This window comes from Aythya fuligula, chromosome 1, assembly GCF_009819795.1.
Source record: "Aythya fuligula isolate bAytFul2 chromosome 1, bAytFul2.pri, whole genome shotgun sequence".
Classification (NCBI taxonomy): domain Eukaryota; kingdom Metazoa; phylum Chordata; class Aves; order Anseriformes; family Anatidae; genus Aythya; species Aythya fuligula.
The window spans coordinates 103,793,253-103,935,730 of NC_045559.1; the positions used below are offsets into that span (position 1 = coordinate 103,793,253).

Sequence of the window (142,478 nt, forward strand, 5' to 3'; positions counted from 1 at the left end):
GAGACCTTTGGCCTTCCCTGGCTTTTATTCTGCTCTGGCAGGGGTCTCTCCAGAGCTTTCACCCATCTGTGGTTGATGCAGGAGGCTCCCCTGGGCTGCAGACGATGGGTGTGCTGTGAGGCCCACCTGTGGCACCCAGATTCACTTGGCCTGACCTCGGCTCACCTCCAGATAAGCTCAGCCAAATTTTGCTGTGCCCCAAAATGTGGAACGTGACCACTGCAGTCTGAAGGGTTCCCTTATCTGCTCAGTGCTGCTGTAGTGGCAGAAGTTGGCCCGGGTTAGAGCAGTAATTTCTCCAAGTGCAGCATTCCTGATGCACTTAACCTTATGATATCTGATCACTGTTTTTGTGCAAGTCATGCGACTGCTTAAATCAAGCTACCGTAGTGCTCTGCAGTGGATTTGTGTCCTCCATTCCTTCATCTGCTGCCAGAGCAACACATACCTGCTGCTATTTACACCATGCAGCCCTTCCACATGGAATTATGCAGATACAGGGGAGGGAAATACCTTTGGTCACACAGACTTTTGCAGAGCAGCATCTGTCCTGAGTCACTGGCATCTCCTAGAGCTTCGTGCCCTTGGAGCACCTGGAGCAGGCAGCACTGCAGTCAGGCTTCCAAACGCTGTATTTAATCACAAGCCAGGCTTCAATGGTCAAGTAACAGGCAAAGACTGAAAAAAAACTCGTAACAAAGAAAAGGAACAGGCAGGACTTCAAAAGGAGAAAAAAAAAAAAAAGTTCAGGTGTGGAAAATTAATCAACAGTTCTGAAATGATCATGGTTGTCAGAGGACAGGGTTTGAGACAGTGTAAGAGGGCAGGTCTCTGCCCTTGGGCTTGCTTCAGTAGTTAATCTGTAGCTGAACTCCTAGTGTTAGAGGATATTATGGATCCCTGAGCACTTAAACATACATTTGTGCAAGTATAAAGCAGAGGGCAAGTAGCGGTGGGGTTGGTGGCTGTGGGCTCAGGTCAGCTCTTAGGTGCGGGTCTTCCAAAGGTTAGTGTCTAACACCACATGTATGTACTGAGGTATCATCCCTCAGGGTCGCCACTGATTTGGGATTGCTCCGTGGGCTTGCAGGAGCAAGGACATTGAGAACCACGGTTCATACACTTCTCCTGCTTTGTCTGTAAGAAGCTGTGGCCTTCTTCCAAACACTTTTTGGAACAAGATTTGGAGACACTCAGTTTTCTGTTAAATCTACTGGTATCAAGAGAAAGTGAAAAACTTCAGACCATGGTTCAGAGAAGACACTTCCAGTTGCTTCATGCTTTCCTCCTCCTTTTTTTTCCTGCATCTCTTCTCCCTATCTGCTAACCACAAAAAAAGAGCCAAGGCTTAAACAGCGTTTCCTGGTCATGCTTCTCAGTTTCTTGTTTTCTTAACAGGGGAGTCTGAACAATTTCCTGTAATTCTGAAGCATTTCAAAGCAAAATGCTCCCGTGGCCTTTCCAAATGCTATCCTCTCTCAGCACGCCTCTGCTGTGCGTTGCTCTTGGCCTCCGTGCTACGTCCAGAAGCCCTCCAGGTTTGTTCTGCCGTGTGTCTGCCGCTGTCATCGGCATGGTTTGGCTGGATCAGATCCTTCCACGGCTGCGATGTATAAATATAGCAAATGCTTTCTGATAAAATTGTGACTGTCTGTCAATTAAATGGCTTGATACGGGCCTGGGAAAGGGGAAAAAGACCCCAAAAGTAGCTAGAACGAGTTAGCTGGCAAAGCAGAGGAAGTGAAGGCACTCAGGCATAAAGCAGGCAGAGCTCCTCAAACCTTGGAGGTGTCCAGGGGGTGGCAAACTCTGTAATTCCCGCGTGGTGCTCTGCTACGGTGAGGTTCAGACCATGCTGGGGCTTCTCCACATTGCAAGGACATTGAGGAGAGGTTCTTTACCATCTGCTAGAAGGATTTGAAGGGAAAAAAAAAGAAAAAGAAGAAATAAATCGGAGTGTGTTTTCTAAAAATGAGAGCACGCACAGTCAAGCAGCATCTTTTATTTTTATGCGGCTTATCTAAAATAGCTGCGCTGCTGCCTGCTTTCTTAACGTGCATCCGGCAGAGAGCAAAGGCAGCTGTGCACGTTTCTGTGCCGTTTGTGCCACTTTTGGGATAGAGGGAGCGGGCCATGAGAAGCCGGGGGCCTTTAGGGCTGGCTGCGTCTGGAAAGGGGATCTAGGAAAGGGGAAGTCTCGCAGAGCCGCTTCCTCCGGGCCCACTGCGGGTGGCACGATTCCACCCCACCCCTCCGTCCCTGCCCCTCCTCGGGGGCTCCTGTGCGGGGTGAGTCGGTGCTGGAGGGAGTTTGTCCCTGCTGTTGGGGCAGGGAGGATGGGGAAGGATGCAGCAGCTCTCCCCGAGGGCAGCGCCACCGGTTATAACCCTGCCTCCGCGCCAGCATCGTGGCCGTGAGCAAACCCCTTGCTCTCTGCCTGGCCGTGCGGAGGACGGGGATAATGCCTCACAGGGCTGTTGTGAAAGGGAATTTGCTAATTATTTATAAAGCGCATCGGAGTGCTGCTTGAGCTCTACACAGCGTTGTGATAACATCTCATTAGCAATTCCTTGCGATGCTTCGTTTTCTTTCTGCTGTAAATATTGGCCTAATACAGGGACAACTCTGCCCGCGCTAGTCATGCTGGTGACTCAGATGGAACCAGCAAGCTGGGATGAATAAACAGGATCTGGTGGGTAAACTGTTTCCCCCTTTTTTGTTTTGTTCCCCTTGTATGCCATCGTACCCATAGCGATGACATTGCTGGGGTCAGGCCGTTTCGGTGCGATGTCCCGGTGCCTGCAGGGCAGCTGGAGGTGGCCCCGCACCTTCCACCTCACCAGGGCACGGGAACGTGCAGCCAGCAGTGCCTTGTGGTGCCTGGATTTCTCTCCGTGTGCTTCAGATGCAGGCGTACGGCTCGTGCCGTGTGGCAAAGCCAGTGTGCTGAAGCACCCGGGCTCTTGGGAACTTGCAGCGGGCAAAAGAAAGCCTGAATAATTACAAGCCTGCCTGTTTGGTGACTTGCTGCAAGATCTGCTCCCATCAGCAGGTTGCTCTCTGGGGACAGGTCATCCCTTGTACAGAAATGTCAGCCTTCGGCAACCTGCTTGCAGCTCCTGGGCTTTCCTGTCCTGCCCTGGCCCTGTGGCTCTGTCCCCTTCCTTGAAAACTGCTGCAGCAGGGAAATCTCTGCCAGCGCTTTCAGTGGGGCCTGGACCACGATGTGGGATTTGAAGGTGCAATTTTTTTCTCTTTTCCTCTAAGCTTGTCTTTATGCCTTCCCTTAATAGTGCTTGCATCCCGTACTGCGCTGTCTTATTCCACACTGTAGTAGCATCTTGTCTTCACTTCGGTCTGGGCTGTTAAGAAATCTGTGGCAGTGAGCTGCTTTGTTTCTTCTGAAAGTCAGTAAAGATCAGAGACCTTTGCTGTATGTCAGGTGTTTCCTGTCTCTGCGTGGATTAGGGCCCTTTTGAAGGGATGAGCATCCCCTATGTGTAATACTTCAGTGTTGTGAATCCAGAAGCTCGTGATGCCTATTTTTAGTGTTGAAGGATTTTGACAACTCATGTAAACCTACGATACCCATCGCCTGACAGCATCCCCACCAGAGTACAGCTTGTCACTCACTGTGAACTGATTTTTTTCCAGCAAATTAAAACCATTGGCAGCGACGTGGCAGGAGCGTGTCAGAATGCAGCAAGAAGATGACAGCAGCCACTGCGCAGTTTCTTTCAGAGAAATGAGAGGAGGTGGTTGGATTACACTTCGTGAATAAAATGTTCCTCTGTGATCCCTCTCATCAAAAAAAGGAAGCGGTCCCCGTTTCGGTTATCTCTTGTGGGCTGCTGTGCCACGTGGCAGTGCCCAGCCCTGAGCAAGTGCCGCTGCATGGCTCGTGCAGCCTGTGAGCCCCACTGGGGCAGGGGCCTGCAGGACCCCATAGCAGCCTCAGGGTATGTGTGCACACTCTCATGTGTATAGCCAGAACAACTTCACAACTGGGGGTGTTTTCTCAAGGCGGGATGACCAGGAGCAGGTCTCTTTTATAGATATTAATGCTGTGTATATAGAGGTATGTGTATTGTCTGCGTGCAGCTGGATGGCTCTGGTAATTATTGGAGCTACATCTCATCGCAGAATGGATTGCATTGTAAGAGACCTTAAAGACCATCCAATTCCATCCCCCTGCCATGGGCAGGGACACCTCCCACCAGACCAGGTTGTCCAAAGCCCCATCCAGCCTGGCCTTGAGCACCTCCAGGGAGGGGACATCCACAGCTTCTCTGGGCAGCCTGTGCCAGGGCCTCACCACCCTCTGAGTAGAGGACTTCTTCCTTAAATCTAATTTAAGTCTACCCTTTTTTAGTTTAAAACTATTACTCTATTTCCTGTCACTACGCTCGATGACGAGTCCCTCCCCAGCTTTCCTGCAGGCTCCCTTTAGGTACTGGAAGGCTGCTGTAAGGTCTCCCTGGGGCCTTCTCTTCTCCAGGCTGAACAACCCCAACTCCCTCAGCCTGGCTTCACAGAGAGGTGCTCCAGCCCTCTGATCATCCCCGTGGCCCTCCTCTGGACTCATTCTAACAGGCCCATGTCCTTCTTGTGCTGGGGGCCGCAGAGCTGAAGGCAGGCTCCAGGTGGGGTCTCACAAGAGCAGAGCAGAGGGGACAATCCCCTTCCCTCTCCCTGCTGGCCACGCTGCTTTTGATGCAGCCCAGGGCATGGTTGGCTTTCTGGGCTGCCAGCACACATTGCTGGCTCATGCTGACCTTCTCATCAACCAACACCCCCAGGGCCTTTTCCGCAGAGCTGCTCTCAATCCATTCTGTGCTCAGCCTGTGTTTGTGCTTGGGGGCCAAGTTGCAGGACCTCACAGTCTCAAGCTTTGGGGTTGATGAGGTTTGCATGGGCCCACTTCTCAAGCCTGCCCAGGCCCCTCTGGCTGGCATCCCTTCCCTTCAGTGTGCCAGCTGCAAGGTCCTTCCTTCAACAATGAAGCTAAATGCCACCGGTCCCAGTACCGACCCCTGAGGAACACCACTCGTCACTGATCTCCACTTGGACATTGAGCACTGACTGCAGTGAAACACAAATGTGAAATTTTCATTTCTAGTTGCTCCAGCAGTGGCAGTGCGTGCCTGTTGCTGTTGGTTGTGGTTTTGCAGGCAAGTGGGCTGGCTAATTGCCAGCACCCACTCCCTGTAGCTCATTAGAAACCTTTCAGCTACCCTTGCTGTGTAACAACTGGGATCAGCTTTCCCGGGAGCGGGTATATATGCTGACCTCTCGAAAAGAAAAGGAAAAAGAAACCAAACAACGAACTCTAGTTCATTAGCTTACTTTCAGAGAGGCTGAAGGGGAGCTGTTTGTGGCTGAACAATACCAGCCTTTCACGACTCCCTTCCTAATCCCAAATAGAAACATGAGGCTGAGAAACTTGTTCTGATAAAGGGGAGTATGGATGCATTCGATCCAGTTTACTTTTTCATGGTGTTAAACTTCTTTAATTGGCAGCGTTAAATATCACTTTGAAGGGGTGGAAGTGATTCTGGTGGTAGTATCATGGTTTTCCATCAGTGCCTTCTTGTGAGCTTCTGCATCGCAGACATCCAGTTCCAAAGCTGAGGCTTAAAAAAAAAAAAAAGAGGTCTCTGTTGACTTTCCTTCTAACTTTATTACTGAATAAAAGATGGCTCAAGCCAAACTGTGACCTCCCCTGGGCAATGGCAACCTTTTGCTTTAGCTGTAGTCTTGGTCGCAGCTCCTTCTGGACACGCAAGGCTGCACAGGTACTGGTGTGGGTGTTGCTTCCAGGACAGGGGTTTTACCAGGGTGAAAGTCCCAGTGCATAGTTTGGCCAAAATCATGTGTTATCCACAGGGATATGCAAGAGTCAGCTTGTACTCTGAAGCCAGGGCTGTGTTTATACGGCTGTAGTTTATAGTGTTTTGTGAAAAAGGACTATAATATCACAGTAAAGCGCATCAGAGTGCCTCGCTTGCCACCAGATTGGTCTCTGGCTATGGGATGTTTGGAGTACCACCGAAACTGGAGCTGACCGTCAGTGTCTTGGTGTTCATGTTGGGCCTGTTGTTCCTGGCAGGTGATAATTGCCTGCTGGGCCCTGGGTTGTGTCCTGAAACATGCTTGACCAGGAGATTGTCAAAGGCAGGTGATAATCATGGCAGCCGGGACCAGAACGCTGTCCTCTGTGGTTTCTCCCATTAGAAACTCCAGCGTTGCCATTAAGGACTCGAAAAAAAAGACCTGCACGGCTCCAGTTGTCTGCAGGATGGAGACAGGGCTCTCCTGCAGACAGCGTGATTCTCCAAGGCCATCTGTTTGCGCAGGTGGAAAGGACGGCAGATACGATCATGAATTTTTGAAGCACCTTGGCTTTGTAAAGTAACCCGTAGTTAAAGAGATAAGGTCTGCGTAGCCCTGATGCTCTCGTATCTCAGCTTCCTGCTGCGCTCAGTGAGTCACTGCGCTGAAGTTACTCCCAACCGCCTCTCTGCCCCCAGTGATCATCCATTGTTAAAATGATATTAACTCATGTGTGCTAATTAACAGGTGTGCCAGGGTGTGAGAAGCCAGGGATGTTAATTAGGGCTGATGAAGACACCTTTACGCATGATTCGGCCTTGGCTGGTGTCTGGTGGGAGCCCATCTGCCCTCCTTCCACACCTGAGGAGGTGCTGTCCTTCGGTGACTTCTTCCAGCTGGCGTGGACCTCGCCATGGTGAGGAGATCTTTCTCCTCCAGGCTCAGCAGAGGGGTGTCCCCCTCCCAGCTAGGTATCCAGGAGAGCCTGAGGACTCCCCATAAGGATTTTTTTTTTATGATGGTTGAATAAAAAGTGTTTTTTTCCATTTGTGTCATTTTCATTTGGCTAAGGAAGGGAGGATGAGTGTAGCCAACTCTTCCACACAGCTGGTGGCCACTTCTTCCCCCTCATTCAGCTGGAGGTGACAGCCCCTCTGGTTGCCTTGCATGGCCGTCTCCAGCCTCAAATCTGCTTGGCTGCCTTGAAACAGGTTTTGGTAGCTCTTCGCTAATCGCCGGAGAGCACCAGGGTTTATACAAGCTGGCGTGCGTGTCTGGGAGGAAGCCCACATCAAAGGGCGCGGATCAACACACCTCAGCGTAGCGGGGCCGGGCCTGGGACCGACAGACAGGCCACCACGAGGTGTTGGTTAGCAGGTGGCCGCTCCACGTCCTCCTTTCCACCCCGGTCGCCTCACAGGCTGGCCTCTTGTTCCTCAGCCTGCATTTGGCTGGGGGTCGTCCATCTTGTGGGTGCTGCTTTTCAGTCCTGCACCGATTCAAAACTGACTGATGGCTTGTGGTGTGCCCTCGCTTTCTGAACCTCCCTGCTACAGGGGGAGGCAGATACTGGGTAGGAGCCCCCGGCCTCTCTCGGGGTGACCAGGAACCGGCAGGAGAAGGTGTCCCGCAGTGCTGTGGCAAACTGCAGAGCCACGCCAGGCCTGCGGCAACAGGGCGTGCCTCGCCCAGGCCTCCTCAGCTGAGAAACGCTTCAGACAATCTCGCTTTCAATCTGTCGTCGTAAGCATATCTGCTTCTTCTCTAGGACCCACGAGGAATCGCTTCGTAGCTCAGGCAGCCCGTGTGTGTGTGTGTGTGCACGCGGGTGGGAGCGCACACTGCTCCCACCTGATGGCGCAGCCATTTTGGTGCTGAGGGGACTCAGTGCAGGTGGCAGGGCAGCGCCGAGCGTGCCTTTCTGCTGCTCAAACTGGACAAAAACTCGGCTTGCGTGCCTATTTCTGATCATGGGGTGTGTAAAAATGATCATGCTGAATCCACTCGTCCAAGCACCTTGTCCCTGGTGTCCCAGAAAAGTCTCCTCCTTCCCATCCTGTCCTTCAGCACCCACAGCACCTGAGCACAAGGAGCCCCACAGCTTTGCTCCGGCTGTGTATTCATTGCACTTCCACAGGTATGCATGCAGACCCGTGGAAAATCTGGGGTCCTGCATGCATCTTTTGTCGTTTTCCTTCTTTTCGTAGTCATTTTGTCCTCTTCCCAAGCTGTGGTTATGGCTGGGTTGCAGAGGGCAGAACCGCAGAAAGACGACCGTCACCTAACGCTCTGTGTTTTGGAAGTGTCGGGCAGAACTCAAAACGTTAATTTGCTGTTTAATTTGGTGATTTCTGTTTGTAAAAAAAAAAAACAATTAGTGTGTTGTCTACCTCATTCCAAGAATAGCTTGATACCTGTTTTTCTTCTCCCTTATAATTGGGTGCAGAGTCAAAATAGGGGAAGTTGGTGGGTAAACACAGCTGTTTAAGGGCTTGCATTTGTGTTTCTTATTTATAGCAAGCATCACAAAATCCTGGTTTTGAGGGCTGAGCTGCTCAAGTCGGAGTTCAGAGACAGGCAGAAGCAGTGAATGAGGATAGACCTGATCCATGAGCAGTTTTTACATCTCTTTAGTTCCCGATTTGGCAAGCACTTTTGCACCAGCGGAGAGCTTAATGCGAGACAAGTTGGTTTGCCTGCACTCGTGGGAGGGGCACAGTCCGGGATAAATACCTGGGGGGAGATCTTTAAGGATGTGAGAGCATCGGGGACAATGACAAAAGGTGCGGAGGAGGTCAGAAGTTTTTATTTTGTGTCTCACTGGAGAGTTGTTCCCCGAAAACGCGATTAGAGCCTGAGAGCACTGCAGGGTAGCGAGGTGATGAAGGGGACCGTGCGGCTGTTCCCCACGTAGCTGACGTGCGAGGCTGGGCATTATAATTATGGGCTGCTTTTGCCCAGCATCGGAGTTAAAGTCACCCCGGAGGGGTGTCCTGGGGAGGGCAGATTTTGGGACCGGCGGGCTGAGTGGCAGCAGGTCCCAGCAGCCAGAGCCAGCGCTCGCCGGGAAGGATTAACTGGGAGAGGGAGGGAAAGAGGGAGGGAAGGAGGCAGGGAAGGGAAGAGGAGGGGAGGGGTGGCAAAACCCCAAACCTTCGAACACACCCAATCGACCCATCTCATCTCCGCGTGAAACTTGGCGCGTTACACCCACTGCGAAGCAGCAGGGGAATGACACGCTGACGCTTCCTCCTTTCTGTTACCGGCAGCGAGGGCTTGTGAAATCCGGCCGGCAAAAATGTTCGTGCTCCTGATGATGAACGGTAAGGCGCTTGGCAAACGGCCTCCGCTTCTGCTCGCGCTTTGCGGGACGGGCTGGGGGAAGGAGAGCAGTGAAGCTTGGGCTGTGAGACCTGCCTGTGGGATGCCCTGTTGTCACAGTATCCGAAATGCAGCGTATCTGGGAACCTCCGTGAGGCTTTCCTCTCCCAACTTGTGTCCTTTCTTCACGTGGCTGGAGGTGTTTCTGTTTGTAAGTCGTGTTTAATAGGTTCGTCAAGGGCTGTTGCCTTTTGCGGGGTTTGTGGAGCTCACAGGTACAAAAGCACTCTGCTTTTGTTGCAGACACGGAGAGCAAAAACTGCCTGAATGGGAGCCGGGCGTGTAGTCGCTAAGTTCCCTCAGCATGAAAATGTAGGATCGTGTTACTTATTAAAGATGCTTACCTTCTCCAGCTGTCTGGCTTTATTTTCCGTAATTACAGGTTACCGTGCTCTTTAATTGTTTGAAATGAGCCCTGCGAAAGGTTTCAACTTGACTTGAGCTCTCCCCGTGGTTTCCAGCGGGGGCTGCTCCTCACCCGCTGCCTCCAGCGCTGCCCTCAAGACCCTTGGTGCTGTTCCTGCATCCTGCCGGGCATGGGCTTGCTTTCAGCTGAGCGGGGCTCAGACCCGATTCAGTTTACCAGTGATGAGTAATTTCCCCATGTGCCTGTGCATTGTGAGAAGTGTGTGGCAAATTGCAGTGCTAATCACAGCAAATGGTGCTAAGGGACCGAATGCACAAGCGTGGCGTGCCTGCTAAACCGTCCTAGGGGAGCTTGCTCTCTTGAAGGGGTGCCCGTCTGTTTCCAGGAGGGCTCCGACGCGTTTCGAGGCAGGAACACTTCATTTCTCCCCGATGAGTGCTGGGAATGAATCTGCCAAACCACAGATTTGCATCGTTCAGGCATTTGCCTTAGCTTTGTGCTTTTGCCCTGAGAAATCAGCGGTGGGATTCCTGCTGGCTCCAGTGGCGTGGGGCAGGCTTCGCTTCTGCACCCCTGCAGCCCGCGGGAGTGCAGGGGTGGGAAGGAGCCTTGCAGGCACCGGTCTTCTGAGCAGACAGGCTTATCTATCGGTGAAGCTACCCATTATGGCTCGAGTCACACGTAATGGCTGTCTGAAGGTGAGCCCCGAGGAAAATTTGTGCAGTTTCCTGCAGACTCAGTGACCTGGACTGGCCCGGCGCAGGGTCTGGTGAATGCCTGGGCTGGCACAAGCCAGAAACTGGGGCAGGAGCGTGGGTAGGGGGAAAATGGGAGTTTTACGGACCGGTAATCCAGTGCTGGATGAGAGGGAAACATTATTTATAGATCAGGGTGTTTTAACATCCTAGCATGGGGTTGTTTAAGGAGGTCAGGATGCAGCACACTGGCAATGGGATTAGCCCAGCTGTGCTGCGAGCGGTGCAGAAGGAGAGGGGAAAGGGAAGCTTCCACGTAAATATTTAGGCTTTTATCGTGCCTCACGTGGCACAGGGCTCTGGTGAGACTCAGGGCACGGTGTCGTCAGCTAACTCAACAAATCCTCGCAGGGATCCCAGCGCTGAGCACTGCTCTACCATGGTAGCCCCGCTGGGGCTGAAGGGGCTCGGGCTCGCTGCTGCCTTGTCCCCTCTTCCCTGTCCCTTTGGTTATCTTGCCGGTGGTTAGCTCGCGGAGACCTGTGGTGTCCTACCTGCTGCATTATCCGATATTGTCTCAGCTGGGAGGGGCGGAGGGCGACCCCCTGCAGATAAGGCCCTTTGAAGCAGGCGGGGGTGAATAATAACCGCGGGGGGTGACTCAGGGGAGCTGCCAGACCCAGCCTGCAGCGGGCTGTGGGAAGCCGGGAGGCGGTGCTGGGAAGCCCATAAAGGAGCTGAGGCAGGGAGGGGGACGGAGAGCTCACAGGGTTGGAGTTAACATGAGCCCCCGCCGTATTTGGAGGGTGCAGGGGGCTGCTGGCACCGATCCCCTTCTGTGCGTGCTGCCCTGCGGCTGCTGAAGGTGACCAAGGGCTGTTGGTGACCAAGGGCTTCACTGCTCCTGTCAGAAACTTGTAGCAAGCTGAGACTGACTCTGGGACATCCACACGCATGCTGTGTGCTCCCAGAGCTGAGGGTCTCCAGTCCTCGAGTCGGAGGAGAAACACATAAGCCTTCTGCTGCCTGCTTCCCAGCTGCAAATTGCTTCGTTGATTTGCACTCACCTGGGCGGGGAAGGTGTATTAAGAGTGTGCTCCAGGCCCCGGGCCCTTCAGCTGGAGAGACAAAGGCTGCCTGTTGTGCAACCCGGGCTGTGCCTGGCCACCACGGCAGGACAGGGTGTGCAGAGAAGGGGGATTTCAAACGCAAGCTGTGCTGTTTGATAGGCACGTGTCTTGCATGGTAACTGATGCGCCCAGCTGGAAAAAGCTAAAATAATTTCCGTGTTTTGCACGGGGTTATGCTAAATGGTGCCCAAACCCTTGAAGCCCGTGTGTTGGATGGCATTAACCGTGTGGTAGAAGCTTCCCAGCTTGAGAGCTGTGAACACGACCAATAAATATAGGTTAAAAAAACTCATCTGTATACAGAACAGTGCTTGGCGCATATTGCCCTGGCAGGCAGGGAGCAGGAGACCTTTTGCTTTTAGACCTGGAAGACCCCAAGCAATGGTTGCTGAAATCATTCGCCAGGCATCCGGAGACTGTCACGGCGAGGGGTTTGTAACACACGCTTGCTTTAAAAATGACTAATGTGCTTTTTTTTTTTTTTTTTTAAAACAGTAACAAAGGATCCTCTTTTCTCCCCTCTGCACAACTGCAGCAATGAAAATGATCCTTTTCACCTTTTCTTTTTGCTGAAGTGGGAGGCAGATTGGGTTTTTCTTGACTTTTATTGTGTCCCAGAGTGGAGCAAGCAAGCTGCTGCTCTCAGAGATGTGAGCAGAGGCAGCAGGCACCAGAAACACACGCAGCCTTGGATTCAAGGCAAAATGCAGAAGTGGCCGCAGTTAGAAGTTGCAGGACCAAACTTCTGATAAACAAGCCAGTGGGAATCATTTTCCTTTCAGCTTGTATCTTTTCAAAGCAAATGAATCGTAATGCTTTAGCAACATCTGGGTGATTGCTTGGCAGTCTCTTTCTGGGCAGCAGGACTTTTTGTTTTGTGTTTTGTTATGGAATGAGAAATCGCTGTCGTTTACCAGCCTGTTTTGGTGTTGTGTTTAATTTGGGGAGTGACAGTATTTGAGATGTTCCTTCAAGCTGTCACTCCCAGAGGCACAGGGCTGAATGCGCCACATTTCAGCTTTTGTTCACTGCTTCAAGCAGGTCTTTACGCTCGACGTGGTTACCTGTGCATATCTTAAAGTTTGGAAGATTTGTTTTTAAGGGAAATTAAAGGGAAGAAGAGTTTCTGAGCAGGAGGTAGATGCAGTCAGGTGTAGGACAACCTACCTGGGCTTGGTGAGCGTGTGTAGGTATCCAGAGCCACACAAAGTTCTCAGTTTCCCTGGGAGCTTCAGTCCTTCCTTGTGGTGCCTCTGGACAAGTGAAAAGTAAGAAGTGCAGGCTTTTTGGAGCAGGGCTGGTGGGTGGCAGCCCAACCCGACAGGGAGGCAGCAGGAGCTGGATGAAGTGTGTCAGTGGAGCACGCTGTTTCTGCAGAATTCAGCACCGTCAGGCACCGGAGAAATGTATCTTGTGGCAGTAAGCAGTGAGGTGCTCTAACAAACGCCTGCGTGGTGCCGAGGACAAATGTGCAGGGACAAGAAAGGTGGGAGACTGAAGGCTAACGGGGGGTGAATCCCAGCTCCCAGGCAGTCCGTGGTCAGGCAGACAAAACTGCAAATGAATCTATTAGGAGGAAAGTAAAACCATCATACTAAAAATAGGAGATTTGGCATGATAATAAATACCTGAGTATGTTGTGGTGGATGTGGAGTAGCAAAGCTGCTCTCCCAGGGTGGCATCTTGTCCCTCGGAGACTGCCTTCCCTGCCGGGGGTGCCAGTGGAGGCTGTGCTTAGCCCAGGGGTTGGGGGCTGGTTCCCATCTGTGGTGCCGCTCGGGGAGGCGGCGTTGTGCCCGTGGGACAGGCACGTAACGCTAATTTACACTTGCTAAGGGAGGTCATGTACATGAACGTGAAGGTTTCTGCACTGCAGTCAAGGCTTTGCTGGCTTCCTTTCCCTCCTCTTCCCCACAAACAAACAAACAAACAAACAAACAAACAAAAAAACACCCTTTAAATGCTTTCAGTGTTGTTTTTCGAAGAGGTAAATCAGTGTTTCTTCTAGTGAGGAGCACGGTCTGGTGGCTGGAGTAGGAGACTGCTTCCTGCCGTTGATGACTTGCCCAAAGTTTTTCACCTGACTTGCCCCAGTTCCTCTTTGTAAAGTGAGATTGCTCCTCACACCCAGTGTTTGAGGCTTAGGGAAGGCTTACAACATTTTTCTGATATTTATCAAATATGCTTTGCACGTTTCGAGTGCGTTTTACCCTAAATTGTTTTAGCCTGGAGCCATCTTCTGGAATAGCAAGAAGAAGCCCAAGGACTTGCCTTTGGAGTCAGTTTTGGGCTCGGCTGGCCTCATTTCCAAGCAGCAGCCCTGCCTTCCAGCCTCTCTAAAGACACGCATCCTTGCGCTGAGCTGGGGCCCTAGGCTGAGCCCCAGGGCTTGCTGGGCTTGGGGAGCTGCGTGCTGCTTGCCCCCACAGCCTGCTCCAGCTTTACTCATTCCTACCATGCCTAGCCTGATCCCACGGGCTGCTCATCCTGTTTTTAATACAGTTCCCCAGCCAGGGTTGCCTGAGATGGCTGGATACCCCCTGTCCAGCCGGGGATTTCCTCTGCACAGCGTGCTCAGGAGAAGCACAGCTGGGCACCCTCAGCTGGCCTGTAATTTGGAGAAGATTAGAGGCAAGCTGCAGATAGCCAGCTTTGTAACAGAGTCCTGAACCTGCTCATCACAGGGAACATCTAACTTTAAATGCACCGAGAGCTGCCAGCTGCAGAGAGCTATTTCTGTGCAGGAATCCCTTTAATGTTTAATGCACTTTTTGCTAATTGAGCCCTTAAATGAGTCACTGAAGGGAGCAGCATCAGATTTTTGAAACCTCTGCCCACCTGTTGCTTCAACTGACTTCTCTGTAGCGTGCTTCGGTCCCAAATTATTCAGAGAGAAGTGAAAGGAAGCCAAGAGAAGATGGACTTTGGTACTGGGTTATGCCGATGAGAAGGAATTAAGGATTTCCAACAGGTATTTAAGCTATTTGAAAATGTGAAGGTAAAAGATTTTAGAACATTTTATCCCTCTCAGAGCTACTGATTCGTTCTGTGAGCGACCATGTTTCTCGCCTGCAGAGAGGCATTCATCAGGGCTTGGTGTTGCTCAGAATCTGGTACCGAAGGCAGAGACGGCAACTTTCTGCCTCCTTGATGCTGGCTTTGCTTTACCCTCTTCACGTCAGAAGGTACCAAAACTTGTTGCCATGATTATATTAAGAAAACTCTCAGGAGGCCTCAGAAATGAGTGAATTAGTGCAGAGGCTGTTGCGACCCTTCCATAGCATTTGCTTGCCCACGTCCTCAGCTCCCCACCAGCACCCGGCTCCTGGGGCTGAGCGAGGCTCCCGGCCGGGGTTCTCCAGAGGCAGAGGTTTGGGATTATCGGCAAATGAAATTAATTTCTCGTGGCTAAAGCTGGGCCAAATTTCACGTTCGGAGTCTCCAGGAGCGCAGCTGACAGAGCACTAAGAGGATTATCTCCTCCCGACCTCCTTTTTTGACACCCGGCAGATGAATGGCAGAGGCCAGCGATTCACAGCCCGCCGTGCCTGAGCTACGATTTATTGCAATATTACCCGCAAGTAATTGAGCGGGTCCTACAAGTCTGTAGAGCAGGCTGATGCCGGGCAGCTCTTAAGGAGCCGCATACGATTCCTTTCGATTAGTTTTAGGGGCCTTTTACACGAGGTAAAATGATGCTGTGGTTTGGTGATGCCCTGCTGAAATTAGGCAGCGCTGAGCACCGTCTCCTATCTAAGTAGGTATTTGTCATCACCGCTTCATCTGCTTGAGCACCTCGCTTAGATAAATGGGTTTATTCTCACTTTATTTCAGTGATGTGGGAAAGCGTTTCCTCCATCTGTAAAAGGCGATTTGAGACGCGGGGAGATTCCAGATACTTGCTGGTGAATCCGTGGAATTAAATTTGAGACGAGAGCCCTAATCTAGCACCTTAGCTGCTAGATACGGCCTCCTCTTAAGCTTCACAACTAAATTAACTAATAAACCTGTCAGCCTGGATGCTGCCCTCTGAAATTCATAGCTCTCCACGGAAGGGAAGCCCCTGGAATGTAAAGATTGAGCAAAAAAAGGCCCTGCAGCTTTAGAGGCAGGCGCGCTCCTTTGAGAAACATCCCCCACGCAGCTGCTCCGGCTGTTTCCCCAAGACCTTTGTGAACACGAGAAAAGAAGCAACAGTGGAAGCGTAAGGAAAACAAGAGGCGCATGATGGTGCCCGAGGTAAGCGCTGCAGGTTATTTCATCAGGCTGATGGCAGAAAATGCCTCTGTCTATTGGGCCAGCACGGTGTAGCCTTGGCAAATTTGCTCGGCGGCACCGAGCGTGTGCTCAAGTGTTACCTGTTTGTGTGAGCTGATGGCTGTAAATCAGGAGTTGGAGGACTCAGGGGCTCTGATTGTCTCTGGCACAGGGTGATCATCTCAGCAGCCACACTCGGAAGCCAGTATTTTGTTTGCATTATGACACTGTAATAAAGCTAAAAGGATTAAACCTAAATGTATGGGAAGAGCCGGATCCCTTGCAGTGCAAGGCATACAAATCGCATGCCTGGGCTGGGTTAGCGGGATCTTATACAGAAATTTAGTGTTTTTTGCACTAAGTGGCCATTTATGCTTGCAGTTTGCCACAGACCGGTGCAGATAGCCTTTCTCTTTGGGCTGTCACTAGAGCTGTGCATGCACATTTGGCTACTGGATAGCCAGCTCCTCAGGGCGTGATCCTGGGGGATGCCCGGAGAGCTGACTGCCCCTGGAGATACCCGGAGGTCCGTGGGCTCCCCAGGTGAGAGTTTCCCTGCTGATGGCGAGGTTTCCTTCGCCTCTTTCAGTGTGGTCAGCTTTGGTGGCACCATGTCGATACGGGCGCACCCAGGGAGGACATGTCGCTGTAAAGTCTGTAAAAAATCTCAGTAAAATGAGATTTTTTTCATTTTATTGCCCAAAAGGTGGCATGGCAACCAGAGTTAGGTTTCTTCCCACTTCTACGTCTCCCACTAGCTGAGAGGAGTTTGGGTCATGCACGAGGGACTCAGCAGTGGCCGTGCTTGGCGTGTACGTGGGGCGCTCGGTCCTGAAAGCGCAGAAGAAAAGGTAGCTGAGGGTGTTGTCTTCTGCAGCAGCAAACTGAGCCGGGCACTGACTCACCGACTGCCCGCAGCCGTCCGAACTGCTCCTCCGTGGGAAGGCACCGCCCCTGCAGCGCCCGGCGGTGACGAAATATTTCGTAAAGCAGCGTCGGCAGCGCTCAGCCCCTGCGCCCGGGCGAAAACCAGAGCAGCACACCGGGGTGTGCCCGTGGAGATCCCTTCAGCCGCCGCGCCCTAGGCAGCCTCCCCTTGATATTTATCATCGCTACAGGTGGAAAGATTGAGCCAAAGCCATGAAGCAGCAAAATGTAAGGGTGAGGAGAAAGGAGAAAACACTGCCGCATCAAAAAGTTGTGCTAGGAAACTTGGTATTTTTGAACTTTGCTTGAACAACATGGTGAAGTTTCTGCAGATGTTGTCATTAACTTCTGACTGTACCCAGTGTGCAGACTAATCCATGAAGATCCATAAAACTCTCCCAGGTTTTCCTTCCGAGTGCTGTTATTCTTTTAATTAAAAATGCAGTAAATGTGAGTGCCTTTTTTCAGTAAGGGAGTGCTGAAAATATTCTAAATACAACACTTTGTTAGTCCGTTGCGAAACCATTTTAATTTAAAACCAACAAATATTTCAGCAGGGTTTCCATAACGATTATTAGTTTTTAATTATTTCTGTCATTTTCCCTTATTAAAAATGGAATTATTAGTCTCCTAATTCTAAATCTAATTCTATTTACTGCCCTGGCATCTTCGAATTGCTTCCTGGCTTCTTTCATGAAAAGCACGGTAATCTCCTCGGAAAAATGGGGTAGTTACTGCGTCAGTGTTTCTCCATCTGTATGGATTTGGAGATATTGGTAGAATTTGAGGTTTTGCTTAAGGGCAGTCTAACTAACAAAACCGTAATGGATTTAATCCTGATGGTGCAGTGTCAAGTTAGTTCATGTGACATCAGTCACGACTTCACGGCCAGTCTAGTTCAGGATGTCATATTTGGTAGCACGTCAGCTAAATTAAAATTTATGGCTAGCTGCCGTGATATTGAATGTGATTTATCCTGATTTATTCTTCTCCTTATGCAAATGCGAGCCCCTTCCAGCGCTCATATCCTGTATGTTCATGCAGTGGCTTTCAACATCTCTCGGTTAGTGCATCCCTAATGCCGATCCAGCAGGGGTGTGAATCCCTGGGAAGGAGTTGGTAGGCAGCGAGCCCTTCAGCAGCCATGGACGTGCCTTCCTACACCCCTCCTGCAGATTTTTGTCTGCTGAGGAGACCCCAGCTCAGCACCCATAAATAAAGACAGTTCAGTGTTGTTATTTACTGCTTGCTTTAGTCCAGCTGTGTTAGAAAATATGTGCAGCCGGGACAGCTCATTTGTCTGTTCGCACCGTGTTGCGTCCTCTTGAATATTCTCCTCAGATGCCATTAGGGAATGAACTGGGCAAAACCACACACTTGCAGCTAACACAAAGATTATTTGCTGTTTCATGTTGATGGATAGCTTCTTAAATGGCGTGTGCCACAAGAAAACATCTAAGTAGCATTCTTATGGGATGCACAACTCAGAATTCAATTCAGCATGAAGTGACTGGCTGACAGGTTAAACTGAGAGCTGTCCTCTTGTCCCCATTCATCTTCATCGGGAAGTTCACTGGAAAACTAGCACAGGGATGGCTTCACTGCTGCTCCGTGTGCTGGCGGTCCTTGCTGTGCCTCGATCCCTGCTTCGTGCTGCTCACGTGAGTTACGGGTTAACTCTGTCTGGAATTGTGCATCATTTTTAAATCTCGTTTCTTTTTAATAAAGTTGCTTGTCAGGGTGATAGCTGGAAAAAAAACCCACCTCAATGCGGCGTGACAGAACAATGCTTAAATTCAGCCGTGGAAGTATTGCTATAAAAACATCCCTTGAGCCTAGTGGGAGCCGACTTGCATTACACCAGCGCTGAGCTTTTTTTTTGGTCCCATTTTATGGTGTTTAAATACCTTCCTTGCGAGTGGACAGCGTGTTTCTGTGGGGAAAAGTGTGTGGACTGTGGAAAGCTTGCACGAACGAATGGTGCTTGGCAAGCGGGAGGCTGCTGTGCTCTCCCTCCTTGTTAAAAGTCGCAGTAAGGCGGTCTCTGGAGGATACAGACATGTCCCAGGACATGGGCTTTGTCAGGAGGAGCTGGAATCCGAAGCAGGGCCCTACCTTTTCCTCCTGAAGCACCGTCCCACCTCTGTTTGCGTTTTCGGCATTTTTCACGTTGCATTGACAGCGAAACGTCGGGATGTTTGCTGAAAACAAAGGGCCGGATGAATAAAGTCTTTTGCTCTATTGTTCCCCAAACTGGTTGTGGGCCTTTTCTCCCTGAGCCTGTTAGGCTGGGCTTGAAGAAAAAAAAAGAAACAGGCAGAAAACCCAAACAATACAGTAAAACCAAAAGCGCCAGAGCAGGTGTTGCTCACTTGTCGAGACAAGCAGGCGACTCATTTCCTTTTCAAAACGTGGTTGGAAGTCGGGTTTTAAGGAGGAAGATCAAAATAGATCTGCCCAACATACATTTCAGGACTTGGACTGTGTTCTCCTACCTCCTGAGTAAATGCGGCGTTGGAGGGACAGAGCTTTAGTGAGCTGCTATCGTGCCTATAAATCCCCTCGCAGGGCCTTCCTAGAGCTCTTCCAGCATTGTTGCTCATTAGCGGCGTTAATTACAATCCCTCTGGTGTCTCCTCCTGCTCTGATATTCCCAATCCCATTAGCTGCCTTCCCTAGTGCTCTGCGTTTCCTTGCAGCTGAATGCCTCAGCAACAAGCCGGGCCTCACGCTCAGCACCGGGCTTTAGGAGTGGCTCCAGGAGATGCTCCTGGGTTACCTGGCAGACAGCTGGCATGGCTCGCCTTCCTCCTGCCCACGGTTGGGGTATCTGTGGTGGACGGGGAGCCCCACAGGAGCAGCCCCACAGAATCACAGAACCATCTAGGTTGGAAGAGACGTCCAAGATCACCCAGTCCAACCTCTGACCTAACACTAACCAGTCCTCCACTAACCCATATCACTAGGCTCTACATCTAAACGTCTTTTAAAGACCTCCAGGGCTGGTGACTCCACCAGTTCCCTGGGCAGCCCATTCCAATGCCTCACAACCCTTTTGGTAAGGAATTTCGGAGCCCCCAGGAGCCCGGCACAAGTGGAGGCTCCCGAGCAGGCGGCATTGCTGCCAGTGGAGATGTGAAGAAGCCATGACCACGCTTGGCCGGAGTTTCCTGCACCTCCCCTGTAACCAAACCAACCACTTCATGCTTTTATTTTTATTTTTTTTTCTCCTTTCTTTCAGCTACACATTCAGATTGCAGCAGGGCATTTTTCCTAGCGAGTTTGGGAGCCTCTGCCCAGCGTGCTGGTGGGGCTGGGGGAAGCTGTTTGCCTTTAAAAGTCCAAGGCGCTCATTGTGTAAAACGTTTTGCAAGCTACGTTGCGATGGGAAAAGTACATGCAGGGCAGACTCTGCAAGCCGGAGCGGAAAGGTGCCCTGCAAAAGTGATTATACATTCCTTTTCATGTTTTTTTAAGAGGCAGGGAATATGTTGAGGCGTGCACGAACCTGCGCGAAAAGTGATAATGGAGTGCCTTCCTCCTTTCCCACAGCTGGGTGTAGATAAGACACACCAAACTTAATGCCTGCCTGCTTTTGTTCGCAGCCCTTTCCCATTAGGGCTGCTGCATATTCCGGAGCCGGAGACACGAGGAGGGAGATCCCGCCCGGCCCTGCTTGGATAAAAGCCCAGGAATCAGCTTGTCCCCCTGTCCCCCTCCACGAGCCCCCTTCCTCCCCCTTTGCCCTCCACCCCACGATATCGATGGGCCTTCGCGGCGCGAGGCTGTCGCCGTCGTGGTTTATTTGTCTCCTGTCTGGAGCGTTGCAGGCAGGCCCGCGTCGAGTTACGTCTCCCTCGTGAGCCGCTGTGCTGAGAAGCGGTCCGGGTAAATGCTGCCCCTGTATTAATCCCTGCAGTGGGATGTGGGGTGCTGCTCGGATGAGTGTTGCTCTCATGTTGCTAACATCCACCTTATAGGTACGCATGTTAACGAGGGTGGCATCAGCGTGTTTGCTGCTTGTGGCCTTCCCCAGCTGAAAGGGAAGACGCTGGGCTGATCTTTCCCGTTTCTGTCTCTTTATAACCCCTTCCAGCTTCTTTGGGGGCTCGGTCCGAGGCCCGCTGAATGAATTTTGCACCCATTTCTCAGGGCTTTCGGGCCAGGCCCCGGGTGAGGCGCTCGGGGCAGCTGCTGTGTCTGCAGGCAGGGCTGCCGGGCCGCTCATGTGGCGGCTTGCTCCGCGCGAGGCTGATCTGCATAAGCCCAACAGCTTCCTTTTGAAGAAAAAGACGGTGTCAGCAGAGTGCAGGGAGACACTTTGTTTTTAATTCCCTGACAGGAGACCTGAGGTTTCTGCCCACCCTCGGCGCAGGCAGGAGCTGGCACCCTCGCAGGCTGGAAGTGATCCCGTGTAGTGTCTGCCTCCGAAAGGAGAGCTCGCTGTTGCAACAGCTGGGTGCTGCAGCGAGGGAAGAAGAAGTACTTTTCCCTCCCAGCAAGCCAAAAGCATTGATTTAGAAAGAAAAAATAAAAAGGTATCACATCAATAAGTACAGAGACGTGCTAACAGCGCCCTGCTGCCATGGGGCACCCACGTGGCATCGCTGTAGTGGTACAAAGCCTTCTTCTGCGGATAGCACTTAAAAGCTATCAGGATGCTTCACCAGCAAAGCAGCACTTTGGCTGGAGTAGCTTATTCTAAGTTCGTTTTTCTCTTGGAAAGAAAATAGGTTACCATAAGCCGTGTCACAACTTTGCGCCTCTAACTGTCTGGCAGTGGGCTCTGCAGGCATAAGCAGAGGTCATGCTCTGTCAAATTGGTGGCTGATGTATCTCTGCTGGCAAATATTTGTGGCTTAAATCGGTCCTGGGTCTTGAGACCATGCATAGGTGCCTGCCCTGCTCAGAGCTGGCTTCCCTCCGTTAGTGTCCAGGAGATAACTTTCTGACAGGGGTGTCAGATGAGTTGCCTTGGTTGACTGTAAAGGATGAAGTGCAAAACACTGGCTTTTTTTTTTCTTCCTCCTCCTCTTTTCATTTAGGTGTGTTGGCTCTGAAAAGGTGTGGAAAAAAGAGAACCAAACAAACAAACAGGTGCAGGAGGGAATTTTATGGGGGGTATTTTCATTTTGCTGTTCTGTGACTTGACGGGATGTGCAGCCCATCGATGCTGAGTGACGAGGTGAGCGTTAAGGATGGGAAGACCGATGGCAAAACTTCAGGGGTCACCAGAGCACCTGTAGGGCCAGCTCACTACTGGTGAGCTGAAAACTTCAACAGCACAAAGAGGACCGTCTTCCAGAAAGAGAGGCAGCACTGCAAAATGAAGGAGTCTTCGTTTAGCTCAGTCGTAAAGGTGCCCTTTGCTTCTTTCTTTGGCCTGTCAAAAATAGCATAGGGGGTTTCCTTTCAAAATTCCCTTTAAGAATGGCAGTGCTCTTTGTCTTTGTGGTGTGTCTGCCATGTGTCTGTAAGTTACCCCTTCTGCCGTAGGTCTGTAGGATCAGCGTGGTGATGCCGTGAGGCCGTGGCTGGTGATGGAGTAGAAGGCACGGGAGAGTCACGGCTCCTGGTGGCTTGGGCACGGGAGGGAGGAAACTCGGCTTGCAAGAGGCCTGAAATTCAGGCTCCACGATGCTATATTTAACACCCGTTTCACTAAAACTCACTTTGTCTGGTAACACAGTGGGATCTTTCTCCACGGCGCTGCTTTCCGCGTTACCGAGGCTCCAGCACCTGTGTGGGTCCCTTGTGCGTAGCTATAAAAACAGTGCTGGGAAGGCAGGGGGAAAGAGCGGCCGCTCCTGCAGGTTCGACGCCTCTCCCTTTGTCACCCAGATGCCATTTATGTGAATTCAGGAGCTGCTGCGAGCTCAGGTGGGCTGAATAATTCACTTGTGACTCGGACATAGGTGCCCGTGGTCAGCACGCTCACAAATACACGATGTGTGCATTCACCGCCGGTTTTATTTTCACATGGGCTGGGAACGATGCCACAGAAAATATCGGTAGCTTTCTCAGCTACTAAAATCATCCACCACTCTTTAAATTTAAAGAGGAAGCCAGTTATTTTCTTTTAGGACTATTTTGGGCCGCATACCAGCGCGAAGCACTGAAATGAGGGAATGACACTTAGTGCTGCTGAAAATATAAAGTGCTGTGCAGATTTACGGCGTCTTCGTTTGGTGGCGTGGCTGATATTTCACCAGCCTGGTGCTTCTGGAGAGGTACAGCTATTGTTTCAGTAAATGTTTGCATTTCTAATATGGATTTAGAATTCCTTTTTTTAAAAAAATAACTCTCCACGTATGTACGCTATAATATTTTAGCACCGTATAATGTTTCGTTTCGGTGACTGTACCCCACAGTGTAACAGCTACAGGTAAGAAAAACGTTCTTCTTACCAATACTAAGCTAGATTTTTTTTATTAGCGACCTGCTCTTGTAAGAAAGCATTGAACCAGAGCTGACAGTAAGCAATTTCCCACCGATGCTCTGCTTGGACTTCAGGCTCTGCAGCACGCTCTCTAATAGCAATACCTGGTGACTTTCCAGTAATGTTTCACCTCGGGCTAGGCGATCAATTTTTCTTTTTTTTTTTTTTTTTTGGTGAATGGTTTATTCACTGCAACGTGCTTTGTGGATGTGGGACAGCTAAGAAACTCTGGAAGCAGTCACAGCCTGCGGAGGGCCGCGTTCAGCCCGTGCTGCGCGGCTGGAGCTCGCAGACGGAGTCAGGCAGGCTCGAGGCTGGGGCCGGGGCTCTCAGCCATCGCCACAGCCACTCAAACTCATGGCGTGGTTTCAGCTGAGAGCTTAATTTTCCTGACAGATCAATAAAGCAGAGAAAGAGCGGCTTCCCCACCCGCACCCCTGCATGAATGCACGCGTACGTGCATGCACCCACACGCCGCTTTTCGTCCTGTAGCCGAGAGGATGTCGCTCCTCCGGGACAGGGGAGGTCCCGGTGAGAGTGCTCTGCCTGGTGAGCCTTCAGCCTTCGTTTTTCTCCTCTCCCTTCCTTCACGTAAGGGTGTCTTGGGGAATGCCATTATAAGGTGCTCCTGGGACAGTTGTCAACAGTTTGTCTTGTAATTAGCCACTTACACGTTTCATATAGCATTTAAGTAGGGAGGCTGTAGGAGAAAGTGAGAGCCCGATGCTGGAAAAGTCTCCCAAAGGGTTTGGAACACCCCTTCCAGCTCCTTCTCCGGCGGTATTTTTTGAATTGTTTTCACAAGAAGAAGAAAACCAAAGCTCTTTCTGGACTCCTGCTCTCTAGGATGTCAGGAGCTCAAAGGCACGAACCCCACGGTCATTTTGGCCATTCTGCAGCTGGCTTCACACTGAGGACAGGGAGTCTGTGGGTGCCAGCACCAACATTTCTCCTGTACGGACCATGGTTTGCAGAGCTAGAGGAGAACTTGAACAGCCACCCTGTCTCTTGCTTTTTGAGTTGGTGAATTTTTGAAGTTACCCTTTGCTGCCTGTAAATACAGATCATGTCTTTCTGCAGCCTTTTTGCTTTGCTACATGAGACAATCCCGCTCCAGGCTTCATTGCATCTGCCTTGCTTTTCTTGAAGGCACTCTGCTCCGTGTTAGCCTTTGCCATGGATGATGAGGGCTGCACGTGTTATTCTGGATGAGGTCAGTGGCTTCTGTGGCAGCATTCACTCTTGTTTCTTCTGGGAAAACCTGCCTTCTGCATCTTCTGATTACATTTGCTGTTTTATCACTATTTTATCACATCAGTGCCTTCTGTCATCAATACGAGACAAAAGGTCTCTTCTATATTGTGACTTTCTTGCTTTGTGTCAGTAGCACATTTTTTCTTCGCGTGTCATCACTGAAAGCATTAAAACACCTCATCCCTTGAGTCAGATAATTCTCCTTCCAGCTCAACCTCTTCGCAAAGTTTCTTGTGCATATCATAACTCCTGTGTTCGTCTTTGTCACCCGCTGCTTAGCTAATTGTTTCCCAGAAAGATACCTCCTGCCCTTCCCTCCCCTAGAATGGGTTATCCTGGTGGAGAAGGAGATCAGATGAGCATACTGCAATTGGGGGGGTGTTTTGCTCAGTTTCCCTTTTCCAGTCTCAGGTGTGCTTTCCAGCCTTGCACGCGATGGAGGCCAGGAGGCGGCTACATCGCTCCTCGGGTCACTCCTTCCCCAGTGATCCTGATCCGCAGGTTTTAACAGAAAAACACTCGTGCACACACCTGCGGTTTCTTGTACCACTTCTCTCATAGTTTGGGGAGGCAGATTAAAAACTGTTGCTGACTGGCAGATTTTACACCCTTTGAATTGTGCTCCGCGGATGCCTCAGATGTGGTATTTGTGCAGCTTTGCTCCCCCGTGCCCTTACTGAAAACGAAGGCCAAGCGTTCGTTTTCGTTTCAGCCCAGGCTGAGAGCTGGCTGCTTTCAGCTTCCAGCACGAAGCTGCCTTACCCTTACCATGGCACCTGGGCTTCTCCCCTCAGAAACCCTCACTGCCAGCCCTGTCCCCGTGCCCCGGCAGGGCTCCCTGCTTCCGTGAGCTCTGGACACATCCCGCGGGGCTGCAGCTCCCCGTAGGCTTTGCCCCCTCTGATTTAGGGGAGCAGCACGGGGCGTGTGGCCTTCGGTGCTGGGCGTCCCTTCCTCGGGGAAGGGCTGGGAGCCCGGGAGCGGTGTCCCGGTGTGACGGGCACGCTGCAGCCCAAACCGGTAAGCCCAGCTAGACGCAGCCTTTGGGTGACGGTGCTCGAGCGATCAGGTTCTGTCAGGACGTGCAAGATAAAATCTGCCTGCTTAATTTAACTCTGACACTGGCAAGCTGGTACAGACCGGCCGAGCTTTGCATGAATGTTTTTTTTTTTTGCTATGCACGCTGGCGAAACGGCGAGGGTTTGTCCTAGGGCAATGCCAGGCTGAGAAACCTGCTCTGGCGTGGCTGGGATCGTGGCACCGAGAGGAGCAGCCGTGTGGTTACAGGCGTGCTCGCCTCTCCTGCCGGGCCCTGAATAAACAGTGCTGCAGTCACCAGTGCCAGCTTCGGTGGAGCACGGCCGCCTCCTTACCGGGGCCCCTTTTGGTGGCTGGTGGCTGCCCACAGCCAGGGGGTTCCCCAGTTTTTGGCTTGATTTCGGTGACATCTGAATCTTGCTAGATACCCATTTAAAGGTAGGAGCTTACCGGTACCAGAACTTCTGCAAGGCATCATCTTAAAAGGACGCCCTCCTCTTCAACACTTCTCCCTACCCTACTCCCCACGTGGCCTCACCGCAGAAGCTGCTGTGACTTTGACACCTTTCCTGCTCATCACGCACCTCGCAGTGCTGCTGCACCCCGGCGAGGTGCCTCGTTCTTCGTCAGAGCGAGCGCAGCCAAAACGTGAGAGCTGCTCTGCCTGGGTTTAATTTGCCGTGTGTTTTTCCGTAGACCTCTGGAATCCCTCCCTGGTACTTACGCCGGGGGATCTATAATTAGATACTGGTGTTCCTATCTCAGGCACCATCTTAATGATCTGTGTGAGGTCTTTGGCACTGCTTGAAAATCACATTGCTTACCTGCGTGCTTCGGTGAGGATCCACACTCAACGCTTCCTCTCCAATCCCGCCCCCCTCCGATTATTGGCCTTCGTTTTTTTTCCACAGCATTTTTCTCCTTCACATCCTGCCTGCCCTGGCTCCCCGCTCATTCAAGCCAAGGGTTTCAGCTTTTATTGCTCGAGACCATCGCTCTGGGTGGTTCCTCAGTGTCCGTCCAACGTGTCCTGCTTCTCTTCCCTCCTCCTCTGTCCTTCAGCTGCCTCACTGCTAGCAGCTACATCGCTGCTGGTTTTTGATTATGCACTGCTCTGCCTGCTTGGTGCTGTGTCTTCTTTTCTGAACACTTTCATGTTACGTCTAAACACATCTTTTTTTCCATGCATTTGGCACGTCCCGTCCTCATTGTGCATCAGCAGTTCTCGCTTCGTTTGGCACAGGCAGAAAGTGCTCCTCAATCAAAGTGCAAGAACAATAATGTGCAACCCTAAGGTAAACAAACGGGCCACACCTCATTTTTATTTTGGCTCTACTGGGGGAATTCTCTTCCTCTTTTAAGTAACGCAGAAATGCACGCGTGGTCCTTCCAGCTCCCCTTCTCCTTCTCACCCTCCACGAAGGCCAAGTGGGCTCCTGCTTTCCTGCAGAGCCCCTCTGCTTCCCAGGGCGCAGCCCGCAAGCTGCTGTTGGTCTGCCCCACAGGCTCCAGGGAGTTGCCCTCTTGGCTTCCCAGAGATTTGCTTATGTCTGATGATCTGAAATTAGAATCCTTTCCCTGCTCTGCCCTTTGCTTTAAACGTGTAAATCCTTGCAGATTTCCCGTAGGGAAGAAAAGGGGGATTTTCCCACCATTAAAAATAAAAGGGAAGGGAAGGAGAAAGACTTGAAACACAGAAGATGCTTGTAAAAGTGATTAGAAAATAAACAAGCCCTCAATCGTGTCAATTATTCACATCCCCTGGTATAAATATAGAAACACTGAGCAGGGGGCTTTCCCCTGGGAGGCTGGCTCTCTGCTCCTACCTTCCATTAATGTATTATCAGGGTGCTTTGTCAGTGCCTGGTGTCTGCTTTTGTCTTCCTCAGCTGTGGTTTGGGGATGTTTGACAGCCACTTACACAGAGATGGTGAGTCTCTTGATGGACCTTCCTCCCCCTCTCTCTCTCTTGCTTTTTCTTCCCATCCTTAGAGATTCTCATAGGTGTGGTGCTACAGCTGGAAGAACAAGGCTTCCCACACCTTTTCTTTATGACTTCTGCACAAACAGAATGTGGGTTTATTTTTCTTTCTCCTCCTCTCCATCTGGAGTGATCATCCGGCATTGTTCCCCTAACCGTGACAGACACAGAGGCTGCGTGTTAGTCAGGTGGCTGGGAAGAGTTTTTGCAGTTCCAGCACTGCTGGCTGCTTCTAGCAGACGTGTGGGCATCCCTCCCCAACCTCCTCCGGATGGTCATCATCGTTAGACTCCAGTTTCAGGAGCTCTCTTTGACAGGTAGTGTAAGCAGTGGTTGGTTTAGAGTTCATTTTTCTCACAAACAGAAGGTTTCTGTGACATTTTCTATAAGGAAAACACAGAGGATCATATTTGTCTTTGATTTTTACTGGTTTAAAAGTTAAGCAGCTTCTGCAATCCACTAGAGTTGGACCCTGAACTCAGTGCCTCCATCCATCCATCCATCCATCCATCCATCCATCCATCCATCCATCCATCCATCCATCCCTCCCTCCCTCCCTCCCTCCCTCCCTCCCTCCCTCCATCCATGTTTTGTTTTCTGTGAGCAGCCCAGAAATATGGGATGGGGAGATCCAGAGCCGTCAGGGCAGCAGGTCCCCGGAGGTGCTAGAGCGTTTACCTTCTTCTCAGGGTAGATGCTACCATTGATTTTGGCAGCATTTCATATTAACAAGAGGTAATAAAGGCGAACAAAATGTGGCCTCCAGTTACAAGTAAAGGGCCTGATTCTCCACTCTCGTAGACAGGATTGAACACTGGACTTACAACGGTGTGGCACTAGGATAGTGGGTGGGGAATACAGCCCAGAGCCACTGATTAATATTAAATATTCTCTGTACGAAATGATGGGCCGTTGCTTTCTATGCATGTACATCCTGGTGTTTTATTATGGAGTTACCGAGGGCTTCACAAAGCTGGATGAAGATTTGTGTATTGACCAACTGATCTCACAGCTGCAGTTGCGTTTTGAATCTGACAAAAAAGATGCATCATAAAATCAAAAAGCAAAGATGGAACTGCAAGAGAGCTGTCATTCTTCCAGCCAGCTTGTCGTGTTTGCTGGACAAGCAGATACACTTGCATGCTAATTTTTCCTTGCTGGGCAGGAAGGGTTCTGCTGCGAAAAAGAGGCTTTTAGAAAACTACAGCTTCCATATTTGTCATCTGTTAATGCTCATGTTGAGTGTCTGCAAGCAAACAGAAAGCGTATTCACTGTATTTTTTTATTAATCTCTCGGCATTGCAAACTCATCCCAACATGTGAAAGTCAAACCTCTCTTTGCTGTGCCTAGAGTCACAGGTAGCAGCTGTGATGAATAACTAGGTGCTCCTTTAATACATTCTGCTTCCTTACTATGCATTCATTTAATCCATTCATAGTGGTTTGCTGCGAGCTTCCTCAGTTTGGATTGACTTAAACTGCTGTGTGCTGAGCCCTGTGGGAACTCCTTGGCCTGATTTTTCAAGGCACTGTTTTGTGGCTAGGAAATAAATACAGCTGTGCTACTTCCAGACCTTCAAAGAGCAAGAGGAGCTGCACTGACATACGGAGGCACTGGCGTACATGCGTGCGTATACGCACCGTAAACATGTCTGTGTGTGTGTTCGTGCGTGAGTGCGTGCAGGAACCGGCTCTAAGGACAGATATTTTGTCTTGAGCACTGCAGTTTGAAAACGTTTCTTTAGCGTTTCTTCTTTAATGAGGTGGGCTGTTCATGTGTGAGCTCGGGAGTTCACACACCGAAAGAGCCCTTTTGCAACGAGGACTTCCCTCTGATGGTTGCCCTGTTGGAGGGGAGTCCTCGTCTGAGGCTTTGGCACCAAAGGGCATCCGAAGTTTCTGCTGTGGCACAGCTGGGGCTGTTGGGGTGAACTGGGAAGTGTGCTGGTGAGGCGCGTTTTAATGGCAGACAAGGAGAAGTAGGAAAAACTGATGTTCTCCTTGAAAAGTGCAGCTTGATTTCATTTGGGAAATTCTCTCCAAGCTGTAAAAGTTAATAGGAACAAACCTGTTCAGAAACGAGCCCATGGGTAATGATAAATCCTTTTCTTCTGGAGGGACCATGCGTGCAGGAGTACTCATCTGTTCATGGCAGGGGATGCTGCCAGCCCCTCGGATGTACTAGAGCCGAGTGAGAAGTTGGATAATCCAGCTTCCAGTTGTAAATATCCACTTAGGATCTTTTCACCTTTTTAGCAAACGAGCCGTGCAGCTTAAACTTTGGTGTACCGGGGGAGCAGAGAGAACAATTTATGCTGGAGGAGCAAAGGCGGTGTGTGAGGTGGCTGCTCTCTCTCAGAAGTGCCCAGGGTTTGCTTCGGCCTGGAGCAGATCCCTCTGAGTGGATCACAACCTCCTCAACAACCACTTCACGATGGAAAAGCCGATAATGCTCGGCCGCATCTGTTTCTTTCTACTTTTGGACAAGTTTTGCGTGGCCGGAGCAGACATCTGAAGAAAAGATTATCACAATCCCGATTCCTCCAGAGGTGAGGAATGCACTTCGTGGGGTTATCCATCAGGCAGTGGGTGCAGGTGGAAAGCCTCTCGCCTGCAGGACCTTGTTTGTCAGCAAGATTCCTGTCTTGGAAACTCTTGGCAGCTGGCATGGTAATGAGGCCATTTCAATATAAATGAGCTTCATTTTATTAATTTCTGCCAGCTCCTGAGCAATTCATGAACTGCTTTTCAGATCTCAACCAACAGCTTGGGGGGAGAGGGGGAGGTGGGGAACAGAGAGAGGAACATGAAGGAGGAAAAAAGAAAATGGGAATGTTTTTAATTTAGAAAGGAGCCGGTGACTCTCGTTTCTTTGAGCACCCAGCCAAGTGGGGATCACGGTTCCCCCACCGAGCAGCTCTCGTAACGTGACAGGAATTAGTAATCTCGTCCACCACTTTTCATCCCCTGAGACTTCCAGAAGTATTTTTAACTCGTAAAACCGGGCTCGTGGTGTTTTGTTGCCATTTCACTGCTGTCGCGGGGCTGTGGAGGGGCAGCGCTGTGCCTCCAGCACCCCGTGCTCAGGTGGGCCTGCGGCGCCTCCTGGCACTAGGCCTCACGCGGCTGCTCTCCGGACCCCTTCCCAGTGGTGCCAAAACAATAAAAGTGTTGGGATTTGGTGCCCGTGCGAGTGCGTGTGTGTAGCTGGTGACTTGTCTGAGGCCTCGGTGGGCACCGACCTGCCTCCGGTAGCCGCGCGTTGGGGAGCGCAATTCCCACCCCCAAGCCTTTCACCCTGCACAAAAACGCGTGTCAGCGCTCCGCCGCACGCCTCCGATTCGCCCTTGAAAAATGTTAATTAAATCACTGCTCAGATTACTCCCCTTTTCATAAATTACACTGTCTGCACAGAGACATTTCGTCTGAGGTCTCTCAGTTTCGGGCTTCCCCCCCCTCCTCCCTGGCCGGCTTGCTGCCTCTCTGCTGCCAGCAGTGAAGCCGGTGTGGGTCGGAGGGTGCCTTTTTGAGTGGCTTTTTTCGGGCTCCTGCCCCAGCAGCAGACACAGGTGTGTGCTCTGACCTGACCTTTTCTGCTCCTGCACTAGACAGGCTGTCCCCAGCAGGGGCACAGCAGTTTCTGTAGGGATTTTTATTGCAGAGAGTGGCGGGAAGGGGAGCCCCGTGCCTTCTGCAGCCTGGGCTCCAGGCGTTTGGGTTTTTCGGTCATCCTGCTCTCCTCAGGTTGTGTAATTCACATTTAAAAGCAGTGTTTGCATGCTGTATTGAACAGTGTTTGTTAGGTAAGTGATGATAACAGGACTTGGCAGAATATGTCCTCCTTTATAGCTGTTCCTGCTAACCCTTTGTCTGATTCTGTTTTTTTCTCCCCTCTCTCTCCCTAGGTTTTTGGCATATAGTCATAGACTCTGACGAGAGAGTAATGGAGGCGCTGAGTGGCAGGTGCTGACAGCTTCTGCAATCCCAGTAACTGTTCATTTTGGTATCATTTGCAATTCTATACCTCTAAATGCCACAGTTCTCTTGGGGAAGGTTGCGCTGGATACCAGTATTGCCTTGGAAGGTACATGTGTGTCCGTATATTTTCTTGAGGAGTTTGCTGTGTTTGTATAATGGTTCGTGGGAGGGGAAAAATTGGATAAGCTGCATGTGGTTTATGGTTACACCCATTTAGCAATACAAAGGCATTTGAATTGCTATCAAGCAGCTACTGATGACATCCCTTCCTCCCTCTCTCTTCTCTCCTCCTCTTACTTGAATTGCCTGCAGGGCCTTTTTGGAGTCCATCCCGTGCTTTAACATATGTGAGAGTGGCTTACAAAAAAAAAAAAAAAAGAAATGGCTGGTTAAAAGGTTCTTATTTGAAAGCAATTAAATATACTGCTGGAGTTTCTGAGAAACTCGGAGGCTTGCTGTGGAATTTCAGTCTCCCTCTTCCCCTTTTGAAAAAAAGCACATTTTAATTACAATAAAATGTGTACATTCGCACTCAGTTATTAGCCTTGTGCATTTTTCTATGCGGTTCTTGTGACTTCAGTCAAAATCTTTGTTGTTGGCTGGCAGATTTGCGCAAAAGTTTATTTCTGTAGAATCATTGCTCACTGTGGATTTAATCATTGTTCTGGTTCTCACAGCCTTCAAGCTCCGCTCCAGGAGAAAAATACAGATTTGTCACCAGGGCCTCCCACCAGAATCTAAATTTAAATTTGCAATCTGTTGTCTTGCGAGGTGCTTCAAATTTGGTTGGAAGTTAATGTACGTCAGGTTTTCTTCTGGAATCTAAAGGCCTAACTTTGTAGAAGTTCGAGAGTTACTACCTTGGGCTTATTTGAAATTAATATATTGGGTTTGTGACTGCTTTGAGAAATACTTAACATCGGGGGGAAGGGAAAAGAAAGGAAAAATTGAGGTTTTCAAAGAAAACGAGATTCTTAGATGGGACCGTCATCAGTGGTCACCTAGAACATGACCGTCTCCATCCGTAACCACTTCATGTGACTCATCCAGCAAAAACTCAGCAGTTCAGCTAAAGTTCAACCTGTCTATTTAGAGCAGTAGTTGATATAGGGAGCATTGTTTTGTCCAAAGCTTTGCTGCAGGATTTGTGTTCTCCCTGCTGATATCCTAATGTTGATAGCACAGTTAAGTCTTTGTTTTCAAAAAAAAAAAAAAAAATCGTTACTGTCTGTTGATGTGTAAGCTGGCTAAACAGTGACTTTCCTGGCCCTGTGAAGATTTCCATGACTTTGACTTTTTTCCTGCTCTGAACTAGGAAGGAGCAGATCTTCTGGGAGAGGGAGCCCTTTCCCAGAGCAGCTGATATAGCTTGATGGTCAGAGGCTGCCTCTTGAGGATGTGGAGGAACAAGTTGCAACCCCTCATTTGCTTGACTTGGGTTGCAGATATGAATCTTGATCTTCCACGTTTTTGGTAAGCGACTGAGTCACTGAGCTGGTGCCTCTTCCAGGAGACGTGCCTGCCTCCCTGCTTCGGTTTTCAGATTTCTCCCCCTTGGAGCAGAGAAGCCTTTCATCAAAACCGGTCTATTCCCACAAAAAGTTTGGGTTTTGATGAATCAACATTTTCTGCTGAAAATTTTCCAACTGGTTCTGCTTGTGATACATGGTCTGTGCACACTAATCTCCACTGGCTTTGGAGAATAATTCAGAACAGATTTCTGACACGTCGCAATCCTTGGCTGTGCTTGACAGACCTGTTTAAAGCATCAAGACATGTCATACTTGATTTATGTGGTATCCTGTAGGTACCTTGATAGGTCTTTAATGGTCACCTTTGGATTCAGGTGGGTGAGCTAACAAGGGGAGCCTTTGTCCTATCAGCGTTCGCATGCAACTCCCATTAACATTACTCATTTTCTTAATTTGATACAGATTTTTTTCATTGAGTGTGCTAAATTCGGTTAAGCTGTAGATGGGCAGCATCTGGCAGTTGGAGCTGGAGCACTTGGAGACATTTCTGCCCCAGGGCGTCTGCTGCCGCCCCTGGGAGGGGAGGGCTGGGGCTCCCCTCCCCTGCCCAGCGCCTGCTCCTGCTAGCTGAGGACACTGCGTCAGCTTCAGGGCTGCCTTCCCACATCTGTGTGCGCTGAACGAGCATCTTGCTGCTGTCAGGAACAGGGAAATGCTGCTCCCTGCCTCTCTCTGTCCTCTCTTCCCTGTCCCCCATGTCACCCTCCAGCCACGCTGCTCCATCCTCACCGTGTCCCAAGGCAGGCTTACTTGTGCTGCTGCTGGCACGCCTGAGTTCCACTCAATCCCAGCAAAATAAACTGAAAAAGAGCCTTTTTTTAATCTTCTTGGTTTATTTTCTGCTCTTTTTGTGAACTCGGCTTCATGATAAAGGCCTGAATGGGATTGGGATGACTGGTGCAAATGCACAGGGGGAAATGTGGCAGGAATGGGGGCAAGAAGGCAGGAGGGGGTCCCTCCCACAGGGATCTGTTTGTCTCAGGCGCCCTCGGCCCGACCCATTGGCACTTGTGGATATGTGCACACCTGCAGCGTGTTGTGTATTGCTGGGCACGGCGGTGGGATGGCAGGAAGGCCTCTGACACTGTCCTCCCTGGGTGCTGTGGGCTAATCGCCCGGATGGGTAGCCAGTGGTCTGCAGGATTTGCAAAGGCATCCCCACCTGAAGGGCCAAGACACCGCATTAAAAAGGGACGGCTATTTCCTTTGAAGTCTGGCACTTCTCGCCAGTACCTAGCAGATACTTCTCATCCTGCGAAATCGCTCAGAAAACATTCCTGCAGCCCTCTGCAGGAGGAAAGGCTTCCCTCCTTCCGGGAAAGTCTTTTCTCCCTGGGGACACAGCCCGAGCTGCTCTTCCTTTCCTGCACAAGGAGCCTTTTGGTTAAGTTTTGCCCCTTCTGCACGGATGCTAGGTCGAGGTGGCGGCACAGCGCTGCCTTCTGTAGCCCCGAGTCTCCATCAGCGAGTGTGCCGGGCCGTGCGGTGCGCTAGGGCTGCTCCTGCCCTTCTGCAGCTCTGTCTCTGGAGGTAAAGAGCCACTCTTTAATCTTTCATGGTTTCGAGAGAGCTTTTAAAAGTGCTGTTTCTCCTTAAATAGATACTGAAGTGCTGGTTGCATGGCTGGAGACGGGGGGAAATGACTGCATGCTCTGATGTGCTTTGCAGCCGGTGGAAAGCCTGTCAAACCACAGTACGGTTAGCAAGAATTTTGGAATCAAAGCAGCTAAAAGCATTACCCCAAGAGGGTTTATTTTGCAAGAGGGGGAGTGTTGAGGTCTGGCATCAGACATCTGTGTGGAAGACAAAATGCAGTTTCTGTGCTTGAAAGTGTTTTAGAAGTAAAAGCTAGCTGACGTTTGTTTTTCTGTCCAGTCCATATCAAAGAACTGGAGCTTCTAAGGAATAATAAACCCTACCCAGGGATTTATAATGCTGTCATTTTTTTTTAGATTAAAACCTGCTCTCTGTTCAGCACATTTATTTTTCTAAACAATTCTCGATAACCACGTCTCAGGACAGTCAATGGGAGTTCAGCCATTAATTTCAGTAGACACAGGGTATAGTTTACTTGGCACGTGAGTGTGTTTACTTTAGATACAGCAGTGTCCAGATACTGCTGGAGGTGCCTGTTGCTCTAGCGTTGAGCAGCTTTCTGGCCTCAGACGCGACCCACTTAGCTGGGCAGCAGAGCTGAGTGCTGCTGTCCTCTGCCTGCTTTCAGAAATGTTGCTGCACAAGTTCACTTCCACCATATGCGTCCAGAGCAGCCTACGGCACAACTGCTGTGCCTACGTGTACCGCGGTCGATTCATCGCTTTCTGTGTAACTTCTGTAGGGCTCATTCAGTTCTGTGCAGTAGTGATCCTGTATATTGAGGTAGCGAGGCAGGATACAGCACCACGCTCATCCTCTGAGCATCTGGCTCAATACCCACTGGCGCATCCTGTGAACGGAGAAGAAGCTGCCCCAAGAAACTGAAGACTCCAGATTCCTGCCAGGAAGGCGTTCTCTTTTTGACCAAGACTAATAGAAATATTTCAAAATGAGGGAGCTTTCTCCTAGATTTTCTCTTAAAGATTAATGGACTGTTTATCTAGATGTAATTGGCTTGTGTGTAATTCAGGATCTCTCCTGTTTAATTTTGAACAGCCACGTACTTTAACATTTACCTTTCTTACTCTTCTCCTTGCTCTTCGTCCAGAAGGAGTCAATACTACTCAAAAAAATATTTCTGACATTTGTTGAGTGAGATCACAGATCTCAAAGAGTTTTCCAAGGTTGAATCCAGATCCTGACTGCCAGCTGCTAGGTGGGAAACCCGTTTCGCAGGGGGACACGCACAGCTTAATACTGCAGGAGGCTGGTTACGGGGATGGGGACAGAAACCCAATCCCCATGTTCCAGCTCTGTTTTCTCTCCACAAGATCAAAGCGCTTAGATCGAGCTATCTGCTTCGGAGTGAGTAGGAAGGAAAGGTTATTTTTGTATAGTCTGAGTCACTCATGCTAATGTATTTTTCATAATACAGCTTTCTTGTGTGGGGCTCTCTGTACCTGATTAACGTTGCACTGTTTTTTGTTCCAGAAATCAAACCTGTTATTACCTTGCTACCGAATAGTTGAGTTTGTACTTTGCTATTTGGTGCTTCAGCTTGTGGTTGCTAGCAAAATAAAAAAGCAAAATCTCAGATAAAGGCATAGAGCCATCTACGTTTTGGCATCTCGTTACCTACAGATGACCACAGTTGTTTATCTGCACGGTGATTTTTTGAATTTGTAGCGCTGGCTAGAATTGCGGAGGGTTAGCTGATATCAATAACCAAGTGAGCGTGTGCCAAGCTGGGTTTGGAAGCGTACTTTCTGATAAACCAGCTCGAGTTCACACCAATCTTCAAGGTTTAGTCTTTCCCTTTAGTACAGTCCTTGTTCACCCCAGCGTAGCGATGGTCTGCCTTTTCGCTAAGTACTGATTTGTCCGATTTGTATCTCTAAGTTTGCTGCTATGGTTGCTAGCCCCCTGAATGACTTCTGTTGAATTAGCTAGCAGTGTTGAAGCAGGCCTTGCCTACTGTAACGGCCCCACTCTTTCTCTTCCCTTGCAGACTGTGAAGCCATGGGAAACGCGGAAAGCCAGAGCGTAGAGCACGCCTTCTACGGAGACAAGCACGCCAGCCTGGGCCGCAAGCACACCTCGCGCTCGCTCCGCCTCTCCAACAAAGCCTCTCGGCGGACCCGGCACGCGTCCTCTGGGAAAATCATCCACAGGAACTCGGAAGTGAGCACCCGCTCCAGCAGCACCCCCAGCATCCCCCAGTCACTGGCGGAGAACGGCCTGGAGCCCTTCGCCCAGGAGGCCGCCCTCGAGGACTTCGGCAGCCCCATCTGGGTGGACCGCGTGGACATGGGCCTGCGGCCCGTCTCCTACCACACCGACTCCTCCGTGACGCCCAGCGTGGACAGCAGCACCGTCCTCACCGCCGCCTCCGTCCACAGCATGCCCGGCTCGGAGGAGAGCCGGCTCTACGGGGACGAGCCGCCCTTCCTGGCCGAGGGCGACGGCAGGCCGCACCGCTACGCGCCCAACGGGACGGGCTTCATGGAGACGGCCAGCTTCAAGAAGAAGCGCTCCAAATCGGCCGACATCTGGCGCGAGGACAGCCTGGAGTTCTCGCTCTCGGACCTCAGCCAGGAGCACCTGACCAGCAACGAGGAGATCCTGGGCCTGGCCGAGGAGAAGGACGCCGAGGCGGCCCGGGGGACGGAGGCCGGCGGCGGCCCCCAGCAGCTGGTGGCCTGCCAGCGTGCCAACTCCATGAGCGAGCTGTACTCCCCCAAAACCCCCAGCGCCGCCGTCAACGGAGGCCCCCGCAACGCCTTCGGAGGCTACTGCCGGAATTTGGTGTCCGACATCCCGGGTGTTGGTGGCCATAAGGCAGCGTCGGGCGCCGCCGAAGATGCGCCCTCCTACAGCAACTACAACACGCTGCCCTGCAGGAAGTCCCACTGCCTGTCCGAAGGGGCCACCAACCCGCAGCTCAGCCACAGCAACAGCATGCAGGGCAGGAGGGCGAAAACTACTCAGGTAAGGCTCCTCTGTTCTCCGTGAAGTGGAAGCGTGCGGTGTTTGCTAGGCTGTTCCTTTTCCAGGCTCTGCTTTCATCCAACACCCCCTTTCCAGGAAGGGGCAACAGACAGAGGGGACTGTGTCCAGGCAGGAGCTGAGCTGGTTTCAGGAGGTGGCTCGATCACGCCAGCGCTCCCTTCCTTCTCTGCAGCTCTGCACTGGGGCCTTTTGCACTCTGTGCAGACTTAGGAGAAGCTAAATCTGCATTTGCCACTAAAGATTTTCCTCTGTGTTTTACAGCGCTGACGGTGCCTTTTTTTTTTTTCAGAGTAGCTTTTTTTTCAGATCACACTGCTCGTGGAGCTCACACACGTCGTTTCTCCTCTCTGTGCCCTCCCTACCCTGTCTCCCCTCCTTCATGCATGCACGCACGCACGCACTCCTCAGCTCTCAGGGCTGGAAGCAAGGGAGAAACCTGTGAATGTCTCCCCCCCCCTTCCACCATAAGCACTCACTGAGCTGAAATTTCACTCTTCTCATTACCCGGCCTTCTCAGCTGTGCAAAGCATCACCCAGAAACATTGCTCTCCCCTTGGAGGAGGCTGCCAGTCCTGCAAGCTGCTGTGCTCACCCGCTGTAGACTGAAAAATGAGGGGGTGTGTGTGGAGAAGATGCTGCTTCTCCTAGGCAGGGAGAGCATCCCTGTGACCTTTACTCTGGCGGCTGCCGTGGGGGCTGTCTCATGTTTTGCCCTGCTTTCCTTGGCTGTGTTCAGCCTGGTCGAGTCTCACAGCGCTGCCTGCTGCTGCACACAGCAGTTCTGCTCACCCCAAGGGGCAGACTGCTCCCAGAGGGGTTGGGAAAAAAGGCTGCGACCCCCGTCCACCTGGACAAGTCACATGGAGCAGCCGCTTTGCGGGAATACTGCGCTCTTTTTGAGTGTTTGGCTGCTGCTAAATATAAAAATGACATGCCAAAACAGATGCTGCAGCGTCCCACGACAGCAGCTTTGTACTTCCAAATCAGCTCTTTTATTTTTTTTGGAGGTGTTTTTTCCAGCGTGAGTGCAGGGGCCCTTTGGTGCTCCATCAAGGCAGCGCAGGATAAAAAGCAGGAGGAGAACAACAACAAAAGGAAGACGTTGTTTGGAAGCCCTGAACGTCACGTCACAGCTTTCATGAAGATTGCTGGGTGCAACTGCTGCCTCCAGCCTTCTTTCAAGTGTGTTTGAGGAAAAAGAGAGTAGTGTCGCTTTGTGTAGTGAAACATTTATTTTCCTTCTTGGTGGCTTTCCTGCCATTAAGAAGCTTCCTCTGAGGCGCTCAGTGAAAGTCTGGGATTTGCATGCTGTTTTGTGAGGCCTCGGCTGTGCCCAGGGAAATCACTGCAGGCTGGTTTCTCTAGGTGCAGCTCCTCAGCCCGGAGACGGTGGCTGTGAGGAGTCTCGGCAGTGGTCATTACCACAAATAAAATCAACAAAATTAAAGCTTTGGAAAGGTGAAAATTCCTTCCAAGTCTTTAATCCTAGCAGCGCAGAGTAAGTATAAGATGCTTGTCAGCAGTGAAGTCGTGCTAGCCCAAACCTACCTTTAGCGAGCGCAGGGAAATGACTGTCATTAAGGGCTTGATAAACAGAGGGAAAAGGAAGTGCAGATTTGCACGCAAAATCAAAGGACGAGTTCCTCGGTGAACCTGATTGTGGTGGCTTTGGGTAGGGTGAGAGGAGGGCAACCAGCAACCTGTCCTTGTGCCAGGTCCCCACTCGGAAAACATCCACTCAGCTTTTCGTGACACCGCTGGTGTTGAGAGGGCGACGGCTCCCCTGGCCTGCAGGTGGGAAGCTGAGGCACAGCTCTGATGGCCTGGCTGTGCCAGCGGGTATTTGGGCACAGCGTGGGGAATTGGGTTTCTCTCTGCCCTGCCCGGGCTTCCAACGCTTCCTCAATGGGCTTCACACTTTTGATGCCCCCTTCCAGCATTTCCCCAGCCCTCCCTGCTGTAAACCATTTTGTGCTTTAAAAACAATTTAGTGGACTGAGGCAAAACCTTCCTGTTATTTCCAGCATTTTGACCTGCCTCCCTCCACCCCACAAAATACTAGGTATGTTTTTAGGGCCAGAAGGACACTGCACAAAGGTGACCCCGGGGCCAAATGCGCTGTGGTGTGGACAGTCAGCTCTCTGTCTTGGCCTCCAGGCCAGTGACCTGTCATTGCTCCTGTGGTATTTCAAAGTGCAGCGGTCACTCCCTTCTTCAGAGTCACTTAATTGAGCCTCCTAGCCAGGTTTATGGCCTGGGCACTGTTGCCCAACCTCACAAGAATTCAGGTTTGTAATTGCCAGTGGGTTGTTTTTTTTTTTTTTTTTTTTTCCCAGTTTTTGGAAAGTGGGATAATTGCATGACTTTTCAGTCTAACCTGCCCTGGTGCTAGGAGTGCTAGCAGGTTGTGGTGGCCGCTTGTAGGTACATTTTGGGAGGTGCCAACGAGAGCAGAAGACGCCGAGCACAGGGTGAGTCTGATACCACAGCGATGTTTGATTCCTGGATCCATCCGATGTCACCTGCCCGTTCAGCTGTATGTACATCACCGTATTTTCTGTGACAGCTAAATGTTGTGTGACAGGTACCAGTAGCTTCTCAGCTTTGCTGGCCAGTGCTGCTGGAAGGCAACCCCGCGACTGCATCACAGAAAGGAGGTGCTGTGATCAGAGCCGTATGGATTTTGGTATAATGCCTTATCCATCGGTTCTTTACAAGTACATGGTTTACATTAAAGGAAGAAAAAGAAAAAAGACAATTTCTTCCTTCCAAATTTAAACCTTAAATTGAGCTGTGGGAGTCACTTTCCACTAATTGAGAAGGAAAGCCTTTTAATGCTGGAGAGGCGATTAGATGCAGCGTGCGCGAGCAATTAATATTCACCGGGTGGCTCTGGGGCACCCACGCAGTTCTGCTTTTCGTAACATTTTAACATTCAGGGTTCGGATCTGCCAAAGCGAGGCTTCCCGGAGAGCTCTGCTGGGATCCTGCTCGGCTTTTGGAGCCGATGGGATGTAGGTGGAAAGAGCTTAATTGGCTGACATTTTCACCCGTTTTTGCTTGAAGGGAGGCAAAGTCCTGTTGGATACAGCTTGTTCTGGCTGTGGGCTGTGAGATCCCCGGGATCCTACAGTCTGCTCGTCGGGATCCAGATTTTTTGTGACGTGGCTCTGCTGTGTCCTGCTGAACATCTGCCTGCTGGAGACGCCCTCCTCCTTCTGGAGGGTGTTCCGAGAGAAACGTAACTTCGTGCTCCCCTCCTGTTAAGAGCCCCAATTAAAGTCTTGTTGGGGGAATCTAGGGGAAGGGAAGCCTTGAGATAAGGTTTTGTGCCACTTCCAAGCCCATCGTGCCACCTCCTTATTCCACGTTCCCCTCTGTGGACAATTTCTGGCTGCTCTTTCCTCTTGACCATTGGACGGGGGTATCCAGCCTTGCACAGGGCATGAGCTTCCTTCAACATTTCAGACTCTGCTAGGAGTACAGCCTGGTGAAGGCATCTCCTGGTGGCAGTTGCCACCAAAGCCTGAGACCTCCTTGGGCTTTCAGCACTGGTGTTTGCTTTGCAGTTGACCCGTTGGGAGTAGACCTTAGTAGGTCTGAAGCTACAGGTCTTTCCTGGGGGGAGTGGTGGTGTTTTACGAGCACGTTGTGTCTTTTGTGTGCACTAAAATCCAAACAGACCTGGTGGCCAAAGCATTTCTGCTTGCTGGACTGCTTTATGCCCAAGAAGGCTGGCCGTGGTCCTCACCGAGCTTTAGAGCCCAGCTTGGCGTCTCCTGTGCAGAGCTCAGCTGCAGCGTTAGCAGTACCATGGTGCAGTCCAGGTTTTTCACGTAACTCCTGAGAAGGACCAGAAAGACGTTCTTCAGCTCTGCAGGGAAAGCAAATGTTCTTCACAATGTCTTCGGGCCAGCCTTTGTTGTGAGCTGGACAGGGGGAGAGGGAGCAAACTTCCCTTCTGACTTGGAAACCGCGAGCTTTTCAGTGCCAGCCCGATTATCTCCTTGGTGCACTAAATCCCCTCCCTTTTAAAGATTTTCATTTTTGTTACTATTTTTAGGCCTCTGGAGGTAACCTGGAGGAACTTGGGCTATCATGCCTTAAAAAAAAAAATGTATAAAAAGTTTTGCAGAATATGCAGGGGATGAAAACAAGGCTTGTGTGGGAATTAGATCAGGATGTAGACAGAAACCAATCTAAAAATAATTCAGGGTATCTTTCCAGTTGATTTTTTTTTTTTTTTTTTTACCATCTCAGGGAGTTTTATGACAGGTTATAGCATTTCATTGTGTTCTGCAGGATGGCCAAACTCCAGAGAGCTGATACTTTTCGGTGTAAGTTGTGTCTTCACAAATGGTTTTGTGGCACGGAGGGTGTAGCCTCGAAATGTAAAAGGACCCCACTGGGTCACGCTCTGTCCAGCCCTGTATCTTGCTCCCCAACACCAAGTGCTCGGAATAGGAAAGAAAGAAACCGGGAGAGTGCAGAGTGAACTTTCCTTGAGGGCATTCTTCCTGATCCCAGAAAATTAGCAATTGGAGGCTTCCTGAGTGAGGACCGCATCCAAGGCTGTCAGATTGACCTGTCCCCCATGACTTCTCTTCTTCTGAAATCATTTTCTGCTTTTGGCTCCCCCCGCATCCTGTTCGCTCTCTACATAACACCAGTGACCTTACGGCCTCCTGTTACAGCCCCCCTTGGTCGTGGCTTTCCCAAACAGAGTATCTCCAGCAGCTCTGCTCCAATGAAAGCAATTCCGTCCGTTTCAGTCTGGAGTTGGGAGAAGACAGCCATTTTCAATGTAAATATGATTCTTAATCAGATTGACCCAAATAATTTAATCGTAGTCATTTGGCTCCAGATGGAGCCAAAGGCAGCCAGTCCGACTGCGGCAAAGTCATGTATCAGTAAATTATAATTAACAGCACGCCGTTTAATAGGTGCCTAAAAGTAAGATGTTGCTGTTTCTCTGTTGCAGCCTGCGTCCTGCTATTTCCAGCCGCTGTTTGCGCAGTCCCGTGGTTCTTTCCAGCCTGAGGTTGTGGCGGTGAGGTCTCAGATACAGCCTGAACTCCCCTCCAAATCCCCAAAAGCCAGAGGTCCTGGAGTCAGACGGTCAGGCTCAGGTGATTTAGGGGCTGAATCCCACCGGAGAGCACTGGTCAGCCAGTAACTGTGCTGAGCCCCCTGGCAAACAGGCAGCAACCCCGTGTGTGGGGCACGCAGCAGCCCGTGCTGGAGTTCTCAGTGCCTCCAAACAACCAGAGCCATTTGGCTCCACCACATGGGCCCTTTGCAGCCTGGCTAACTGGAAACGCCTCCAGCTTGAGCTGGAAAGCGTGAACAGAAGGCTTCAGGGCTGCCCTGCCGTTCCCAGCTGGGTGACGTTCGAGCAGGTATTGCCTGCTCAGGAGATTTTAAAGCCAGCAACAGGCACTCCCTCGGAGCACGCAACCCTGCCCCGGTACTGTCAAGGAAAGGAGCATGTGAAAAGGAGTGCTACGGTCTCTGTTGGCAAATATTTTGATACTCTTTCGAAGATCTTAATTTGTTTTTCTTTCTCGGCTCTTGGTCTGGAGCCAGTGGAAAGCAAATTAGCAGTCCTGATATCTGATCCAGCTCCATTCAGTCGTCTTTTTTTTTTTTAAACAGTGGGAATTTGTCATTTAAACATTTGAAGTGCTTGTAGCCCTGGCTGTAATTGTACTCTCTGCAAAACTGTATGTGCTGCATGTTTTTAGTTTCGAGTACTTTCCACTCGAAAATCACAGACAGGTTGCCCCAGCTGCCTGCTTGCTGGGCTGTGCTTACTTAGATGGATGCAATTTGCAGCAGCGATCCTTTCCAGTGAAGTGCTCCACTGAAACCTCTCTTTTCAGAGTGCTCCAGCGTGTGATCCTGGGACTGGTCGCCATCCCAGGCGGCAGGCATTTCCCTGCTCCCCTCAGCTACGTGGCTGTTCAGGTGAACACCTCCTGGATGACAGGCTTTGATTTCGAGTTGCTGTTCTAGCAGCTCTCCCTCCTTCCCACTTCTCCCCCCTCTGCTGCATTTCGCAGGAAGAATTGCCTCTCCTTGGCACCGAGTGAACACAAAGTAACCTAACCCCGTATTTTACTTCGAGGATTTTGGCTAGGCATGTGGCCATTTATTTCACTCGAGCACTTTTAGGCTGCTTGCATTAGTTTACGGTTAGCGCAGTTCCTCCAGAAACTTTCTTCATCTGGGTGGTCCACTGGGATGAAAGCAAGGTAAGTTTTGGGGGGTCCTCAGCACAGCATTTGGGAACAGAGGGATTAAGCACCGTGATGCTCAAAAGCCGTGAGGCTTCCTCCCACTGTGGGGTGATGGAAAGCGGGCTTCCACCCCGAACCCGCGCAGGTGTCAGGAGCTGCGCTGCAAGGTTTTGCGTGCAGGGACCACACTGCAAGAGGCTTTGCTGTGTTATGGCTGGATTCTCATTCATGGTATTAACTGCTTTATAACAGGCAGTGCTAAAGCCAGGCAAAAGCTGTTTTGCTCAGGTCCCGTGGCAGTGCTTCGTGCCGTTTCCTGCTAAGGGGGCGGCCGTCCCTTAACTGCGCATTATCTCACAGGCTTGGATTTCTCTCATGTTATTCAAAAGCAAAATGAAAACATCCTCCCCGTTCCCTGTCCCCAGCACTTTAGCTTTTAGAGATGTCAAACTCCCCCTCCAGTGATGGACAGGTTGCAGGGTGATGCCACGGCGTTGTCCTGAGTCGGTGAAGAGCCCTGCAGAGTACCTCAGAGAGAGCGGTGAAGTTGTGCCATGTCAGCCTAGGAGGTCAGTGAACCAAAAATGTTCCCAACCCCCGTGTCGGAGGCACCAAGCTAATGCAATAGCTTAACATGGAGACAAGGAGCCATGTGTAATGCTGAGGTGATGGCCATATATCAGGCAGAGCTGCCTGCAGAGGAAATGGGGTTGACAGATGCTTGATGGATTGGATGCACACCCCCTTCCTGTATTTGAGTGTCTGCTGGGTGCCATGTCTGTCTTTCCAAGAAAGACTTTCTCTTTTGTTCATTACTGCATTAGCAGTTATCACAATCCATCAGATGTACAGGGAATTAGTGGACACGGTACCGTGAGTTTGTAGCAGCCTGCAGAGCGGTGTTCCTCCAGACAGAGCAAGCCTTGGAGTCACTTCTGTGTTTCTCCATGGCAGCTTTCAAACCATTTCTCCCTCTCAGCTTTCAATTAAATTTATGATTTCTCTCTGCTTCATGTAATGTTTTGACTCTTTTCGAGACAGATAAGCCTGCTAGTGTATTTATTACCAGGTGTTCAAGTAAGTCTGGGAAAAGAAATTCATTTTGATTTGCAACAAATTGTACCTTAACTGAACACCTTAACCAACAAATGATGGTAGAGATAGCACTGAAAAGAAAGGAGAAGCAGTATCAGGACAATCTTCGTCTCTACAGGAGCTTTAAAGAGACAGCAGGCACATAAAAGCATGCAAACCAGCAGGCTGCTTACCCCTTCTATTTTCAGTGCACTCGGTGGTGCTTGCATAACTAGCAGCCAGACAGGTTGTGTGCAATGCCAGGGTGCTGCTGCATGTCAGCACCTCGGTGCTCTGTTGCTCAACAGGACGGGGAACAGACAGTTTGTGTCCTCTTGGAGGGAGCCCTCTCCAAGAAAATCAGTCGCCTTGTACTACCCAGGACTTTCAATCTAATGGGTAAGTTAGGAGGAATTATTATCCACATCAGGAACTCTTTATATTAATGTTGTAAGAGTCTTCCCACTAAATCAGTCCAATGTGCCTGAAGTGTCCGTGAATCTGCTGCCAGTTAAGCAGGAGAAAGTGATTCACAAAGCCATATTAATGGTCTGTGTCACAGTGCTGTTGGTTGGAAGCTCACTAAGTGCCTTCCTACTGGAAGCACCCTCTGAACGAGTCCAGTCATCAGCCAGAGCTGGGCAAGGCTTATCCCACCCAGGGCTCTCTTCCCAGCTGAGGCCACAACCAAATGTCCTCAAAGAGGGGACAAAGATGCTTGGAACCTGCCCCTCTGTGCGAGAAAAAAACATATAAGCACTGCTAATATTTTCACTGTTATTTTACCCAACTGATTTATCAGTTAAATTGCTCTCTGCGTTTGATGGGGCTGTGATAATTCCACCTCATTTGGCTCGAATGCTGCCGGGGCTATTTTGGCCTTGTTGCTGGACCTCGCTGCCGTGCTAGTGACAACGACAGCATTCAGCCTGTCTCTGGTTCGTGATTCAGTGTGGCATCTCCTGGCGTAGGGCACCCACCTTTTCCTCCTCTTTCCCTCGGTTGCTGTCTGCTGCACCTCTTTTTCTAGGTTTGGGCCATTACATGCAGTGTGATAGCATGTCTGTGAGAAATGGTACCCCTGCTCCATCTCTTCACCTGCTGTGGGGTTGCGGGATCCCAGTGGACGCTGTGCCACTGCTCACTGCCTCCCCGCTGAGGCACCTGCACAGGGCAGCACGGTCACTAGATCCTGGTTAGTTCCCTCCTGCAGCCTTAATGCTACTTTCTGCCCGCTTCCCGTGGAGCAGCCTCCTGCCAGCAGGACAAAGCCCCTGTGTATTCAGTTTGCCGTCCTCGCGGACTGAGACCTGTTCTGTTCGCAGAAGCCCAGGAGCTGCCGTTCCCACGACTTCCCAGATCCCTCCGTCTCGGAGGAAATACACTTTCTTTTCTCTGCTGCATGTTTTCTACTCTGTGTGACCAATTTAATGATTTCCACCTCCCCCTTGCTGTGCCCTCTTGCCCTCCCCGGCCCAAAGCTAGGTAAACAGCAGTGGGAAGGCTACGCGGGGCAGCACAGATTTTAGTTCCACCCTTGTGTTTGGTTCCTGTGATAGTCTCTCTGGGCAAAAGTATTCCTCTGTGTGGAAACAGCTGTTTGCCAGGCTGAAAATACGAAACACAAGGACTCTGCTGAGGTGCAAAATGTCGGATCCAATGTCCCGAATCTCACATGGAGTTGAATAATATAATTTTTTTTTACTTAGTGAAATGAAACGGAGCCCCTTGATGATAGAAGTTAGAAGTCCAGGGTAAATTGCTGGTGATTTGTTATATTCTGTGTGTAATGTCCGAATCTCCAGGCTTGAGAAATGTGTGTTGTGCCATCTCCAGCTGTCTCCCAGCTCCTGTGCTGTGCCTGGCGCACGCCGGTCTGCATCCTGCCGGAGCACAGCGGAGAGCCTGGGCAGGAGCCAGGGAGGTGAGCGATGAAGGCTGAGCCGTGCCTTAGCTAACTGTCAGCCTCCAGGAGCTTGACCTGGGCACTCCTGTCGAGGAGTGAAATGCCTCTTTCGTTACAAGCCTCTGTGGCACATCCCATCATGGACCTGGCGCAGTGCTAAGTCTTCCTTGGAGGACATGTGGACATCGCCCACAGGCTCTTTGGGAGGCTGAGCAGGAAGCGTGAGTAATTTTCACATAGGTCTCGTGGAGGTGACACAGCGCTCGCTTTGCATCTGGGCAGCAGCCCGGTGGCCATGCCGGGAGGTCCAGACGGCTGAACCCCAAACCTTGGGGTCTGCATCCACGTCAGTCTCATGGGCAGGGCACCGTGCTGCTGGCATCCTCGCTGGAAAGTTCGGGGGAATAATCCTGTGCCCCCAGTGAGGGGCTGGTCAAACCCGCTGTGGTTCGTTGCCAGTCTGGGGGGTGTTACCCGGTCAGCCTCAGCACATTTCTGCAGCAGCACAACACTGAACCTCTGCACTCTGTGCTGAACTCCTAACTGAATGCCCTTCAGTGTGCAGATCACAGCGCTGCGAGACGGCCACAGCAGATGCAAACCGCTCCTTGAGAGCTTTTCATAGCCTCCGATGAGAACTGGCTGACATTACAGCAGGAACCCAGAAGTCAAAGACCTGTGTAATGAATGCTTTTAACCCTACTAACCCGCAGACCAATCATCTCATACAGCAGGCTTCCTAAAGTGCTAATCTCCGTGAATGCTGCGTTTCATCATTCATGAGCACGAACAATATTAGCAGCCTGTACGTTTTGAACCATTCTGCTGACCTCTGTGGAGCCAGACCCTCCTCCCACCGAAGGGCTTGAATCAGATGGCTACACATCTTTGATAACAGGGTATTGCAGAGAGGAAAGGGGAGCGCAGCAAGCACAGGAAGATTTGGGGCAGGACTGCAGCATTAGGCTGAAAATATCTTTCGACACATCCAACATATTGCTTTCATTGTGGTAACAATCATAAAGATTTTTGCAATATGTGCTAAAATTTAAGCTTATGAGCATATCTAACATTCACTCTGAGTTTTCCATCCTCACGTTTTTTGTACAAATAACAGGCTGTTATGCCCTTGCATCACTTACTGCCAGTAGTTTCCATGTACGGACAGGGAAACTGAGGCGACTGACGCCGTGTCTCATCAAGGTTACACAAGAAGGCTGTGTCATGCTGGGCTCCAGGAACCCTGAGAGCCTGCATTGCAGATCTCTGCTTAAACACCTCTGGGCACACCTCTGTTATTGAAAAAATTAACGGTATCTGCTAAAGAGCATCAACAAAGTTTTGCACATGCATTGGTGAGCAGTATTACAAGTCCCATCTCCTCTTCGTTGGTGGTGTTGGTCTGTTTTAGTGCCTTGTTACGGCTTTAAAGCAAGTAATGCTAGTTAAAGCATGAGGTACGCTTCCTAAAAGTTAACATTGGATGAAATTTTGGAATCAGCTCTGTACTTTTTATACCACATGGATACAATAATTCCGAGACAGATTGTATATTTATTAAGTCATTTACCTAAAATAAAAATCTCAAAACCCTCAAATAATGTTTGTTGCCACAGTTACGTGCCGTTCCCTGCAGCATGCAGGCTTGTTTATGCTATATGAGTGACGCATGTTTTCCCTTTCAAAAAATACCAGAGGAACAAGGCTCCAGAAACCAAATGCAAAAGGCAGTCGCGTTATCTGACTAACCATCCCGGTAAGCAGGGGGCATCTGGATCTCTCTGTTGTTACACCGATATGGCTGTGCTGGCAGAGGGGGCATTGCTGGAGGTGTATGGGTGTGGAGCACCTGTGCCAGCCCTGGCTCCTCAGCTCCGGGCTCTCACACGGGGTGCTGCCATCGGAAGTTGCACCACCCGGCTTTTTGCGATGGGGTGCACAAATCCACTCGCGGCAGTGTTTTGTAAGCTCTGGTTTCTGAGCAGCACCCGTTTCCCTCTCCAGATAGCCCTCGTTTGCAGCGCTGCAAGGAATGGGAAGGTAATTGGCTTCCAAAAAACAAGTGTATTGGAACAGCAGGACAAAATGTTTGTGGAAACTGCTCTGTACGGGCAGCTGACTGCGCTTACGGGAAGCACTGCTCAACTCATTCACTTGCCGTGGGAGGGGAGGAACGTTGGCCTGTCCAGAACAGCTTGTCTATCACCATGTGTTGCATTAAATAACCAGGGTGACTGGGATAACTGTGCTCACTGAGTGGGGAAGGAAGTGGTTATTCTTCCAGCTGGATTCCAGGTCTCCCTGGAGAGGTGGTGTTTATAAAGAACTAGCCCATCCGTTACAAATTAATGCCGTGTAAGTTAGTCAAATTCAGAAACACCCCTCCCCTCCCCCTGGAGTTTCCTCATCCAGCTCCTGCTCCACGGGAGAAAGATTTCGGAGTTTGGTGGAGGATTTCTTGGTTTCTGCAGAGCTGCTCTTGGATCCATCGAAGACTTCTGCTCAAGTCAACACCTATAAGTTTGTTTTCTCTCGAGTTAAATAACTCAATCTGCCACCTCTTTGCAGAGTCTCCCTATTTTTTTTTTCATTTTGTTTTGTTTTTAACTTGTACATCGAGCACTAGCCTCTTTTGTAGGAGTGGTAGAGGCCGAAATTCCTGTTTTGGCTGTTTCCCACTTCGTTGCATTTTCTTCCCTGGGTCCCTCTTCTCCCGAATATCAACCATGGGATATTTGTCTCCATGTACAGGTCTTGGCCTTTATTCGTCCTCCTTCAAAAGCTGCCACAAATTGGGTGCTGAGGTGGTAATAGTTAGGCCACTGCTCTCAGCCTGGGCTGCTTGTCCCTTGGCTGCTGAACCGCCACAAGGTCCCTTAAAGTCCCCTTTTGGGCAATAGCCGTGTTGCATGGGGCAAGCTAAGCCACCTGTGCACAGCCTTTCGAAACCCAAATTCAGTTGTGTCGCTTCCTTTGTTGCTCAAGACAATCCTGTTTGTGTCCCTTCTGCCTTCCAACTGCAAGCTCTGGGGGACCAGGAGCTGCCTTCTGGTGCGGCATTTTTGCAGGGTCTGTCACAACAGGGTCATTGCTCATCGTCAGGATTTGGGATGTAGAAATGAAACAGAAATACTTGCAGATGCGTTAACTTATTAGGAGAGAAAAAAAAAAAAAGGTACCTTTGTAGTTATATAATTTGGAAATGACAGCCTTAGGATGTCTAAAATGTATCTTCAGCTGTAGGTGTGACCGTCCAATGTCAATGTTTTCTCTTCAAAACGCGTGGGCTGACTGCTGCTTTGCTCGACGCCGCCAGTTTCTGCTGCCATCTGTCCTGCTTTTGGTAAACCTTTAGCGCTGCTGCCTTAGCCTGATGTGAACAAGTGGCGCCGCGTGGTGTGCTCCGAAACGCCGAGGCCCAAGAGGTGCTCCCTGCCATCGCGCCGCTGTGTTTGGTCTTCCTTAGGCTGTGCTCGAAGGTCTGCCCACCGTAACTTCTCTTCCAGGTGTTGGTTGTGAGGAGAAAGCTGTGAGGCACCTCCAGTGTGGCGAAGTGTGTTGTGACCTGCGAATTTCGGGTTCTGTTTGTGCCTCCACAAGGCACGTGGCTCTTCGCCTCATGCCGTGTCTCTCTTGCACGCAGGACGTGAACGCAGGCGAGGGGAGCGAGTTCACCGACAGCGGCATCGAGGGGGCAGCCACCGATACCGACCTCCTGTCCAGGCGCTCCAATGCCACCAACTCCAGCTACTCGCCCACGGCCAGCCGGGCCTTCATCGGCAGCGACAGCGGGAGCAGCTCGACGGGCGACGGGCTTCGCCAGGGGGTGTACGAGAACTTCCGACGGGAGCTGGAGATGAGCACCACCAACAGCGAGAACCTGGAGGAGGCCGGCTCGGCCCTCAGCGACGAGCAGAGCAGCGGCACCCTCAGCTCCCCGGGGCAGTCCGACATCCTCCTGACGGCTGCTCAGGGCACGGTGCGGAAAGCCGGCGCCCTGGCGGTGAAAAACTTCCTGGTGCACAAGAAGAACAAGAAAGTGGAGTCGGCCACGCGCAGGAAGTGGAAGCACTACTGGGTTTCCCTGAAAGGTACGGAGCACATGAACGAGCACGTGTGTACTCAGACGGGTGTCCACATTGTATCCTGTGGGATGGGTATTGCAGCGGTGGAAGAAATCAGTAGCCTAACTCCTAAAAAAAGCCATCGTCAGCTTCAGTGTAATTAGTAGCAAGCATGAGGAAACAGTCCTGTTTTTTTCAGAGGAGTGTTTTATTATGTAGCTGTTGACATGCTTGCATTATGGCACGCGTGTATCAAAGACGCCTCCTCGGCTTCCCAGGCCACAAAGCCTGGTTGAAGTCCTGTCCTTCACGCAGAGCATTTGTGGTGCTAGTTTAAACCCAGAGATCATGGTATGGGCCAGCTCTTCGTGCAGTGGTTGGAGAAATTGGGGAGACAAAAGAGGAGCTGAGGTTGGAAGGCAGGGGAAGCCCTGCTCTCCTGGGAGCCGGCCCCATGGCAGGAAGGTCTTGCTGTGAGGGGCAGGCACACAAAGGGACATCTGGGAGGAGAAAGGGGAAGGATGAGCAGAGGGGCGATGTTGTTTTAAAGTGCTTTGACTCCAGTTGAGTGTTTGCTCCTTGGATTGCTGTGCCTTAATGATGTTAGTATTTAAAGGCAGCTTTGAAGTCACCAGCTGCTATTGTTTGGCTGCAAATAGTTTTGTGAGAGGCTGGGTAACAGGGCATCACTTAGCACCAAGAGGGCTGTTTCCAGTGGCAGAGAAACAATGTGCCAGTTTCAGCTTTAAACAATTGTGGATTAGGCTGGGAGGCTGCAGGGAGAGGAGACCCTATAGTTGCAGATTTGCTCTACCTTTTCATTTTTATTTATTTTTTTTTTCCCAGGGAATTGTAAAGATTGTTTTGTAAAACCAGCAGGTTCTTTGCTGTCCTTGACTAAAATGCGTTTTTGTTTTTGGCCGTATCGCAGTGAGTCAGAGCTGAAATGTTACAATAAGGATTATTTTTTTTGTGTGTGTGTGTGTACGTCAGTCTTGCAGTGAGCACAGCTCATTCCAGTCCATTTTTCTTCCAGTTATTCATCTGCATACAGTAATTAAGCAGCCCGAGTTTTGCCTTCGAGGGACTGCAGTAAGCAGCAGCTGCAGGAGGCTGAGGCAGGGCGCTGAGGCTTGCCGGGGGCCTGGCTGCTCAGCAGGGCCAGCTCGCAGCCTGCATCTCCCTTTCGGTCTCCTCACGGGACAGCAAGGAGGTGGACAACCCCCTTAGAGGGATTTTTAACTACATTTCTCATCCAGGGCTGTATATGACTGCCCGTGACCTTCCTTGCTCACGTCTGCCACTGTTTTAGCAGTCGTGGGGCAAACAAAATGGCTCCTCTGGGGTTCAGGTGGATCCACCACGAGGCTGGCGGTGTGAGGGGCCAGCTGGGCCGCTGCCGGTGCGCTCTGCTGCGGGGCTGACAGCCCGAACAGGCCCTGACAAATCCTCGCTCAGCCCCGCGACAGTTTGACGGATGGTTTACAGTCCCAAGTTTTAGCACTGAATAGATGCAGGGTGACTGTTGCATTTCAATGTGCTGCTTACTAATATCTGTTTGTCTCTTCTAGGATGCACGTTGTTTTTTTATGAGACCGACGGCAGATCTGGCATTGACCACAACAGCATCCCAAAGCACGCTGTCTGGGTGGAAAACAGCATCGTGCAAGCGGTACCTGAACACCCCAAGAAGGACTTTGTTTTCTGTCTCAGCAATTCCCTTGGGGATGCTTTCCTTTTCCAGGTTGGTTCAGGTCGAGCGTTTTACATCGTTGTTTTCTTTTTCTCTCTCTCCTTCATCCCACAGACCAGGGAGGACATCTCAGCTCTGACTCAAATCAGTGGAAAAATCCTGCTGACTCCAGTAGGTCTGGGATTTTCCTCTGGCAGTGCAAGAGGAAGGACACAATAGATTCTGTAAAGGCCGGACAAGAGACCCAACACCACATGTGAATGAATCACTGTCAGATCTGCTGTTTTTATAGCCTGACAGGACCCTGTTTGTATAGATGGTCGGTGCAAAGTAAGAATTGAGAAAAAATCATACATCCATGTAAAAATTAGGGAATTCTGCATTGTTTGGCAGCGTGGTTATAGACCACACACAGTCCAGGCCAGTTACCATCTAGGAAACAGAACAGTGCCTTAACTGCCATCACATTTCTGTGTCTTGAAAGAGACATATGTTGAAGGTGGGACCTTGGAGAGAGGCTCAGGGGGTTTACATGACCAAGAGGCTTTTTGAGCGTGAGGGGGTGTTTGAAACTCCAGATGTGTTTCTCATTCCTGGTGGCTGTGCAGGATCCAGTTGTTCCTTCTTCATGCAGACATCAGGCAGCGTTGTGCTGATGTTTGACAGCACACTGAATGGGAATGTTGGGTTGGTTTTGTTTTTAAATCAGAAAATAGAAATGTCTGACTTTCGTAGAGTAAGTATGCAGAACTCAGTATCAAAGACCAAGCATTAACTGATGTATTTCACTAAGAACAATTTTTCTTTTTGGTAACTAGATTTTCTTGAGCGATTTTTAGGGGGGGCATTCCACTTTCTTATTGCAAGTTGTCACTAGTCAAGTTGTAATGCTCTTATTTGTAATTGCCAGCCTGTGTTGAGATGATGCCATTTCCTCATCTTTGGATTTAATGTTATTAACTGGAGGGATCCCTTATTTATTCATTTCCATTTCCAGTGACTGTGAATGTAAAATTTCTTGCCTTCTTTAAGTAGAATTTCTCTGTTGTAGGATACACCCTCCCGACATCACCCCACTGCATCCCAGACCAAATCTTTAAAATTACTCAACAGATCCTCTCAGCTGTCTTAAACAAGAGGCTAGATTCTTGAACTAGTGTAAAATAAAAATCCTTGCTGACTCAGGAGGTGATGCTAGCTTATGTATCAAAGAGAATGACTATCTGATTGCACACTGATTTTTTTTTTAATTGTTTTTTCATTTTGTGGACTTGCTTCTCTGCTGCCTCAGTCTGATTCTTCCTTACCCAAGAGTAGAATCCTTCATTGTCCCTTTTTACTTCCTGCCTTTCTTGGAGAGGGTAAATGTTTTTTGCCATCTGGAGAGCTTCACCTAGGAAGTAAGCATGGTGTTTATGCTCTCAGTATGTATTGGAAATGCCATCAAACACCACCTCCTCCTGGTCTACTAATACAAGTTGTAAATTTTTTTCCTTGCTGTTTTCCAAGGAAAAACCGTAATTGTCATAAAAGTAATGCCGGTAGATGCAAAATAGTGAAAATGTCACATTCAGTACCTTTCTTTTGTGGCAACAGACAGCCTTCTTATTCATTAAAGTCCCCGTGTCATTATGTCATGGGTAGATTTTTACATAGTTTTGTGGGAAAGAGCAAAAACGAACCTTTTCAAATGAAAAGCAATAATATAGATTGCCTTGTGGAATTTTTTTCTTGATGAGTCTGCTCTGTCGTGAAACCCATGCAACTCTAATGAAGCAGAAGCAGAAGAGAAAGAAGGGATGAATTTGGGGAGATCAGCCATAGTGGTGGAAATAAAGTGTGAGCGACGGTGCTGTAGGGCTTGCTCCGCTGTGCACGGAGCAGCCAAAGCATGTGTGGCTGTTCAGCAGTGTTATTAACTACTAATGTCATACCCGTACATCCCCACAGGGCTGTAGTAGTGGTTGTGTTGAAGAGGCACCCCAGACTTGAACAAGACTCTTTCAGTTCTGTGCAGACTGTATAGTTCGGGAGAAAAATAGGGTTACTTTATGATGCGTACAGATATTGGACATCTTGTAACAAGCCTTCCCACTGCATTGCACCTAGAGACATCACATACCTCCTACACTATTATTCCTTGCTCAGTCAGTTCTCATCATGCCTACACAAATCCATTACTTGCAGATGTCACATGTATTTTCCAGGAGCTCGAGCAACTTGTGACACCACATACTTGTGTATCAGATGTTTGCAGCTTGTTGATGTGGTCTGTTCCGTTGAGAAGCAGTGATTCCCCTTGCTTACTCATCTGCCAGAAGGGTCTTCAGCTCCTAAAATCCTTTCCAGATCCTTCTTTTTCCCTCCCCCAAGGAAGCCCAGATGAAAACTAATCTAACATACAGATAATATTTGAAAATAAAATAAAAATATGACCTCTTGCTGTTATGATTGTGCCAGGAGCTAACAAAACATACCATCTCATTACAACTCCAGTAGCACCCTCTCCTCTAGGAGGGGCTAAGTTTCACCGTCTGACTGTAGGCAAAGTATAATCCATTCTGCAAATATTTCTCTAATTTCAGCTGAAACTCCTCGGCAAGGAGGGCTCAGTATGTCTTCAGCATTGGCAGTAAGACCTTGTAAGCCTCCATCTATAAATGAGTCCTGTTAGTAGTACTACCTGGGCAGGAAGCCTGCCCAATTTAAGCAACATTCTTTGTATGGTGCCAACAGAAGACAAGAAAAACAGGAGTAGAAGAGCAGACTTTCTGGTATAGACCCTGTCTTCTGCTTAGGACTCCTAATCTGAGTGAAGGAAGGCACTGTCCTTCTCGGACAGGTGTGCTTCACCTACTTTGTCCCACAGAAGTCTGGGGAACATCATCCCGATTTCTGGTCTGGACATAAGTGATTTCCAGAGCTGTGCTTCCGTGGGAGTCTCTCCTTGGCTTCAGGAAGGCACAGCCTTTGCCGTTAATTGTGACTGCAAGGAGAGCTGTGAGGATGACCTTCTTCATCTATGCTAGCAACTGGAGGAGTCATACTGTGCTGCCTATTTATAGAGCAGGTATCATCAGAAAGTTTAATTAGAACAAGGTGGTTTGGCACCTTGCTACTTCTGCAGCCATGAGCCAAGTACTGGTATGATTACTGCGAAAAGCTGACTCTCAGAGCAAGTCTGCTGCAACCCTGAGTTGGCTGTAAATTTTGTTTTACAATGCACTGTAAAAAGGACTGAGGTTTAGCAAGAAGGCTGAGAAGATTTATGCTTTATTTTGAAAGTCTGGAAAAGGAATGCTTTGAAGTATTTTTCTTTCTGTGTCAAAAGCCTCTAATCAGAATATCGCTCTTCCAGAAAAACTTAATGGTGTCCCATGCCCCAGCCTAAGAGCTCCCCTTTCCCAAACTATCATGCACATGCTTGGGAAGGGACAGTGCCAGAGCCATAAAAATTATGACGAACTCGACTTTAATAATAATAGGGTCATCTTCAGAGAGCTTTGGGATCTTCAGAAGGGGAAAGCTTCTCTGTCTGCATCATAATAAAGTCAGTAACAGATATCACGGTCAGGTTTTATGCCATTAATTTATTATTAACCATTGCATGCCAGATAAGCTCTCCGTACTGTGAAGAGCACATAGACTGCAGCATTTTCTGCTTTAAGGAACTGAGAGTTTAGAAGATGTAATTAAATGATGAGCTACAAGTTCTGGCAACACTGCATTGAACAAGGAAAGTAATTCCTAAGAACTTGCTGGAAAACACTGTACAGCTGCAAGATGCAGATCTAGGTGTAATTCTGAGTGCTGAGTGCCTGGTGCTAGGCTAAACACGGCCTGTTCAAGAATGAAGGTCTTTTATTACTTCTCTCGTAAGTGGATTTAAGGCTTTCATTCTTAAGATCAAAGGGAAAGGGAACTCCTCGGAATTGCGTTTGTTAATCTCCAATCAGTTGCAAAGAGGATCTTGACTTCTTTTCCCCTCTTCCCTTCTCTTCAGACCTCTAGCCAGACGGAGCTCGAGAACTGGATCACCGCGATCCATTCCGCCTGTGCAACTGCAGTGGCAAGGCAGCATCACAAAGAGGACACCGTCAAGCTCCTGAAAACGGAGATAAAGAAGCTGGAGCAGAAGATCGATATGGATGAGAAGATGAAGAAAATGGGTGAAATGCAGCTGTCCTCAGTGACGGACTCCAAGAAGAAGAAGACCATACTGGATCAAGTAATCTTGCTTGCTTATGGGAAATGCCCCAAATGTTTAGGGCCAGCAAATGTTTAGGGCCTTCTTCAGATTAGCAGCACATCTGTCTGCTCACTCTCTGCCCCACGTGTGTGCTGGCAGAGCTCCCCTGAGCAGACAGGACGTGTGTGGGCAGGATGGTGGTGTCAGCTGCCCTAGCCACACCGTTTCTCCAAACAACGTGTGCTAAGGTACAGCAGAGGAAACAAACAACAAAACCAGGGATTTGGCCAGCTGTGCAGAGGTTGAGTGAGGGCTTTGGGGAGTAAAGAGGCTACCACACGTCAGAATGTTGTTGGGAACAACTGGTCATAGACCAGCAAGTGCTGCAGTTGGCATTATCTTCAGCGTGGAAGAGGCTGGCTCTTCCAGGGGCAGATGGGATGAAGAAGCCATCCCTGCTTTCTGCTCCTTGTCAGGGTCTGCGCTGGCCTCGTGGCTGCAGCGCTCGCTGCCCCTTGGGACCGGTCTCTCTGACTTCAAGTGGACAGCGTAGTTGTGTTTGAGAAGCAGAGAGCCTAGAGCAGATGTCTCTCCCACTGTTGCAGCGGCACCTTATTTTAGGAAACTAACATATGGTGCCTGCTTCATTAGTTTGTAGCTCTTTTACCACGGCTGCCAAATGTGCCTGTAATGCAAACTATAGGGAGCGGCCAGGGCCCTGACGTGCTAAGCTGAAGAGATTTTGTATGGCCTAGACGCCCGTGAGAGAGGGGGGAGATGCTTGCCACCGCTCACAGGGCTCCTCTCAAAAGCTGTCAGTCACAGCGAGAGGGCAAAGCGGTCTCTCGTTTTACATAACGGAGTTTTTCTAAACACTTTGAAACTGTTTCCGATCAGCAATTTGAATTATTTAAATAAGTCCTCACACAGACTGATTACAGTGCTCTTCCACTGATAAGATTAATTATTCCCAGTGTACTGCACTTTTTCAAGTATAGCCAGCTCCGTTGATGCTTACAGCAGTGCTGCTGCTGCAGCTGCTGGTTTGGGGTGCTCTGTTGGTGGAATTGGGTGTTTCTGGGTCTTTTTGTTTCTCAGCTGCCGTTGATGCATGAAAGGACCCTTAGGACTGCTCAGAAGAGAATCGTGGAATACGAAGAAAATTAAATATGGAATTTTAATCCTATTAATTAGCTTTGTATCAAAGGGGCAGTTGTCCTAGGAGAAGATTTTTGCCTTGAACATAAAAAAATTGTTTAACATCTAATGAAAACTTTTAAAAAAATATTTTTATCCTTCTGGGGATTGGGAGGGTAGGGGAGAGTGAGAAAGAAGGTGAATCAAAGTTTCTTTAATTTGAAAATGAGATCACCACTGGTAAAAAAAAAGATATATTGCTGGGAACAGTAGACTTTTTTCAAGATATTTACAACTGTGTTCTTCCTTCTCTCCATTTCTGCATCTCACTCAATCTTTGCTGTATGCAGATTTTCGTTTGGGAACAGAATCTCGAGCAGTTCCAGATGGATCTATTTCGGTACCGCTGTTACTTGGCTAGTCTCCAAGGAGGGGAGCTCCCAAACCCTAAAAGACTGCTTGCTTTTGCCAGCCGTCCGACTAAAGTTGCAATGGGCCGTCTTGGAATCTTTTCAGTCTCTTCGTTCCACGCCCTGGTAAGTCTGAGCAGAGGCCAGGGGTCATCTTTGCCAACCTGCAGGTGGTTTCACGTGCCCGGTACAAAGATGGAGTTGACAAACAGCAGTCTGTGCCTGTGGGGTGAGCCCTGGGTAGGAACTAACAGGCAGGTACTTGCAAGCCATGGCCTTATGAAAGTGGAAGAACTGTGTTTCTCCTAAATGGATGATTTTGATTTCACCTCTGCAATATAAACATGCTTTCTAGAAACAGCTCCTCCTGTCACAAGAGTGAGCTCATCTCTAATGTTCACATTCATGGGCTTGATCCAAAAACCCTGTGAGGTCAATGGGAGTCTTTCTGAGGCTCTCAGCATGCCTTGGCTTAGCCTGTCTCGGGCATGGCTTGCTTTCTACCATATGGATGAAGCTACTGACCAATTAGTCTAATATCCTGTCTCCAGTGATCAGCACCTGATGCTCCACAAGGGAGGGGAAATGTTCTTCTCCGTTATTTATGGTATGGCAAATAATGTTGAAAATGGTTGTTTAAATCATGTAACAACCCAGCTTTGAGAAATACGGGGAAATGTATTGCGCAGTGGTGAGTTTTTAATGAATTTAAATTATGTTCCTGTAGTTTCGGCTTGGGCTCCTGGAGCTTCACAGAAATAGCTGAGCTCCACTGTTGTCTTGTAGATGTCAGCTGTACCCTTCAATTGAATCCAGAGCTGTAATTCAGTCAGGGGCGTTTTATTCTTTTATATATGAAAAGATTAGCGTCATCATCTTGATAATTGCTAGTGGATTTATGTATTTTTTTTTAAGTGGCGGGCTGTAATTTACATTTGTGCTTGTTTTTTTGCATCTAGCAAAGCACTGAGTGTTAGCCTGAAAAACAGTCTGCCTCTTCATGCTGGTGTCTCTTGAGAGCCAAGCGAGAAAAAACGTTTTGAATGTGTCGTGTTGGAAAAGACACGTGCTTTCTTTACTTGCAGCAAGCTCTCGTGTCCCCTTTTGCCCTCGATAGCGCGGATTTGGTGCAGCGAAGTCTCAGGCTCCAGCTGGATGCTGCATGCTGATAGCACGGCATCCCCAGCTCGCCTGAAGATACTCTTCAGTGCATTAGCCAAGGATGTGCTCAGTCTTCCTGGTGCCTCTGCACAACGTCCCTGGTACAGCTAAGAAACCTCTCATGAGGAGAAATGGGGAAATGGGGAAGCTCGCAGTTGTGTTTGAGTTCTCCTTTTCCTTGATTTCTAAACGTTCCTGAGCAAGGCTCACCATTACTCATCCGGTGACAGTTCCCTGGATACCTGGGCTAGCCTTCTGTTATTCCCAACTTTACACGTTTTTTTTTGTGTCTTCTGCACCCAAACAACCAGTTCTTCAGCTCCTTAGCTTGGGGCATCACTCAGAGGTTTGGCTGTTCCAGCTGGGGCTGCCAAATGACAGTCGCATTTCGGTAGTTTCGGGTGTGGGAATCGAGTACAAAGGCGTTCCAGGAAGCGCAGGGCCAAGTCTGCAGGGTGGGTCTGCCTGTCTGTCTGTCTGTCTAGCTTCGCCTTTTGCTCCGTTCATACCTGCCATCGCTCTTAACACTCCCTTTTTCACAAGAGAGGAGCTCACTGTCCTGATCCCACCTCTGGATGGGAAATCTGCTTCAACTTTGGCCTAAACGCTTCACCTCTGAGTAATGTAGCAGTCATTTCTACCAGAGCTTCCTTATTTGGGAAACAGCTCCCCAAATATTTGGTGTCAGTGAAGGCAAACGGCTTTCCCCTCTGAAGGGGCTGCCACAGGCCAGTTTTCAAGTACCCAGGCAGTTAACACTGCTCTAATCCAAAGGGGCATTTCAGCTCCCTTTTCTTCCTGTGTTTTGCCCACTCTTCCCACAGTTGGGTATCGGTGAGGAAATGCAGGTTTTAAATACCCTGAGCTATTTGCAGACCTTTATCAGGCCTTGTAAAAGTAGTGAGTCAGTTCCAGGATGCCCAGAGTGCTTTCACAGGAAAGGGCAAGGAGAAAGACCAAGCTTTTTGGAAGCAGCAGATAAGTTTTGAAATCTCAGGTTTTGTGTGTCCAGCTCTGAAACCTCATTATAAAATAAAGTTAAAAAACAAACAAACAGAAAAAAACAAACACTTTTACTGGTGCTGAGGCTTTGCTCTGTGCTGAGTAGGCTGCTTTGAAATACCTCATATTAAATGCCAAGAAACGTGCGGTGCTCTCCCTTTTAATTTTTAATTCTTGATGTTGGAAGAAAAGAGTTATGTTGCAGGGAGAAGGAAGTAGCCTGGCAGCATCAAGCTAGTCCCCGTTGTGCGTTGCTACGTTATTGCTACAGCGTTTGCCTTTTTTTAAGGCTATTCCAATGTTAGCTTATGTAAGGGATGGTGCTGTGGGATGCTGCAACCTTTGATTTGCAAACCATGTGGCATTGACAGGTGGCGGCTCGCACCGGGGAGTCTGGAGTGAGGAGACGGACGCAGGCCATGTCCAGATCTGCCAGTAAGAGGAGAAGCAGGTTTTCTTCTCTCTGGGGGCTGGATACTACCTCGAAGAAAAAGCAAGGGAGGCCGAGCATCAATCAGGTAAGCACGTAGAAGTTTTGAGGTGTTAGTTTCAAGGCTGACTTGTTAGCATGCATTATAGTTCATGCAGAGAATCACTTCCATCAAGCACACACACAACCAACCTTCAACTTGCTTAATCTTCCACGGTGTGGAGTCGTCACATTCCACATCCTCTTCAAAAATCAGTGACGGTAATTACAGATAAGTATACAGCAGCTCCTGTTCAAACGAGCTTTGGATTTATACCTTTTTTTTTGCTGACTGGGTTGCGTTACTCCTGTTGCATTTCTGTTGCTTCAGCTTTTGCCGTTCTCTTAAACTCAGGAGTAACAAGGCAACAGTATAAACCAGACAGCTTTGGAAGGAAAAAAAAAAAAAGTGGAGACTTGTTTGTTTCTTTAAGTCCAAAATAGGAGTTTGTAGAATATTTTAAATGTAGCTGAGTTTGGGGAAAACTTTGTAAAGCAACAAACCCCCTTGTATTTAGTAGGGACAGTCACTGTTTTGCTTTGAATTTTTAAAAAGCTAAAGGTGAAAGGTTTCCACCCAGTCACTCCCCAGATATTTCTCTAGAAAATGTGTTTCAGTGTGCTAGGAAGGTACTTCCCTGTTATTCTTTCCAAACATCTCTAATTACAGCTTTCAGTTTTTGAGAGCCATACCTCATCTAATTGCAGGAAATGTTGCCTTTTCTTTGTCTTCTTTCACTTTTTTTTTTGGGGGGGAATGCTCGGGACCTGTTTTGTTCCGTGCCCTGTGATTACTCCTTCCTTCTTTTAAAGCACCAGTGGGTGTTTGTTTTGTTTAGCAGAGATTAATGCTGTAAAATTGTTGAGCTTGTTTTGAGCGAGACATTAAAAGTTCAACTAATATGTAATGCCTGAGCAAAAGCTGTGGGCTTCACCGGGAAGTACCAGATGCCTCTGTGAGCACATTCTCAATTCTTCGCGCTGGTGCTGAGGCATCCCTCTTGCTTTGTGCTTAATTTCCCCACATCAAGCACAATCTCTTGTCCTGAGCTAGGGTCCTTCCTGTGCTGTGTCTTCACTCTGTGACACTTTTTTTTTTCCTTCCAGCGGGGATAAATGCATTCATGCTTCCTGTCCCTGCCCCCAGCCTCAGCCCCCTAACTCCTCCAGTACTCCCAGGCATGAAAAGGGATTTTGTTCCAGGTTAACGAAAAGTCATGCCGGAGAGAGTCAAACAAAAAGTGAAGTTTTGAGAAAGCAGTGGAATGCCTAAATATAAAGTCTGAATGCTTTTCGCCTGTGCTTGCTCAGTAGTGTGCAATTATTCCCAAAGCTGAGGCTGTAAACTGTAAATTCTCTAAGTGAGGTGACCTGTTTCTGCTTCGTTTGAGGTACAGTATAGTCCACAGTCAAAACCAGCAACTTGATCATAAACCTGTGGTGACGTAGAGCTGTAAAATTTAACTTCTGAGCTGTAAGCTTAAGTATCTGCTGTAGCAAAAACCTTATTGTTCTCCCCTACGCTCAGCTGCAGCTAATTTAGAGCTGTGCAAAGGGCAAGCTGGGTTTTGCAGGTGTGCCTCGTTGGGTGCCTGCCTGGTACAGTCCCGTGCAGTCCCCCACCCTGTTCCAGATGGGGAAACTGAACACAAAAGGAGATAAAATCTGTCCAGCCCTGCATAGTAAGCCAGTGACAGACCACTAAGCACAATCGACATCTCATCTTTCAGTGTGGTGCCCAGCAACCAGCCTACAGTGCGCTCCCCATCCTTTTTAACAAGCTGGTATTTTCCTTTTTTTTTCTGTTTTTGAGATGAATGCTTACATTTTTTGGGTTGATTTCCATGCTGGGTATCGGGTACATTGTTTGCCCCCAACCCTTATGATGCAGTGGTTCAATCAAGTCAGGCCTTAGTCTTGTCCTGCAGATGGTGCAGAGGTTTGTTCGCGTTTTAAAACAGAGTTGCTCTGTTCCTCAGGTGTTTGGTGAAGGAGTTGATTCAGTAAAGAAATCCCTCGAAGGAATCTTTGACGACACGGTCCCAGATGGCAAGGTAAACGCAGCAGCATTGGTTCTGGGATGTAAGAGGGAACATGGAGCCCTGGGAAGGGAAGGGAAGGGAAGGGAAGGGAAGGGAAGGGAGAGGGATCCTCTGTGTGTTGTAGGGCAGTCTGAGCTGATTTCCCATGGTCAAGCATTCACTGTGCTTGGCATCATGAGCACAGAGAGGGGTGCCAGGCCCAGAGGAGTGTTGGTGTTGCACACCAGGGAGGTGCCTTCCTACAGGAGGACCAGACTCCGCTGGCTCTGGGAAATAGCTTATTATGGTGACCATATGGGATTTTCATAATTTAGGGTTATTGCAACTATGAAGCACAGAGTTTTCTGGTTTGTTTTCTCGTGCTTCTGTGAGCTTCTGCGTTTGTAGAAACAATTACAACTGCTTTCTCTTTCCCCAGAGAAAGCCAACTATAAAACAGCATTAAGACAGTGCTAAGGGGCACATTCTTCATGTAGTGAATATGGATTTAGCTGCATGAGCCCACTTGAAGCAAATAGCAATTCTGCAGCTTCATCACTTCATGGAGATTTATAGCTTGTAGTATAACACGGATGTAGAAAAGACAGGAAAATCAAAATAAATGCTAAGATTTGCTGCTTTGCCATTGCTAGGCACAGGACATGCAGCACCTACATCAGTTTTGTTGGCCTTGGATTGGTTTACTAGGAGATAAAGTGCAAAGTTTTAATTTTAAAGCTCTTTTTATCATTATTATTTTTTGTTGCATTCCTAGCATTCCCAGTAGCCATAGGGTGAAATCCCAGGATACACACTTTGCACCAGCTTAGCTGTGTGGGTGGCACGGGAAGGCAGACTTTATACTGCTCAGGTAAAACTGCAAAGTTTGCCAGTCCAGACAAGCCTTCGATCTAGGTTTATGAATAAAATGTCTTCACTTACAGGAGGGCTTTTTTTATGCAGCATGTAATGTTCCTTGCACTTGTAACTGATGCAGAAGGAGATCTTACTTGGCTCTTTTAGTCATAATGGATTTTGTCTGTTTAGAGGGAAAAAGAAGTGGCGCTGAGCAGTGTCCATCAGCACAATCCCGACTGTGATATTTGGGTTCACGAGTATTTCACGCCGTCTTGGTTCTGCCTGCCCAACAACCAGCCTGCCCTGACAGTCATCCGCCCTGGGGACACCACGCGAGATGTGCTGGAAATGATTTGCAAGGTAAAGGCCGCCAGCCTGCCCTGGAGCAGGGCAGAATGCCTACAACCCTACAACCCTGAGCGCTTTGACTTGAGTCCTTTTGGTTAAGCCTTACAGTGACTTTCTCCCCTGCTTGAGTATGTTAGATGAGAAATGTGAATTACACCGAATTTTTCTGTAAAATCACGCCAGCACCACATAGGACAAACACAGTTGGGTGTGAGGAGAGGAAGGCGGGTTGATTTTTGCCCTTTGCACTCCAGGCACTGTGCGTGAGTCTCTGAAGTGCCTTCACGCCCTGCCCCACTGGTGCTGCTGCCTCTCACCCACCCACCCACCCTCTCTCCCTTCACCAGAGGCCAAGCTGTGCACAGGACCCTTCTCCTTTCTCTTTCCCCCAGCATCCCAGCCCCTGTCCCCCATCCTGCTTCCTTTTGCTGGAGTCATGCAGTTGCCCCATGCTCTCTCGACCATCCCAGTGCCCCCAACTCCACCAGCCCCTCCATAACGTCTTTCCTCCGCCACCAGACAAGCAGGCTGATCTCTCCCAGGCCACCCTGTTCCCAGGTGCTGTTCTTCCTTCCCTCCTTCCCCATTCTGCTTCCCCTCTCTGCTCGGTGTGAGGGAGGAAGGCACAGAGAAGCAGCAGTGCCAGGAGTGGGAGAAGGTGCCGGTGTTCGCTGTCTGCATTGCGGAGACAGACTCACCTCGTGTAGGTGGTGGGAGGGGAGCGAGAAGAAAGCTTTTATCTGCAGAAAAAACACCTGGATTTCTTTGCGAGATGAAATATCAGACGTTAGGCCATTAAAAACAGCTACGTCTCAGCAGAGAAGTTTAAAGCTTTGACAAATTAAATACAAGCTTTCAGTTCTGGCATCCACATAATGTCTGTTTTCCACTACCCAGCTGACTGCAAACTAGACCCAACTCGTGTCACGTGCTGCTCTGAAAAGTGAGTCCTCTTTTGTACAACAACAACAGCACGAGAAAAGAAAACATTTATTGCTGTTAGGAGCCCAACTTTGGGGACTTCTAGAACATGTTGCATGTGCTTCCAAAGAGAGGGAAGGTGAGAGCAAGGCGTTTGTTTGGAGTAATTATACAGTGTGCTTATCTCTCCGCCAGGTGCACTATTAAAGGCTGCTGCAGCTCGTGAAAGCTCTTCATTGTATTTAGGGAAAGCTGACATTTTTGGAGAGAGACATAATAGGGAAGCTGGATGACACATAATGATTTATTTTTAGGGCTTATATTTTCCTTTGGGTAAGGGTGATTAACTCGGGGGCCACATCCTTAGCTGGAGTAAATTGGTGGAGCTCCATCGGTTTCGGTATCGACCGGCTGAGGATCTGGTCTCTCACTGTGTTTCGGTCGTAGTGGGTGGTGGTGTGTAGGGAGATGGGGAGGTGGGTGAGTGTTTGCTTTTTTAAACAGCTATTATCTGTTTCTTTCCTTTTCTGTAAGAGCTTTCAGTCTGGAAAACACTGATGGATGCCTTCTTTTCTATCACTTTTAATAATCGATCTCTTTCTTCTGTCTCTTGCATTCAGCTCATTTTCCCCCCTTTAATATCTGATCCACATCATTTCACATCAGTTTGCCATCTGCCATCTGAGAACCAGTCAAGTTCTGGTACAGTAAACATTTCAAGATCTACATTTCATATAAAACCTCTTCATGTTTGTAGATGTGCTTAAATCTATCTGTGCTATTAAACTGAGCTTGATTATTCTGTTGGAGAACATTAAGTGCACTCAAGTCATTGTAGAAAATGTGTTCTTATACTAACATTGCTGCTTGTTATTATACAGCGAGTTAGGTTTTGGAGGCTGCTTTGTGACACTTTTATGATTCAAGATTGGTGGGAGGAGAGTCTAAAGCATATTTTGAAGTGGTTTCTCGAATATTTCTCCTAAGATTTAACTAATAGCATCTCTCGGAAGGCAAAAAATCAGTATAGATGCATTAAGTTGTTTCCATTGGATAATAGCTATCGGTGTGAGCGTGTGTGTACAAATTACTAAAATTTGCATAAGGCTATGTCTTAAAACTGAGTAGAAGCACGTACAGTGCATATGGATGTAGGCAGGAGCAGTATGGAGAGAATAACACCAGAAACTGAGCATAGCAGACCACGTGGCATTTCATCTTCTGCCTGAACTGTATAAAAAGTGAGAAGCAAAAGAGCTGCTGTTTTCCCACTGTTACCGAAATAGACGGCGTGAGGGGCAAGAGGCAGATTTCCTCGTGCTCTTTGGATCTGTGCTAAAAGTCTCCAGGCAGCGACTTAAGCCTGATGCTCTGCGGGCTTGCTTTGACTGGGAGCTGATGTGTTCCAGCAGAAAAGGCTCGGGCCACACAGGTGCAAAGCTGGAATAATGCGCCGGGCTCACCAGCGTGTTTCCACGATGCTGTAACTTCAGTCCTAAGTCCCTCCCACACCAAGCTGAAAAAATACAGCCTTTCTTGTACGTCCCTGTCCAGACAGGAGTCAAGCAGTGGGATGAATCCAGCTGCCTTGGATGTGTCTACGGTCGGGCTGAATGGTCCTCAGGAGGTGCCTGTCCCCACTTTAACTCGCGGGGAGCTGAAGTGGGTGACTAGCTCAGGCTGTGTGCCGTCCTGCTACGCCACTCGGAGCCTGTTGAACTGTTTCACACCCCAGCCTGTAAATTCTGCTTCAAGAGCACACTGGCTGAGCTGTCAGGTTAGGCTTTAAATTGGGTTACTTGCTTAATTTAGTCCAGACATAGCCAGACTTATTAGGAGAGAAATAAATAAACCAAGCAGCTTCTTTGTACTGCTAAAAGGTGTTTTGGGTGGTCTTGAAAGGGTATGGATATCACTAAAGCTGCACTGTTTCTGCTCCCACCTTCCCACATATGGATGCAGCTAGACCAGCAACAGGAAAAAAAGTGGGAGAAAAGTATGGCTTTTAGGGCAGACTGGCTGTTTCCTCTTCAAGAGGACCCTATCCTTTCACTTCAGTAGACAATTGTGCCTCTATTTGAAAATTACTAATGTCAGATTTCGCTGCAGACAAGGCCTTGCTGCAGCTGTACAATTTTTAATCACCTAAATGTTCTGGCTCATGTGCTGCAGCATCACAGCTTTAATGAGGATGACTCCCGTTTTCTGGCACAGATGGGGCCGCAGTGTAGTGGATGCAGTGCAGTGAATGCAGTGGATGCAGCAATATCCACCATGGCCAGTGGTGTTTCCTGGAAGAAATGAGTGGCTCAAAAGCTACGTGAGGTTTATCCAGTGGCCTCTTTCGGCAGTGCCCTGCTCTGGGTAGCTCGGAGCTTCCATGCAGCATCTGTCATCTTGTGTTTAGCTCCCTCCTACTCTCTAAAACGTCCTGCACAATTTTCTCCCGAGCAAATCTCCCTGCAGGACCGACAGGCGTGAGATCAGAGGCATCAGCATCCGTCCCTGCGCCTGATGCAGGTATCAAAGCCAGCAGGAGCCCTTTCAAGGACTGCCGGGAAGTGTAGGTGAAGCCACTCGCCTGCGGGGACGGCTCCTCTGTTAGGATGGTATCAGGGCAGGGGCTGAACAGCACGGGGCAGGTAGATGTGAGCACAACCTGCCCCACCAGTGCAGCTGAGGCTGCTCCCAGCCTGCAGCATCTTGTGTCCGAGTGCCTTGAGGCCCCGAGCTGGATCCACTGATGTCCCTCTACAACAGGCTGTGATCTCTGCTGGCCTCCCGACTAGCCCTCAGGCACCCCGAGAAGTGTCTCTGATGTCCTCTGCTATGGGAAGGCATTCAGAGGTCTGTTTGGAAGCAATAAAACACACAGCTGTGGATGGGGGCTCTCACCGAACCCCGGGCTATGCTAAATTACACTTAATTACACAGCGTAAGTCTGGCTGACCTGGCATTTGCTGGGTGGCTTTCACTTGGCCATACCTGGAGCTGTATGAAATGCAGAAGACATGAGAGATCTTCAGCACAGGAGACCACAAGAAGATTCAATTCAGTGGCAGGAGCAGGCTGTTAGGTTGCCTGGTTAATTTTTCTGCTAGTATGGGTTTTCCACATACCGTTTTTTCCCCACTAATTGCTTCAAATGGCTCAAGTGTTTCACAAACTTTCAGTGAGACTCATCATGGGCTTTTTCCTCCAGTCTTCAGATGTGCTATCTGTGTTTTTATGTCTCCTCCCTGTTTTTGTTTAATTCATGTGCACGATGCTCTTCAGTTTGTGTCTAGGGATCTTAAATTAATCTGACCAGAAACGGAACTAGGATTCCTATGGAGAATTTCTGAACAATTACAACCAATTCTGCTTCCCAGGAATTCCTGGGGTGTTCATATATATGTGCATGTAGGAGACAAAACTAGGAAAAATGGTCATTAAACAATGAGCAGGGCTGGCCAAATGTTTACCAAAAAAGAAAAAGGGGGGAGATGCTGAGGCTCTCCCACATGCAGTTGCTTTATTTTGGCTTTTGATAGATTTCGGATTCCTTATTTAATGAACTAGGCATTTGTCCAGATTGCAGGGGTTTATCCCATTTCAGGTACTCAGTTTCATGTAAGAATAATTTGGTTTTTGAATCAGACATACCGGGATGCAGCAATACGTAGGGTGCAGCAATAGACCTGCCTTTTATTTTTGCATCGGTGGCTATTTTTTGTTCATTGCCTAATCCAGATGTTCAAAAATGGTCGCTGTTCCCCGAATACTTGCTGAAGAGTTTGCTCAGTCAGGGCGTGCTCTTCTCTGCAGGTCACTCGGTGTGCATTACTCATCATCCGGGCTGTCTCATCAGTCAGCTGAGTCTCGGTGTATCATCAGCTTGGCTTCAACCGGATAAGCGAGCCTTTAAAAAACACGAGGGCAACACCTAACAAATAGGGAACGGTGACATTTGTGCACGAATTTTCAGACGAGATGTTGTTTTTAGTGCAACCTTGGAGATTTGGGTAATTTGCTAATCCGAGATGAAAAGGCAGATGTATCAAAGCATGGAATAATAATGGGAGTTCAGAGGTGGCAGTGAGCTAAATTTACCTGCTCTATCTGTGAATCACTTCTGGATTTTTCATCAGCTTTAGTCAACAGTTTATGAACTTTGCAAGTAACTCCTGAATGACGTTCTTTGTGTTTATCACCCTTCTGAACGTGTTTGATTACACACTGCATTAACCGCTGCTTCAGTTGAGCTTATTAATCGTGCTGAGGAAAGGTCGTTAACATCTCCCAGACCAAATGCCATATCCTCAGCTAATTATAACTAATTCATTCAAATGGTGTGACCTGTTTCCACTGGGAGGTAACCCAGTACACAACTCCCGGCTTCTTTTAGCCTCTTAAAGCCAGCGTGTCCTGGGTTGTTTTGAATTTAAAGAACGTACAGATTTTTTTATATAACCTTGCTTGAAATTTACTACACCATATATACTTGCTAAATTATGAAGATGCTAAAAAACAAGCAGAAAAATTTTTCCTTTTAAACTCACTGTGTGTACAAAAGGTCTGCTCCCAGTCTTCTGCTTTAATAGCGTTTGCTTATTCCTGAGACAGAGCAGAATTGTGAAATAAGCAGAAGCAAAGAGGCTGCTTAGAGTAGTAGCACTGTCCTTGACGTCTTGAGCAGGTTAAATGAGCACTTGCTTTTGGGTAAGAGGAGAAGGTTTGGATTCTTGTTCGAGTTAGGAGATCACGGTCCTCTTATGACAGATGGTGCTGGAGCACCTCCACCTTTTTCTCTCTGAATGTCATGCCGTTTTCTGAGTATAGATAATTTGAGCCATTGCTCTTGTCTTACAAAGCTTCTTCTCCATTTCTGACAGACTCACCAGCTGGATCACTCCGCTCACTACCTGCGTCTGAAATTCCTGATTGAAAACCAGATTCAGTTTTACGTACCAAAGCCAGAAGAGGATATCTATGAATTGGTAATGCTACCCCTTGAGCAAAATTACATGACACTGTGTAGGACACTATTAATTAGTGTTTGTAATAAGCAGTTATGCTTTTTAACTTGCAATTACAGCGCTATGAAGGCCATAGCAAATTGGCCTGCAGTAAAGTAATCTCTCCAGACGTTTCATCTAGTGGAGAGAGTTGGTGTTTTGCTTATGTGTGTGTGCGTGCATGGCTCTGTGTGGAAGGGAGAGAAGGAAGAACCATTGGTAATGGGCGAGGGTTACTGTATCGTACATTTAAGCTTAATATCTCTCAAGGCTGCCTTTTCCTCTTGTTCTTATTTTCCTCGTTTATTTTCAAGACATACTGTTGAGGCCTGAATACAACTTCTTCAGATCGCTTTGATTTTTTAAGGGAGGGAGGAAAAGCAAAAGGTTTTTTTTTTCCCTTTTTTTTCTGAATGGGAAGGTAAATGTTGAACTTAAAAAGCTCTGGAGTTATGTGTGAGAATATACGTTCCTAATTGCTTCATTGGGATGTTTTCATATCATGAATCTCAAAAGCAGACTTCAAAGGAATTTTGAAATCAGAGATGAAAAAAAAAAAAGACCAAACAGAATTAGTGTCGTGCTTTAACACTATGATTTTACACATGCATGCTCTAACGCGTTTTAAAGTCCTTTTTATTGGTGGCTGTTTTATTTTATAAAAAGTAGAACTTTCCCAGTTATGAATGCTTTTGTTCATTTACTAAAGAACTGGGGTTTGCCGTTACCACTGTTTAAAAAAAAGTGTTACTGAGAAAGTACTAAACTGGGAGGTGAAACATAGCTGGGAGTGGTGATTAAAACCCAGAGAAGACAGCTTGTGGCTTTCATTGCCTGGAAGGGCTTTGGGGAGTTGCCTTATGTTGATGGGATATAGGATTGACATGGTCATCACTTGCTGTTTATTCTGAAAAACTGAAATCACAACACAACTCCACAGTCTGTAGGACTAATGACATGCTGAAAGGTTATAGTGTAGGTAGGATCATACCTAATGCAGCATCATTAAATCAATATGCATTTGTATGTGTGCTTGTGTGTGCATGTATGCTTGTTTCATGAGAAAATCGGAGTTACTTTTATTCAAGTGTTAAATGAAATTATTCTCTTGCAGCATGATGAAACTAATGACCCTATTTTTGTGGTCTCCTGAAAAGCTCTTTATAATAGTTTTGCCATAATAATACCTTGCTAGAGCTATCTTCCACCTACTAAAATGCTTTTACAATACATTACTGCAGAAAAGGTAAACATCATTTCTTCTGATGGTATTCCTTTTTCTTGCAGCACATAGAAGATGCATTTAAATAAGAAATGGAGATTAAATGTCCATATTCCATTCCTCTTTAAAACATTAACGGTGATGCTTTGTGTTCTGACGTAGTCTTTCAAAAATTCACGAGTGTGGTTTATTATGTGTTAAAAATGTTACTGAGGGCTTGGAGACGGATATTTAGCATTAGGTGCTGCACCAGGCAGTTGTATTTTTAAGCACCTTTTATTGTAAACTAAGCGTTGGAATGTTTTGACTGAAGCGTGACGTGCCAGACTTGGGTTCCTACGTTGGGTAGGATTTAGTTGTTGCTTTCAGATGAAAGCAGGAGACTGGAGACCTCTCTGGACATCTCACCAGCGAAGGCATTGGGGCTGCAGTGAAAAGTAGCCCTGGGAAAGGATGCTGGGACAAGACCAAAAGTGTAGAGGAAAAAGGAGCAAGCAGGTGACAAGCTTGAGAAAATTCAGGTAATGATAGATCCCCAAAAGCTGCTTTAAGAAACACCAGGAGGAACAGAAGGACTGAAGTGGATCAAGGGGACAGTGTTGTCAGGAGGCAATCCTGAATCCCAGAATCACAGAATCATCTAGGTTGGAAGAGACCTCCAAGATCACCCATTCCAGCCTCTGACCTAACACTAACCTGTCTTCCACTAACCCACATCACTAAGCTCTACATCTAAACGTCTCTTAAAGACCTCCAGGGCTGGTGACTCAACCACTTCCCTGGGAAGCCTATTAGCAAACCCCCTTGGATGCTCCTGGTATTGCTATTAAACCCCTCCGAGCAGAGCTCCCACAAACTTGCAGTATCAGCAGCACGAGCATCCACAGCCCAAATGTGCTGCCTGCCTTTGGGGTTGGGATGGTGGCTCCATGGGGCACAGAAATGCTGCTGTCAGCTCAGTGCTGCTGCCTGGTCTGGCTGTGGTCTGGGCAGCTCCACAGCAGCCTGTGGGTCCCAGGTATTTGCCTCCTTTTCCATGGGGATTCTTCTCAGGGTGAAGGCAGTGAGCAGTTCCCCTGTCCCTGTGCCCTGGATCCCTCACTGGCCATCCTTGTTTCAAGTCTTGCATGCTCATCCAGATAGCTTTCTCATTGAGATAACTGCAGGGTTCAGACAGTTTTTGTTCTGAAAACACTGCAGTTTTCACTCCTTTTTTTTTTTCTTTTTTTTTTTTTTTCTTTCTACTTTTAAAAAAGTCTTTACTGAAATCTGGCTGAGATTTTGTGAATGTCATTTGACTCATTTTCAAGTGCGGAATAATATGTTCCCATATTTGAAAGCCACATTTTAAAAGCAACGCTAGCATGGCATCCTCATTGAATTTTACATTTTATCTTGCTATATAAAACCATTTAAGTGGGTATACAACTGTTCTGTAGCGCATAATATTTGCATTAAACAGATGTATAAGTGTTGGTAGAAGCAGGAGATAAAATTATGTATTTATTAAAGGAACCCTTTACTAATGAGTTACTTTTCTTTTTTAAAGAAGTGGATTAAACGCTTTGGTCCAAACACTAATGTACGGTTTTAAAATGTTAACTTAATTATTGTGAATTGCTTTTTGACACAGTCACACCAGCATTTTAAACAAAATCTTTACCTTTGAACTCTCATTCACCTGTGGGTATGATTTTTTCCAAAGATGAAAGGCTGGTTTATTAGCAAAGTCCCACCCAGCCTGTGCTGTGGCAAAAAATAGCTTCAAACCTGTGCTGAGACTGAGGTTTTCAGAATGGCTTTGAGAAAGTGAGGGCTGACTCCCAGAGATGTCAGTTCAGAGTCTCCAAATGTCTGGAAAAATGGGATTTCCCTGTCTGAGACCGTGTGACAGGCCCCGGTACCAGCTCATGTGTTAGGAGTTGAGAGGTAGGACTGTGATATAACAGTAAGTAAGGCAAGGCACAAGGACCTAAGTGATTTAAAAGCATGATTCCTCTTACCTTACCCTGTGCTCTCTGAGGGAGGGGTACAGAGTGCAGGGGTGCAGCTGAGGCCTTGCTTGGCATGAGAATTGCGAGCGGGTGCTCAGGCTTCTGAGTTGCCACCCAGAGGTGTGAATTTGTGCCGGTCTCCCAGGAAGGATGCTAATGACAATTTCAAAGACTTGGGAGCTTTTGTCGGCACAAATAAACATAAACGTGCTAAAGGTGAAATTTCATGCTGAAAAAAGAGCTGCATATAAAGTCTGTAGCAAATTAAGGAATGTATTTAAGCAGCAAAATCCCTATCTGTGACTTTAATACTACAAAATCATTCAATTCCTGCAAGGTCTTACTCTAAGTAATATAAACACTTAATGATAAATGATGACTTCCCACTAAATACAAGAGTAGGCATCGAAGCTCTTTTTCTTGTGTGAGAGAGTGGAATGGATGTGTCCTTGCTTTTATGTTGGCTTCCTCCTCTTTAATTATTTTCTTAACAGTAAGGCGTAGTGACACTGCTCATACGTTTCATGCATGTGGAGAAAAATTTTCCAATAGGTAATGATCACAGTCTATGTCTCCATCCTGTAATTAAGAAAGAAGTCTGTTCAAAATTATCGCAATTAATGTGTCTTCCCACAGTAAAGCATTTTTATGTTTTTTTTTTCTTTTCTTTTTTTCTTCTATTCAGCTTTACAAAGAAATAGAAATCTGTCAGAAAATTACGCAGCACATTCAAATAGAGAAGTCTGATGCATCCTCTGATATTTATGGTAAGTTTCTCTCCTCAATTTGTTTTTATCTTCCTACCAAGTCAATTCTAGTGTAAGTAACTGCTTGCTATTGATTGCTATACCCGAAAGGCCTGTTAACAAAGTAAGGAAAGCACATCCCATTCCTGTGCCATCCACAGAAAGCTGGCTCCCCTGCCCTGAAGCAGGATGGTTTTATTGTAATGCACTCAGCACTGTTTTTCCCGGTGCTCAGGCTGTGGGATATGCGGCTCTTTGATGAGAGCTACAGTGGCAGAAAGGACAAATGTTTGCTTGTTTTTCTCGTCCCTCAAAGCACCACACACAGAGGTTGTGGGACTGAGCGCTGGCAGCACGTGGCATCCTTTGCTGCTTGTCACATCCCACGTGAATTCCTGCCTTGCTGTGCTCGTGGGGGCCCTGCAGCAGAGCTGGGTTTGGCAGAGGGCTGCTGATGCAGCTTGGGGCTGCCAGTGGGGTCTCCCCCTCCTCACCCCATCCTCTCCCAGTCTCCCCGAGGCAGCACCAGGCATGGTGGCAGGGATGCAGACAGAAGAATTGCTGCAAGTGGGAGGCTTCATGAGCTCTGCAGCTGGGCAGCTGTTGCAGGAGGAGCTCCTTGTCCCCTTTCCCTGCCTGCTGCAGGTCTGTAAGGTGGGTCCCTATCCTGCCCAGCTGTTCCTGAGGTTGGGGGAGCTTGGCCCCAAGCACACCCAGTTCTCAAGGAGCCCCTTTTGGACTCCTGGAACCAAAATACACCACATCTTACAGAGATCTGCATGTAAAATGGGGGAACTCCTCCCTGTGTGATTTCAGCAAAATTCCCAGTCTTTCCGTGGGGGTGGTTGTGTTATCTTTTGAGTATATTTGAAGCTGTAAACCTCCAGCCTGGCGAGGTTGCCCTTTGGTCTAGCAATTACAGTTTCTGTAGTGTTTTTTAACATTATTTGTGCAACCCACCCTGCGGGAAGCCAATCTGCATCTTTTTACTGTTTATCTAAATATTCTGTTTTAATGACTAGAATAATTCTGAATTCCCGAACTGCTTATTATACAGCTGCAGGCCATCCAAACAGAGAGCACTGCTACAAAGCAGTAGTACTGACTGTGGGTTGAATACTGAAGGCCTGAGAAAGAAATCAGAACTAGCACAGCAATGGCCCTAGGTTCAGTAATTATGCTAGGGCTGAAAGGACTGCAAGAATTAGGGGTATTGTGGCATTTCCTGTTTCTTTCTTTCTCTTTTTTTCCTTTCTCTTTTTTTTAAGTGATGGGAGAGACAACGAAATGCACTGTCATGCCCTGTGAAAGGGGATCAGCTGCGCGATACGCGGGGTGTATCTGTTCAGTGGCTCTGACCCTGCAGAGGGCGAATGCTGAATGTGCCCAAAAAAGCTGACTTCGCTCTCATTGAAAGGAAACAGCAAACCTTGCTTTGACTTTAAACAACAGCAGAATTTCTGTAGTCTGTGTGTGCCTCAAAAACAGTACCATGTGGTCATAGAGTGACAAGCGTGTGCTGAAATCCTCCCCTGAGGGGGAACAGAGGAGAGGTGACGGAGCTGTGCTGACCCTCTCTTGGTGCTGGGCTTCGTTCTGAAATTCTTTCCAGTCCTGTCTGTTAAGTACATTTATGTACTCTCAGTCTCTTTATGGGATGAGCGTTGCCAGCACATACTCTTACAATCCAGAGAGCAAGCTGAAGCCCATACACGAGCTATGGCAGCATGAAGATCAGAGCTGTCTGGTTTCCGCGCAGATTCTTTTTAACGGGGTTGCTCGAGGGCTCTCGCTACTGGTTTTGTTTTGAAAGATGTCTAAATCAATAACATGGCTGCAGAGTCTCCAAGCATCTCGCCTAAGTCTTCCCGTGAGCAGGATTGCTTTTGAAGCTGGTTCTCAGGCAGCTGGGCAGAGCAAGAAGCACGCTCAGCCCCTCACAAGTGCTGGGAATGGGGTCAGGAGCCAGTACCACAGCTGAACAGCCAGGGCGCTACGGGATTTTTCATTCTTATGATTGCTTTCCTTGTTCTCTGCAGCTTCAGTCAACCCTTCTCATACTTGCACATTTTAAAAACATATGTCCAAATCCCCTGGGCCATGATTCCTCCAGAAGAACTGGAAAAGTCTTTATGAAACGAAGACAAACGAATAAAATTATGAAAATCATTAGTGGCCTTGCCTGTTGCTGTTGCTAGTATCCCAGATACAGCAATAATAATGTTTGCAAATCACCTTGAATTTTCAGGATCCTTCACAAGCAGCCATTAATTAATCCTGGCAACGCCTCTGCGATAAGAGGCGCTCTCGAGGAACCTGGCCAGTGTGCTGGACCTTGCCATCAGGACATGTCAGCTGGTTTCTGTAGCTGTGCTGCCTGGGCACACACATACTCTCCTCTTTCACTGGTACCTGCCTTTGTGCTGAGGTTGTTTTGTGCAGGCAGCTTTGTTCTGGGGTTGTGTTGCTTTTCTGTGGCCCTGTGCGCTCTAAGATGCTGACTTTTGTTCCCCTGCCATCAAAACGCTGCGGTGGAGAAAAGGCCCTGACTGGGTCACCACCCCTCTCTCCACAGCTGTGTTTCAGGGTCCGTGCACAGTTTGATGATAATCTTCCTGGCAGCGATGCCAGCTTATGCAACCGCTGCCACGTCCACCCACTCCTGCCCTTCCTCACGCAGTGCTTGCACATGTGTTTGTGGCAGCACCTGGAGAATTCACTCAGACAAAAACTATACGTTTGTATGTGTCCATATACAAACCAGACATACACATACATGCAAATACGCATCTGTGCAAGCATAGGTGGATGTATATACACACTTGACTGAAGTGTTTCTCATCCAGATGATCCCCCTGTCTCCTTCCACCCCTTCTGCTAGTAATTATGGCTCTGGATTTTATTTTTTGACTGAAAGTTGAATGACAGATTGGAGGAGGAAGCTGTCTTCTGGGGGGAAAAAAGAAAAGGATAGCTTGGGGAAGGTTGGGTGTCCTCTCACAGTTAGCCACAAGAACTTGAGGAGCAGCTCAGCCTTGTTTTAACTGTGTGGTTGTTGGAGTGAAGGCAGTACAGCCAAACAGCATTTCAGCTGCAGGAGGGTGATTGTTGTCATAGCTGATAATTTGTGCTGAGTCAAACCGAAGTCCTGGGCACGCTCCGCTGGGCCTGTGGTGAAGGTTTTCCAGGTAGGCTTCATGGCGATGACAATCACTAGCTACTATTTGTTTTACATCTGCTCTTTTGTTTAGTCAAGAGTTTCTCCCTCTGCCAAATCTGGTGTGTTGAGTGAGCTTCACAAATTTCCTTTTATTCAGGCTGAGGAGCTTGCATGTGGGTTCCAAGTAGCTCAGTAAGCCATGAAGGGCCATATGCTCCTAGCTTCTAGGCTGCCACATTCTTCCCCCTCCTTTTTTTTTTTTTTTTTTTTTTTAATGATATATGGAAAAAATAACTTCTCATCCATAACCATCGACTTGAAGGGAGTCCTAAAGTCAGAACAGGCTCCCAGCACATCTGCTTCCTCTTGGCTGGTGGCTGATTCCATGTCAAACAAGTATCTTCCCCCCCAAGAGGTTTGTAAATGTTTTTCTAGTTGGAAAAAGATGGAGCAAATGGTTTCCTATACCCATTTAGGGAGTAATGAAGTTTCAGAAAGGCAAATGTTCTTCTTCAGATAACTCTCAACAGTAAATAAGCAAAGCCTATTTAACTAAACACATTGTGTTTACTTTACACATTGTTATCTTGCACCGTGTCAAACACAAATGGCAAGAAAATCACCTAAACCAAATGTAACAGCACCATTTGCACTGTTAAAATTAAAGGCTGTGTCAGTACTTGCATAAGGTTGGTAAGGTTGTGCTGGGGCTCTCGAACGCCGCTATAAAACGTGGGCCGAGCTGAGACTTGGCAAATAACAGGTCGTGCCAGGAGCAGCTGAGAAAAGAAAGAGGCAGGGGGAAGGCGGCATTTTTACAAACTCGGCCAGCCCAGGAAATTCAGAAAGTCGAAGCTGACGTTTTGCTGTAGCAGGCACTGGTCTGTGTTGTACGAGTTACGGATGGCATGTCAGCCATAACTCCCAGTTTCCTGGCTGTTGTTGGTTTGGGTCACAAACCACAGCTCTGTGCAGCCTTTGTCTGCAAACAGCAAAGTTCTCGCGGTGACCTTTTGTGGCGAGAGAATTGGAAGCGTGTTCCAACATTTTGCAGCTGTGGTATACTCAAATAAAACTGTAAAGGATACGTGCAAGCTCAGAAATTCAATTCAGTTTTTTCTTACGGCCACTTTCACTTGTTAGCTTTCTATTTGTAAAGGTTGAAGGAAAGGGAGAAGGGAGGAATTCTCCACCACTTTGTCAGGAACAGTGCTCGCGACAGGCACGGCACAGCCTTAACTGTAGTGCGTGCACTTGTTAGGTAATGCTGTATTGTTTGCTGCTGTCTAACCATGTCATTGGGGATCTCCCTAGGTTTCTCTCTGTCTTCCGTGGAAGAAGAAGGGATTCGTCGGCTGTATGTGAATGGTGTCAAAGAGACAGGCCTAGCTTTCAAGAAAGGTAAAAGACATTTTTAAGTCGCGTTTGGTATTGTTTGTTTAATCCTGGTGTACACCGTGAGCTTGTTGGGATGGAAGTTTTATAAACACACCAAAACAGGATCCCAGTCCAGAAAAGATCATGTTCTTTTGGCAAGAACCTGAGGTAATGCATATAGGGTTGTTCTGCTCTCGGAATCAGCTGTGCTCTATAGCCAAACTCTTTTAATTTTGAGTTGCTTTGTGTGTAGGAGGGTCAGCACCTCCCTTGCAGCTAGAAAGAAAAGCCAGGGCCCTCTCAAGACAGTGGCTGCAAGATAAACAGGTACAGTAGAAGCTCTCAGGTTACCCTCTGTGGCTGGGATTACTGCCTCTAGTTTTGCTCCCAGCATATTCAGAAAGCATGACAGCACTTGCGCCAGAAAGCAGCAGAGGCAACTCGGCTGCCATGCAAGTCCTAGTGCAGAGAGGGGTACGGTTCTGTCATGCCTTACTCAAGCTGAAGCCAACCCTGATACTCCCATACCCATCCTGCTTTTCCCACTTGTCGCCCTCCCTCGTGTGCCAGCACTGCTGCTCCTGCAGCCACAGGAGGGTCTGGGCAGCTGAAATCTAACCAAATTTTAAGGAGTAATATGGAGAGCAGGAAAACGCTCGCCTCATCATTGTCCATTAGTACATGCAGAGTCCTGAAAAGCACCTGCAGAGTTTTCTTGGGAGCGGTTAAGTGGTAGTACAGAGCTCACTCAGGAGCTTGCTGCTGCTGAAAGCTTTGGGGCCTGTTGTTCCCCAGACAGCTCCAGCCCCCTGCCTGGTGCTGGCTCTGGCTGAACCAATTCTGCTCACTGGGAAACTGCCATCACTGTTTCCCTGACTTGCTAGCAAAGGGAGTGCTAGGGTGAGGGTGCAGGGTTCAGCAGGTCTTTATTTTGCTTTCAGGAGATGTTTGAATGAAAATTTAAATGAATGCATGAACACACACTGCCTCCTGTGGGGCTGTCATGCTAAAACACACTTTCAGTGATCCATTGCTCTTCATAACTGATATAAAAAGCCACTTCTGTAATAACAGGATTTGGCAGGATATTATGACAAGATACGCATAGTTAGCAGAGAGGAAAGCTCTTTCTCTCTTCCTTGCATTATTTACATTTATGTTTGCACTTGACTGCATTTCCTGCAGTAAATTTATCTGGAAGAGTTGCAGTATTTCCTTTTCAATCTTTTTAATTTTTTTTTCCAAATGAAAAACTCTGAAATTTTATTTTCTCCTAATTATTTTTATGATTTATGCTTTTATCTTTTTCTGTTGGTCTGCATTAGCTAGGCCATTGCTGGAATTATACCGATGCCTGATTGTAGTGCGGTATAGATGATGCTTCATCCCAAATGATTCAGAAGAGGGATTACAATGAGTAAAATGGAGCCCTAGATGAGATGTTTATGGTTACAAGCATATTAATGTGCCGCTATTATGACATGGCATCACTGAGCAGAATAAATGAAATAATGCGAAATGCTCGACTTGCTTTGTTTTGTCCTCATTTTGAATATGATTTTATGGTCCATTTACTTCGTAGCCATTCTACTTATTTCATTTTATTCTTTCTGAATCTGCGCTCCGCACTACAGTTTCTGGGCACAATTACATGCGTTTAAGAGAGATCTCAATTTTCCTAAAGAGGGCTGGAGCTGCTTAGCCTCCATGTTTCTTTCTCAGATAAGGGTAGGTAATCTGTCCTGGAGGATTCAGCTGAGCAATTCTTGCAGCTCAGGCTCGTCAAACTGGGGCCTCTCCTCATCGCTGAAGGGTGCCAAGAGTCATCCTTTGCCCTGGTCTCCCAGCCAGAGCACTGCAAGGCAAGTCGCCTACAACAGCAGGTCACCTAGGGTAGGTTTGCCTGCAAGGAGCAGCTCTTCTGGCCCTGTAAATTCCAGCTTTCCACCGTGAAAATGCCAGGATGGTGATTAGGATGCCACAACGGTCCCTCTGGTGGCTGTTGCAGAGCATGCTTTTCAATTCTCTCTCTCTCTCTCTCTCTCTCTCTCTCTCTCTCTCTCGGGGAGATGCCTGCAGGGGCCCGCCAGCGATGAGTGCAGCCCCAACGACTGAGCTGAGTGATGCTGGAAGTTATTTGGGTTTAAAGCCTGTTCCATCTCACTGTTGTGATTTGGAGAGCAGGCTGAGGGGAAGGTCAGGTCTCCTGCGGGACCCGGAGGGCTGCTTGCTGTCTGTCGCATTGCTGCATCGCCTGGGGGCGAGCGGGACTCAGCTGCTTCCTCTGCGGATCCCCTTTTCCCTTGGGCACCGGGGCTATAAATAGCTCCTAAAAGTGGATTGGAAAAGACCATCACTAACCTACCAACTGCTAAAATTTGCCTTTTGAAGCCCCATATGCTGGGATGTAATTCGGACAGGGCCAGAGAGGAGGTTGTCTGAATTCCGGCACCGGTTAAGTGGGAAATGTGCTCCCTCCTCCTAAGTGTATCAGTGGGTGATCACTTCAAATAAAAGCATACAGTTGTATGAGAAATTAAAAGCAAGAATCAACCCAATCCAGCAACACAGCTGACGTAGTGATCCCAGGAGATTAGCTGGGCTGCCCATTGGGAGCCTCTGCTTCCCAATGAGAGGTACAGACCCAGCTCACAATGCTTCATGCGGCTCCGTCTTTCCCCTGTGCTGTGTGCAGAGCCTGAGAAGTCTGGCTCTGTCCTTAAGCATCCATTTATTTATGAGGAATTTGTTTTGTATGATGGCTTGCTGCACAGCAGCTGTCCCCTTGCAGAGTGCTGTGAAGAAGGACAGGGTATGTGCCTGCTGGTACCTCCTGAGGGACTTCCTGGGCACCTTACTCTTATGGATACTGGAGTACCAGCCTGACAGCAGATCTTGCAGAAGTCCATCAAATTTCAATGTAATTTGCAGTCATAAATGTTTATTTTATGTCTAGACATAACACTGTCTGGCACCTTATAAATACCCAGCTGAGCTCCTTGATGTCTGTGGGTAACAGAAGCATTGCTGTGCAAGTCTTACCTGTTCCCTTCTGCGTTGCAGGCCTGAAAGCTGGTGATGAAATTGTGGAGATTAACAAAAAAGCTGCTGAAGATTTGGACTCAGCTTTGCTGAAAGATGTCCTTGTTCAGCCTTCACTGTGTCTTACTGTACGTACCTATCCTGAGATTGAGGAAGGGCAGAAATTAATGCAGCCACCACCACGTCGCTTGGAAAACCCATCTGACTTGAGTGACAGCACGCTGGTGTTCGCTGGGAGCAACCAAGGTACTGGGTTCAATGTCGAAATTACGAGGAGCAGAATTCACACTTAGGGTGTGCTGGTGTAGTCCCATTGATCTGGTACTTCTGTGATGAAAGTGAGAAGCATTGCAGTCTGAATGCGCTGCGTGGGTAATAAATGAGACCTCTGGAAGCTGTGAGGTATAGCTACAGTATTAATGTGTACATGGTTAGGCTGTGAAATATGTCATCGCCGAATGCGTGTCGCGTTATCTAGCTGTGCCTCCAGCAAGTCACAGACCTGATGGCTCGCTCACTTCTGGGCTGCACAAAGAGGTGCCTTTAACTCCTGACTTGCCCCCAGGGTATGTGTTGGGCAGGGAAGAAAGAAGGGTTAAGCATTCACCCTCTCTGGGATCAGCCAGGAGCCCCGTGTGTTTGATGAGGCACATAAATAACTCACAGGGACAGTTCAAAACCCCTCAAGGTAGAGGCTGACATTACAGCCAAACCTAACTGGCCCCACAGCACACTGGGGGGGAAGAAGCCATTCCTGCCCTCCACGCTGGGATTTTCAGAGAACTGAACTGCAGAAAAATAAACTCTGGAAGAGGTGAATTGTTTGCTGCTAGTTTAGCTTCCCCAACCAGATGAGGACAAGTGTCAGTGCTGGGATAAGAGAAATGGCTGTGGGAGAGCAGGACCACCTCTTTGGGCTCTAGCCATGATGTCTCTTTAAGAGAGCAGTGGTGGGAATTGCACTGGGATAGCAGGAAAGCTCCTGCACTATGTCTCCTCATACTTGCCTGTTTGAAAAGAGAAGAGGATATTGTATGTTCCTGTTTGCTTTTTTTTTTTTTTTTTTGAATAACTTAAAACTCAGGAAAAATGAATAGAATGGCCCAAAAGAAGCAGTTTCTAGATAAACAAAACTCTTCAGAATTGAGGTAAATTTTTTTCTTCCAGCCAAAAAGTAAGTATTTTCTGGATATGTCAAAATACTTACTATTTTCCCCAGAGTAAAGGTTTCATAAATGTCAAAATAATCGTTCTGACATCTGTGAAATGGTTTTGTTTTGGGCATTTGGAATAAAAACTGGAGCAGGAGGGGCTGTTCGTGCACTTCTCAGGGTTCAAGTCTACCTTTTCCCAGGACACGTGGGTCTGGTTGTTGCAGTCATCCAGTGCAGGGACTCCTTGGTGGCTCTGGGTGCATACTTGAGCTAACCCAGCAGCTGTGTAAGTGTGTTAGTATGATGCTGAGCAGGGGCAAACAATCCACAGTGAAAGGTTTTTTTTGCTTGGACTCAGGACCAAGCTGACTCATCTCTGCCTGTGAAGGGTCAGGTGGGTACAGCCTGCCTCTCAACATTTCTGGGTGCTGCTCTGTTCTTCTGAAAGTATTTACTGAAAGTGATCTAGCAAAAATGTCCTTGTTCTGGTAACAGGAACACATAGTGTGGATGGAGAAAAATGGACCCCAAGCCTGACTTCTAGGAGTGTGATACATTCATAGCAAGTGGTGTATCACAAACAAGAAGGCTTAAAATCAGCTTTTTGCAAATACCTCTGAGGCTCTTGATAAAAGCAGCCTCATGTAAGATGTGGAATAAACTCCTAGAAGCAGTTAAAATTAAACATTTTTTTGAAGGACATTCTTCATTTTTAATTTTCACTGAACTTTTCCAAGGTAGGCTTCTGTGCTGAAAAATCAACTCATTTAATTTAAACTCGTGTTGTAAACATTGATAGCTGGCCACAAGATGTCCCCATTTCCCATGTAACACCAATTCATCACGGACCCCATCCTTCTGTCTTTTCCTATGCTTTTCCTGTAAAATCCCTGCAGAGTACTCTTGCCCCGTGGAGCGTCTGCCCTGGGTGCAAAAAATTGGGATCTGAGACTTCCATATTTATTCAGCATGGTGATTTCAAAGCCAGAGCAGTCACACTTCGTAACACAGGGCCTCAAAAGCTGGGCTCAATAAGCAGCTTCCCTGCCTCTGTCAGCGTTCTGCATCGTTATTTTGAATATTTAGGTCACGGAGGGGACCTTTTCCTTGCTGAGAGGCAGTGCATGCTTTGCCAAGTGCATCTGCAGAGCCTGCAGAACCTCTTCGTGCTGTCCAGTAACAGCGCTGTGGGTACCATGTGAAATGAAGACAGGACGTGGCGGGAGAACACATCTCAGCAAAACCAGCCCACCTGCCTCTGCTGCTTTGGAGGTCCTGCTTCCTTGGTGCTGCGCTCAGTTCAGGTCTGATCTGTGATCTTCTGGCAGTTTTTCCCAAGCCAGGTTTTTGTATTTATCCTAGCAGCGTGGAAGGTCTGCTTGTCATTCCATGTCCTGCAGAGAGCCTGTGCACTGCCTGCTGCCCCAGAGTATCTGCATCTTCAGGAGCTCCCCAGGATTGGGGCTCAACTTCAGGGCTTCCTTCTCCGTTCAGGTTTCCCTTGGCACAGCTGTCCACCACTTGTGGTGTGCTGCAGCCAGGTCCTTTGGTTTCTCTTTCAGGAGACAGGCGGAAAGAAATTAGAGCAGTCCTGACATTTACTTTCCCTCAAAGTGCAGCAAATCAGGTGGCAATTGCCTTCATCACTCCTCAAAGGGGTAGGAATGCTTGCTTAACCAAACGAAGCAGCGCAATAGCTCATCAGCAAATGTGCAGGTGTTTATGGCAGCTTCTGAAAGTGCCTGTAATTGCCATATGAAATATGCCTCTGAAGAGCGACATTAAGACAGTGTTTAAAGCTAAACAACGCCAATGCTCTAATTTGGAATGACTTACCCTGAGGTGGGAGTGAAAGCAACGATCTGCATCCAGCTTCGCGATTTGGAGGCAGGTGTTTTGATCTTCTCCATCAATTTCTCCCTACTTAGATTTTTATAGAACACAATGTTGTACCGAAGCCTTTGTTCTTCTGGCTTTGTGCTGTGCCAGTTTTTCTTTTACCCCAAACTGGATCCGTGTGAAATTTTAAAAAGGAGCACATGCTTTGATTTGGGGGGCCGTAACTGCATCGTAGGTTTTTGGTCTCCGCTCTGCAGCTCCTTGTAGAGAGCAGTCAAGTATGAAATACCCACTGACCCATTTATTTGTGTCCTTGTTGATTGCTGGCAGTTCGGCTGGCTAGGCAAATCAGCTCAGTTGTTTCTATTCTCCATGTATGTCTTATTTATAGCATGTGGATTTTTTTCTTCAGTTCTGAACTGGTACAGCCTCTGTTTCAGCAGGGGAGTGAAGCATTACGGGGCCAGAGTGCCAGCAGGTATAAATCACCTATAGACCCATCCATTTTCCAGAACCTCATGGTCTGCTTGACTGATCTCGCTGATGTCCTGTCATCTTCTTCACTATTGCAATTCTTCATCTCCCGTGAAGTCAGCAAAGGGCAGAGTTCCTGTGTGAGGCATACCATATTGCATCCTTTCAATGGAAAATAGTCACTTTTTTTAAAGTTGTTTTTAAGGAAGCTTTGGTCATGCCTTGTTACTCCGTGGGAGGTCTTCCATGAGCAAAGCCTGCACCGTGTTTCGGGGAGCTGACCTCGGTGAAGTGCCTGCCAGTGCGGTTGTTAAATACGGTGTGACGTACAGCTGCTTCATTTTCTACAGCTAGCTTGTATACGGAGAGGTTTGGGCTACAGCCTGCAAATCGGCTCTCTGGCAGCTGGTACTTCTTTGTGTTATTTCTTAACAGGCTGTTCTGGAGATGACCTTGGATTTTAGGTCTCTAATTGATGTAAAAAAAAATCCATCTCGGATATGATGTATACTTTCCCCTAGGAATTTGCTCCGTGTCAGGCTTGCAGAGCCACGAGTTTTCTTCCTTTCATCTATTAATATTTTTCCTGGCTTTCAATCTTCTTTCCTAACACAGCCTGCATAAATCTGGTTGAGGAGGAGCAGCTCTGATTCCGTCTGGAGCCCCACAACCTGTTTTCCTTACTGCCTGAAGGGATCAGTGAGAGCTCTGTCCCCTTCCCATGACAAGTGCTTCATCTCCACAGCCTGCTCCACTCAGTCCAGGGAATGAGAGGTTGAAAGTTGGAAACACAGAGTCACATCTCCTCCAGATGATCGAAGCATAAAGGACATATTTTGGGAAAGGGAGTGGGGAGTATTATCCATATCTGTTTGTGGTCTCCCCCCAGTTCACTACCTTTTTGCAATCCGGGGTAGAGTTTCTGAGGGTTAGGCTTTGTATACTCAGTATTTTGGAGACCTCTAGTGTGAGGGATAGCTCTGCAGGGATAATAAAGAGCCAAAATAAATCATTGTGCTGAATGTAGCTGATAAAAAAAAAAAAAAAGTATTTCCCTGTTCTGAATGAGTATATTAATCTTCTAGACGTGAAGCAGCTCAGTGTTTTTAAGGGGTCTATTATTTTGTTGTTCAAAAAAAAAGGAGAACTAGAGGCTAAAGTTAACTCATGCTCTGAAGAATATGGCATAAAAACATGAAACAAACTCAAATTGCACTCCAAGAATTGCTGCTGTTTCTCATTCCATCCTGGTCCTGTCGCAGTTACCCTTAGGCTAAGTAATTTGGATTTCAGAACAAGCTGAGACTAACAGTAACCTTAATTTCTCCTGGGTTATTTTCCTGAGGCAGCAACTAATTTCATATCTTTTGTAGCATGTTCAAAAAATAATGTTATCTTTCAGTGCTTGATAACAATTCCAGCAGCGTTTACTGCAGCAGCCATTGAGGCTGTGGCATGTAATTAAGCAGAGATGTGCAGAACTGTTGTCACAAGATGAGCTTTTTAAAAGCAAAAGCTAATGGAAGTTACCTCAGCCAGAATTGTATTTGGAGGGCTAATCCCTGGCTTTTCTGAAGTTTACCTGAGCTGCTGTTGAAATGAGCGGTGTGGCTGTCGGCACGTTAGTTTTGGGATTGCAGCTTTGGGGTTTGGAGTCTTCCCACGTTAGCTGCAGTAAGCATGCCCGCTTCATTAGCAGCGGGGCTTGTCATCTTCATCTTCTTGCTGTGTTGCCACTCCCTCTGCTGGCTTCGTGAACCATAGGCTGAAACTCGGTAAGTGTGGAAGGAATCTTCCACTTCTGCAATTGCAGTGCCCCTGGTTCCCAGGGTCCCTGAGCACTGCCTCGTTTTTTCTGACTGTGAATATTTCTGTTTATTCGAAATAGGCAACAAAGCGTGGTGCAGGTATTTATTTGACCAGGTTCCTGAACTGAGGAGGGAGAAAAGTGATTGATGCAGGGAAAGTTTAATCGAATCTGCATTTTCCCTAAAAAGAGTGATTGAACTGAATAACATTCAGCATAGATTTTTCTACGTTTGAGCAATTTATGATCTAATTGAAATGGAAAGGGAAGCAATAGCGCTCTGGCAGAAAGATAGGAGACTTATAGCTCTTGTTTCTATAGCTTTCCAGAAAAGGCAGCTTTTTCCAGTTGTTCCTGTAGCATTCTTTGGTCACTCAGTTGACTGTCACTGGGGTAGCTGTAACACAGCTTTATGAATCCTTGGTGAGGCTATCAACTCTATGGGATTTCCCAAAGGGACAGAACACCCCAATGTAAAAAATGATGTTTCCTTCTTTTATGTTCCAGTGTTTCAAAGCTAACCATAATTCTAAGAAGTCAGCCGTGAGCCCTGTGAAAGCACTTTGTCCACTGAAACCTCCACAGCACTTCTTGCAGGAGCACAGATGCCCGAGCTTCTTAGCTGGGACTCAGAGTGGGTAGTCATGGGGTCACCCCTTATTTCCTGACAAAAGGAATTAAGGAATCACTGTATTTTTTCCTTCAGTACTGCTGAGTGTTACCAGTGGAAGGAGTACAGAGGAGGACCATGCACCTTTTGCAGGGGGCGGTCTCAGGCAGGCAGGGAAGGGCATGGGGCTGGGCTCTGCAGCCCCAGACACTTGCTGGCTGACTGCAGAGGTGACAGATCTCTGCCTCTGTCACTCTGGGCCACAGGCAGTGCCCCACAGAGTTGCCTCTCGTGGCAGTACTGGCTGAGAGCCCACGGTGGCTGGGCACGGGTCCGCGGCCTGGTCTGCTGGCTCTCTGCATCCCCTCCGCCACCTGGTTTGCTGGAGGACATCTTCGTCATGGGACATAGGCCCCTCAGTTTGGTTAATTTCAGAAATATGATCTAGAAACGTCCCATTAGGTGCTGTCTTGATGCTGCTTAAAGCAGCAGGTTAATTACAAGCTTAATTTCAGCAGTCCTCGTCAGGGCTCAAGGCTCTCCTCCCGTAGGAAAGGCCTGTGTTGCCCTGCGATAAACTAGGTTAGGGAAGCCAGCAGAAAGAAATAAATGAATAAATGGATATTCCCATTCATCTTATTGTCTGGCTGCACAGACAGCTGTGTCAGCATAACTTGGGAGCAAGGGGACAAGAGAAGAAAAATAAATAGGGCATGGCCAAGCTGGAAGAAATGCTTATGAAGCTCACGAGGTGACTCCCTTTTTGACTTCAAAGTCCCCCTTTGTTTAAAGCAGGTACCTCGTGCTTTGAGCATGCATGGTAGTGGTTTATCCTGAGATACTCTGCACCCCAGTTTTACCCCAACCTGAACATGGAAATGGGATCCCTTTGTGGCACAGTCCCAGTGGGGGAGCCAGTACAGGGCTGGGCTGTAGCCAGCGCTGCCCTCCTGGATGACCACCCAGCATTAGCTGCTTCCCCGTTGCCTTCCCAGTGCCTCACCCACGAGACATACAAGGTGTTGTGTAGGGAGCTGAGATGTGTAAAGCACCCTGCTCGAGAGATTGAGGCACCCTAGGAGTTACAAGCCAAAGGTTTCAGCCATCTCAGCCTGTTGTTGCTTCTGGCCCGCAGCACATAACATGCTGGCAGATGGCTGGCCTTGCTAACACCTCCCTGTTGCTCCCACTGAAGGGACTAAATTCGGTATTGCCAGTTCCACATATGCAGGAATAAAGCATCAAGATACAAATATTATGAACATGGAGGGTTTTCTGATTTGTATTCTGCTTCTTTTTTTAGTAGGATAAATGCTTCTGAGCTTTGCACCACAGCTGAGAAAGCTTGGCTAGGAATATTTATTTCCATTGCACTAAAAAAAAAATAAATCATCTGGCACCGAGAGCCAGGTTTTAAGAGCAGTACCAAATATTGTGGAATTCTCATTAAAATCTCAGGCGATAGCAGCCCTGCAAATGGGAAGCAGCAGCCATGGAAAATTGTAGCCAACTGTTGGTGTGCTCCTTAAGCTTTACGTGATTCTCCAGACATTTAAGCCCCTGCACCTTTGCTCGGGTGATATAAGACTTCCTTTTATTTTGTTAGTTCTAGCCATAAGTTGAAGTTATTTAATGGGCATGAGTCATAATGTCACGGATATTGCACTGCCAAGGCAACCTGGGTGCTCCCGTGACCTCCACCTGTGCTCGTGGCCACATGGATTTGACCCCCTTTTCCTGCTACTTTTTGGATTTCCCTTTCCCATTCCTTAATGTTAAGTGAAGCCCACGTGTTATTGTCCCTAACAAATGGTAGCTGCTGGGCAGCACTCAGGTGCTACAGAAGGAAATGAGCGCATTCTCCTTGGAGCTCCTCGCAGAGCTAAATAAAGATTTGCAGGGCAAAAATAAAACAATGTAATGAACCCGACAGAAATGGGGCAGTAACTGGAAGGTATTAAAAGGCTGTTGCGGGAACGTGCAGCATTATTGAAGCAATTGCCTGTGTTTTAACAACCAGCAGATAAAACTGCTGAAGTTGACGTTGGCTTTGGCAGCTTAAGACATTAGAAATACCCTAAACACATGCACTGTGTGACTGCTCATTAAGACGTAAGTGAAAGATTGCTGTCTACTGGGTAGAAGTGTTTATACTGCAGGAAACAGATTAAGTGGTGTTTTAATATACAGGAAAAGAAAAAGTGATAGCTTAAAAGCAAAACCCCAACCCCCCTAACAAACATTATTTGCCTTGGCTTGGGGATGAGAAACAGCTGTAGGATGTATTTCATACAACTTATAATAGAAAATTAATTGCAGTGAGCACGGACTGCCCAAACTGAATTATGACACATAGCACATTTTACTCTTGGTTTTTAATGGATAGCATAAGGGATTTAATAATTTTTTTTTTAAAATTAGTAGAAACACCCAAAAAATGACAGTCCAAGTTCATAAAAGTATGGGCGAGACTCAGAAAATGTAACTTCTTACAGATAAAATACTTCTTTGAATAGATTTTGTTTTGCCAAACATTCCCTGCATGCACATCTTTTTAAAAGGTAAACCTCATCTTTTCAGAAGAGAATCATGCCTTCTGAAAGCTCAGTTATGAACTGCATTTTGTGTTGTTTTCGTTTTATTTGCTGTCCAATTTAGATCCATCCCAGTATGCAGAGTATTTTCTGAATTTATGTCTGAATTTCTGAATTCCAATTTCTCTGAATTTTCAGACCCATTAAAAGTGGAAGTCTTGTACAATCATGCCTTTTAAAATATATATTTAGTTATTTAATTTATTTTATTTTTTGTAATGGTGGTTGGAAGCTTGTAAGAAACAAAAACCCCGGACCTGGATCACTGCCCTCAGTCTTGATGTAAAGAACCTTATCTAGGATGTGTTCTTGAGCCAACGTTATGTGTTAACATAAAAACTATGAAAGAAGATCAGTAGCTTTTCAATTGAGGCAAAGAGGCAGCAGAATTTAATCTCCTTATTCAATTAGGAAACATATTTCTTAAAGAGTATTGTTTCAATTTCATGAACCATATTTCAGAGCAGTACAAATATAAACAAATATAGTAGATGTGGTTAATGAGTTTCTTTTTTAAATCTGTACAGCAGCTTGCCATTTTAGCTGAATAAATAGACCATCCACGCTACTCTAGCCTTTTTGGCCAAATCACACCATGTTTAACTGCAATTTATCAGTGTAACAGATGTGTGTTATCGTCACTGTGGCCTTTTTACTTCCAGCATTGCTATTTAGCCAAATGCTCCTTACAGACAAATTTACATGGCTTACCTAAATTGAAATGTCTAGTTGAAAATAGCAAGGAACGTGAGAGTCAGCATGGGACTAACATAGAAATGGTGCTGCATCTGATGTGCTAAATTACTGTTGTTCCTTGTAAAAAGTTCATGTCTCAGCCTAGGACTGAATTAGAGAGGATGGCTGCAGGACCAGTGGGCTCTGACAACAAGATAGTGCGCCATTGGGATGCTTCTGTTGATAAGGCTAGCAAAACAAAACAAAACAAGCCTGCAAAAAAACTCTGTTCTGTTACAGAAAAGAGTCAGTTTTCCACCAAAATGTTTAAATGTTACATACTAGCAACAACCTCTCCAGACAAAAAAAAAAAAAAAAAAAAAAAAAAAAGTAGGCTGCTTAGTCTTGGTTTCTGAAGAAGCAGGGATTTTCTGTCTTGCTGCATCCATTGAATTTTGATTATGTTTTTCTGCATTATGTGAAGAATAAACATAATGGCATAAAAAGCATAATCCCTGGTGGAACATTCACTGTCTTTTTCATGTGGCAGGATGCACGCAGGGAGGGGTGACCATGAAAACACCCTTCCCAATCCACCCAAGCAGTGGTAATGATGAAAAACCTTTTCCTAATGGGGCTGGGGGGAGGAGGGAGGAAAGTTGAAAGGAATTAGCATCTGGACTCTGCTTCTGGAAAGTCTTTGTGCTGGCATGAAGCTCAACCCAGGCATGCAGGAATTTCATAGCAGAGTTCATTTAATCAGTGTTCATTATGATTTGTGATAGTTAGAAGTTGAGTGTATGTGAAGTCTGCTTTCTGTGGAGGCAGGTTAAGGTACAGTAATACTGCTTCTTGTTATTTAAGTTAGAGAATGAGATCCTAGGAGGAAAAAAAAAAAGTTACTTACAGAGCTCTGAGGTTGGGATTAGTTCTGTTCATCCCTTTGCCTCTTGCAGGTAATCCACCATTTATTTACAAAAAGTTGCAAGCAGTTATCTGTATCAAGAACGTAGTCTCCAGAAGGGTGTTAAGGCATAGGTGTACAACTTAAAATTGTTATGTTCAGCTTGCTCAGCGAAGGGCTGACCAAAGGCTTTCTCCTTGGCACTGCCCACTCATTCACTTCCTGGTATTTCCATTTAAAACCAGTCAAGTATAAAGGCAGGCAATTCCTTGCTAGCAAGGAACTTAAAAATAAATGCAAGAATTTCAGCATGGCATTTTAGCCTTATCTGGGAATCAGTATTTGTAATTTCCAACTAAATAGTGCTGTCTGGCCATAACCTGTTTATTTTTACACCTGTAGTTGAACGTTGAACGTGGTCCCTGTTCCAAAACAGGGCAGTCCTACCAGGTCAGTGAGTGCCTCAGGCATAAATTCAGCATCTACTTGTGTGCAGGATGAGGCCTGGTCATCCATGGGAACTCAATGTCTGCTGTCCGCAGCTTTTTGAAATTTTGGAAATTCTGGTTGGCTTTTCACACACATCTCAATTTCAGCAGGGCACTCGCTTTGTGGTGACCCGGACAGCTCCGTTGAGACGGCTCCAGAGGAGGCAGAAGCGCAAGACTTGGAATCATCTGATGAGGCCGATAAGATGAGCAAGGTGAGAAATTTTCATTTTCACATGCCAAGGAGTGAAAGCACACCGAGCTCCCAGCTGATGTGCCGACTCCCCAGCTGCACCTGATTAGAACATCTTTCCTTGGGAAAATGTGGATCTTACTTTTAAGGTGTTTACAGATGATACTGAATGTAACATGTTACATCTTCGATTGTGGCACATCACCATCAGGACTTGTACCCTTCTACTGGGGATGGTTTGTATCTTCACTATCTTGTGACAATATTCCCACATATTTTCTAAATGGGATGGTTTATCATCTCCAGAGCAGGGCAGCTGAACCAGAAAATCAGACGGATTATTATTATTTCTTATTCTCTCTTGATTTCTAGGCATGGGAGGAATGTAAGTTAAACACTATTTCCTTAAATCAATAGCAAAGTGCATATGCTAGTTTTTAAATGCAAACTAATTATAGCCAATCTACCTTAAATTGAAGCAATACTCTCCAATTATAGCTAAGAGGTTGTGCAAATGGATTGCTAATTGCTATCTATTAAGGGGTGGGTTTCACAGCAGTTGGTAGTTTGCTCTAGGCTGGTGTTGGGGAGTTTCACACAACGTTATCTGCGATGATTAGTGGCTTTTGAGGCAGAATCAAGTGAGATTATTTTAAAGGCACTGATTGTTTGTATGTATTTCATGCATAAGTGATGGTGAGATTTTCCAGCTAATTTTCCATAGAATTCCTGATCTAATGAGTATGAGATCTCACTCAGTTTTTGTTTGTGTGCAGGTGTGGTTTTTCCTAGCTCTTGTTTTAGCTAAAATATGTTATAGTGAGCCCTGTACTCTTTTACTTACTCATTGTAGGAAAAGGAAAAGACCCTGGCCTCTTGTTTCCTGACCTCTGATGTCATGCTAGCCTGTAGTTTTGTCTCTGATAGCCAGGGAGTGGAAGTCAGATAACAGAAAACATTCCTGTGCACGAAATATATGCAGAGGTTGCATGTGGAGAAAGGGATTATTCTTATGTTTTGCTTCCAGGCTTTACTGCAGAACTTTTTCTTGTAAGTACAGAGAATTTATTCTTGAGTAAGTGGAAGGGGTTGTTGACACTTCTCTATTTTTAACTGTAAGGGTGTGGGATTTTCACGTGCTCTGAAAAGACTCTCTTCTGTTGAGCACGGAGGCTGGGGAAGAGCACTGAGTATAACACACAGCTACTTGGGGAATAAATGTGCATGCTGTGTTTTCTTTTATTTCTGAACTGTGCCAGGCTGGGGGGCTCCATATTGCATCTTGCCTCCTTGATCCTCAGAGCTGTAATTGCCTAAAGTAAGACCTAAGGATTACATGATTAGCCTTGCGGCTCAGCAGATTTAGTTAAACTGAGAAATGTGCATTAGCAGCTCTAATACTTAATATTCATGCAATGGAAGAGTAACTCCATACTCCAATGAGCCTTACCTTCCAATGAGAGGAAAATCTGTCTTTCTGTAAATAAAAAGGTTTGTGCGTATTTTATTTTACAATTCAGAAGGGTATTTTGTGTTGTTTATGTGATATTTACTTCCCATGTAGAAATATTCTGTATTACATAGGCTTTCTTTCTGATTTTTCATGAACTAAAGCTATAGAAATTCCCGAATTATTTTGCTAAGCCTATTGAGAAATCTAGTAAATGGTAAAGGGCGATAGTAGAGAGCACTATTGGTGCTTCAAATACTAATTTTTAAATACAGCATCAATACGGAGAAACAGATGAACAAAAGAAAGGGCACCTAACTGAAGAAAGCTAAATGCATGGGAGGATTTTCCTGGTCCTTTTGCTTTCTGTGTGCTTGGGAAAGCTGATCTGCGTGGGGAGTGAGGAGTCTGCAGGGCATTTTGACCCGTGGAAAATCACCTCCTGGCCAGTACTATGAGGACAACGGCAAAGGTGTTTTCCTGTTCATGCACTGCTGCACCTTTCCATGCTCGTGGGATTATGGAGCAGATTAAGTTGATGTCCTCAGTGCTGTTTTACACGGGTTATTTTTGTACACGGGAAGTGAAACGCTGCCCTCAAGTCACCAGAAGGGACATGCTCCTTGTATCACCATTTCCACCACAACTTCCAGTCTTCCTCGGATGCCGAAGAGGACTTTCTGATTGTTCCACGTGTTTATTTACTGGCCATCTTGGCAAAAGCTGAGCAGGAGCACTCTTACCCACTCACCGCTGGGCAGCAGAGGAAATCCAGTTGAGCTACGCTGGAGCCTCCCAGCTAGATGCAGAGTTCCCCATCTTTCAGTGCAGATGCAGCGTTAGCAGCTGAAGGTCAGAAAACAGTGTTTGGGTTGTGCAATAGCATGATTCAGGGACAGGGCTTAATCCTGCAAAGATCATCACTGCGTGGCAGCCTGCTGATGTCCGCAGCGCGCTGCTGAGGAGGAGAGCTCCCAGCTCCTCCAAGGAAATTTCCCAGCTCGCCAGCCAGCAACGTGAGTCTAGATGAGAGTTAATAATTGATGGAAAAAGGAGAGGAACGTAGCGCTGCGGCTGTCCTTCATGCGTTCTTGTAGCACACGCTGGGTAGGCTTGTTATGAAGGTAAGCTACGTGAAATCCTACCAAAAGCTGGACTTGGATCCCTTCTACCTGTAGCTTTGTCATGTAGGTGATACGTAGATGGGTAATACAGGAGGTACTTCAGTGTGGCTCATCTCCTCCTCCTCCCTTCCAGCTGTCTCTTTCCCTTCCCCTAGCTCAGCATGTGTGCATGTGGGTGTGTGTTTGCTTAGTAGTGGTGCATTTGTGTCATAATCTGCAAAAGCCTCCAAGCTGTCGATGGTGGTTGTGGATTTGGAGGGTATACCACTGAGCTTTGAGGATTCCCCCCTTTTCTGGAAATCATATCTTTTGTGTATCCTAAAGACCTGATAACACAGAAATTACTTCTGCTTTGATATCCTCAAAGGAACCATTATAATAACAAGCAAAAATAAGATTACTTTAAAGTGGTTTAAAATACTAGAATCCAATTTCCAAGGTGAGTTGAGGCATTCGCAGCGCAGTGGCATGGGGTAGCTGTTTTTCTCTGAACTTCCTTCCTGTCTAATTTCATGATCCCTTTCCTGAATCAGCCAGCACTCTTATGTGTGGGACCTCTTGGTTGAAATCTTCATAAACACTGGCAAGCATGTGTGCTTTCTGGGTGCAACTTTTTTGTTCCTGTAGGCGCTGCAGCTGAATTGTACACCCAGTTGCTTCTTCTCTGGGATGGGCTCCACACTTTCTCTCTCTCCATTTCATGTGGGAGCCAGCACTGAAGAGGAGAAGAGAGCTGGGGGAGAATAATGGGGGAGAGTAATTTCTTGAACAGTTACTTGCCTGTGTGGTGACCTGTTTTGGCCTTTTAAATATTTTAGAATAAATTGAGGTTTAAAGGAGGTACGCTGAAAAGTCAGCATATGTGTAAGTGCTTAGTGCTGCAGGTTGCCAAGAGCTGAGCTGCATGCTGTGTTACATCACAAGAGGAGTCCTTGTGGATATGCATTTTTTTCCTATAATGGTCCTTTGATAGGGATGCTTTCAAAAATCAAAACCCAAATACCACCTGTAATCAGTTGCAAAGCATGCAGGACACTCATTCCTTCTTGCTTTTAATTTGGGGCATCTGCCTCTTGAAAGTGAAGCTATTTACCCCTGCAGCGCTCCTACTCTGGGGAGCGTGCTGCAAGGGTGTGTGTGTGTGTGTGAGTGTACACACATACCAGTTAGAGGTGTTTTTTTGGAAGAAAATAGGTCGTCTTCTCTGTGCACCGTTATCGAAGACCAGAATTAAGCCTCAGAAACCTTCAGTGTGCTGCAATAGACGTGAAAGGATTAAAATGGGGATTTGAGGGGTAGGTTTTCCAGTGGCATAACTGGCTTTTTAAAGTTCTTTTAATTCTCTGCCTCTGTCCCTTCTGATGTTTAATATTCTTAGGCAGCCCAGTTCGTAGCCAATCGGCTCATGCTCAGCCACAGGCAAGAGACATTTATATTCCGGGGCTGCCTTCGCCTCCCCTTTGCTGCATTTCAGCCTTCCTGCTGAAGTTTCCCCTCTACGCGACGCTACGAAAAGCAGCGTTAAATCTTCAGCTGCAGCTCCTGGCCGGTTTTTTATTCCAGCTGATGCGGTGAGTGAAGGAGGCCCACGGCAAGTGACAGAGGAGGAGGAGGAGAGGCTCTGCCTGGATGAATATGGTCGCTGCCCTTCCTCATTAAAACGCGCCTGTCCTCTGCGCCGCGGCGCGAGGAAGCGGCGCGGGAGCTCTCCCGGGAGCGGGGAGGCATTTCGGACCAGCCCAATATGCGGCGAGCTGGGATTGTTCTCACAGCCGAGCCTGGAGAGGCGGAGTGAGGGCTCCCCCAGTATATGCTGCCTGCCTTCCCGGCCATGTCGGCGCCGTGGCGAGGTAACCGTAAAGTCAAGAGCGAAGGCGCTGTGCGAGCCGGCGACTCCTTGTACCGCATGCTGTACTTGGTGAGCAGAGCTGCCGCGTGGCGTGACTGGGAGAAGTAATTAGCAGCTAACGGGAGTTCCCATGCTGCCTTAATTGTAGGGCTGTGGGTTCGAGGCTGAGCTGTGATGCACGGCCCCTGTAGAGGCTTTTTGTTATTGTGCAATGTCATTAGCGGCCCTGCTAGTGCCTGAAAAGTTGCAGTTTGCCTGAGTTTTGGCTGGGAGGTCAATGGCTTCGAGTCTGCTGCCTGTTGCGGAGCAGAGGTGTTGCATGCAGTTCAAGAGGGTGTTTATTCTGTCTGATGCCCAGGCACCTGTATCTTTTGGTAAGGGGAATGCAAAAGGGAAATCGGAGACCACCCTCACAACTACAGGGCTGGCAGCCAAACCTCCTGTCTGTGGGCACTGTTAACACAATTAATTGGTGATTTTCAGGACCTGCTTCCCCTGCATGCGAAGGGTGTGAGATGAGCTCCTCTGCTGAGCCCCCTGCAGAGGAGGGGTTAATGTACCGGCAGGGTAAACTTCACCCTACAGCCCAGTTGTGCAAGGACTCTGGCTCGTTTTAAGGTTGCTGGATGGGACTGCTGGCAGAATCAAGTGTGAGGCTGTAATTGGGGAGAAATCCCACTTCGGTAGTGGCTGGCAAGCAGAGCTGGTGCTAGGAGATAAAGGGATGTGCTTCTGTTCCAGGCCTTCCCTGTTGTATCCACTTCCTTAGGGAAATGGGGACAGAGGTGCTTTTGTTCATGCTGTTTGGGAGTTTCAAGCAAGCAGCTCTGTTCTGACCCTCACTGGGTGTGACACACACCTGCTTCCTGTCTAGTAATTGATTTTTAAGTAAATATGAGGTAGAAAGGATCATGTTAGGGCATGAAACAGTTTGTTCAGTGAACAAGCAAGAGAGCAGGTTCATAAATGTGCTTGAGCCTTTTCATTTTTCATCCACCTGGAGAGCACAGGATGAATGATGCTTGGGAAACGCACAAAGATGCGGGGCATGGGAGTGGCAAGGCAGAAGCCAGAGCTGGAGCTGGCTGTGGGAGAAGCCAGCGAGCATTTTGTGGAGTGTGCACTTGTGGAGATAAGGCATTTAAAAGTCCTCTGGACTTCCTTTTTGGCCTATGGGCATAGCTGTTCCCTCTAGGGCAGAGTCAGTGTCTGTGTGACAGTTATCCAATTTTCAGCCACTTGTTAGTGTTCGGCTGATGTTTCACGGTGTAAGTGGATTTGCACTCCCTCTCTCTGGGTGACCCATCTTTCCCAGCAGCTTACTGCAAAAGCATGATGGTGAGCTGTCTGCAGGGCATCAAGCACAAACTGCTTCAAGCACTTCATTTATTTTTGGAGTTTGATTCCTTACCATGTTTTTTACATCGGAACTATTTTGAGTTGTACGCGTGGCTCTCAAAATGAAGTGCCACTGGGTAAGGCTTCCTCATGTATGTTTTTCAAGAGGTATTCTTAACAAAGCTAAATGTTTCTGAGGAAAACCCGGCCTATTGTGGGTCTCTGCAGGCTTACATTAGCAGCTATTAACTGTCAGTTCTTTGTCCCTTTCCAGCAGAGCAGGTAGCTCAGGCAGGCTTTTTTGGCTGCACTGAAGCCGGGCGTTAACCTACTGTGCTTTTTGGATTTGGAGCTGTTGAGATCAAGGTGACACATGTTGAAATCTAATGCAAACTGAACCTAAAGGCTTGGGTGTGCTTTGTACTTAAGCGTCCAGCAAGCATAGGTGGAACCTTGATGAGAAATAAAAGGAGTTGCTTTGACTAATAAATCCAATGACATGTTCCATTACCAGAGCTGAATTAGTTAAAAAATGGATTGGTTCAACTCCCCCTCCTTTTTTTTTTTTTTTTTTTTTTTTAATCCCACTTTTCCTTTCTTCTTGATACGAGCTTAAGTCTAAGACTCTGAAGATGAATACTTTTCCTTTAGGAAACTGTGTCCAGGAGGCATTTTTGTGTAGACAGCTGCAATTAGTTCACTGTTTCCAGTTGTGTCCTGGAGAAAATTATCCTTTGCAGAACAAGACACCTTGCAGTGGTAAATGTGGGTGAACATTTACAGCTATAAGGTACCTTTAGGGAAAGGAACTTTATTCTGGAGGGAAATCCCTTACTTGCCACTCAAATGGTTAATGCTCCTCTCAGGATTCATGGCTGTGTAGCCTTGTAGGTGAACTTAGATGAAAACGTGTGTGAGCAGGCTCTGCAGCCCAACAAATGTGGAGCATTTTTGGCATGTGCTCATCAGAAGATGTGGGGTGTTTCAGGCTCCTGATGCTGTTGTTGCTACTGCCTGGTGGAAGTCATCTCCCAGGGGGCAGGGCTGGGTCCCCAAACAGTAAGGTGATGGTATGCTTGTTTCTTCTCTCTTTTTTTTTCTCTTTCTTCCCAACTTGTCCCCATTTCTGCCCTCTCTGCCCCTGTATCCTCTGAAAATGATAATTTGGGGTAAGTTCAGGAAGTTTTAGCGTGGACTGGAGGGATATAGAGGCACTGCTGGAAGTCTGTAAATCTGGATTAAGATACTGTGGCAGGATTAAGGTTAGAGAGGTGTGATCAAGTAAAGCAGCTCCTTTCCCTCCCGTGCCCTCCTCAGGTCTTGGGGAGGGAAGGAGATAGGGCACGCTGCAGCCTTAGCAATCCTAGAAGCCTGGGGCTGTCGTCATTGACACCGGAGACTGTTCCTGCTCCAAACTTCTCAGTGAAATGAAAGATGCAAGTAGGAGATCTGACTAGAGGAGGTGAAGAGAGGATAATTCTCTTTATATAGAGTCAGATGATTAAACATTAAAGAAACTAGCTAGATGTAGCAGCTCTGGGGAAAAAAAGGAAAAAAGAAAATGGCTTACAAGGAGGAATTTCACCCTGCAAGGGGTATTTCCAGATCAGAACAAAAATACAGCTACTTTCCCAAAGAGCTTGCATTTCAAGCCTTAGGCTTTGGTTACCCTGATGGCTCTGCTTCCCCTAAAACAGCTGAAAGGGTTTCTATCTCTGCATTGTCTCCGTGGCTCTACTGACACAGCCATTCATTCACAGGACTGCTGCAGAGTAGATTAGGGAACTGCAGAGGGCTGGAGGGTTTTGTTTTCACAGTCATTTTTAGTTCTCAATTCTTGGGCCCATTTGTTTGTTTCAATTGCAAGTGCTGGACAAGCCTATTAAAGTTTGTGCTTATCTGAAACCGGGAATGTTTCTGAACAGCACTTCAGTTAACTCAGATTGTGCATTTTTTTCCCTTATCCTGGGTTGCTAAAAGATAAAGTAGACAGATGCATGAAATGATGTCTACACTTCTGGACTTCAGTGACTATTAAAAAGCCTCCAAGCTGCAACTGTGTAATTGCAAAGGCTTCTCAGCTCTGTTGTTCCTCTATCTCTTGGCTAAGATATTACCTCTAGCCTTTCCTCTTTCTTTTTAAAGAGTACAGAACAGGTTGCTGCTTTCTGTCGCAGTCTTCATGAAATGAACCCTTCTGACTCAAGTGCTCATCCTCAGGAATTCACAGGACCCCAGCTGGCCACCATGAGACAGCTCACAGACGCGGATAAGCTGCGAAAGGTTATCTGTGAACTTCTGGAAACAGAGCGCACCTATGTCAAAGTAAGGGATCTCAGTGTGTCGGTTCAGTCTGCTAATATTGCTTCTGGAAAATTTTGTTAGTCTCTTTTCTGCTTCAAATCCGTGCATGTATCTCTTGTCAATTTACGTGCAATGCTATAATCTGTCACTAGAATAATAACTTAAACAAATCTCTGAAATAAGTAGGCATTCAGAATTCATTCAGTCATTTTGAAATAACTTTGTTTGATATGCAGAAGAACAACATTCCATGTGATCCATGATTTTGTGGGTAACTATGTAGATGTTTCCTTTTACACAGTTGTAAATTCTGTGAAATTTGACTCTTGTTTTATGTGTGCGGAGGAAACATGCGTAGGCTTGGAAAACTGTGGTCTTAGCCACTTCAATATATATTCAGAAGCAGTTCAAGAAACCAACATGGGAATCTTTTTCTGAATTTTTAGGACTTGAACTGTCTGATGGAGAGATATCTGAAGCCTCTACAGAAAGAAACGTTCCTCACACCAGATGAGGTATGCTAACTGTTCCTTACCTTTTTGCTAGATAGCTTACATGCACACAGTACTCCACTTCCCTAGAGTTGGCTTGCTAGTCCCAGTGAGGTCTACAGAGAAATTTAGAATTCAATTTCTTCTAAAACAGGTGATTGAGCAGCACCTTTATGTCGTGCTTTTATTTTAACACGTTATACAATAATGGATAGTTAGTGTTTTTCATCCCTGACATCACACATCCATGTGTAACTGGACTGAGAATTACTGAAGTTCTAAAAAAGATGATTTACCTGCAAAGTGACCTTAACAGTGATACATGTTGCTTTTTCACTTAACAGTGAGCATGTTGCTTTTTTTTCTCTCTTATTAGCTGGATGTTCTCTTTGGGAATCTGACTGAAATGGTAGCATTCCAGGTAGAATTCCTGAAAACTCTTGAAGATGGAGTAAGGCTGGTTCCAGACCTGGAAAAGCTTGAGAAAGTTGAGCAATTTAAGGTAATCATTATTTACATTCAGAGTAGACTTACATTTTGATGTTGTACATAATGATGAAATATCCCAGAAGCTGTCCTCTGACATGCTTCATTATACTTGTCTTGGCTACTGTCAGTCTGCATGTGAAAACTTATATGTACTTACACTCGAGACTAATTGTGAGCTATTACTGAGACCATTTGAAGATCTGTGATTGATTGTACTTCATGTTACGTTGAACTGTATGGAGCACTAGGAATATGTCATGCCATGTGCTTCGGGATGCTATTCTTGCCCTTCTGTGAGATTTCTTGTCTCGAGCTGTAAGGAGAATCTAGAAATGGAATATTACATAAAATCTTTGTTCTGACAAGCCTAATGCAGTAGTTCAGAAACCCATTAGGGCTATGGTTCAGAACATAAATTGAGTTCTGCATCTAGTTTTTTGTGCATAACAGAACTATATAGCAAGTACTTCTGGGTATCAGCACCTGTATGTGAAATGTAGAAGTGTAAACTAAAGGCCTATATACTGCATTAAAAATATATACGTATATTTTTTCTCCTATATATATATATTTTTTTCCAATTCAGCTTTTAAATACTTAAAGGGGCCTTAAAAAAGATGGAGAGCAACTTTTTGCTCAGTCAGATAATGACAGGACAAGGGGGAATGTTTTTAAACTAAAAGAGGGAAGGAGGAAATTCTTCATTCAGAGGGTGGTGAGGCACTGGCACAGGTTGCCCAGAGAAGCTGTGGATGCCCCATCCCTGGAGGTGTTGGAGGTGTTCAAGGCCAGGTTGGATGAGACCCTGCGCAGCCTGATCTAGTGGGTGGCATCTCTGCCCATGGCAGGGGGTTGGAATTGGATGATCTTTAAGGTCCATTCCAACCCAAGCCATTCTGTGATTCTGTGATGTGTATTTTCCATATATATATATATATATATATAATATGTATAAATATATATATACATACACATATGAAATTGTGGAAGTTGGAATTGTTTTATGCTTTTTCTAGTTATGTACTGAATTTATGGCAAGTAGCTAATACAGCACTTAGTCTTTGGGGAATTTTACCTATGCTTTGACAACTCACCTTGGCAGAGGACAGGATGTCTTGATGAATAATAATAATTCCATTGGGATTGCTCTTCAGCTAACGTATAGCCCTGGAAGAACTACTGAAAGAAGTTTGTGTGTGTGAATGCAATTTTTGCCATCAGGTGTTCATTTAAAATCAGCATCAGTCCTAAGTGCTGCTGTCCTAACTAGAACACCGCTTTTGTTTTGTAGGACACATGCCCGTAATGGGGAATGAAAATACATTTTTTTAGTGGTAGAAGCCTCTGTAATCACTGCTGGGACCTTTAAGAGAAAAATTGTTAAAATTCCTCCTTATGGAGAGAAAGAATTGTGCTCTGAGTACTGCTACTTTTACCTCTTTACATAAAATGTGTACCAACTTCATTTTCACTTCTGTCCTATGGGCATAGTCTGAAAGCAGCATGCAAAACGGGACTTCGGGGCTTGGTTTCATTTCTGTAGTTTGTTTTCTTCAGCCAACTGTAGGCCAGCTGCCTATATGTTATCACATTCCCTCCCATGCCACTCTCTTATTCCTTAGAGGGTAGTGGAGCCAAAGACAGAGTCATCTGAGGGAAGGATTGTGTTTGGCCCATAACACAAACTCCTTTTCAGCAGGGTAGGGGACTTGCTGTGTTTGTGCAGGGGGATGCTCGTCTTGCTTGCACTTCCTCAATGTCTGATCCACTGCAAAGTTGGATACATCCAGTCCTTCCTATGGCCATTATTTAAACAAGAAGGTTTTAAGCTCAGGCATTTAAATACAGTTGTGGGGCTGTGAACCTAGCTCCCTGTTAGGTGATGCGCCTTCAGATCAGCCTGACTGGGAACATTGCTAATTATGTAAACAACATAGGCTGTATCAAGGTTGGATTCAGGTGCCAAGGCTGGTCCTGTTTTCTGCTAGGTAGTGTGAAAATATTCTAAAAAGGCAGTGTCTGTCATTTGAAAGCTAAATGGAAACGCTCCATCTCACTCATGCATCTCTACTATTCCCCTATGCTTCTACCCCATTATAGAGGTTGGAGGAAAAAAACATTCTGTGCTTTTTCTTTCTTTCTTTTTTAATCCTAGAAAGTGTTATTTTCCTTGGGTGGATCCTTCCTTTACTACGCTGACCGTTTCAAGCTGTACAGTGCCTTCTGTGCCAGCCACACAAAAGTCCCAAAAGTACTGGTGAAAGGTAAGAGCGGTGTGCTGGTCAAACAGACCACAAAGAGTTGTGGCAGCAACACATTGGTTTGGGCTATTTTAAGCTGCTGTGTGGATGATGAAATGTGTCTACTGTACACCAGAGACCACATGGAGAGATTTGTGCTTGAGGAGTAGGGGCACGTGTGCCTGGCTGCTCTCTAGGAGTCCTTGCAGTTTTGAGGAATTAAGTCTGTCTGTCCTGACAGGCTCACAGATTGCTCTGTGCCATGGATGTTCTTAGACCACCACTGATGTAATGATACCCAACTAACTCATTACAACAGGTGGCTAACGTTGCATGCAGTTTTTCCTCCACTCTTATTTATTCTCCCCCAACACATCCAGTTTCTCTTCAGTCATGTGGGGGATGAAAAGTCTTCATAAACAGGCAATGTGGCCTGCACTAATGGGTCACTATGCATTTTGGAACCAGAAGTGGTGATGACCTCTGGTTCCTCTTAGGGAACGTGCAGTGAATCCATGCTTGTCATAATCCCATTGAAGCTCCAGCAAATGTGGTTGAATGCTGACAGCTGCTAGGAAAAGACGAGCCTTGGAGACTGTTTTATGGAAGCTGTCTAAATGTTTTAACTTCGCCGTGCTCTTTCCCCTCTCTTCCTCTTCTAGCTTTCGATCCAATTTGCCTGAGAAGTTTACACGTACAAATTCCTAGCAGAGCTTGGCTTGCTGAATTGGAGATGAATGAACTGTGGTTTGGCATATAAGTGCTTGCCAGCCCCCTTGCCTTGGAGTGATGGTTTTTGTCCCATAAAACTGTTAATCTCTTAGAGCTAGCGCTGCTTCATGCAATTCATTTCTGGCTGAGATGTAACATAAACAGATGGTTCCATTTGTAGGAGCTCTGCCATTAAGGGGGGAGATATCCAGACATCTGGATGTCTGTCAATACGAAGGGTTTTGTGGGTTGTTGCTTGGGTTGTTCGTTTTTTGCTGTGCAACTTCTTTCATATCTTCTTGTAAACTTTCATTTACTATGCTGCAAAGAATAGTTGGCAGCTCTGTGGAATACATGAATTAATGATTTGTTGCTAGTTACGTTCATGCTTCCTTTTGGCATCCGTTTCACCTTAATGTTAAGGGCATAGACTAGGTAGTTCTAGTGATTTTTTTTTCATTGCTGACTATTTTTATAAATGAAAAATGGTTGAGCTTGAATTATGAGACAAACAGAACTTCATATTTGATTCCAGAAATCTAAATCTCCTTTAAAACCTGAGAGCGTGTTTTAAGTGTAATTTAGTGTCCTCAGCTGAGGTGCAGGTGACTTTTTGGATTTGAAATTGAAGTTGCCTTATTAGGGTGGGTGACTGCCTGAGGGATGAAGCAAAAAAAAACAACAGAAAGAAAACCACCCAACCTGAGCAGGGAATGTGGCTCCCATTAAATAAGTTGTGGGGAATTATTTCTGCACTGAATAACTTGTATGTCTAATACTGCTACCTTATCCATGCTCCCCTCCCTGTACAAATGTATGTTCTAGTAGAAGGAGCAACAGGGGAAATAGTATTTCTAGAAATGCAGTAACAGTACAGTAAAAATGATGATAGCAATCAGGTACTCAGTCTGCCTGCACTATCAACATAAGATGTATAAATTTACTGCCTCCTGCCTCCTTAGTAGCTCTTGATTTATTTGTTGTTGTTCACTACTGCATTTTAAAGTTTAATGATATTTAAAAAACAAACAAACACAAAACCCAGACTTGCCAATATTATGGGTATACGTGTCAGACTAGATTCATGATTACTGTGACTTATTACAAATATCCAACGGAGCCTTTTCTTTAAGGAAGCAGGTGATTGAAAGAATTTGTGCTTCTCTAAAATAGTTACAGGGCCAGAAATACCATGGATAGTGAAATCAAAAACTGTGTATTTTGGTACAGTGTGTAGGTGCTTGATTTTAAAACCTAAGTAGAATCTCTGTGGTAAAGTGTCAGGAGCACAAAACCTGAAGTGCAGAAATCCAGTAATGTGGATCTGATAAATCTGCAGTTCCTTGCAAAATGTCTGGATAAACTAATTTAAAGCTGGAAAAATCACTTTATTGGGGCAGCTGTTATTATTTCCAGTTTACCCAATTGCTTCATGTTAATCTCCTAGCCAAGACGGACACTGCTTTCAAGGCATTTTTGGATGCTCAGAACCCCAGACGGCAGCACTCCTCCACACTAGAGTCTTACCTCATCAAACCCATCCAGCGGATACTGAAATACCCTCTCCTGCTGAAGGAGCTCTTTGCTCTGACGGATGTAGACAGTGAAGAACATTATCACCTTGATGGTAAGGACCTAAATTACATTCCTCTTCTCTGTTTAAACTTCCCTGTTTAAATTCTAAGCCTTTCTCCTACCCTTCTTCTCAGAGGTTTAAAAATAGCTTTTTTCTTTTCCTTGTTCTCTCTCTCTTCTAGTGGCCATAAAAACAATGAACAAAGTTGCCAGCCACATTAATGAAATGCAGAAAATCCATGAGGAATATGGGGCGGTGTTTGACCAACTCATAGCAGAACAAACAGGGGAAAAAAAGGAGGTAACATGATCAAATTTAGAAGACATAGGCTGATATTTTGGTGTCTGTATCATGAATGTTAAATTTTATCAAATGCTTATGTTTCCTGTTGTGTCATTTTAGTAGGTCCTGGTGTAAACAGGTAAATCCCAATCCAATTCAAAAACTGCTTCTCCATGTACAGTTCAGTGAGTGGGACCGATGTAAAGAAGTGGGTTAATTCTCTTAGAAAGTTGTGCTTTGCTGGGCTGGGATTCTGACCATGTAGTTTACCTTTTTGTCTGTCTTGACTCTCCTCATTCCACACAATCTCACCCCAACAATCTTAGTGGTCTGATGTGCTGAGGCGAGTCTGTACTTAAGTCTTTAGTCACTTTAAAGATATCAAAGTGTGAGATCCAGTGTGTGAGAAACTACTGTTCCTGTTTTAGAAAGTGTTAGCAGACCTGGTATGTGACAGAGCCCTGGGCTTTGGTCTAGCTGTCACAGAGCACATACTGAAACATGTGAAGGCTGAATGTGGGCTCAGCCTTTGGTGACCATCTCAGAAACCTGTGGAAGATGTCTTGAAAACTCAAACTGAGAGCTGGACTCCCCATTTTCTGATTTAAAATGTAGGTTTTCGGTCCATCAGTGAAGTGAAGGAGAGTGGTGGGCAGTAATGGGCAAGGTCAGGGGAGACTTGAAGGAAGATGGGGAGACGTGCTGAAGAGCTGATGTGAGCAGTGATATGGGTGAATGCTGGAGAGACATGCCATAGGAAGTAATGGTTGTGGGCTTTTGCCAACAATTGGGATGAAGATCAAGCCTAAGAGTCACTGGGTAAATACAGGACACAGAGGGGACTGGGATTGAGTGGTCCGGTCTTGGAGAAGTTTTGGGGGTGTGTCTTGGGCACCATCTTCTTTGGGGAGAAGCAGATGGAGGGTAGAGGGCAGAGATCAGGTGCCCTTGCCAAACCTTTGCTGATGCTGGCAAGAAGGATTGGAGAAAGCATGTAAGGACTTCTGTTGGCAGAGCAGTTGTCGCCTCTCCCAAATGAGCACCAAGGCACAACAAACATATCTTAGTGTTTGCTCTTGTTATCAGGGAGAGTTCAGATTGTTCTGCTGGTGCTCTCCGTGCTATCCTTTTGCAAAAGGCAGACTTCACAGAGAGAAGTGGGGGAGAAATTGTGTAAGATGGCCCCTAGACTGGGGATAGCCCTTGAATTGTCACTTTCAGGCAATCAGACGTCAACGAGAAAGATCTGGTTGCTGCAGTGACATTAGTATGCATTTCCCAACAGTCATTCTGAACTTGTTTATTAGTCCATTTCTAGCAATATGTCTTCCTCAGGTGAAAATCTGGGAAAAATCAAGAACCATGGCAACTGCTGGGGGTGAGGAAGCTGCTGTGACTGCTTCACCTGGTGCTGTCTTTGAACTATACCCCAAATTGTGTGTGTGTGATGGGGTTATGCTTAAATGTTTGAACAAAATAGCAAGAAACTTGTGAAGGAGAAGATGGACAAAGGAGCAGAAAAACATAAGGAAAACATCCAGTGTGGCTTTTCTGCTCCTTTGTGTTTTTTTTTTTTTTTTTTTTTTTTTGCAAGCCCTGACTTATAAAATTGTGAGAGCTAGGCTCTCTGTCTGTCTTCTCCCAATCTATGCCAACCAATTAAAGATTTACGTGCATCTAATGCCAACTGTCAGAGTCTGTTTGCACATACATGCAGTCATCTGGTTGAATATCTTATTCCAAAAATTTACTTGTGTTGTTTGTTTATTTAAGAATCAAGTCCAGGAAAGTTTTCTAGAACTGAAGAAAACTTTGAACTGAAACACATTCTGTCTTTGTGCATGTGTTTGTGATTGGCAGGTTGCAGACCTTTCTATGGGGGACTTGCTCTTGCATAATACCGTGATATGGCTTAATCCTCCGGCTTCGCTAGGGAAATGGAAGAAGGAACCTGAGCTGGCAGCATTTGGTTTGTATCCTAGTAATTTCATTTCAGATGTTTAAAAGACTGTATAATGTGCCTTAGCAGATATTTGTTGAAGGTAGCTGAGCATTGCCTTCTGCAGGGTTGGCTGGAACTTAAAACTGTGTTTGTCCCTGTAATGGTCAAATTCTGTTCTGTGTTGATCTAAATCTGGTGAATAATTTGGAGATGACTGTTCTAATAGTGAAAGAATTTCTTAAACTCATATCCAAGGCTATAAATTGAGAGCTATGCAGAAAGGTATTTGTTGTATCTGGGAAGATACATTTCAGTAGTCTGATGCGTACCATGTAACTCTGCTTCACATCCTGTTGGACACGCTTGAAGAGGCTCTGCCTCTTCTTTCCGTGCCTTTTGCCAAAAAGAACCCGAGCATCTAAATTTTGGTGGTCTTAAAGCTAGGCCAGGACTCCCAGAGAGTCCTGGAGTGATCTGTCTTCCTCCAAGAACTGTATCTTGGGTGGCCAAAAGAGAAATTGAAACTGTTATTGGCATAGATTTCAAGGTCTTTCCACTGTATCAAACCGTGGTTCTTTGGAAAGGTATATGAGCACTTATACTTTCAAATCATGCATTTGTTACTCTCAGACTGAAGTCAAGTCAGTGTGTGTTTAGTCCAAAATAAAGTGTCTGTGCAATTCAATTCTAAAACAAGGGGTGTGTTTGAGGCCTGACAGAAGAGAACACAAAGAAAAACAGTCTTGAAAGACAAATTCTAACTCCATGTGGATGTTACATGATAATAGAGAATCAAATTGCACCTCTGCCTACAGGTGTTGTTCACTTCTTAATTCAGTGTAGACCACTGTTCCCCACCTGGGAGTGGTTCAGATTTCAAATTCTGCCTATGTGTGGTCTCACCTGATGACTGGCAGCATGTAGTGGGATGCTGCTCGTTAGTCTGAGGTGGACTTACCCAGGCAGATTACTTTTGTTTAATTATCTTTTAATAGAACTGATGGATTTTGAACAGTTGTTCAGATAACTGGCAACTCTTAGGTTACTTCAAGTCATTTGAAACTTGTGTTTGCATGCTAAAAGCTGTTGAGCTTAGTTTTTTTGATAGGATTATTCCTGCCTTCCCTCCCTGGCTCAGCTGAGAGCTGTCTGAGGAGTTGAAAGGTCTGTGAGCTTGGTTGTGTAGGATACCCATTCCCAACCTTATTGACTACATGGCTTTTGTTTTTTAACTTTCTTCTCCAGTGTTCAAAACAGCTGTGGTCCTTGTGTACAAGGATGGTTCCAAACAGAAGAAGAAACTTGTAAGTTGTGTTAACTATTTCTGTGATGCTGTGTACATTTGTAGTTCAGTGATCAAGATCTACTTTCCCTAAAGCTGTGGTGTGAGAGCGTGCTTTTGCATATGTGGTCCTTGTCCCCTGCCACACAACCGAGGATTTGAGTAATTCTGAGTGGCCTGCTATTCAGTGCTTTGCAAGTGTTCGTTTAGTTTATCCTTTGCTCTCTGCTGGACTATCCGTGTTGCCTGCGACATCCATTTTATGCCGTGGAGTGGACTTTGATGAAACAAGGTACCACCTTGAGCATGTCTCTTCCATTTGGCTCTTCAACCAGTGCTAATGAATCAAACACGAGAGCTGTCTGTTGGCTTTCTTAGTGATGCACAATGTCTTTGCTTCAGTTCTGGCTATTAATATCTCCAAGTATAACATGCAACTAAGCAAGAGCTGGCTGCTTTCAGCTGAACTAGGTATGCCTACACTCTGTATCAGTGGATCCTACTAGAATCTAGAATTTAGAAGTTAAAGCTAAGCTTGACAATGAACACATGACTTTCTACAACAGGGAACACAGTTTATAGTATTACAGGAAACACTTTGGTTCCCACACGTGGCACAAACCAAAAGCGTTATTTGAAATAGTCATCTTTTAAGGTTAACTGGACATAAAATAAGCTTGGAGTGACCAAAGCAAAACAAATGCATGTTCATAAGTATGTGTACAGTTGAAGGTGAGAATGCAGGATTAGTTGCAAACAAAATTTTGAAGGCATTGATAGGAGTTGATTGGTCTAAAGGTTGCTTTTGTCTGGAATTTAGCAAGATCTTCATAGACAGGCATTTCAGTGCTGCTGGTTACTGAGATGTTGTAGTGAGAAAAGAATTGCAACAGGTCTCTAGCTGGACACTTTTAGTGCAAAGCAATGGAGACCTTGGTGTCTGAATATCCTAAGGTATCTCATTTCTTAAGGGTATTTTGAAATTCTTCCAGGGAGGATCACATAGAGCTTCAATTTATGAAGACTGGGATCCGTTCCGCTTTCGCCACATGATACCTTTGGAAGCACTGCAGGTTCGAGCATTGGCAAGTGCAGGTAATGTTCCAGCTGCATGAATTTGGCAGTCTTTTTAATGTTTGTTTTGGGGACGTTTGCTGATCGGTGTTTGTCCTTAGTACGTGTGTATGCAGCTTTGGGGACCCGAGAAAGGAATCTAATAGCTCTGGACAGAAAAGAAGGGGGCAGAAGCTCCAATTCTGTATCTCTGCCATGTCAGTACTTTTTTGAAGGCAGTCAAGGTCCTGGAAAAACAGGACGACGTAGTTGCTGACTCTGGTTTGTTTCGTTCCTCTTCTCAAGTCCTGAAGGATATCTTGCAGCTGTGAGAAAATGGGGCTAGTGAATTCTTGTGGTAGATGGCTTCATGTGAAGGTTATTGTTTAAAACTTCGATATTTCTAACATATGTTCCTGTTCTTTTGCATAAGTGAAAGTGGAAAGAACATAGGGTGTAGCTGCCTGTAGAAGTTATGCCTGTAAAATGTGACAATACTATATGAAATATCCAAAGAGCTGTTCTTCCCGCCCCCCCCCCCCCCCCCCCCCCATATTTTATAGGCCTGAGTTACTGAATACAAAGTTCTACTAGATTTTGGCCAGTTCAGGTGTTTGTTCTTTCCTTAGCCACTTCCCCACTGCTGGCTTTCATCCATAAGTTAATAATATTTGCAGTGTATAATTTGTCTCAGACAGTCTTAAACCATTTTTTTAGGGTAATGGAATAAATATTGTAACTGAGGTTTATGATGAGAACCTGATGTATGAAATGCAGTTTACTTTTCATTCCAGATGCAGAGACCAATTCTGTATGTGAGATTGTCCATGTTAAATCTGAGTCTGAAGGCAGGCCAGAAAGAACGTTTCACCTTTGCTGTAGGTAAGTGTGTTTCCAAACTTTCTAGTGGCAGCTGCATCTCTGCATCTCAGCTTGCCTATGTCATTTGTTTAAGGCAGTCTGGGAACAGCTGGTGGGGGAAGTGAGCAGAGGGTGTTAGAACCTCGTTTCTGGCAGGCAGAGCTTCATAAAGTCCTAATGATAAAGGCATAGATGTGATCAGCCTTGCACTTGTATGGAAATGTCCTTATTACAACTTTTCTTTGACAGATTTACACCCAACTAAACTCCAGCATTATGCTAGGTAGATATTTGCATGTCTTGTTCAGCTGACCTTCCATGCCAACAAGTTCCAACCCCTGTTCTTAGGGCATTACCACTTTCTTAAATGAATTTTGTCTGTCAGTGTCACGGTGTTTGCCCTGACGTGTTTTAGGCTCCAAATCGGAACTTGGTATGCAAGGTTGCCGGGGTCCCACGGAACTGATATCAAGCCAGTTCCCACTACTAGGTAGTAAAGATTTGCAGGGCTACGTCTTGGTGTGTGATTATGGAAGACAAACTGAGATCGAATTAGTCACTATAGGTCAGTTTGATGTTTATCGGAGAAAGCAAAGTTTGTGGTTAGTATTGGAAGGAAAAGGAAGGCTCAAGGAGTGAATGGTTAAATGTTTTGTTAACATACAGAGTATTTATTTCCTTGGATGTCCATTGCAATTACTATAGATTTAGCTTTGCCTTGAAAATACTGATTTAAATTGAGTCTTCTCTGGGGAAATGTATGCCAGTCAGTCTTCAGTTTTAAATTACAGTACTGATTATTATTTATCTTATTTACAGTGAGCTTTCAGCAATTTGCAAGAGATAACTCTGCCTCTTGTGTTTTCCCCTGTTTTTCAGTTCACCAGAACACAGGAAGGACTTTCTGAAGGCAGTGCATTCGATTCTGCGGGATAAACACAGAAGACAGCTTCTTAAAACCGAAAGTTTGCCCTCATCCCAGCAATATGTCCCTTTTGGTGGAAAAAGATTGTGTGCTCTAAAAGGTGCAAGGCCAGCCATGAACAGGGCAGGTACTGTAGGGCTACAGACTTTCAAGATCCCAGTAACCCCAGCACCATTGTAAGACGTGGTGGTATCTGATACTTGTGTATTAGGATTGGCATTCTCTCCTGTGTATGTAAAAACTGCTGTTTTTCCATGCTTCACCTCCTCGAGAGCCTTAAATTGCCTCTGTTTACCTTGCTTTGCACTCAAGGTTCAGCTTCAGAGAAGTCCTTCTGGCATGGAAGGAAGAAACAGGATTTCTGTCAATACCCATTGGCTGTGCACTTTAATCTGGAAATGGGTTTCAGCTGAACAAAACAGAAGCCCGCTGCATATTTCTTAAACAAAAGCATGTACAGAGTTTTCAAGCTAACCCTAGCACTTTTAACTAAAATTCACTTGGGGGAGCTGATTTTTCTTGTGCGTGATGTGGTTTGGAGAGACAGCTTTGTATGTCCTCCGTTTTTAGCCTTTTCAGCTCTATTGCTAGAGGGCACGTTCTTGTACTTCTCACACTTTTGAGAGGCGTGCACTTGATGCTTTATTTTTGTAATGGTCTGTCCTAAACCACGGATTTTCCTCTTTGGTTGACTTCAGGCAAAAGCAATGAGAAAATCCCAGGGAAAAGCAGGTTTCACTTTCAGAATACTAGATGATGGAGGGAAGAAACACTTGATTCCAACTGGAAAATACACAGCACTGCTGCGTGTTTTGTTCCGGTCCGTTTTTTTCTGCTCATTAGATCCAGCAATGTAGACAACCAGGCTTTCTGTTCCTCTTCTGTAATAGGCTGCCCAGACCAATAACATTTGCAGCACGGCTTCTGACTTGAGGTGATGCCTCAGAGCCTCAAGATCAGCCTCAGAGGCACTTAAAACGTTAAGTAAGAAGATTCAGAGGACCAAAATGCATCCTGTTTTACCACAGTGCTTCTTCAGTCAGCCTGTGGGGTTGATGTGTAGATGCCAAAACTTATTTTAGTTTGGCTTGGCAGTGCATTTGCATGATGAATTCTGCTGCAATTAAAATCTTCAGACTTTTCCCTATAGTTGAGACTTGCAACTGTTGAACTTGATGCGTGTTTTGAGGGTCAGGGATATTAAAGTGTAACCCTTTCCCCTCAAGCTGCTAGAGTTCAATGAATAAAAACTGCAAGTGCTAAGGTGCTGTTTAGTGGCGGGAGACAAACTGTAACCTTGGAGTTCACCTGCTTGTGATGGAGCTACCTGTGTGTGCAAATAAAGTGCTGGAACGCCTGCAGGTCCTTTGGCTGCAGGATTCATCCCCTGCTTTGTCTCATAAGCCTCTCATGAAAATGTTCCAACACAGAAGATGTGAATTTGCTAATTGGGCCAGTTGCAAAAGCTAGCAGACCAGCTGATGCTGCATAAGGAACTTCTGAAAGGCTTCTTTGGTTTTCTTGTTTTTTCCTCTCTAGTAAGGAGAAAGTGTGGAAGGGAGTAGCAGAACCTGGATGGGAAACTTTCCCATAAAGCAACAATGCCAGCACCTTCAGTACGGAGGTAGCTACTTGGAAGCCTAAAATGTTGTTCTTAGCCAAGACAAAGCAATTTGCCGTATCGACGTGTAAGGCTAGTTGAGTTTTGCTGTGTACTGACAGCAGGGAGCTGCTTCTGAGAAGCTGAGCTGAACAGATGCACTTTGTGCTGGCTGGCTGCCTACCGCTTAGGAGGAACAGTAATTGTGGGCCATTAGCCCAACTGTGGATCTGAGTAGCAGAAACTCCTTTTTCAGCTGGAGAGAGACCTGTGCCGAGGAGCTGAGTGAAGTATGACTTGCCTGCAGGGAGGATGCTGAATGACTAGGTCATTCTTGGGAGTCTGCCCTGGTTTGTGCCTAGCGGTGTTAAATAAAGGGCCCTTGGAAGACTAACTTTTTAAAGGGAGTTGTACCGTGTGTAAAAAGCCTCTGGGGTTTTATCTTTGTGTGTGCACAGTGTCAGCCCCAAGCAAGTCTCTTGGGAGGAGGAGGCGGCGGCTGGCCCGAAACAGGTTTACCATTGACTCAGATGCCGTCTTCGCGAGCAGCCCCGAAAAAGAGCCCCAGCAGCCCACGCACAGTGGGGACACTGACCGCTGGGTAGAGGAACAGTTTGACCTTGCTCAGTATGAGGAGCAGGAGGACATCAAGGAAACGGACATCCTCAGCGATGACGATGAGTACTGCGAGGCCGTGAGAGGCGCCGTGGCCGACCGAGAGCTCCGGGAGCGGCTGCAGGCGGCCTCCATCACGAGCAGCCAGCCGTGCCGGGGAGACCGCGCGCGCCCGGCCATGGACACGCATGCCTCCAGGATGACCCAGCTGAAGAAGCAAGCGGCCTTGACCGGCATCAACGGCGACGTGGAGGGCCACGGCGAGGAGGTCATCTGGGTCAGGCGCGAAGACTTTGTTCCCAGCAGGAAACTCAACACGGAGCTCTAAACCGGTCCCCCTTCCCCGCCTGGATGCGTAGGTCTCCCCGTCCTGCCCGCCCTCCCGCCCGCCCCCGGCACACCGCCAAGAGCCGGTCCCCGTAGATTGCACACTTGCACACACCATTTCGGCAGCTGAATTGGTCCAAAGCCATGCGGCCACACTCTAGGCAACTGTAAACCGCTCAAAACTTGGAACGGAGTAAGCTTAAGGTCCTGTCTTACGTTACCAAGGGCTTTCACACACTTTTATTTATTCTAACATAATCAGGGGCTGAAATTAAGTGTGGGGAGAACATCATCACTGGAAAACAAATTACTCTGGATGTCTTAACCTACGTGCAGCAACCTAGCTTATCCAATAGCACAACAAAAAAAAGGGTTTTCTAACCGTAAAGCGTCAACCGTAGATTCATCTCCTTAATGAGGAAACTGCCTTTTTAACCTGTACAGTTGCAGTATTCTTACTACTTTTCCCTCTTTAAATGTAAGAGAATATACATGTATTTTAGGGATGTGTGAGGAAAGGTTTGGGATTTATGTTGTGTTAAGTCCTCTTGGTCTGTGGCTGGTCTAATTTAATGTCAATGTTGGAAGCTCTAGTTTTGCATAATGTTATAAAGATGCCAAACTCTCTTAAGAGACCCGAATTTAACACTTGAAGAAATATTTTTTTGTATTTTACCTGAGATGCAGGGGCACAAAGGGATAAGAATTTTACAGTGTTAGCTTAGCTCCACGTCTAGGATACGAGGCTAGCTTTTTGCAGAGGGTTAGGAAAGGTGGTTTTTATATTAAAATATGAACTGGAAACTCTTATTTAGGTATAACTTTCTTCAGGAAAAGGATTACTGTATATGTTTGAGACTGGAGTTTAGTTAGATAATAAAAAGAATAAAATGGCATGACCGAATTGTAGTGGAGCAAACCGATCTATGGTGTAACCTCGCTGGAGCTAGTGCAGCAACATCATGGATTCGTTTGGTCTGCTTTCTCTGACACAGTTTGGGCATAGGGGACAGGGAATTCATGGCCAAAAAACTGACCTCATCCACTCTCCTGCTGTGGGTGAAACTAGTGTATTTTCGTTCCTTTATAAAAGCTTTTCCACTGCAATAGAATATGAGTAAGTTCTAAACAAGCAAACCTCCTTAGCATTTTAAATCTTTTATTTAAACATCTAAAACAGGGTAAAATGTGACTAAAAAGGTTTTTAAGTAACTTCCAAATACAAAACACAAAATAGCACTTTTTTTTTTTTTTTTTAAGATTTATATAGCTTTTCCCATTTCAGTTTCACCTATGGAAAAAAAAAAAAAAAAAAGGAAGATTATATGAAGTTTTCTTTTTTTGGTATCTATTGATGTTTGACACATTGGTAGGTACTTTGAAAACCTGAAATTTTATAATAGCTTTAGGATTATATTTTATAAAATCCACTCTGACTATATTTTAAAACATAACGAAAATTATTCCCCCCGAAATCCATCACTGTCTTTGTGTCCCAGCTAGCATTCCTGCCTTGCCCCCCACCCCCTTCTGGTTTCTGGTGCACTATACTTGTTCTTACGATAGCTTTCTCTCTTTAACTTTTTGCTATCCTCTCATTTCTTTTCGTAAAAAGCTTTAGAAAGGTTTCTATACCCTTTGTATTATCACGCCATTGTTTTATATCACCCACCTGTCAGTTGTGTCCCAGCATACTAGAAAAGCAGAGGTTTTAGCTGTCCTGTGCTGTACCCAGCGGAATACAGTCAGTTCTGGAATACTGGAAGGCTGGTACTGGAAAGGTACCGTTGTTCTTGTACATAATGTCATGACATGTCTATGTCAAAGGTTCTTATATATTTCTTTTATAAGCTGAAAGAAGGTCTATTTTTATGTTTTTAGTTCTATGAATGGAACGTTGTAAATGCCTGTCAGAAATAAAATACTGGAGGAAAAAAAAACCAGCTGGTATGTGTACATATGTGCTCCGAGACAGGTCCTTCTCGATGACAGCAAGCAGGAGCATGTCTTCTGGCAGGAGAAGCCTGCAGGATCACTCTCCCTGCTTTAGCAGCCTAAGCCATATTAAAATAATGTATTCAAGTCTAACTATCAACGCTTTTCCCCAAACGTGTGAAACTTCATCTTCTAACGAAACAAGAGTGAAAAGCATGCTAATGCCTGCTTGTGAGTTTACCTGAGAACAAACGTGAACAAGTATGAACTTTTATTTTAAAAGCCATAACCTCTCTTTAATGTGTGATGTTTGGTTGTGTTCACACGTTCATCTTCTCCATGGTTTAGTTTTTACTGGCTACTGCAGTATTTCCAGCACCTGACTGCGGCCTTCAGACTGTATACAAAGAGCTCGTCCCACTGCAATAACATCACGCCTTGCATCAAAAATTAGTATTATGTAGCTAATTTATCTCATATCAAGCCTTACACAGAGGGTTTGATAGGTGGGAAGTGTAAAGCTTTAGCGTAGCTCTTGTATTTCCCCCCCCGCCAGCCTCTGTAGCTTAGGAAAGACGTGAGGTCTGAACCGTGCAGACTGGATGTGGGTAGGGCTCAGCTCATGTCTTACAGACGTGAGAGTTGCCATTTTCTCTACTATATTCATAACCAGTTATGCCTGTTTCTTTTTCTGTGATGCTCACAAGAAATATAAGTAGGTATTTTAAAAAAAATAGGAGTGTGGAGGGGGGGAAGTAGCAAATGCCAGAAGAATTCTCTTGATATTTGCAGAGTTCCCCAGTCTTGCTGTGGCTGGTTTGGCCAAAGCTGGTCCCTTTGGGGCACTGAATTGTACTCCAAGTATAAGGAGCAGGGAACTGGTTTATTAGAAACCAGGGCTTTATTGCTTGTGCTGCTACAAGAGCCTTGCAGGGCCCCAGTCATCAGTGGGCACAGCACAGGCACCCCTTAGCGTTGGGGTTTGGGAAGTGCTGCCCTTAACTCTTTTTCAGCAGGCAGTTTGTCGTCTTCTCTAGGCCTCCTCAAAGGCCTGCTTTGCTTGCACCTGCTTCAGAACAGCACAGGGAGTGTTTTGTTTCTGAGGTGGTTGTCTCTGCAAATAACACGCCGAGGATGTGACCCTGCTGCCTGTGTGCTGCTGGCTGAAATGCGGCCAAATAAGCGTGGGGACAGCAGCGCTGCCTCCCCCACAGCTCCTGTTCCCACTCCTGATGTCGTAAGCTTTTTCGCAGCTTGCTTTCCGTTCCCTTTAATTTCATTCTGAACAATTGTTGAGAAAGTGTTGAACAGTAGAGTTCTCCTTTTCAATCTTTGCAATTACAAGAGCTGCCCTGCGTGGTGACTGAAGGCTGTCAGCGTGTCGGTGCTGCTGAGCAAATCTAGTCCAGCATTTCGGGAGCCTGCTGAGGCCCGTCATTGTTGGGGAGGTAAGGAGAGGAAAGACACTCTTTAAAAGGTTGCTTCTTCGGTTTCTCTTCCTTTGGCTGCGTCTTGTTAGTAACACACATCACCCCTGTGTCATACGTGGTCACGAGCTGGAGCAGCTTTTTGCAGTAATGAAATCTTACAGTAGCCTTAGGGCCTGGGTAAATTGCTCCCGTTTTAAGCCTGACAAACGAAGGCAGGTAGAGGAGTACACACAAGGTCACGCAGCGAGCCCATGGTACCAGTGAAACGCATGGCAGAAGGCTGGTTATCCATCAGGCTGGGCGATGTTTCCCTTTCATTAATGTAAGGAAGTAACCAGAAGTAGTAAGGAATCATGTCTCATGGCGGAATAACAAAGATGAAAAAGTCATACTGACTGCCTAGGGAGCGTGGGATTGTTTGTCCATTGTGTACATTTGGGAATACGCTGCAGTATCTGTCTGGCTTCCTCCTTTCAATTCTCTGTTCACAATCAGTTTAGTGACAGGAAAGGGGTGATGCATTTCCCCCTCCCCATGGCAGGGGGTTGGGACTGGATGGTCTTTAAGGTGCCTTCCAACCCAAACTGTTCTGTGATTCTGTGAACTAGAATTTTGTATCAAAAGATGAAAATACTGTGATGAAACTTAATGGACACATTCTTAGGAGATAAAGCTTGATGGGAGTCTTCCATTGTATATGCCAGGAACACAGATTTGCTGTGGGGGTGAGCCAACCCAAGGGGCTGTAAGTCACCTTGTCCTGGTCCTCTCACCCCCAGTGAGAACTGCTTGGTGTGGATGTAGGTGCATTTCCTGCAGTGTCCCATGTGTATCAAACACAGCAGATAGTAGCAATGGCTGACTGCCATTAATCCTTGGGACCCTGCTGCAAAAACATCACTAAACTTATTCCTAAACTAAGTTTAGGTACTCAAAAGTAACATTTTCTGCTATTCTGTCTTCTCCCACTTGAAGCAGAATCCTTGAAATGAGAAATTCTCCCCTTAACACCCTGGTTTAGCACAAAGGTGCTACTCCCATGTCCCAGAGCCTGGTAGGCATTTAAGGCCAGCATCCTAGCCAAAACGCAGCTACTTTGAAGGAGGGACCTCTTGGGAGAGATTAATTGCAGGGGACAGTGGAGGGTAGGGTATGCCACAGGGCTCCCGTGCAGATGTGCCTCATGTCCTGCCTCAGAAAGCACCCACAGACCTGTGTCAAGGGAAGAACAGAGCAAACATCTGTGATGCTTCCCCACTGCACTCCAGCTTCCATGCATTTTAAGGGTCTTTCTGAATGGGATGTCATCAGAAGGGGTGGATTTAGTTGCCTAAACACAGACATGTGGTGCTGTTTCACCGTGTAGTACCTTGAGGCACTTGAGAAGACCATGGCATCCTGCAGAGCCCAAGGTCAACTCTGCTGCCCACATCCAGCCTCCTGGTGCCTCCCCAGAGGTGCAAGACACCGTCTGTGTGGGGCCAGGAGGAGGCAGGAGCTTCAGGTGGGTGATGCTGTCCCCGAGGGGCAGCTGGAGTACGGCGGGGAGTCCTGGGGCAGCTCAGATGGCACGAGGCAGCTGAACCCCATCCTGCAGGTCTAAGAGATCTTCGACAATTTCTGCTCCAGGAGGCTGTCCAGTGTGCCCTTGAAGCCAGAGAAACTTTTTGTGTTCAGACATCCTTTGGCATGGAGCCTCGGGGCCTGTTTCCCGCTCAGGGCTGTGCCCCCAGCCTTTGCTCATTATGAATTTTGATCCCACTAGAGTTTCATTTGACTCCCAATAATTTATTTATTTATTTATTTTGCATTGGAGGAAACTCTGTCAATCTCTGCTTACTTTCTCCACACCATCCATAATTTTATAAACCTTTTTGCAGAGCGCCCTGTCCCCTTGGGGATGACAGTAAAAAGGCATGGAAAATAAATTGCATCGAAATGTCCTATGGTACACGCAGCAGTTCCTATACCTGCGGCATCTCCTGCAGCAAGTTAACGTTTGTTACTTAATGCAGGATTATTTTCGGCTTGCGATTCTGCCAGCCTAATCCGAAACTTTTGGGAAGTCAGTGAAGCAGCAGGATCACGAGGCAGGGCCCGGGCAGCGAGCAGCACACAGCGAGAGGAGCAGGCACCACGCGGTGACAAGTGGCTCGTGCCTGCCGGCTCGCTGTGCACCTCGCCGTGCCAGAGCTGAAATCCTCCCCACTGCTTTGGCACAGAATCACTGAGCTACCACGAGCCAGCAGCCTGCCTGAAACAGAGGAAGCACGAGGGAAACTTCCTCCTGTGGTTTTCTCCTGCAATTGTGTGCACGGTTTGGAGAGGCAAATGCATTTCTGAGGGTGGGCTCTGGTAGGGTGTGAGCTAGAGAGGTGTGCTGGGGCCCCGTGTCACAGCCATGCAATTAGCTGGTGACCCGTGTGAAATCACACACTGTTACTAGAGCCAGATAACCTGCTCTCGGGGAAAACGTGGTCGAGATGAAACAGGTATCCCGAGGAAAGAAGGAATAATTAGAAATAGCATGCTGAAGAAAAAAAAAAAAAAAAAAAAAAAAAAAAAAGGAAGAAAAAAGGGGGGGGGCAGGAGGGCCTGAAATTAATTACTGTTGCAGGAACCGGATCAAAGCCAGGAAGGGAGAGTCACAAGGCTGCAGAGACACGTGAGCTGAATGCTAAGTGCTGCTGCCCTGCCTCGGGAAGGAGAGCAGGCTCCAGGCCCAAGTGCATGAAACGGGGCAAGGGCAGAGCCCAGCACCCCTCCATGCTGAAGGGTCACCATGTCTGTGTTTCATGGCACGAGCCTCGCTTTAAAAAGGGGGCAGCTTCTTCTTTTTAAAGTCTTCTTCACCCCTTTCTTGCCACCGCCATCCTCTCCTCCAACATCCCCCTCGGCCTGGAGCTGGGACCCAGCAGACATCTCAGCCCTGCAGGCAGAGCAGCAGCGCTCTGGAGCCAGGAGCTCTGGGGCAAGGAGCAGAGGCAGAGGCTGCCCAGGGAAGTGGTGGAGTCACCATCCCTGGAGGTCTTCAAAAGACGTTTAGATGTAGAGCTTAGGGAAATGGTTTAGTGGGGACTGTTAGTGTTAGGTCAGAGGTTGGACTCGATGATCTTGAGGTCTCTTCCAACCTAGAAATTCTGTGATTCTGTGAAATTCTGTGTTTCTGCAGAGGCTGCGGTGCTGAGAGCCCAGCGGGTCCTGCCCCAGGGCTCACCCCCCGGGGATGCTCCGCTGCCGGCCGTGCCCGGGCTCCTTTCGCTCCCCGGCCAGCGGAGGTCGCTCCTCCCCTGCAGATGCGCTGCCTTTCGCTCCCGCTTCCCGATCTCGAACTGGCTTTAAAAGCCAGCTTTAATGACCGCTTTAATTAAGCAAACAAGCAGAAAAATAAATAAATAAATAAATAGGCACACGTGCTCTGTCGGTAGTCGAGCTCTGCGTTACACAAGGCACTTCTGCGCGGGTACGGGGCAGCGCAGGGCGCTGGGTGGTCCCTGCGTCATGCGGCTGGAGAAAGTAATTTGCAGGGATAGATCCGGATCCGCTTCGTCTCAGTGGAGATTAAACCCCCTTAATTAACTCCTCAAGGGATATTAGAGAGGTTTGTATCTCTGTAGTCGTCCAAGCACTAATTGCAGCAGGACTGATCCTGAGAGCGGTGGGCATCCTCCCTGATTAACGAGGGCAGGCTCTCCCTAAAGGCTGCCCAGTGTTTTGTCTTGACTCCCCAGAGGGACCATAGGAGCTCATCAGGGATTTGGGAAGGAGGGAAGGGACAGGATAGCACCTCCCAGCAGGGAAAGGTGCTGAAGGTGGCCAGGTGCTCAGCACGGTGATGGTGCTTGGGTTATGGATGTAAGTATTGCATACAGGAGAAACTGATTCTGTACCTGCATGTCTTACAAATGGCTTGTACTCGCCCTATTGCTTTTGCAGGGTCTGCAGGGCATTGTGGTAGCCAGCAGCCACCCACCATTTGCAGATTTGCACAGGCTCTCTGGCATGCCCTGCTCCGTGGCTGTACATTGGCTGGGTGGGCCAACACAAGAACCTGGCATCACTGAAGTTTCCTTTGAGTAATGCTCCAATGTCTTTAAAAATGGCAAGTGAAGAGCATTCAAGAGTTATTTGTGCCACTGTAGAGAGTTTTGGAAATCAAACCTGTTGTTGGAGAAGACAGAGGGATGTGGAGGCATGCTTAACATTGGCATTAGTGGAAATATAGTTCAGAAGAATCCACTTCGTCTCCCCCAGGCTCCTAATACAGCATAAAAAAGCCCTTTAGATCATAGAAGAAGCAGCTAGAAGACTCAACTACAGGAAGAGCATCAGCTTTCTTCAAGGTCACTGCAATAACAGGCTATTAGTTGAATTATACACTGGAATAATAGTTCAAGAAAAGGAGATAAAGGCAGCAAATAACTTAAAAATGATAAGAAAAGCTACTCCTATGCCCCCCTCGAAACCTCAAAGTGTGAGAAAATGAGGTGGCTGGTAATGAAGTGATTTGTAAGTGACCCTTCTTTCCCTGCCTCCCCTTTAGAAAGTAACGAGGGAGCCGTTGTTAAAAGTAAAATAAACCAGAGCGTGCTGGGATTAAATCTGCTCTCTGGAAGCATTGGTGAGGTCTGGGGAGGACGTTTTACTTTGGGGAATTGAGGCTGGATAGCCTGAACCTGCAGAGTGTGTCCCTGCTCCATGGCGAGGGCTGTGGCAGACCACACCACGCAGAGCTGGGCTGGGCTGCCAAGGGGCTCCCCACTCCCAGGAATTTTAATTTCACCGTACCCAGCTCTCACAGCCATGTTTTAGCCCTGTGTTATGCTCAGGTCTGTAGCACAGGGATAGATCTCTGCTGGCTCTGACACTGGAAACCCACACGGATGCTGTTGCTCTCACCTGGACAGTTCTAGGAATGGACTATAAAGAAATCATGCACGCTGTAAAATGCTGGCTGATGGCTCTGCACTGATAAATAAGCATTAACATACACAGCACTAATAGGCAGAGGGTGTGCTTGGCATGAATCAAATGAATTAATGCTCTGCAAAGCTATTAATTGTTCCAAGTACTTTGTCAGTCCTTGAAGATGTCCCATCCCTGGAATGACTGCTACTGGGGAATGAGGAAGACTCTTACAGGATGATAAAACCTTGATCCCCAAAACACAGAAGTTTAGAGCAGTATCATAACATGGACAAGTAATCCCACAGCTATGTGTAAAAGCTGCAGCACCAGTGTGCAATACTGATCTCCAGCCAGAGAACAGGTGCTTGTGGGAAGCAAAGCATACCGAATAAGCTTTCAGACCCACTCTGGTCCTGAAAGCATTTAAGGAAAATAAAGGATGAAGGCTGCTCCCAAACTGTAGCTGCCTATGTTGCTTCTACAGCTGAGCAAGGGCTTCTCTCCAGCTGTAAGCTGATGGCCATATCAGTGGCCCTGTAACACCTGGTTTTGATGGAGCATTTTCTTCCTACAGCTCCTACATCGCTTGCAGGTTGTTTTGTGAACATCCTTGAGACGCCGTATGCAGTGTGCTTCTGAAACCTACCGATGTTAGTCCTGCGAAGGGACAATGTCACTTTGCTAACTAATTTAAATTCATCTGAATTTGAGCCTGAAGGGACTGTTAATACAGCACGGTGTAAGCGTGAGACAGAAATGCTGACAAACCAGTCCTGCGCCCATGTAAACATCTCGTGCTCAGGTGCTGGCTGGTAAAAACCCATTACATGTACAGCCCTTTCCCTTGGAGCAGCAGTGGGGTTGAAGGCGACAAGGAGGCTTTGCATTAGCTCTTTCGGCTGGTGTTATTAAAGCTGTGTTTGTACCGTGAGCTCTCACACTTGGCTATTGCCATTCCCATGCGGCACCACGGTGATGCAGTTGATGGGGACGCTGCAGCCTCCTGCTCTGTGAAAATGCTGTTGTGGCATGAGCTGGAAAAAGGTATCACTAGTTGGCAGGCTCAGTGTACCCCTGACAGCCCCGATTTAAAAAGAAGTAAATCAAAATCAAAGCACAATGAGAGCTGAGTTGTGGTCAGGCCTACCACTGGCCAGGGGAAGTTCCTCCCACCGTAACTCCTTCATGGAGAGCAAACATAAATTTATCCCATCAAGCAAGAAGACGATCGCCTCTGTGGGGCTGTTTTGGAGGCTGGGATATATAAGTCTCTGTAAGGCAGAGAGAAAGCAGCCTTGTTTTCCATCTTTAAGGAGAAAACAGAACACGACATGCACTATATTCTGTGTTACACTGCATTTCAAACAAACACACATTGTCTACAGTGTGGTAGGGGGTGCCAGCATTTTGTCTGCCTTGGTGCTGATGGAAATGCATAATTTCTGGCAATGTGTATTTGCCCTTCCCGATCCCAGTTGTCTTTCTCTCTGCCTGCTTGCACAGACACGTTAGTGGGCATGTAGGAAGTGGTTACAGCCCAGCTGTGTTCCTGAACAGATGCAGCTCAGTCTAAGGCGATGCAAAATGTTACGACATTTAGAGGGAGCCTTGTTGTGCCTGTGGATAACATGGGCATGAATCATGTTTGTTTCCTAAAACTGTCTGTTAAAGAGATGCCGATATATCTACCTGATAGCAACCCCTTGAAAATTGCTCTCTTCTGGTAGTGGAGGCAGTTCCACACCAGTTCTCCTCGTGGCATGGCAGCTCTCTGGGTTACTAAAGGCAGGGCAACACAGGAGAATAAGTCTTGTTATCACAGCACCGCTGGTGTACAAGCCTTTGAGTGCTGAGCACAAAGCCCTGTGACTTATGGCACATCATATCACAACTCGGTGTGGTTTGTTGCATCACGTTAGTGGGTTTCAGCAGTTTCCTCTGGCTGTTTTCGTGGTGCTCTGGTGTCTCACTGAGTGTTTAGTTAGGACGATGAGTCTTGCAGCTTGCATTTATGGGAGTTTCAGGAGAGCTGTTGGTGACTGCTGGCTGCCGTGTGTGACAATAGGTTGCATAGTCAAATGTCAGGCATTCATCTTTGAAAAGTCTACCTTCAAATAATAAACAAGTAGCAAAAATACATCCTTATTTTCCTTCTTTCCTTTTCCTTTTTTTTTTTTTTTTTTTTTTCCTCTGCACTCTGATTCATGTTTAACTTCCAAAATAAATAAGAAAGTGCCCTAGACCACCCTAATAGACTCCACACGAAAATCTGCTTTGAGGACCGGTTAATCAGTGGCTGAGGACAGTCTAAAAGCCCTGTTTCACTTAAAAGCTGGACACTAAACCAGGCAAGCAGCAGGTACAGACCAGAGCCCTCAGCACACATTTGCAATAGCGTTAGCTGGCTCCGGGGTGTGCTTTCCAAGAGAAGGTCCCAATCATCACCACTTATCCCGCCACAGTTCGTGTTGCAGAGGGATTTTGCTGCCAGTGACCTGATGGCCTTTTGGGCTGAGTGCAACTGGAGGATCTGCTCCAGGAGCACACCTCATGCACTCTGGCCTTTAACGAGGACGTCAGGGTCTGCACCGACGACCCAGCCAGGCAGCTCCTGAGAACTTCAGGGCTCTCCACAGCTGCGTGTGCTAATAGAGGCTCTTGAAACACCAGGAGGTCATGCAGCACTCTGAAGTGCCTCTTCAGCAACAGAGAGGGCAAATATGCTTTCAGGCTTGCTGTAAGCCTCCAGTGTTATGGAGGAGGAAGGATGGGAAGGGTGCCCTGCCCCTGAGGGTGGACCTTGCCCTCTCTCAGCTCTGCTGCATCTCTGGGCCTCAGTGGTGGTCCCTGCATCACCTCGGCTCAGCACCAGGCGCTGCTCAGGGACTCGTGGCTGGAGCCTCTTCTACACCATGGGTCACCATGCCTTCTGCTTCAATTTGGTGTGGTGGCCAGGGTTTGTTGCTGTTAGTCCCTGCTGGGATGGGCTGATCCTGTGAGTAACGCTTGCACCGTTGACCTGGTTTTGCCCTCACCCTTCCCTGCCTGCTTTCCAGATCCCTACCACACAAGGTCTAGGGCCTCCCCACTAGCCCTCGCTCATCTTCCTGATATTTAGGAGCCACATTAACCCTCTTGGGGAATATGTTTTGGTTGTGCTTTGAATAATTCTGCTTCCCCATAGCAGTGTTTGGGAGGGGGCCCTAAGAGATGTGGGCAAAGACAGTGTGCTTGCCTAGAAGTTATTGTGATCAAGTGCTGTCAGGGAGTGAGAGAAGAGGGTGAGAAGACAAACCTGACAAGCCATCTGGTGCTCTTTAGTCATCTGCTGACATTTGCCACCCTGAAAAGGAATCTGGGTCCTAATGCGGCCCACCCCTGCACACCCAGAGCTGCTCTGTAGTGCAGGCAGGGAGGTGGGTGGCCACATCAACCCTGTGCTGAGGGCTCTGCATACAGTTGCCAAAATCTGGTCCTTGTTGCTCTGGTCACAATGACAAGCTGTGCAGGGCAGTGTTTGCAGCATTGCCTGCAGCCCTTCCCATGGCAGCCCCCAGCAGGAGGGCTGGAGGCACGTTCCACCTAGCACCACCAGCCACAGGGCTGGTGGGACAGGTGCTGTGTGGCCTGAGTAACCACAGCTAATTGGGGATGGACTCTGGATGGGGATCTGGGTCTCAGCCACCGTGGAGTTTGGGAAGCCCTGGGAAGTGCAGGGTCAGGTGAGTTTTTTGCTGGTACCTGCTAGTCAGAGTCCAAAGTCAGGAAGTTTGGAGGAAGGCTGTGTAAATGTGTAGTATCACACCATGTCCAATGGGTTAGCCACTGACTGGTGGGTGTAGGGAAGCCATGGGTCATCAGAGGGCAGTAGCTATCCTCCTGACTGCAAGTATGGGCTCCCAAAATACTAGCTGGCAAGGACAATGTTGTAGCAAAATCACGTGCCCCTCCGCACTTGGCATGCCACCGTTCACATCCCAAGGACAATGTGGAGCCAAACACATCCACCTAGGACATGTGGCTGATGAGGTGCAGCATAAGGACCCAGAGGACATCATTGCTCTACCTTCCCTCTCAACCACCCAAACACCCACAAAGGCCAATGATGGGCTGTCTAGTGGGCTGTCCTGGTGTGTCTGCCTCACCCACATGAGTAAGCCTGCAGTGTCCCCCAAGGGGATGTGCATAGGGATGATGGCCAAAACTGGAGCTGCAGGGTGGTTCAGGGACCAGGCACTGTGGCACCACTCATCAGCCAGCAATTTCCCTTCCCCCTACCTCCACTTCATGTATATATATTGAGAAACTGAGTGTCCCTTGTCAACCCCAAACTCTGCTTTACTTCACTTGGTCCCTTCTACAAGTTACTGTCTGTCCTTGTCCTAGGTGTGGCCTACAGAAAGCAAGACTGCTCTATGTTGCTGTGATAGTGCCAATCTATTTAGAAGAGACCATCACCACTTTCTTACTTTGATACAATTTGCAGTGTCTCTCTATCACCCTGGTACCCTTTTGTGACACTGCAGTTGGGACTGCCACCATCTTGCTGACTTCATGGTGGCCATCTGTGAAAGCCATCATCTGAATAATTTTCTATAAGACAGGAAAAAATGTGTATTCTTTGTTTTGTTTTGTTTGATTGTTTTTGTTTGTTTGTTTGTTTTTACTTCAAGGTTGATCAAACACTGGAAGCAGTTGCCCAGAGAGGTTGCAGACTCTTCATCCTTCAAAACTCATCTGGACATAGTTCTGGACAACCTGCTCTGTGTGACCATGCTGGAGCAGAGGTTAGACTAGAGAGCCTCCAGAGATCCCATCCCACCTCGCCCATTCTCCTGTAATTTGATGATTCTGTATTTCTTCTCCCAGTACAACATATTAATAGCAACTCGATGTGGTGTTTCCCTCTTTTGGTTCTGTTCTACTAGGCCATAAGTATTTACACATTTTTATATTATGTTCTAACATTTTATTTGCTGCAAAACAAGAGGTGTTTTTGTCTAGAATGGAAATATTTGTATTGAAAGCTTAACTTATTTTTATGTTTAGGAAGAATGAACAATTCGTGTACAGCAGATTTAATATACTGGGCAAATAAGTGGAAAAACATAACAGAGAAACAATACACAATTAAGACTTTCTTTTTTAAGAGATGTCTGTGCAGATGCTATCTAAAATATTATGACAGTACATTTGGCAGGTTGGCTTTGAACCCGAAATGCTTTCAAACAATGTTTTAATAAGGTTTTGCAGCTGATTTCAGTGAGTGTAGCTTAGGAAACACATCAAAACTTCAGAGACTGAGTATCGAAGCATTTTAGATAATATCAGAAAAGTTTAAAATTGGAGATAGAAAATCCCTAGCCGGTTACCTACCTCGTTCAGCTAGGTAAAATAGGATGGCTTCCCCTGAGCATTTGTGAGTATGTTGGACAGAACATTTCCTGAAGGCAATAATTCAATTTCCAGAGATTTAGGTTTCTCTCCATGCCTGTGTGGAACTGCAACATCTGTCTCACACTGGAAAAGCATCTCATTAACCAAATTAGCAAAATAGGTATCACATAATTTGTTAGTGCTGATAACTTCTGTGCTGCCTCTGAAGTTCAGAGAACAGACTGTCCTAGCTGAAACAACAGGTGAGGTCTATGGGAACATGGAGGTGATCACTCAAAAAAAGTCATAGCAAATATGCTTAGGGGACAGCAGCTATCTAATAAATAAGAAATCCTTGTTTTCAAAATTAAAACTACAATGCATGTAAGGCTTACAGCATTTGTCCAGCAGGAATTCAGCATTGTAGAGCCTGAACACTCCTGTCTCAGTCCCGCAAAAAAGCCCCTAAGCACGTACTTAAACACAGTGTTATTGATCTTGCAAGAGTCACTTGCCAGCTTAAAGGTAAGCATACGCATGAGTGCATTAGGAATTCAGCTCACTGCCATGATTCATAAGTGACTCTAAAACAATGCATGACAATAGCAGAGGGCCAAATCATAGATCAACCAAAACAGATCCTTTTCCAGCAGGAAAAAAAAAAAAAAGTTTCTTAAAAAATGAAAGAAGAAGATGGATATTTCTTAATCACTACAGGCATAAATGGAAGAAAAATTGCTAATCAGGAATCCATTGATAACCACACAATTCACAATCATCTTACCTGCATTATGTGGAGCTACACTGTTGCCTTTTAGGAAGTGTAAGGAGGAAAACGCAGCTACCAGCAGTTACAAAAAGAAATGTGAGAAGTAGCCTGAAAGAGATTTAAATATGATGAAGTGTAATTTGAGCATTTTCCTTAGATGTTTATTGTAAGCATCTTCTTAATTCTTCATAATTTTTCTTTTAAAACAAACCTCCTAAAATCTGCTATGCAATTCCAGTCCCATAGACAAGAGAAATATAACTTCCTAATAAGCAATTTGGTGCGATGAATCTCACACAATCCCCTGCCCTGTCCTGTGCTTCGGGTTTGCACATGGGACCTGCAGTACTTCAGGGACTGGTGGCATCCTGCTGCGTTCCCATAAGGAGGGTACATAAGGAGGCTGGAGTGGATTGGCAAGCCAGCACTGCAACACATCCACCTTCCTGAAATCGTTCTTAGTAGTTTTTAACTCAGATTATTGGATACAGTAGTAGTTCACAATTATCTTTGCCCTCAAGTGGTATCTTTATTCTCAAAATGAGGAAAAGAAGTGCTGCTATGAGCACTTTCCAGGTGGACACTGAATAAAAGGAAGCCTTGAACATACGCTTGTTTTCTGTGGTGGATTAGAGAACTGATCGAGATTTGACAACTCTCAGCCTTTCCACAGAAAAAGACAAGAAAGCTGAGCTGCATGCTTGCGCATAACACTGTTACTGCAAAACAAAATGGGCATCTCTGACAGAGGGCCTTCCTCAGGGGACCTGAGGAGCCCCCTCATCTCACGGCGTAACTCACCTCTTCTGAGGAGGAGCAGGAAGGCAAGAACATGACCCGGGTGTAAAACTTCCTTTCCCTCTGCATATGCTGCCCACTGCTAATGTCTTGAATGAAACTTGAGGTCGTTTTGTCATGAAATAATTCCCTGAAGAAATAATGTGAGATTTGAACCTCTTATTTTCAATGGCAGTAGTAAAAAACATGCATGGGAGAAGACAGGGACTTTGCTCAAGGCATATGGAGGCACGCATGGATAGCAGATCTCATTTAGAAACTTGGAGCCCCAAACCCCCTTGTGTTCACCAATGACTTTGAAAGTGATTTGGTTCATAATAGCATTAGGAAGTGCCAAGAGAAATCAAGCGCTTATTGTTAGTGCTGCAAGAGCAGAGAGGGAACCCATTTCTTTCCTTTTGTGTTATATAAATAAATGCACAGAGGAATGGCGGTCCCTGACCCAGGGAAGAGACCGTTGCGGTACAAGCACACGATTAGAAACAGTTCTCTGCAGAAGCCCCAGCCCAGGCAGACAGAGGGAAATACAGGCACGAGCAAAGGTATTAGCTCGCCCCGTGTCACTAGGCAGAGCCCTGGTAGAGCCTGCACAAAAGGAAGATAAAATAGCATGTCAACAGGAAGGATTTTCTTTGGCATAAAACACAGTGACATCAAAGACTCTGAACTAATTTGTTTTTTGTCAACTAGATGAAGATATTAGGTTAATGCTTTTTGTTCCTCGACAGAATGTTTTAGTCAGCGAACAGAATTAATTGTGTTGACATAATGGATTTATTGTTTCAACAGAATGCCTGTCTGTCTTCATGCGGGGGAAAAGGGATTTGACAAAACTAATGCTGATACCAGGGGATTCTTATACAGCTGAATTATCAACCTGATAAAATGCCACTGGTGTAGAAGAGAACACAAAGGAAAACAAAGAGTCAATAGCCCGGAGGCATCAGTGCTTATAAGATGTACACCAAGAATACATTAGGCTGTACAGTTCTGGAGGCTTTGTGCAAGAGCAAGGTGCTCCCAACACAGACCATATGCTCCTGTGGAACCCTGCCTGCAAAGGGGAAAGACCTCTTCCAGGGAACCTGTCAGATCTGCCTACAGACCAGGTGTGTGAGTAGGGAAAGCGTTCTCCAGACCTGCTCAGTCACTGCTGCTGAGGGCCACTTTTCTGCAAGGCCCTGGGGGCAGAACAGGGGGCTGGACCAGAGAAAACTGAACTTGGTGGTGGTGAACAGCCCCGTGAAATCCAGCTGAGAAGAATACTGCTTGCTATATGGAAGATTTCGATGAAAACTATGTATAGAAAATTACCCCCCCCCCCCCCCCCCCCCACTCTGTGCAAACTGCTTCTGTCTGCATCAAGTGAAAATGGATCATGCTCCTTCAGCTCCTTTCAGACAGCATTTCCCAGGTGGACCTGTGAGCTTTATGTTTGGAAAGAGCCATCAGACTTCTGCACTTGTGTTCATGAAGAGGGCTTGTTGCATTTACGTGCTAAGCAGGGTACAACAAGGCCTGTCCGTGTCAGCCTTGCCCTGCACTGGGCTCTTCTGTCCCAGCTCTGAACCAGGTTGGAGGGAGATGGTGGTGATGTGCAGGCCCAAGGAGGACAAAGGCAAGTGAAAGACACAAAAGAGATGAAAAGATTAGAGAAAAAGAGATGTAAAGAGGAGGGAAATTAGTTAGGAAAGAAGATAAAAAGGTAAGAAAGCAGAAACAAAGTCACTGTCATCTAATTTCTTTGTCCCAATCCAAGTTAATGTCTTGAAAAGTAAGCGAGTTTGTTACTTTTCTTTAGACTGGTCAGTGTAGAATGACCAAAGCCAGCAGCTGCACTGAGGACAGGAGCAGGAGGCCAGCTCGGCAATCCCTGAGCAAGCACACACCAGGCCAGCCCTGGCACCCAGCAGGGGTATCACCACTCCAGAGGGAGTTGCCCCAAAGCAAGCAGACCCCACTGAGTAGGACATACTGTCTCAGAAGCAACACCCTGCTAAGCAGCTACAGTACCTCAGGAGCACAGCTCACTTTTTATTGTGCTGTGCAGCAGGATACATGATCCCTCCCCAAAATACTGAGCTGAGCTCTGCATGGTGCTCACCCCTCAGCTCATCATGAGGAGACTGGACACCACAGGATATCACCCACTTTAGCCTGCAAGAGCCTTCCACTTTCAAAACAGAAGCAGAGTCACCAGAGAGGTAAGTATCAAGTAACGAACTTGAAATGTGCCGTGAAGGGGTGAGGGAGGTAGTGGAGAAAAGGTCTTTGTGGATGGGTGGTAGGGAAGTAACTCTAGTCTAAATGGGGAGGCATTTTTGGCTGCACAGGAAGATGGGAGACCTGGAAACCACCTGAAATGGGCCCTTGGAGAGCAGGGCTGGATTTCTGTGTCTGCCCGCAGCAGCACGCCAGCCCTGGTGCAGTGGGGCCAGGTAAATTGCTGGATGGATGGCCAAGGTGCTGGCCTGCCTTACCCATGGATTTGCTGGGGGGGTCTTGTTTTCTCTGTACCATTTGCATTGCCACAACACGTTGCCTTGCAAATTTGAGACCATACCAGAGAGCAGCACACTAAATGGCTGCAACAGGAAAACAAGTCTTGCAGCCAAAACCAAGCCCGGGGGGGGGGGGGGGGGGGGGGGAGACGACGACAACGACAACACACTTCTGTTTTTCTTCTGCACTGGCTGCCTTTTTTTTTTTCCCTGAAAAAGTCTTTCAGAATAAACCATACAGGCGTGAATGGTGTTTCCTTTCTTCTTCAGTTGGGCTCGCTTGCTGTATGGCCCTGGGGGAGGAAAGTGTTGGAAGCAAACAGCGCCTACTTACTAATCTGTCCTTTAGAAGGAGATGCGCTCTGCTCAGGAGCTGACACCCCTCATGAGCACTGCCGTGAATTCGATAACAGAAGGCGAGGAGTGTCTGTGAAGAGAAATAATTGCAGCAGCCGATGGAATGAATTGAAGGAAATTAAGTCAAAGTAACTGAATGTAGATGAAAGAGCTCTTAATCTTCAGCCACTAGAAGAGCCTGCAAATAGTTTTGACATAAACACTGAATAAAAACGGGACTATCGAGTTTTCTTTTTCCTTAAAAAGAGGATCCTCTGGTATGAGGCCTTGAGGTGATATGATATAGACAACACTGTTCCTCAGCGGAGAGGATTAAGGCAAAGATCTCTCAAAGCAATTTCCATTTTTCCTGATTCAGACATAGGGGAAGGGGTCTTAGCCCTTGGGCAGGTAAAAAACAAACAAACAAACAAAAACAACACAAGCAAACAAAGGAGAACGTTTTGTTCCTGAGTGTTTTTTTCTGTGAACATATGCTGACGTGGAGTGGTGCAGAGCACCAAGGCTCCCTCCTCAGCACCCCACATGATTTCTTGAACCACCCAAATACTTGCACACCAGGGCAGAAAGAGAGGCAATAAAATTTAAACAGAACATGACCGAATAAACTGGGGGACAATTCATCATCTTCACTGAGACATAAGCCACTGGAATTGAAAACTATATCATCAGTGGATTTGGAGTTATTTTTCTGTGCTTCTATATGGTCAAAAGCAAGGGGACTCAGCTTTCATGACCATCATTTATTTTCTCTGTTTACATACCTTCTTTACCCAATGCTTGTGTTTTGTTTTGGGATGTTTATTTTTTATTATTTTTTTGGGGGTGGTGGTGGTGGGGAATGCTTTGGAATTGATTGTGTTTGTTGCTGTCAAGAGCTGAAGGAACCCAGTACTTTCCAGTGGCACTTTCCCCAGATCCTGTGTGGCTTTTAATGTCTGTCTGCCTTCCTATTTCGTGCACCTCTGGCTGCTTCAGGTCAGGGCACAGAATTTATGCAAGGGATACTTGGGTTACACAGGTCATATTGAGCTTGTGGGATGCTTTGGCAGGGGAAACTTGCCCAGCATGGTGTTAGATTCATGGAGGAGGAAAACTAGCTTTACAGCAAAGCCTGGATGGGCCACCAGCCATGCCAAGGCCCTGCTGGGCTGACATACATCTTGTGGGGTTAGTGCCCATCCTGTTCCCCTGTGTCTCACGGTGACCCTGGAGAGGATTTTGGGTGGGCCAGGGTGAAGGGCTTTGCTTCTCCCTGGTTAATTTGGAATTGCATGGTTGGCTGAGTTTTTGAGACATTGCATTATATGTATTTTTGCTTCCACCCCTTTTCCTCAAATAAAAGGTAGTTTTCTTGTCAAAAGCTCTTAGTGCCCATGAGAAAGAGGAAAAATCATGCCTGTTGAGGTGACAGGGCAGATTTATTTTCATTTATGGGAGCCAGAAATAGACCAAGTGTGAAAAAAGCTACCTATTCTTTCACATTATAACAGATTAGGAGCATGCATATGGTCAGCTCACTCATCCCAGCTACGGGGAGGGGAACTTCTGGCTGAGGGAACAATAAATTCAACCATTCACATTGGATTAGCAATTGCACAAACACCATGTGCAGATTTCACTTTATTTCACAGTGCTGAGCATCTACTTCTGAGAAATCTGGCCCTCGGAAGGCATTGTCAGAGACATATCCAGTGACAACAGAAAATAAATGTAGTGACATATCCAAAGTTACTAATTGCACCTGAGGCTTTATACTTGAAATGGTTTGGCTTCATTACACATTTTTTACATGTGTTTTTCCTGTCACTCTATGTTATCTTTATTACACAATTTGTTGTCTTTATTGTTTTTATTTGACATACAATCAGCAGAGAGAAACTGCCATAAGAATGACTAAAGCTCTGATAGGAAGAAGGAGAGCTGTCTTTACATCCAGTTTCTGTACAACACTGAGAAAAATTGGGGTCTGGTGCAGAAAAGGTGCTTTCAGGCATGGCTGCCACACGAATAATAGAGGTTGTTCCCTGAGCTGCACAGCTAGTGAAACCTCTAGCTCCTTGAGCTGAGTTTCTTGTAGGTTTGTGTCCTTTAGCCCTCTTCTTTGTCATAATAACCTCCCCTCCCTGCACTTGCTCCTGTGTCAACACAAAGGTAAGAGACAGCAAACGCAGAGGTTAGGCAGGGACCCTGCCTGCTGATGGGCAAGCGAGGAGGATATGCTGGCTTGCTGGCCAAGTGGCTGCTGCCAGGTGGAGGATGGCTGAGCTCTGCCCGCTCTTCCCACAACACTGACAGAAATTTGGGCCTGTCTCCTTCATCCGATTTTCATTTTCGTGAAGCTTGTTAATTCTTGGTTTTAAACGTTTCTGTCGAATGTCACTGCAACTGGCCAAGAACCAGCACTTGTTTAGGAGGGACTGGGGAAACTGTCAGACAGGTGGAAGGATGGATGGGCAGTGCAACTGCATAACCATGTTTCCTTGGGGAGCAGAGAGCAGCAATAACGGGCAGATGTTAACAGTAAGTAGTTGCTGCTAATATATGGGCAGCATGCAAGTATTCATACTGTGGATGGGCAACAGGATGATATAAAATAACAAGCAATCTCAGATAATATTTTTATATCCATATGGTGGAGTCCTTCAGCTTTTTCTTTGTAGAAAAGAAAATTAAAGGACAAATGCTCAAGAAGAGAATTAACAGGAACATGATTAGTCACAGTAAGTTCTATATTTGGGGATGCACAAAAGAAATCTGTAACAATGTCTACATTACAGACTGTTGAATTCTGCCTCAAGTACCCTAGACTCTGTTCTCAATTACATTCTGGAGAACTGATTAACCTTGCTGAGGTACTCAGTACAGGAAGACTCTGACCTAGGTTATTTGGTCCACTAAATGTTCTTGATTCCTCAGCTATAGATAGCAACGAGGTGATCTGAACAGGTTTACTAATATTTCTGATTTTGAATACTTTCTGAAAGCTTTGCACTGAGGAAGGAGATTCACAAAGGATCACTCAAAGCTTCCCCTATTTCCTGCAAACTTTGTAGAATCAACACATCAACTCCAAAACCCAAAGTATAACTAGAGACTTCTTCAAAACACCAATTAAATCAAAGGGAAAAATTCCAAAGCCTCATCAGATTTTGGAGTAGATGCTGTGCTGTGAGATGAGACACAGTGAAAGAGGAAAATTGTATATCCAGCCTCCCTTGGCTAATTATCTTTGGATCAGCAGAAGGAAAGAGAGTTTCCCATATGTTGGAACCATGCAGGTGCCTCAGGTGCCTCTGCAGCTCTCCTTTCAAAGGTATGACAATTATAATATTTGACTCATGTGTTTTTATAAAAATTTGTATTGTTTTTTGACCAGGAAAGCATATCTGCTGAAAAAGACTGAAATGTAATGGTTGCCTCTTTCTGACATCTCTGTAAAGGATAACGGTGACAAATGGTATTTGACAAAACAAATCCTGCAGGAAAGTTTTCTTTAAAAAGGGAAATCCTACAAAGGCAAGACTCTGCAGGTTGTCCTTTCTCCTTGCCATCTCAGAGAATGCCATGGGACTTGCAGAGTCCCCAAAAGAGCACATTGCAGTATCCAGCTGGACTGCTGTCTGACCTGCTGCATCCTGATAATGTTGGTGAAAATGGAAGGTATGGGAATAAGGATAATGGTGAGGACTTCCTCTCCACTAGCTGTTTATTAAAATTTCTCTTCTAGGCAAAGAAGAACACCCAAACAAAATGGTGTGTTGGTTTCCATCTGTGATAGGTTTGGCATACTCACTTGCCTGGAGCTTGAAAAGCTCTAGATCCAGAAAGTCCCAGGGTGGGGTATATGAAAAATATGATTCCTCTCTCTTAGTGATCTTTATTTTAAGATTTCTTGTTGGAGATATGAAGAGTGGTAGGTGTGAACACGGGCAGGCACCCAGGCTGTGGGAGCTTTCTCCCTCCATCAGCATTGTCCGGCACATCATGTCCAGCATGGTATCACCAGCCTGTCTTCTCACTGCTCTCTAGCTTAGTCAATGTTTTTTCAAGTGCTGGTCCTCTGCTCTCCATACCCTGTGGATCACTACTTTGTGCCAAGGCCATGAGGGTGTTCCAACAGTCTCTGCTGGTCGGTGCCACATGGGAAGGCCCATCCAGGACAAGGGGGCTCCCAGTTCCCTGGCCTAGTCAACCCTTCCTTTCATACTTTGTAGAAAATTGTGCATGGTGTGAGCTAAAATCTGCAAACACATCAGGAATGACTGTTTTTCCTTATTATTTTCCATACCCCTGTTCCCAAGGAAAGAAAAATGAGAGTTCAAACAGGGAATGGGAGTACTGTCAGGAGTTCAGTTCAATGCAACACAGAGTCGCAGAACAGGGCAAGATATAGCCAACACACACTGAAACAGTTCCTGCTTTATTTAAGGATAAATTTAAAGATTTATCTGAATGCCTGACAGCTAATAAAATGTATGTTTTCTGCACTCTTATATCAATGTACTTATCGAGAGGTTCTTATGTGAAGGTTTTAAGAGTTTGGGCTAAAATTATTTCCCTGATTATATCTGATTTAGTGTCTCATGATGTATCCTTTGTTTTATTGTCCCTTTACATTTTTGGGATGCTACCTTTTCCATAGTGGTCTGTTCTGCCTGCAAACTATTGGTAACAAAAAGACTCCAGGCTTCTTGAAGTGAACTTGCAGTTTGCGCAAAGTGAAACCTTACTTGCTACTGGCCTACTCACTGTCTTCCACCCTGTTGCTTTAAAAGGCTACTACTTGTAATATGCCTGTATTAAACTGTCTCAAACTAAACCATCTTTTAAAAAACTTTTGTAATTCTGCAAGTCCAGATAGATTTCATTCTTGATTGTTAAAAGGTGACTCATTAAGGAGCATTTTTCCATCTGTCTGCAGAAACAATTTTGTATCTTCTTCTGAAGGGTTTAGGGTCACTGGAATAATGGTTTTCTCTTGTATTAATAGGATTCTGATTGCATGTAATGGTCTCTTTTTTTTTTTTTTTTTCTTTTTTTCTTTTTTTCTTTTTTTACCTTAATAAAGTTGTTCTATGCATTTGGCAGCAATAAGTGATTTGATGGAAGTCCTCAAAATTTCAGAAGCATGACTTTTAGGGCTCTCAGGAATAGTGAAAGTACAGACTGAAATGTATTTCTAGCATGGACTTTTACCCTTTTAGAGTCAAAGCACTGCCCGAACAGAGTACAGTACAGTTCACTGGATGAATTTTACCCCTTTTCAATCCCACTTTTAAGAACAGCTTGAAAATCCTTTGAAAATATTGTTTATTGTGAGCAGAATGCTCTTGTCTTTGGAGAGCATGTAACATCTCCCAGCACTTACACATACCAGTGGTACTACTTTAAAGAAAGGAAAGCTGAGTTTGGAGAGGGAAGGAGACTGCTGTGTTGGGACCACAACCATGAGTCAGTAAAAATACATCTTCAAAACTCTTGCTTGGACTGGGGTGAAAGGGAAGTTCCTGTGTACCTATGCTTTCCCAGTGGTCTCTGAGGTGTTTAGGAAAAAGATGGCATAAGATCTGTAGCTGTTTCATGTCTCTGTTTGTACCAGTGGTCAGCGGTGTATGAGGAATAGAGTGGTATAAGAGGAAAGATGATCATGTAGGAGGAAGCTGAGGGTTTCTGAGTCTCAGAGGGAGTATGATGTCTCTGCACAGCTTGGATTATCATGCTTGTGCTTTTGTCTGCATCAGCATGTATTGTGGTCCAGCAGGAACAGATGTATAGGCAGAAAGAACTGCTTGGTGCTGGGGACTCGATAACCACAGTACATTAGTACATTTTGGAAGGACTACGTCAGATTAGTGTGAGTCTGGTCCCATGCACTTAATTCCATTAGCAGCCAAGCACATGAGGTGCACTCCTGGAGAGCAGCTCCATCTTCAGTCTGGCCCTTCATTAGGAGGCATTTCCACAGAGCCAAGTGTGACATACATACTCCTTTCCCTGCCACTGAACAGGACACTTGTGAGACCCCTTGGCTCAGGCAGGTACTCGTAAGACTATGTTTTGTGCTCCCCTAACAATCATGTACTGAAAGAGTCCAGCTACCAGGTTGGTATCTTTATGGAATAAGAGAAAAGACACAGGAAAAACAGCTGCATCACCCCAGTACTGCCAGCATTTGCCATTTGCATCTCTGTCCAAAGCCAAAAGAAGCTGATGCTAAATTACCTTGTCATTTCTGTGGGTAGCTTTCCTGTGTGGTGGCTTCTAATGCATACTGTGTCTTGGTGCTACTTGTTACCGTGAATAAGCAAAGGGGAGAAATGTGTATGGCTGTAAAAAGCTGCCCTTTAAATATGTATTGCATGGCACTAAATTTCTTTAGACTGTCTTCCATGATCACAATATGCTGATTAGAGTTTTTGTTTTCTGTTCTTTTTTGGGAGTTTGCATCTCCCAAATCTAATTTAATCTCCTTTGAGTTAGGATTTTACATTGTCGTAGAGCTATGCAGCATGAAGAAAGAAAGCGTATGAGAATCTGCATGCACTCATCTTAATAAAATAGAAATGCAGAACAGATAACCTATCATTAGTATCTCATTTGAGAAAGCAACTTCAGAAACCCATAACCATATTTTTTTCTTAGCCAGTTCAAAATCATAAGTGAATGCAACCAAGGCATGCACCAAACAATAGAAAATTTTAGGCTGGAGTTGTGGGGAGTGATAAAATCCTTGGACCCTTCATACCAGGTCCGTGTACCTGTCAGGATCTGAGAGAAGCAGCAGTTCTTTGCAGGTGTACATGAATGAGGGAGTCTATCATATTTTTACCATGTGCTTTGCTTCAGTTTAATTTGCAACAAGCAGTTGGCACCATCTTCAGCATGCTCTGGCTTCATGCCTTTAATGAAAATCTATATTAAATTTGCTTCCCGACGAGCAAAAAATAACAAACAACAACCCTCCCCCAATCCAATTAAAATACAATGCTATTTATTGTGAATACATAGTGATCAATGTAACAGGGCTTTACAAAACTTGCACATAGCAATGCCCTGTTTTGAATGTACCCAATGAAAACAGAAAGGTATTTCAGAAATGCTACAGTAGAGGCTTAAGCTAAACGTACCATAAGCATAAATGAACTGATGCATTAGCAATGCAACACCTACATACTTTAAACTGTGTAATACAGGCATCTTTTTGCCCACTAACAAAGCAGCTATAAAGATCTAGCAGAAACATATGTTTTGAGGAGAATGCCTTACGCATAAGAGGAAGCATAAAAACACCCATAATTCACACACAAATTGATGGCTTGTAATAGCTAAAAGGACAGCAAAAAGTGGGATCCATTTTGCTGAGGTGTGTTAGGATTTAACTGGGTCTGCTACAAATTGAGGTCTTGTGTACTGAGAGAAATGTGATATCGCTCCCATTCCCTTCCTGAGTGCAGTGCAGGCTTTGCACATGAGGACACCCACAATTGGGTGGCTTTTGATCTGGCTTAGAAAATTAAAAGTAATTGACAAAATGTCTTTAGTACATGTTTCCTAAAATGACTGCCATTTAAATGCCCTAGTGATGCTGGTACAAATATCACAAGCAAGATGCAAACAAAACATGTAAAGGTAATTACTATAAGGAGGATGATATCCTTTCCTCCCCCAGGGCTCTTCACATTGGATAAACAGCTGAGAGAAGCTTATTCCTGTCCTAGTCCTAACCAGTTATTATAGAGGCTCTGGGTCAAGCTTTAGGATGATTGCACAGACAGGATCTTTACTTTCTTTGGAGGAAGCAGAGAGGCTGTTGAAGGAAGGTTGGACAAGGGATGAAGTGAACCAGAGCTAAAGAGACCCAAGCTAATGCAACTGTAGCCCATCTGCAGAGTGAGAGGGATGCTCACCATTTAAGCAGCCTTAAAGAGCTGTCTGTGTTAGTAAGGGGCTGCCAAACCCCTCAGAGATGGTGTGGATGTATTCCAGAAGAGACACTGGTTCTAGCTGGTGCATCGCTTCTGCTGTTTACAGACATAGGAACGCAATGCAAACAAACATGAAAATATCTCAAACTGTGAGTCATTGCTAGATAGACATGCAGTTAACAGAAATACCCATCTGGTGGTTGCCTGGTGTGAAATGTCCTCTTTGGGCTCGTCCTCGTACTTCAGAAGTGTCTCATTATATATATATATATATATATAAACTTGATTTAATTGTTTTCCAGTGTTGATGCAGTGCAGGAAATCTTCAGGATATACAGTCCTATTTGAAAATTGCATACAGACTTGTAGGTACTTTTAGCATATTTACTTGTTCTCTGCAGATAGCGCTTAGCAAGAAAAATCCCTGTCTCCATATTGAACCATCATGTCCCCAAATTCTTCCATTCCAAAGACTTAAAAATCTAAACTGCAAAAGTCACAAAGTAGGCTTTAAAAAGTCAGCACTCATGAAAATGCTAAGGGTACAAATCCTTTGTATGCATTCATAGGTAACTTCCTTCTGCAGTCATCTGTCTGGATGCCATACCGCTATTTCTTTTAGAAGAAACTTTGAAAGATAAGCAAAAATTCGGACAATCATTTTTATGTAAGTCTGAAACAGAAACAGAAATAAATATATCCATTGGCAATGACAAATCTACAAAGTCAAAATCTACAAAAGCTGGTATAACTGGGTCATGATAGCTATGAGTAGATCATGAAGAATTATGCTATTATGTTCTCACACGTACTTTAAGTATGGGGAAAAGTGGATTTTTGTACAGTAAACTCTCTTGAACCTGGGAGTGCTATAGTCTTGCAAAGCTAAAGTAGATTTGCCTGCATCACATAAAAACTCTTACATTAATCCTCAGCCCAAATCCAAGCTTTTCTATCAATAGCTAATGTAGGTTTTACTTAGCTTTTCATGTAATCAATACAGTAAAGGGTTCATCAAGAAATCTGCAGTTAGGTGTTGTGCTGGACTGCTTTGTTCAGATATGGGCTGTTCTATCAGATTAATAAAATGACAGATTTGTTCTTGATAGTAGTGCTCTTGACTTTTAGGGTATTTCTTTAGAAATTAGACACGTGGTATATACATGTGTGGGTGTCTATGTATATATGTATATATATGTGACTCAGTGAGATGTGAGTGTGACTGGTGTTTAGGGTGCCACCCAGCACCATGAAGAGCCTGGAAGCAGTGGGGATAGAAATTGCTGGCTAGGAATAAGAACAGAGGGCAGTTCGTCCCTCGACCAATGTTCGTCTCACCTGTTCTTCCATCTTACAGAGAAGAAGAACCTGTAGTACCATGGGGTGTTCTCTTCCACTGCTCTACTACTCTTAAATGTGCATTAGAGCATACTACATCCTTACATGGTGCTTTTTTCATACCATGATCTGCTCTGTGGCACTCTAACGTAGCTTAGTCCTATTCTTCTCTGATGGTTAGCTCTCTAACAGTCCTTAAAGTATTTTCAGAAGTCAGTTCCTTTACTGTTTCCTCATGCAGACCTGTAGGTCCAATGACCCACTATGAAGATTGTCTCTGTATTCTTTCCACCTCTCCTAGGGCATTGCTGGAGCACAGTTCCCAGAGGTACACACTTCTGCATAGATGAGGCCTCCCCAGTACAGACAGAAATGATCATTTCCTTCTCAGGCCTCATGGACAATAATCCTGTAAATGAACACCAGGAGGACTCACTCTTTCAGAATCAGTGTCGCATTGCTGACCAGTGAATGGTTTGTGATCTTTTTTCAGCA

At 46.7% G+C, this 142,478-nt stretch overlaps 1 protein-coding gene across 2 annotated transcripts; it reads left to right on the plus strand.

Moving 5' to 3' along the window:
* The first annotated feature begins 9,110 nt into the window (after positions 1-9,110).
* On the plus strand, positions 9,111-115,877 carry TIAM1 (TIAM Rac1 associated GEF 1). 2 transcript variants are annotated; one of them, XM_032197828.1, is made up of 26 exons: positions 9,111-9,155; positions 36,416-37,395; positions 50,279-50,726; positions 52,271-52,443; positions 56,396-56,620; positions 58,069-58,254; positions 60,663-60,809; positions 62,740-62,814; positions 63,829-63,999; positions 69,783-69,887; positions 73,807-73,888; positions 78,342-78,428; positions 81,468-81,692; positions 92,103-92,206; positions 100,091-100,270; positions 100,696-100,764; positions 101,117-101,242; positions 103,385-103,493; positions 105,628-105,807; positions 105,938-106,056; positions 107,899-108,007; positions 109,226-109,284; positions 110,255-110,357; positions 111,110-111,197; positions 112,056-112,228; positions 114,160-115,877. In XM_032197828.1, exons 1-26 carry the CDS (start codon positions 9,131-9,133, stop codon positions 114,642-114,644), a joined length of 4,833 nt encoding a protein of 1,610 aa, XP_032053719.1. In that variant the 5' UTR covers positions 9,111-9,130; the 3' UTR covers positions 114,645-115,877. The 2 variants fall into 2 exon arrangements, with proteins under 2 accessions (XP_032053719.1, XP_032053711.1); XM_032197820.1 differs by lacking the exons at positions 9,111-9,155; positions 36,416-37,395; positions 50,279-50,726; positions 52,271-52,443 and having other exon boundaries at positions 56,459-56,620; positions 92,100-92,206; positions 100,166-100,270.
* Positions 115,878-142,478: the final 26,601 nt, after the last annotated feature.

Coding starts and splice junctions, on each gene's coding strand:
- TIAM1 (XM_032197828.1), top strand. CDS start 9,131: ATGTTCGTGCTCCTGATGATGAACG. Junction 58,255..60,662: donor TCTCTTCGTTCCACGCCCTG/GTAAGTCTGAGC, acceptor TGGCATTGACAG/GTGGCGGCTCGCACCGGGGA. Junction 100,765..101,116: donor CGTTCCTCACACCAGATGAG/GTATGCTAACTG, acceptor CTCTCTTATTAG/CTGGATGTTCTCTTTGGGAA.